Genomic DNA, 144,179 nt, shown 5'->3' with positions numbered 1-144,179 from the left:
GTCGCTAAATCTGAAACAGTTACCCTAAGGTAGCTACACCCAGCTGCTTCTCTTGTGTATAAAGTAAAGGAGGAAAATGACTTCTCTTCAACCCTACCTGATGCACATTTTCTTGTTACACACTTTCACAGTGAAAGTGCCTTGTGTTTCCAAATTGTGCGATACTTAAGGTTTCAAGGTAATGTTTATTAAAACACCGACGGCTTAGGTCGTGAGCTACCTCCCTTCAACCTTCTTGTTGGATTTACACATGAGCTGAAATGGATTGCTGTGGTATCATGAGTCTAAGGAAAGACTCTTGCTCCCCCTCCCGAAGTATTTTTTAGATGAACTTAAGAAAGGAAATAGAATTGTCAAAATCTGACTAGTTAATGCATAGACATGGGGTAGGCTTTGCTTCTCTGCCCTGCCTTCCATTTTACTGCAGAATTCCAGGAGCCATTTCCTTTTCCAGACTGTTCCATCCAGATTTGCTTGAAAGCAAACTCCCTGCTTTAAGGAGGGCGGAATGTCCTCTCCTGTCAGGGACATCGCTGCAGTCTTCAGCTTCCGCACCATCGCCTGACTGTTCTGACTTTATTAACCTTTACTAACTGATGGCTGTCCCCAGGCCTCTATTTGAGGTGCCTCTGAATGAGGCATATTTTGTGTTTCTCTAATTACAGAACTATCTCGACAATGACAGTCACTGTCTATAATTACTCACCCTGGTTTCCTCTGAATCTGGGGGAAAAAATTGTCAAGGCTGACAGGCTACTCTAACATTTCAAAAATAGTTATTTCCCTTGGTGCAAAATTGTCTCCTATCTTGCCTCCCTCATTCTGCCTGCTTGGTGGTCCCCATATCCTCCTTCATTCCAGAGGGGCTTGATTCAAGAGGCTACCCTGTTTCTCCCCTCTGTGGCCACTACCCTGTAGCCCCCAGAATACTGAATGGAACACGTGCATTTGAGGGCCTCATGCACCTCTCTGCAGCTAGCCGATAACTCACTGCTTTTTCCAGTGAGAAAAACTGGCAGTGAAAGGAGCATAATGAAAATTTACTAAGACATCAGTCTCCCAGACAAAGAATTTCAAATCTGCTAGTCTTGTTAGTGTTCCTGGGAAAAACAATGAACTGACTAATGGATTATTTTGGAGCATACTAAAGAGAAAAATAGACATAAATCTGTAGGGGTAATGAGACTTATCTCTGTGGATTTTTTTTTATTAATGGGAGAAATATGCTTTTTCTATATAGAATGAAATCTTCAGGCAAGACACAATTACTTAAGAAAAGTCACTGAGGTCAATGTATTATCACTTGGCTAACAACTCTAATTTATACATGTGCTCCAGCACAGGAGAGAATGGAAATGTGTCGCTTCTGGCACTAGAAATATTTGTAATGACACAAAGCAAATTTAATCATCTGACTTTCTTGCACTTATTATTTTTTTTCTTTCCATACTTCTTCCTTTAAGCCTCTACTTCTTGGGGTGGCAGGGGGGTGGGGGAAGAGAGTGTATTATGATAGCAGACCATACCATGGGAGTCTGCACTGAGAAAATGTGATGGATGCATTGGTGGGTGTTAGTTCTCTATAAGGCTAATTAGAAAGAGTGATAGCAAATCTTTATTACTCATTATTAGCATTCACATGACATCATTTATTTCAGGCTAGTCAACAAAAATAGTGCGAATCCTGAGTCTGCCATCATCACTCTGTCAACTGCTGGAAATTTGATCAGACTATGGATGTCAGAAGAATGACAGAGCACTGAGGATTAGGATAGAAAATACCTTAGCGATGATGTAACTTACCCACGTTGGTCATGCATCAGAATCATATGAGGTCATTTTACAATGACGAACACTGCCTTAGCCACACTCCCGTAGATTTTGATTCAGAAAACCTAAACCTGGCATGGAGATCCGACATCTGCATTTTCTAAAGCTCCACGGGGAGCTCTGATGACCAGTAAGGATGGTGAGAGACCATCTGAACCCACTTCTCTTTTCTCAGCGGAAGAGAAAACTGAGACCTGTATAGCTTTTGATCCTCTCCAAGAGTCCTATATCCAGGGTGCGACACTATTCAGCCTAAATCCAGCTTTCCCCACTCTTTGTCCCCTGTTCTTGCACATTAGCTGCGATTCTTCTGGTTGCAAAAGGCAAAACTCCCAATTTCTTTTTTCTTTTTCTTTTTAAAGATTTTTTTTTAAAGATTTTATTTATTTATTTGACAGACAGAGATCACAAGTAGGTAGAGAGGCAGGCAGAGAAAGAGGAGGAAACAGGCTCCCTGCCAAGCAGAGAGACCGACGTGGGGCTTGATCCGAGAACCCTGGCATCATGACCTGAGCTGAAGGCAGAGGCTTTAACCCACTGAGCCACCCAGGCACCCCTTTTTAAAGATTTTTAATTTACTTATTTGAGAGAGAGCAGAGCATGCAACAACACAAGTCGGGGAGGCAGAGAAAGAGGCAGAAGTAGACTCCCCACTGCTCAGGGAGCCTGATGCGGGGCTCGGTCCCAGGACCCTGGGATCATGACCTGAGCTGAAGGCAGATGCTTAACTGACTGAGCCACCCAGGTGCCCCCAAAACTCCAGTTTAAACCAAGGAAGTATACTGGCTCCTGTAATGGGAAAGGCCAGGAGTAACGATGGGAACATGGGCACTGTCTGTCTCTCTCCAAGTCTCTCCAGTATGTTCACAGGTAGCCATAAAAATCAGTCTACCAATCTGGCAACTCCAATGGAAAGAAAGAGTTCAATGTGATAGCTCTAGGGTGAAAAAAATCTCAAGGAGCACTCTGACTGGACTGCTTTATGGCACTTCTTTCTTCCTCAGCCAGTCATGGTGACAAGGGGGTGGAGTTCTTCAGTGACAAAGCTGAATGGATGGGGAAAAATTTGACCAGGAATGGGAGCTGGGAATGGGAGCCAGGAATGGAAGAGGTTCCATTGCCAGAAATATAGCTGGAGTTGTTAGACAAACAAAAACAACAAAAGCCTAGCTCATCTAACCTGCTTTGCATTTTTTAACCATGACCTACAGGGATGAAAAAGAAACGAAACTAAGATTCCTAACCTTTGTGAAACACAAATTTTATAAAACAATACTCATTTGCCATGTACCCCAGTATTTTTCATTCTATCACATTCTACTTCATTAAACACACACATACACACACAGCCCAAGCCCTAGTCTTGACTCACCAGAGTGTTTTCATGACCACAACTGATCATGAAAACGAGTTTGATTGATGTTCAACACATATTCAATGAGCAATCAATAGTGTCCAGTAATATTGATAGGTATTATGCAGAATTTAAAAGATTTTATCAGGCAGTCTCCAGTCTCTGAATGTGTAAATAATCAAAGAGAGGCTGGTTAAGAGTGTGATATAGAGGAAGGAGGCAAATTTGAGAGAAAAATAATACAGCATCTCTCAGGTAGGGGGCTGAGCAAACGGGGGTACCCTGAACCTAGCCAGAGATGAGGCTGGATGAGAGCCAGGCAAGCAAGCAATATGGATGGCGTTCCAAAGCCAGGACGTAAAACACAAACCAAGAGTGAACAGAAGGTAATCTCAGGAGGTAGCTCCCCAAAAGTGAGAAAATAGAAGCTGAGCGTAAAGACAGTTATCAAGAATGTTGGAGGTAATGTCCGATGAGAAGCAGCAGCTAGCTCCTGAAAGTAGGTCAGTGGCCCTTCCTACAGCCTGTGCCAGTGGACCCTGGTGACAGAAGAGAGGTAGAAGACCACCCTGCCCCTAGAGAATGGGACCCTTGCTTCAGTCATACCTGACCTGTTGAGGAAATCAGGTATGTTACACCCCATCCTCAACCTCTACGCAAGAATGTGTGTTACATAGCAACCATTACTCTAGGGTGTCTGGTTAACAAGGATCTCTACAGGAAACATAGATTCCCTAGTCTTAAACTCTGAGGAAAGATTCTAACCCAGTCAAATCCCGTGGTGAGTTTCTGGAAGCTCACAGTGATGGTATTCTATAAGAGGGACGCCTGGGTGGCTCAGTCGGTTAAGCATCTGCCTTTGGCTCAGCTCATGATCCCAGGGTCCTAGGTTCGAGTCCTGGGGTTGAGCCCTGTGTCTGGCTCCTTGCTCGGTGGGGAGCCTGCTTCTCCCTCAGCCTGCTTGTGCTCTCGCTTTCTCTCTCTGACAAATAAATAAAATCTTAAAAAAACAAAACAAAACACAAAATAAGTATGTTTCATGTATGTTGTTGTAAATGACCTTAAATAATCCATGTTTATTTACTTGTCTACACCTCTTTTGTTCATCAAAGCATTTAAACCAGCTTATGCTTATGCTTTCTTACACAAAGTCTTCACATTATGGATGCCTCTTCAAACTGTGAAAATAACCCCCAGATTCTCCTCACACTGTGAAATAGCTGTGAGGTAAGTACTTCTCCTTCTGATTTTCTTGGGCTCTTGTCTGCATTTTTACCTCTTAGACAATGTCCTCTTTGTGTATTAGCTCTCGTCTTCTCATGTGAAGAAACAACCCATTTCCTATGGAAATGCCCGCCACTTCATTTCCTTTACTGCTTTCTTTCGCCCAATCACCTTTTTCATAGAAAGCTGAGATCTAATAAGTTTGCGGTCTCTACCCAGCAAAACCCCTTGGTAAGTTGTAAAACCTGGATTTATGTTCTCTCAAAGATCTCTTTCTGCTAATAAGCTTCATGCTGGCTAACAGTGACTGCCCACCTCTCCTCCCCTCCTACCCTTCACCTCCATCTCAAGGCCATAGAACATAGCCCCACCTTACTCTTCCATTGCTAATATTTGACTAAAGCCCAACCAGCTGGGAGCGAGTTCCTGCTATCCTGCGTGTATTGCTTCTTTGGCCCATAGAGTTACATAAAGAGCCCTGGAGCCCTGGCCACAAGCTCCTTCTCCTCATTCATTATTCTCTGTCTGCCCCCAGGAGAGACTAGACCTTCAGGTTCATCAGTCTTGAGACCGATTACCTGGACATGTGTTCTGATGTTGTATTTCCTCATGGTTGGGAACAAGTGACTTGAGGAGTCTATCCTGGAACAGTTTCGTGCATGAGCCAGTAAATCCCTGTGCACAAATTTCACAATCTTTGGGAATTCAGATTTTTTTTTTCAATTTTCTGGAGAAAATATGGTATGTGGGCCATATATTCCTCAATATCCCCAGCAAATCTGAGACCACACCCTTTCATCAAACACACGAATCTCTCTCCAGCAAAATATATGACTACTAACATGAAACAAGGCAAATAAAGATTATAAACTGTTTCAAGACCTACCAGGCCATATATTACTTCCAAATGATTACCGGGAGGCTTTCATCTTTCAGAACTTTCTAGATCTGGGGCATATATTATAGACAATAGCTAATCATGAATTGGCTGCCCATTGCAGGGCCTGGTTATTTATCCAGAAGTGGCCAATCACCTGCTGGGGTTTTTGCGTGGCTAGCACCGTGAATCAGGGGACTTTGATCAGCCATTGTCCCTCAAAACTGCTCTTTTTTTCCCTTTTTAAAAAATGTTTAGTTTAGTTTAGTTTTTTTTTTTAAGACTTTATTTATTTGACAGAGAGAGACACAGCGAGAGAGGGAACACAAGCAGGGGGAGAGGGAACACAAGCGGGGGGAGTGGGAGAGGGAGAAGCAGGCTTCCCGTCTCATATAATCCCTGGAGTCATTCATGGGGTTGAGTGGGAGCAGAGGTTTCCAACATGACTGAGCTTAAACTTTCAGTCAACCTGGTCATGGAAATGGGGACCAAAGTTATATTAAATCAGTTAAAAAATAACATGAGGTAATGATTTTGCATGCTGAATCTGGATTCATATTTGCCATCACTAATTTTCCATCATCTTTCTCATCTCTTGGCTGATTTTCTTTTAAAGGGTTTTTTTAAAAGTAATCTTTACACTCAAAGTGGGACTCAAACCCACAATTCCAAGTTCAAGAGTCACATGCTCCAACCACTGAGCCAACCAGGCACCCCATTGGCTGCTCTTTTAGATATACTGTCATCTCAGTCCTGATACCTACAGTTTGACTTTTTGTTTTTCTATTTTATGCTTTTTCACATCTTCACATTCTTTCTTAGCTCCCAAAGAATCTCTTCTCAGAAATATTGGGATGACCCAGTAGGGCAAGGATAGAGCTCAGGCATTCAAGAGCCTAAGTGTGGCTTCCCATAACACAAAACAAATAGTTAAATTACATTTGTTTGTACCTGAGGCCCTTAAACCATCAGTGACCTCTCCGAGATAAGGCTCTGGCTTGGGCGAGGATGTGGGAGCAGGCACGAAGTGTGAGAACGGGAAGCCTTTAAGTACTTAGTAGATCTGTGCTCCTTGCTTGCCGCTGGGCTGGTGGAAAATAGCAGTATAAGTACATGCCAAGTGCCCTGAACCAATCTTCCATAAGTGCGACAATACTCCACAGTAGACAGCACTCAGGTAGTGTTATGCCTTTGAAAACAAAAAAATGTGAATGATGAACCTTGGTAATTGTGTATCAGGGGCTAGAAAGGGCTTCCTAGGCACGGGAAGGGGTTTCCCACGATGTTATCGTATGTTCCTTAGGAAGAAGCCACCAGCAGACTCTTGGGAGGTATCGCAAAAGAGGAGCAATTCCTATAGAGAGCTTCCTGATTGGTCAGGCATCCAGCTTCATTTAAGGCCTCCTCAGCATCCTGCCTCCCCCCAGGGTCTTCCTGCAAGTGACCGTGAGGATTTTCCCATGTTGCATCTGTGTGAGCACAGGTGGGACCAAGTAGCTCGAAGTTTTCCTACAGGTATATAGTTTCAGACCGCCAAGCTCATGGTTTCTTAAAAGTCTTTATTTATTTATTTATCTATCTATCTATCTATCTATCTATTTTTTTTAATAGATTCACTGCTAAAAGCTTATTTTATTGCGATTGTTGTTCGGCAAATAATTTCTAAATTACGTTTTTACACTGTTTATTACCGGTGCAAATGTTTTTTACTTTCATCGCTTGTGTTTTCAATGTTGTGAAATATTTCTGAGCGTTCCTTTAAGGTGAAGATATTTGTTGGTGTCACTTCCTTTTCATTCTTTTCACTAAAACTACTATCATTGGGGCGCCTGGATGGCTCAGTGGGTTAAAGCCTCTGCCTTCAGCTCAGGTCATGATCCCAGAGTCCTGGGATCGAGCCCCGCATCGGGCTCTCTGCTCAGGGGGGAGTATGCTTCCCTTCCTCTCTCTCTGCCTGCCTCTCTGCCTACTTGTGATCTCTGTCTGTCAAATAAGTAAATAAAATCTTAAAAAAAAAAAATAAAGCCGCTATCCTTGTTTATGTCAACAAGTTCACCTTCACAAAGTTCCTCTGGCTGTATGTCTTAGAATTTCTTGAATGGAGGCGCTGGCAGTTTACCCATAGTCAGCTCTAACTAATTCCATTCACGCGTGATACAAATTTCTCTTCAACGCTATCACTTTTCATTTCTTTGCTGCACTTTTACCTTTGGTGACCAATTCCCTCCTTTGAGTATTCATTTTGGTAAAATGTCATGGAAGTTTATCACCAGGAGTCAAGGAAGCAGCAAACCGCAGGCTTTGCATTCCGCGTTTGAACTTAGTAACAAAGGCAAGGTGACCAATCAGGGGCAGATTTTGAAAGAAGTGATATGATTGGTCATCGATCCTGACGCTCATCTGTTATTTCTGCTCTGACTTGCAGACTAGGTTCTATATGCAATTACTCCTAGCCAATATACCCTGGTAACTGAGATTTGAATCCTGTTGTTGGGGGACTGGTGTTGTATTAACTAAATCACGGTGACTGAAATTTGTGCATATTGGAATTATGCGAAGTGAGGACTGTATTGAATTGACACAAAATTACATAAACCAATAAGATCCAGAGCAACAATAAGAATATACATTTTAATCTGATTAGAAAACTGGTAAGAGGAATATAAGGACAAATATTATTCATAATAACTAATGCCCAATTGTAGTTCTTGTGAGTGAGGTCAAAAGGAAAGGAGAAGTTTATATTTAAAAGCTATAGGGGCACCTGGCTGGCTGAGTTGGAAGAGCATGAGACTATTGATCTCTACCTTGTGAGTTCCAGCCCCACAATGGGTATGGAGATTAAATAAATAAAACTTAAACAAACAAACAAATAAATAAACCTGTAAAACCGTACTGAAAGACATAAAGGAAGATATGGAGAAATGGAGAAACATATGTTCCTGGATAATAAGAGTCAGTATTTTATTTTAGATTTTGTTTATTTATTTGACACAGAGAGACACAGCCAGAGAAGGAACACAAGCAGGGGGAAGTGGGAGAGGGAGAAGCAGGCTTCCCACTGAGCAGGGAGCCCCATGAAGGGCTGGATCCCAGGACCCTGGGATCATGACCTGAGCTGGAGGCAGACGCTTAGAGGCTGAGCCACCCAGGTGCTCCAAGAGTAAATATTTTAAAGGTATTGATTCTTTCCCAAGCTAATCTATAAATTTAATGTAATTCTAAGAAACAAGCACTAGGAAATTCTTGAGTGTTTTGCAATTGTGGAATGCGGAAGGCCTTTCAATTGTGACTCCAAACATAAAATCAGATTTGAAAGCACAATCAAGTCCACCATAAAATATAGAAATAACTCTAAGAACATCTTTTCATTATATATAACAAAGAACTCATATTTAAAATACAGAAATAGCTCTTTTGAGCACCAATATTAATGAATCTCAAAGTAACAATGCTGAATGAAAAAAAGCCAGACAAAAAAGAGACTACATACTGCATGATCCCACTTACATACAATTCTAGAGATTGCAAACTAACCTATAGTGACAGGAAACAGATCAATGTTTGTCTGGGGCCGGAGGGAGGTGAAAAGACAGAAGGATGGAATTATAATGAGGTGCAAGGGGTGCCTGGGTGGCTCAGTCAGTTGGGTGTCTGCTTTTGGTTCAGGTTGTGATCCTGGGGTCCTGGGATCAAGCCTTGCATCAGGTTCACTACTCCGCAGGGAGCCTTCTTCTCTCTCTCCCTCTGCCTGCAGTTCACCCTGACTGACTCTCTCTCTCTCAAATAGATAAATAAACTCTTTTAAAAAAATAGGAGGAAACTTTTTGGGGTGATGGAAATATTCATTATTTGATTGTGGTGATGGTTTCAAAGTACGTACTATACCAACATTTCTCAAATTGTACATTTAAATCATTTTAAATATGTACAATTTACCATGTATTGATTATATCCTCCCACAAAAACTTAAAAAATCAACTTGAACAAGACTGAAAGCCAATAAAAACAAGTAAAGAAAATGCATAGTGAAATCACAGAAGTAAACAGCCAATAAAATAAGAAGATACCTTTATTAACAATCAAGGCAACACAATTTAAAACACTAAATTTCAAAACTCATTTTTGTGTATCAAAGTGGAAAAATCCAGAAGATTTATAATTCCTGGTGTTGATAAAGGTGCAAGGAAACAGACATTCTCATACATTGTTGAGGTGTGGATTGTAGAGTAATATGACTTTGTCATAATTAAAGTTACATGTAGCCTTTTATCTGTTTCTGGGAATCTACCCTATAGAAATAATCACAAATTGCCAGAGATATGCATAAGAATATCTGTTGTGACACTGAAATAATAGTGGTAACAACAAAATCACCAAGCTACTATAAATCAATGGAATTTTTAAAATTATGGTCCCTTCAGGCAATAAAATATTATGCAGCAATTAAACAGAATGGGGCATATGTGTATGAATGTATGTATGTATGTGAGTATGTGTGTTGAATTGCAAAAATATCTATGCTTATTTCTAAGTGAAAAAGCAAGTTGAAGAGTGATCTTTTTGTTTAAAAAAACTCTGATATTTGTATATTGTGTGCATATACGTAAGTAAATAAAAAATTCCATCTGGGGAGGATAAATGACAGAATTAGGGAGAGATTTCACTTTACACACTTCCAAAGTTTTCAGATATGCAATCTATTTTTCCTTTTTGAAAATAGCCTATTTAAGGCATGATTCATACAATTTATGTAAACAAAACAAAAATATAAATATAAAATATTAAAAATATAAAATATAACATATTTTTGTGTAAACAAAATAATAAAACAAAAAAATAATAAAACAAAAAAAATTTTGTGTAAACAAAAATATATGTCAAAGTCTAAAGATAATATCTTGAAGACCTCTGACAAAGGTCTTTGGAACACTCAGACTCCTATCAACTCCCTGTCACCTTACATGCCATTCTTGCCCCATATTTTAGTTCTATCCTTTTTCAAACTCCTCAAATTAGACATTATTACTATCATCATCATCATTATCATCACTTTTGTTTGCAATGTTTTAGATTCACCTGTGTTTACCGCTCTCTTTTCTTAATGTTCCTTCTTGCATTTTCTGACCTTCCTTTTGATATAATTTTCCTTCTTTTTGAAGTTCATCATTCACATGTAACTTAAGCATAGATCTGTTGGTGAAAACTCTCTATTTACCAAAACAGATTAATTCATTTATTTGGCTCCCAGTTTCGATAGGAGGTTTTCTGGGTGCACAATTTAAGACAGCTATTTTCCCCCAGCTCTTTGTATTTGGTCTTTCTTTCCTGGTCTTTGTTGTTGAGTAGGAATCTACAATCATTCTATTTGTGGCTGCATGTTAAGTATCTGATTTTTCTCTTGTGCTGTCTTTATGATCTTCTGTTTGTTTTCCCTTTTTTTGCAGTGTAGTGAAGAGGATAAAGGTGAATTCTGTAATATCTCACGACATGGTAGGGAATATTTTTTTGGGGGGGGGGACACTCACAAGCCAAAGGCAACAAGCAAGAACCTCGGTATCCTAACTCTTCCTCCATCTCATAGAAATCTATGCTGCTGTGGGCCACACAACAAAGTTGCAGCGAAGAGACACCTGCCTCCTCCCTGCACCCCCCTTTTTTTTCCCCCTGCACCCTTTTTAGTGGGCAAGGAGAGGAATACACTTCTCACTGGGGCAACTGCAGATTCCTTGATTTCTAGGAAATGCTGATTAAGGTGTCAGCTGTTCACAAGGAGCTTTCTGAGAACCTCGCTGCCAGGCACCTTGGAGATCCTGGGGCCAGTAAGACGATACAGCCCCTCTTGTTGGGGGGTTTGAGGGAGCTACCAGCCCAAACTAGTTTTTTGCCCAGGCAACAGAGAGATGGAGTCTTTTTCAAGTAATTCAATTGTTGTACCATAATTCCAGTCCCTAATCTCCAGTCTCCGCACATATCTGACATAGGGAAAGAGAAAGCAATTATTTGCCCCCCTCTCCGCAGCCCTTCAATTTTGTGGTCGGGTGTTTGTAAGTTCTACCAATTAGGGTTGTCATCCTGAGGGGTAAGGTAAGCTTCAGAGTTCTTGTCTTGGGGTGATATGATCTAGGAGAGCTACAATTTGTTATTCTGACTCTAAGGGCGACATCTAGAGGCAGAGAAGAGTAGCTACAGAGCTGTGGGAAGCCATCTGGATCTCCATCATCCTTCCAGCAGTGTGCTGAGGTCCTTTCCCAGGTGACAAGGGCTCCCGCCAGGATAAAGTGGCTGAGCGCCAAGATTGCCCCCTTAACATCTGACCCCCTCCCGCCCATTTTGGACTGCATTTCGGGTAGACTTGACCCTCCATTCTAAAAGCTATCGGCAGGGAGATGTGATGAACTCTCATGGTTTAGCCAAGAAACCAAGCCTTGTAAGTGGGGTTCTCCCTTCTGTGAGCATCAGCAACCCAGGGTTTGAGGTGGCAGGGCGTGGATGACCAAGCTCCACTCTGTTCTCCTCTAGTCCCAACAGACCCAATCAGAGTAGAGATTGTCGGGTTCTGTCCTGGCCAGGTTTGCAGACTGGTATCGGACCTGGATGGATGAGGAGAGGTCTGGTGGGTCACCTTCACATTCAGGGACAGTGAGGCTGTGGGTTTGGAGAGCAAGGACAAAGATCTGGATCTCTAAATGGAATCTGATTTTCCCATCCCCGGGGCCTCCTCTCCTATTATCTATCTCATGGCTTTCTTCCCTCCTCATTGACCTCCCAAGAGGTTTTCTTTCTCCTAAAACTGCCCCAGCTTTTCTCTTTCCCAGGTACGCAGCCCAGTTTTGTGGATCGTTCTATCAGTCCTCTGGCTTCTCTTTCTCTACCCTACAGCTGCAGCTGCCTGCAAAACCCAAAGAATTCGGCCGAGAGCCAGGAGCACATCACTCTACTTGACAATCCAGCTCAACTGAGGGATTTTCCTAATTTGGCTGCTTTCTCCAGATGGTACAGCCTCAGGCTCAGAGAATGTTCCTCTGCTTCTACCCAAAATGTTCAAGAATGGGGATAGCCTGCCTCTTCCTCTTTGGTCAGTCCAGCAATTTATCTTGGAGTAGCAGGTGCTAGGATTGGTGGATCTCAATCTATAGAGACCTGCTAATAGATGTTTTTCTTTAGAAAGCATGTCCATTTCCTCTTGCCAAGAATCAGGTGGCATTCCTGGCTTGTGACAACCCTTCCTCTCTTCTAGTCTCCCTGGTTTAGTGCAGAAGTCCCAGGCTTAGCTAAGTGGAGCAAATTACTAGAAGGCAATTTGGTAAGCATATATAAAAAATCTTCAAAGTCTATAGACATTTTGACCTAATGATTCCAGTTCTAGGGTTTTGACCTAAGGAAATATTTGAACACATGTCCCAGTCTATATACAAAGATATTAACAGAAATTTTTATAAAAGCAAAAATTAGAAATAATTTTGGGGTTCAGTTGATGATTGGTTAGATAAATCCTAATGTACTCATACTATTGAAGTCTATGTAGCAGCTACATTGTAGCTATTTAAAATTATAACGCAGATCTGTAGTTACTGGAATGAAAATATATTTGCAACCTTGTGTAAGGAAAAAGACCATCTACAGAACAGCATTTTTTATATGATCCCAGTATACATTTCATTTGTCCTCTACAGCATTTGACACTGTTGATCATTCCCTTTCTTGAAGCTTTCTTAGTTTGATGATGCCTCTTTCCTCACTCCTGGTTTTCCTGCCCTCTCTCTGGCTGTTTTCTCAATTCTTTTGACACTTCTGAATGTTGATGTTTTTTAGATTTCCATATCCTCCTTCTTTAATCTTCCCATTGTGTTCACTCTCCTTGAGTGACTTCTCTCTCCTCTCTAAGATTTATTTATTTGAGAGAGCTGGCAAGCGCCCACACTTGGTTGGGGGGGGGTAGCAGAGGAAGAGGGAGAGAGAGTCTTAATCAGACTCTGAGCTGAGCACGGAGCCAGAGGCTTGATCTCCTGTCCCTGAGATCTTTACCTTAGCCGAAACCAAGAGTCAGGTGCCTAACTACCTATGCCACCCAGGTGCCCCAAGTGACATACATTTTTACATGAATTTAACAACCATATAAATGTTAGGGAATCTCAAATCTGAGTGTTTAGTTCCAATGGTTTTCTTAAATTCCAGAACCATTCAGCCAGTTGGACATCACTATTTGGTTGTCTTTCAGGATCCTCAGACTTCGTCTGCCCCAAACAGAACTCATCTTCCCTGTCCTCCCCAAACTGCTCTGCCCACTACTCCTCATCTTGGTGATGGCCACCACCTCCATTCAGGATCCTAGCAGCCATTCTTATCTTCTCTCTCTTTTTGACCAAACAAGTCTGTCAATTTTACCATCCGAATAGCTCTCAAACCTGTTTATTTATCTTCATTCCTCTTCCTGCTGTTAGATTATCTAATAGATGGCTTCATTACATGATTAGGACACTGACAGACTATGGGGTCCCAGGAAAACCTCAGCCTCCCACCTTGTGGGGCCAAGACTCTTGGCTATTTGTCATGGAAGAATTCTACACTCATTTGTGAAAAAGATGAACTTGATACGTGGGCACTGGAAGACCATATCTGCTCTGTCCTTTTCTCAAGAAATAATTGATATGTTACACACAAGGAAGACACTAAAACATTAGATGTTCTTCAGAATCTTCTTATCTTGCTTGGTCATGTGAATTTTTACATATTTGCTACTTTGTAATACTTTAATAGACAATAGAAGAAGTCTACCTCTAAACTTTTGTTTTCATGCTCTTTTGCAGATTGAAACTTTGCACTTTCTTCTTATTTACCTGACTAATTTCTACTGATATTTCAGTATTCACATCAGATACCACTTTCTCTAGAAAGACTTCTATGACACACACATTTAATTCTATGCCTCAGTATTAGTCTTTTTGTGTAAATTGCCCCAGCTCCAATTCCTAAAAAGCAACACAACGAAGATCAGATAACAACTACACACATACAGTGGGTTTTGTTATGTGACAAAATATATTTGCAACCTTGTGTAAGGAAAAAGACCATCTACAGAACAGCATTTTTTATATGATCCCAGTATACATTTCATTTGTCCTCTACAGCATTTGACACTGTTGATCATTCCCTTTCTTGAAGCTTTCTTAGTTTGATGATGCCTCTTTCCTCACTCCTGGTTTTCCTGCCCTCTCTCTGGCTGTTTTCTCAATTCTTTTGACACTTCTGAATGTTGATGTTTTTTAGATTTCCATATCCTCCTTCTTTAATCTTCCCATTGTGTTCACTCTCCTTGAGTGACTTCTCTCTCCTCTCTAAGATTTATTTATTTGAGAGAGCTGGCAAGCGCCCACACTTGGTTGGGGGGGGGTAGCAGAGGAAGAGGGAGAGAGAGTCTTAATCAGACTCTGAGCTGAGCACGGAGCCAGAGGCTTGATCTCCTGTCCCTGAGATCTTTACCTTAGCCGAAACCAAGAGTCAGGTGCCTAACTACCTATGCCACCCAGGTGCCCCAAGTGACATACATTTTTACATGAATTTAACAACCATATAAATGTTAGGGAATCTCAAATCTGAGTGTTTAGTTCCAATGGTTTTCTTAAATTCCAGAACCATTCAGCCAGTTGGACATCACTATTTGGTTGTCTTTCAGGATCCTCAGACTTCGTCTGCCCCAAACAGAACTCATCTTCCCTGTCCTCCCCAAACTGCTCTGCCCACTACTCCTCATCTTGGTGATGGCCACCACCTCCATTCAGGATCCTAGCAGCCATTCTTATCTTCTCTCTCTTTTTGACCAAACAAGTCTGTCAATTTTACCATCCGAATAGCTCTCAAACCTGTTTATTTATCTTCATTCCTCTTCCTGCTGTTAGATTATCTAATAGATGGCTTCATTACATGATTAGGACACTGACAGACTATGGGGTCCCAGGAAAACCTCAGCCTCCCACCTTGTGGGGCCAAGACTCTTGGCTATTTGTCATGGAAGAATTCTACACTCATTTGTGAAAAAGATGAACTTGATACGTGGGCACTGGAAGACCATATCTGCTCTGTCCTTTTCTCAAGAAATAATTGATATGTTACACACAAGGAAGACACTAAAACATTAGATGTTCTTCAGAATCTTCTTATCTTGCTTGGTCATGTGAATTTTTACATATTTGCTACTTTGTAATACTTTAATAGACAATAGAAGAAGTCTACCTCTAAACTTTTGTTTTCATGCTCTTTTGCAGATTGAAACTTTGCACTTTCTTCTTATTTACCTGACTAATTTCTACTGATATTTCAGTATTCACATCAGATACCACTTTCTCTAGAAAGACTTCTATGACACACACATTTAATTCTATGCCTCAGTATTAGTCTTTTTGTGTAAATTGCCCCAGCTCCAATTCCTAAAAAGCAACACAACGAAGATCAGATAACAACTACACACATACAGTGGGTTTTGTTATGTGACAAAATATATTTGCAACCTTGTGTAAGGAAAAAGACCATCTACAGAACAGCATTTTTTATATGATCCCAGTATACATTTCATTTGTCCTCTACAGCATTTGACACTGTTGATCATTCCCTTTCTTGAAGCTTTCTTAGTTTGATGATGCCTCTTTCCTCACTCCTGGTTTTCCTGCCCTCTCTCTGGCTGTTTTCTCAATTCTTTTGACACTTCTGAATGTTGATGTTTTTTAGATTTCCATATCCTCCTTCTTTAATCTTCCCATTGTGTTCACTCTCCTTGAGTGACTTCTCTCTCCTCTCTAAGATTTATTTATTTGAGAGAGCTGGCAAGCGCCCACACTTGGTTGGGGGGGGGTAGCAGAGGAAGAGGGAGAGAGAGTCTTAATCAGACTCTGAGCTGAGCACGGAGCCAGAGGCTTGATCTCCTGTCCCTGAGATCTTTACCTTAGCCGAAACCAAGAGTCAGGTGCCTAACTACCTATGCCACCCAGGTGCCCCAAGTGACATACATTTTTACATGAATTTAACAACCATATAAATGTTAGGGAATCTCAAATCTGAGTGTTTAGTTCCAATGGTTTTCTTAAATTCCAGAACCATTCAGCCAGTTGGACATCACTATTTGGTTGTCTTTCAGGATCCTCAGACTTCGTCTGCCCCAAACAGAACTCATCTTCCCTGTCCTCCCCAAACTGCTCTGCCCACTACTCCTCATCTTGGTGATGGCCACCACCTCCATTCAGGATCCTAGCAGCCATTCTTATCTTCTCTCTCTTTTTGACCAAACAAGTCTGTCAATTTTACCATCCGAATAGCTCTCAAACCTGTTTATTTATCTTCATTCCTCTTCCTGCTGTTAGATTATCTAATAGATGGCTTCATTACATGATTAGGACACTGACAGACTATGGGGTCCCAGGAAAACCTCAGCCTCCCACCTTGTGGGGCCAAGACTCTTGGCTATTTGTCATGGAAGAATTCTACACTCATTTGTGAAAAAGATGAACTTGATACGTGGGCACTGGAAGACCATATCTGCTCTGTCCTTTTCTCAAGAAATAATTGATATGTTACACACAAGGAAGACACTAAAACATTAGATGTTCTTCAGAATCTTCTTATCTTGCTTGGTCATGTGAATTTTTACATATTTGCTACTTTGTAATACTTTAATAGACAATAGAAGAAGTCTACCTCTAAACTTTTGTTTTCATGCTCTTTTGCAGATTGAAACTTTGCACTTTCTTCTTATTTACCTGACTAATTTCTACTGATATTTCAGTATTCACATCAGATACCACTTTCTCTAGAAAGACTTCTATGACACACACATTTAATTCTATGCCTCAGTATTAGTCTTTTTGTGTAAATTGCCCCAGCTCCAATTCCTAAAAAGCAACACAACGAAGATCAGATAACAACTACACACATACAGTGGGTTTTGTTATGTGACAAAATATATTTGCAACCTTGTGTAAGGAAAAAGACCATCTACAGAACAGCATTTTTTATATGATCCCAGTATACATTTCATTTGTCCTCTACAGCATTTGACACTGTTGATCATTCCCTTTCTTGAAGCTTTCTTAGTTTGATGATGCCTCTTTCCTCACTCCTGGTTTTCCTGCCCTCTCTCTGGCTGTTTTCTCAATTCTTTTGACACTTCTGAATGTTGATGTTTTTTAGATTTCCATATCCTCCTTCTTTAATCTTCCCATTGTGTTCACTCTCCTTGAGTGACTTCTCTCTCCTCTCTAAGATTTATTTATTTGAGAGAGCTGGCAAGCGCCCACACTTGGTTGGGGGGGGGTAGCAGAGGAAGAGGGAGAGAGAGTCTTAATCAGACTCTGAGCTGAGCACGGAGCCAGAGGCTTGATCTCCTGTCCCTGAGATCTTTACCTTAGCCGAAACCAAGAGTCAGGTGCCTAACTACCTATGCCACCCAGGTGCCCCAAGTGACATACATTTTTACATGAATTTAACAACCATATAAATGTTAGGGAATCTCAAATCTGAGTGTTTAGTTCCAATGGTTTTCTTAAATTCCAGAACCATTCAGCCAGTTGGACATCACTATTTGGTTGTCTTTCAGGATCCTCAGACTTCGTCTGCCCCAAACAGAACTCATCTTCCCTGTCCTCCCCAAACTGCTCTGCCCACTACTCCTCATCTTGGTGATGGCCACCACCTCCATTCAGGATCCTAGCAGCCATTCTTATCTTCTCTCTCTTTTTGACCAAACAAGTCTGTCAATTTTACCATCCGAATAGCTCTCAAACCTGTTTATTTATCTTCATTCCTCTTCCTGCTGTTAGATTATCTAATAGATGGCTTCATTACATGATTAGGACACTGACAGACTATGGGGTCCCAGGAAAACCTCAGCCTCCCACCTTGTGGGGCCAAGACTCTTGGCTATTTGTCATGGAAGAATTCTACACTCATTTGTGAAAAAGATGAACTTGATACGTGGGCACTGGAAGACCATATCTGCTCTGTCCTTTTCTCAAGAAATAATTGATATGTTACACACAAGGAAGACACTAAAACATTAGATGTTCTTCAGAATCTTCTTATCTTGCTTGGTCATGTGAATTTTTACATATTTGCTACTTTGTAATACTTTAATAGACAATAGAAGAAGTCTACCTCTAAACTTTTGTTTTCATGCTCTTTTGCAGATTGAAACTTTGCACTTTCTTCTTATTTACCTGACTAATTTCTACTGATATTTCAGTATTCACATCAGATACCACTTTCTCTAGAAAGACTTCTATGACACACACATTTAATTCTATGCCTCAGTATTAGTCTTTTTGTGTAAATTGCCCCAGCTCCAATTCCTAAAAAGCAACACAACGAAGATCAGATAACAACTACACACATACAGTGGGTTTTGTTATGTGACAGGGAAGCCAGAGTCTTTTATCGTGGCAGTAAACATGTCTGCTTTTGCTCCTGAAGGTGACATTATCTTTACTATACCAGGCTGAAAGTTTGCCTGCCCTTTTTCTCCAGAGAAAGACACTATCTCTATTTTCCTAAGCTGTTTATTACACCAGGTTCTTAGAAGAGACAGTCTTGAGAAAAGAACGTTCAGTGTCTTGCTCACAAGATATGCACAATTATGGGGCGCCTGGGTGGCTCAGTCATTGGGTGTCTGCCTTCGGCTTGGGCTGTGGCCCCAGAGTCCTGGGATCGAGCCCTGCATCGGGGTCCCCCTTTCCCTCTGCCTGCTGCTCCCCCTACTTGTGTTCACACACACACTCTCTCTGTCAAATAAATAGATAAAATCTTACCCCCCCAAAAAAACCAAACAATCCAAAGAACAAAACAAACAAACAAAAGATATGCAGGAATGTGAGTGATCCATGGAGAAATATCTCACAACAGAATATGAAGACAGAGCATTTATGATGAATTTGTTAGGTATTAAGAAAAAAGGGAAGTAAATGTGAGTTCTGCATTTTTGGCCTAGGCAACTAGAGACACGTAGTGCGAATTTACGGAGATGGAATGACTGTGGTAGCAGCAGGGCAAGAATTAGGAGTTTGTTTTTGGTCAGGCTAATTAAATAATTATAATCATACTGATATTTGTTGCATATTTGTCATGTGCTGGGGCCTCTGATAAACACCTCATATACATTTACTGGACACATATTAACTGAGCACCTTATACATGTTAGTCACTATCCCAGGATCTGGAGTTAGAGTATTGAACAAAACCACTAAGATCCCTGCCTCCTAGTATAGTGTTTGCATTCTAGTCAGGCAGCTAAGGAAGTTCGAAGTGAGAATCTTCTCTTCCTGGAGTTAGAGTTGTCGATCTTTTTTTTTTTTTTTTTTTTAAAGATTTTATTTATTTATTTGAGAGAGAGAACATGAAAGGGTAGAAGGTTAGAGGGAGAAGCAGACTCCCCATGAAGCTTGAACCTCAATGCCAGACTCGATTCTGGGACTCCAGGATCATGGCTTGATCATGACATTACCTGACTAATTTCTACTGATATTAGAGTTGTCAGTCTTGTGAAGTAGGATTTTTTCTATTTCCCCTCACTCTATAGATGAGGAGTCAAGGCTTAGAAAATTAATATACCTAAGGTCACCTTTCATAAATGTAGGAGCCGAGTTTCTAACTCATCTGTTTAACACCAGAGCCAATATTTTATTATTTATTTCTTTAAAAGATTTAATACATTCTTATTTAACAGAGAAAGAGAGAGAGTGCATGTGTGGGAGACAGCACAAGGAGTGGGAGCTGCAGCTGGAGAAGCCCAAATGCGGGGCTCAATCCTAAAACCCTGGGATTGTGACTTTAGCACTTAACCTACTGAGCCACCCAGGCGCCCCATTATTTATCTTCTGAATAAGAATGTATTTAATAATATTCACTAAAGTGAATATAAAGTCATTTAAAGAGTGTTAAATTAGCTGTCCCATAAACTGTTCTTAGAAATGCAATATTAAAAGATTAAAAAGAAGTAATGTAAAAATAATGGATCTGGCTATTGCAGTGGAAAAGTTAACTGACTTGCTTTTTCTACTTAATATTGATTTAATCTCATTCTGATATTGGATTTTCTTATATTTTACTACATAAATTACTTTGAATATAGTTTCAAGACGTATTTTTATTACTTTTTCTTTTGTGATATAATTTTAAAAACTATCTCATAGAAATAAATTTGAGTTGACCTGAATTTCAAAATATTTGCCCTGTTCAGTGGAATTTTTAAAAAGACTTCTCATACATATTAGTAGCTTTCAGAGAGTAAGAAGCACTGGAAACTGGGGTCCTATAATGAGAATCCAACACTTAGGAAGAGCTACTTTTGATCACTTATCAAAGAAGAAGTTTTGTCAGCATGGAGTTCCCTCAAAAAGTTGAAAATAGAGCTACCCTATGACCCAGCAATTGCACTACTGGGTATTTACTCTAAAGATACAAATGTAGTGATCCGAAGGGGCACGTGCACCCGAATAGCAGCAATGTCCACAATAGCCAAACTGTGGAAAGAGCCTAGATGTCCATCAACAGATAAATGGATAAAGAAGAAGTGGTGTATATATACACAATGGAATACTATGCAGCCATCAAAAGAAATGAAACCTTGCCATTTGCAATGACAAGGATGGAACTAGAGGGTATTACACTGAGTGAAGTAAGTCAATCAGAAAAAGACAATTATCATATGATTTCCATGATATGAGGAATTTGAGAGGCAACATGAGGGGTTTGGAGGGTAGGGAAGGAAAAAATGAAACAAGATGGGATCGGGAGGGAGACAAACCATAAGGGACTCTTAATCTCACAAAACAAACTGTAGGTTTTGGGGAGTGGGTAGGGAGAGGGTAGTTGGGTTATGGACATTGTGGAGGGTTGAGCTATGGTGAATGTTGTGAAGTGTGTAAGCCTGACGATTCACATACCTGTGCCCCTGTGGCTAATAATACATTATATGTTAATAAAAAATAAAAATAAATAATTTTTTAAAAAGAAGATGTTTTGTGAAAATTATTTCCTGGGGTACATTCAGTGAAATTCTCAAATAATGTGATAGGGACCATAAGAAACATTATATTTGAGGCTAAATGTAACATAAAAAAGAGAGGGGGAAATTGTGAAGAATTATTCAATCACTAATTTATTCATTCTATAAGTATTTTATTTATTGTTTTTTACTGAGAATGGGCATCTGTAGGACATAAGCTTCTAATTATGTCTTCATTGTCTTCCCTACTAGATTGTAAGTTTCACAAGGATGGGGTTCAACGTCTCTCTTGGTCACACTGCATCTCTGGCACTCCACTCAAATGCTAGATAAATGAAGGAAGGAATAAACAAGTGAATCTGAGTATTTTAATCCAACTGTTGCCCCCAAAACCATGAGCACAAATATCTGTAATACAAGGTTGGGAACATCAGGTGCTCTACAAGTGTAAAGTATTTGTCTTATTAGACTTGAGAGATTGGAAATGTTTTGTTGACAAAATTGGGGGAGTTTTGTAGGACTGGAGCTTGGACTTGAAATAGGTATTTAGGTTTGGTTTCCTAGAAAATACAGTTGAAGTCAATGATGTAAATGCTTTCAGATGGAAGTTTCAAACCAAAGGCAGAAAAAGTAAAAAGGGAAATGAGAACGGATGTGAGCTTGCATTTAAAAAAATAACTAGTTGAGTTCCACTATAATCTAGATTGTAAAAATCTGGAAAGAGCTTTACTCCCACTCTAACAAGAAAAACTGGATAAACTAATAATTTTTCTTTAATCCACAGGGGTCAAAGAAGAGCTAAGGTCACAGGGAAACCAAATAGCATGAAATTTAAGGAAAGATGGGCTCCTCCGAGGAGGGATGGATGTAAGCATTGACTCACCTGTAGCAAAATGCAGGGTAGGGGAGAAGGTAGGTGCCATAGAAGCAGGTAAAAATGTTGAGCTAAAATTTTTAATGATTTAGTGAAGGTTAATTATAACTAAGATAAAGCCACAAACCAAAAGAGCTCACACTCACAGGGTCATCTCCATAGACCTCCACTGGATGCTCACAAGAAAGTTCAAGGGCAGTGCAGAAGAAAGCTTCCCTAGGGTACAAAGTAGAGGAGATGAGAAATGAGGATGAGAAATGAGAAATATTGGAAATTGCGAAATGAACAAAACTCCACCCAGACTCTTGTTCTGTATAAAACAAAAGTCTTAAGCCTTCAGAAATAAGGCAACAAACCCTCTTACCTACAGAGTACATGTGAAAACCTAAAAACACAGCTGGGAGAAGGGTAAATGGAAAATACCTTCTGCTCTTAGGAGCAGAGCAGGAAATCCCAAATAAGATCAAAAAACACACTGCAGAGTTTAGCCGCTATGGAGAGAAGGACAGATTTATGGAGAAAAAACCCACTGCTAAGTTCCAGAGCCGGCTGAAGACTGTAGCAGGACAGGACAGCTGAGAATACTTCCTACCCTCTGATCAGACAGGCAAATAGCCAGGCGGGGTGGGGAAAGAGCAGCATTCTGTGTCTCTTGGGAGAGGCTAGAATGTGGAGAGAGACCGCTTCTGGATTGCAAGTCCACAGGAAAGCCAAGAATCGAGGATGGAATAATATTGGAAAAAGCAATCGTTTTATGTATGTCTGGCAAATCAAGGTTGTTAATTATGTTTTTCAAACCTACTGTATCCTTACTGTTTTTGTCTGCTTGATCTAACAGTTGAAGAATAGTTGAAGGAGATGCTGTTGAAATCTTCTGCAATAGGAGTAGATCTGACAAATTTTCCTTGAATTTGCACCATTTTTGGCATTTTAGGTTTTGATAGAATTCTAATAAGGTAGTTTCATAATTTTGGTGTGATAAAAAAAGTTGTACTACTTCAGGGTTTATGTTATGATCCTCACTCTTGAAATCAGTGAGTAGAGAAAAATGTTCTTTTTAACCACTTTAATTTCCCTAATTTACTTCCAAACATGATTACTACAAAGGCGAACCAATAGGAGTACTAATGAGTGAAGTCTCTATATATTTTAATCCAGCAGAAAGATCAGGATGAACTCGAATGGAACAGGTGGTGCATTTGTTTTCTATCGTTGCCTTAACAAATTACCACACACTTAGGGGCTTAAAACAAAACAATTTTGTTTATAGTTCTGGAGGTGAGAAGTCTGAAATGAGTCTCACTGGACTAACAACAAGGCTTCAGTGTGGCTGCGTTCTTTTCTGGAGACTCTTGGGGAGAATCCATTTTCTTCCCCTTTGCAGCTTCTAGAGGCTGTCTGCATTCTTTGGCTTATGTCCCCTTTCCCATTTCCAAGCCAGCAACATCGGTCTAAGTCTTTCTTACACTGCCACCCATCTGGTTCTACTTCTTCTGCTTACCTCTTCCACTAATAATGACTCTTGTAATTAGACTGGGCCCATGTGGATAATACAGTCTAAACGCCTTCTGCCAAAGTTATTACCTTATAACCTTCCTTCCACCTGCAACCTGAATTCCCCTTTGCCATGTAATCTAACATATTCACAGGCCCTGGAATTAGGTTACAGCTATCTTTGGAAGGCCATTATTCTGACTATCACAGGTGGTAAATGGAAGGAGCAGAAAAGGTGGACATAGTGCCTAGATTGAACTAGACAGATGTATAGTAAGTTCAGAGAGGGTACATAAAATATAGCAATCTGCCTAAGTATGACATTGCTTTCAAATCTATTTCATATTATGTTTTCTCCTAATATAAATTCATGCATACAGGTAATTATTATTTAATTAGTATTTACATGTTCTTAAAATATATTTGTTTTGGAAAGAAGTCAATATTTGGTTTATTTTAAAATAATACTCTAAGCAATGTCCTCATCTACCTGGAGGGACTTCCACCAAAGTGTAACATGGTACTGAGGGTATATTACCCAATTTCTTTCTTTTCAGTAATCTGTATAACCAACCTGGGGTTCCAACTCAAGACCCTGAGATCAAAGTTGCATATGTTTCCAACTGAGTCAGCGAGGCACCTCTTTATTACCCAGTTTCTAAAGACCATCTTGGTCCTTCATGTTCAAATTTCCTTAACAGCAAATGGCCAAAGGACCTAATGGTAGCTTCATTTCAGAGTAAAATTGGATTTTATATGCATGTTTATTTTTTCGACAACCACTTATACTTTCTTTTGAGCTCAGTATAGTCTTTAAAGTGACTAAAACTATGATAATCAGACTACTGAGTAAAAATGGAATGCTGTGTTTCAAGGCACAGAAAGCATTTTTGCAACTGAAACTAGGATATTGGGGCCCTTTTTGGTGTTTTACTTTAGCAGGAATTTTTCCTTAATTGTTCATTTCATACAGCAAATGTGGTTAAATATCTACTCTGTAATAGAACTCATGCTAGTCATTTGGAAAAAGTCATTAATTCAATATATATTTTATTTTTTTGAGAGAGTGCATATGAGGGGAGGGGGGTAGGAGCTGAGGGAGAGGTAGAGAATCTGGTTTTGTTTTTCTTAAAGATTTTTATTTATGTATTTGAAAGACAGAGCATGAGCATGGGGAGGGGTAGAGAGGGACAAGCAGACTCCCTGCAGATCACAGAGCCCACTACAGGGCTCTGTCCCAGGACTCTGAAGTCATGACCTGAGCCAAAGTCAGTCGCTTAACTGACTGAGCCACTCAATCGCCTCCAAAGAGTATCTTTTTTTTTTTTTTTTAAATTATTTATTTATTTATTTATGTGACAGAGAGAGAGAGAGAGAGACAGTGAGAGAGGGAACACAAGCAGAGCAAGGGTGGGAGAGGGAGAAGCAGGCCTCTCGCCATGCAGGGAGCCCAAAGTCCGGCTCCACCCAGGGACCGTGGGATCATGACCTGAGCCAAACGCAGTCGCTTAACTACTGGGCCACCCTGGCACCCCTCCAAAGAGAATCTTAAGCAGGCTCCATGCCCAGCGTGGGAGCATTATTTTTCCTTGATGACGATGGCGCTTCAGGATGAAAGCTCCTGGGACTCAGTTTCTGCAGGCAAGAAAATCATAGCTACGGGTTTGGGGGTGATCAGGAACCCGCAGAGTCCCCTTAGCTCCTGCCAGGCGATTGATGGGTCTCGCATCCCCGCGTGGTCTTCCGGCCTTTGGATGGCAAAAAGCGGCAGCCGAGATGTCCAATCACCAACAGCACCGTCAGCCACACCCCTCCTCGAAGGGGAAAAACAGAGCCCGCCTTCTCCGACCTCGGGAGAAGGGGACGGGGCGACGCTCCCGTGCGCGCTGCCGTTACGCCGACGCACGGGTACGCCGGCCCCGCCCACACCCTCGCAAGTCTGGTTTCCGGCGGGAGCGCGGACTCAGTGGGAGAGGGGAGTTTGCGGCTCCGGTTCTGGAGCTGACTGAGGGCTGCGCTGCCCTTTGGTACCCGCCGGAATGCCTCACTTGGAAAACACGGTGCTTTGTCGCGAGTCCCAAGTGACCATCTTGCAGTCCCTGTTTGGAGAGGTATTGTGGTCAAACTACCTTTTCTCTTCCAAATCCTGGAGGCAAACATTTCCGTGGTCTTGTGACGTGTTCTCAATTTTCTGTCTTCGTGTTTGGATTGAGGGGCAGGCAAGCATCCATTTTTTTTTGCATTGAGGAAAGGGTTGTTGTAGGTCTACCCCACTCCTCCACCCGAAGTAACTTATGATTAGTCCCCTTGAAAAGAACGGCCCGGGCAGGACCGACCGGCACCACAGGACGTTGGCCCAGGATGGGTTCTTTTAAAACACGCCACGCTTTTGAGATGGCGTTTCCCTAAAGTAGCGACTGGAAGTTGCTTAGTATCTTACCCAAGCTGAAAAAGATTGTACGTAACAGGTGTGTTGGCAGTGTTATTATTTTTTTTTTTTCTGGTGTAAGTTCGCACGTTTCACTGAGGTGTTCCGTGTAAGTCAAGCGTGGGTGTAGGTGGTGGTTACCGAGCCCAGGGAGGGCCGGGGCAGGCTTCAGGTTTAAAACTTGACCGGCTTTTCCAGAATTGCCGAAGCCTTGAAGAGAGCTTGTCTAGAATTCTTGACGAGCAGTTCAAGTGACGCCTGAGAGAAGAGGTTAAGTAAGTGTCTCTGAATGGACACAGCTAGGGACTCCTTTTCACAGGCAGGAGGTAGCATTCACCAGTTCAAAACTTCCAGCTATTTTTGTTTATGTTCTGGTGGCCTGTGGTGAGCCTTTTGCTTCAGCCTTAGACATGGAGTTCAGTCAGTCAGACTTGGGTCTTCTTTCCTGTGAGGAGAGTAAATGAGACTTTAGGCGCAATACTTGTTATCTTTCCTTCCCACCCATCTTCTGGTTTGTTTCTGGTTTGTTTTCTTAAGTACTTTGAGTACTTGCATCCAACTAAAATTGTTGGATGGCATTCTGAGTCTGAAGTATTAATGGAAAACTCTGTCCTTCCTATAAAGGTGTGTCGTAGTTAGGGAAGTAAGAGGTCAGTGACTGCATCCTCAGTATTCTAGTTATAATGCTTTCAGTGAGAGTTATCCGTATTATCTCTGAAATATTTTCTCGGTTATACTTTTTGCATTCCTTCCTTGGAGATGATCTAAAACCAGATCACTCCCAACTAGAGCCGTCCTCCAGAAAAAAGAATATTGACAAATAGAGATGACTAGTATTGGTTTAGTGTTGATCACAGAAAGGGTTTCGATCTTTACTCTTACTGCACATCACTTTTAACTATATTAATACCACTTTTCTTCAAGGTGTGGTGTGCATGTAGGAGATGCAAAAACTGAAAAAAAACCCTTTTTTTCTAAGCAGATTCATTTATTTCCTCAATAGATATTTACTGAGCACCTTCCTTCTTTGTGTTAGGCACTGTGCCGAATCCTGGCTAATTAGAGTTTATTAAGGAAATTTATGAGGGTGAAAGGTTAAGTAACAGTGCAAGAGTTCAATACAATTCTAGGTAGCAATAGAAAAGATGTCATAGGGTGGAATATTACTAAGCAACAAATAGTGGATGTAGACCAGTGTGGCAGGATTTCAGAAAAGGAGTGTTTTAGTGTAGCTTGGAAATATTTCCTAAAGGATGTCTTGACCTTCTTTTTAAAGATGAACTGTATGGGGCGCCTGGGTGGCTCAGTGGGTTAAAGCCTCGGCCTTTGGCTCAGGTCATGATCCCAGGGTTCTGAGATCGAGCCCCGCATGGAGCCCCGCATGGAGCCCCGCATGGAGCCCCGCATGGAGCCCCGCATCGAGGCTGCTTCCCTTCCTCTCTCTGGCTGGCTCTCTGCCTACCTGTGATCTCTGTCTGTCAAATAAATAAATAAAATCTTAAAAAAAAAATAAAGATGAACTGTAATATTTGGATAGCAGAGATGCTCAGCAAGCATGGGTTAATTCTTGGGATAGCATTTTTGAGCCATTTACAGATAGTCAGGTATAAACATAAAGGATTAATATACAAAAACACCCATCGTAAGTCTCCTTTGGGGCTGCTTTTGCATATGCTATTAGAAAGTTTTCTCCTGTATCAATCTAAGTCCCTGATTTGTCTTGCAAAAGGAAATGTGTAACTTAGTGGCCAGAATGTAATAGATGTTTAATAAATAATAATAATAATAATGCTAATAATTATTTAATTAATTAAAATAAAATATACATATAGTGAAAATATACATATAGTAAATAATAATAAACACATGACTATTATTGTGGTGGTAGATTATGATCATAGAGATTCTGCCTTCTTGTGAAAATTGCATCACCCTATATTCTTGTAATTTTTTTTTTTAAGATTTTATTTATTTATTTGACAGAGATCATAAGTAGGCAGAGAGGCAGGCAGAGAGAGAGGGGAAAGCTGCCTCCCTGCTGAGCAGAGAGCCTGACACGGGGCTCAATCCCAGGACCCTGAGATCATGACCCGAGCCGAAGGCAGAGGCTTTAACCCACTGAGCCACCCAGGTGTCCCATCTTGTAATTATTTTTTAAAACAAGTGCATCCCACTAGACTGTCCCACTTCCACAGCAGATTTGTACTCCTCAGTGCATTATGGTTTTCAGCATTTGATAGGTGTCTAATAAATGAATGAAGCATATTTGTAGTATTAAGGAGTCCAAGAGAGGGGCTATTTGACAATCTTTACTGACAATCTTTTTATTGGACAGCTGACTCTTAACATTTATCCTGAGGTTCTTGGGAATACGTGTGTTGAAATACATGATATATATATTTTATTGTTTTATTTGATGAAATGTGTACATTTAGGCTAGGGTAAATATAGTATGCATAATTTTAAAGTATTCTGTTAAGTTTTCCTAAAAAGAGAGGACTCTTGAAATTTCTTCCAATTCTGTGATTATATATGCTTTGTTTAATATGTGTAGTGAAATTGCAGCATGTGAGATTAGATTCTCCAAAAAATTAAGATAAAAATGGATTATGGTTAAAGTTATCCTTGAAAAATCTTTGCAATCTATGTATTTGAAAATACAAGAGTTCAGACATATAAACCTGCACAATAATACAAAGTATAAATACATACATAATATGTATAGTATATATACTATATATATTGTGTTATATATGTAATATATACTAAGTTTGCCAAGTACAGTTTTTCAGACATTTTAATTTAACAGAGAAAGTGCTTAGAGTTGAATTCAGGTAAGTTCAAAGTGTAATCATGGATCCATTGTGTGGTCGCTATTGAAATAATTTGGATTGAATATTTTATTTTGCCATGTAAAACTTTCTCATGAGTTGATAATTATTTACTGTTTTGTATGTGCTGACTAATATTTGTCTTTTCTCTCTTAAGAGGCATCATTTCAGCTTTCCATCAATTTTTATTTATGGACATACTGCCAGTGGAAAGACCTATGTAACACAGACTTTGTTGAGAACTTTAGAGGTAAGAATAACTGTTAATTGATTTTTTTTTTTTTAAACCTCATAGAGTCCTAGAAATGGGAGGAATCTGGGAGATTTAGTATAGTTTACCTTTCTCTGAAGGGATATTTTCTACTATATGAAATATTTCTGACCAATTTTTGTTTGAGATATTGTAGACTCTAGTTCATCAGGGAAAAGGGGTAAAAAAAGACAGCAAATGTTAGTGAAACTGTGACTAAGAGATATAAGGTAGCCTTAGTTATTATTACTTAGTTATTATTACTTATTATTATTAATCTGAAAGAGAAAGAAAAGCTTCACTCTTGGGTGAGATTTGTGGAATATCACTAAAAATAGTTATAAATATCACTAAAAATAGTTTTAAGTTCCATTATTTGTCCTAGATGCCAAAGTTATCTTCCTCAGAATGAGTAGCACTGCTTTTGTGATTTCATTTTGGGAACAGACTATATTTGTAAGCATGTCTTTTGTTTCCTTGTTATTTCTGGAATTAACCTCCATTTTGATCTCTAAATGAAGAGCTAGCTTAATCCTCATAGGAGGATTACTGTGGTTTCAAACTCTTATAATTCTTTTCAATCTGGGTTTGTTTATCATTAGAATATTATCTTAAAGTTATTAGTATGAAATTCCTACTAAGAATTTTAAAATGTACTTGGGTTTCTTAATAATTCTCTAGAGTAAAGTACACATTAGCTGTGAATCTCTGTAGGAAACAAATGGCAAACTCAAATAATTGAAGTGAGTTTAATGAAGGTACTATTGTACAAAGGTTGAAAAAATGTTAAGAGAACCAACAAAAGACGATAAAGCACTGAGAGCTTTTACTCCCCCTACACCTGAATGGACTGAGGGAAGTAGCTGATACCAAATCACTGTAAGAGCTATAGTATTAGATGGGGAGGGCTGCCCAGCTGGAGCTGTGGCCTTTGGTAGAAGAATGTAGCTGTGGTGGAACTATAGGCCACTGAGGGATAAGGGATAAGTTAAGAGAATATTCATTTTGTTTCTTCTTATTACTCTCTTTCAAGCTCCTGGTTCTTCTTGTTGACTGAATCCAACCAGAGCCAGAATATAAGAGAGTCTAGGTGATGCAGTCTGTAGTGGTCAGCTTCCTGGGGTACAGAGCAGGTTGGGGGATAGAGGGATGTAGAGTAGTAGAAGGACACCTGGGGAATATCCAACAGAGTCGTCACCATATATGAGGGGTTTCTTTCCTATTTACGTGTTTTTTACATTTTTGTTTTCAGCTCCCACATGTCTTCGTGAATTGTGTTGAATGCTTTTCCTTGAGGCTGCTTTTGGAACAAATTTTAAACAAATTGAATCATCTCAGTTCTTCAGAGGGTGGCTGTTCTACTCAAATAACCTGTGAAACATTTAATGATTTTGTTCGTTTGTTTAAACAAGTAACCAAAGCTGAAAGTCTCAAGGATCAGACTGTATATATTGTGAGTAACTTAATTTCATTTTACCATCTATTTGGAAACTGCTTATTAGGTCAATTTCTGTATATTTATTTCAAGTCTCCTTATGTGTATTGCATTGTACAAAGGTGCTTTTGGGATACAAAATATGTTTTAGATGTATTTCTTATCCAAAGGGAACTTTGGTTTAATGGAAGAGTTTCGACATGTACTACATGTGACTGTGTGCGGCGTGTGATAAGTGATAACCATGAAATGCAAAACACAAACTTAGGCATGTGTGGTACAGCTTCATGAGGTGATAACATTTGAGGTAGACTTAAAAGGATGATTAAAGGATTATAGGAGGAAACTGAAGAAGGGGATTTCAGATGGTAGGAATTATGTAAGGAAGTCATGCAGATGCACTGGAGGCCAGAGAATGCAAATAGTCCAGTTTTAATGGGTAACAGTGGATGAGGTGAGAAAAAATCTAGGAAAGTAGGTGAGGCAAATCATGGAGTATCTTGAAAGCTCTACTAATGTGAAACTCTACTAACGTCATTTTCTAGGCAGTGAGGAGGTAGGGAAGATTTTAGAACAACAAATCTGTTTTAGGAAGATTATTCTGTAACTCATGTTAAATAGATGGATTGGGGGCTGGTGGTGACAGACCGAAGTCTTAAAGTTGGCTTTCGGGGTCTTATTGCTGTTTAAATTAGAGGAAATTTGGGCCTGGACTAGACTTGGAGCGGGAGATGCAGAGAGGAATGGAAAAGACCATGAAGGTCAAATTTTTCAATTGTGTATGGAGTAGAGGTTTGTGGGGAAAGATGAATCATTTGATTTTGGGGTGGCTAAGTCTGAATTGTAGTTGTTACATCAATGTGAAAATGATTAGCAGACAACTGAAAATGTGTAATGTGGGGTTTTTTTAGTGGATTTGTTTATAATACTTTAGCCATTTTTTTAAAAAAATATCATCTCTGGAATTGGAATTAAATTTTAATAGAATGCTGTATTAGAACAGCTAAGTTGTAAACTTACTGAAGGGATGAGATCTTATGCATTCTTGCATCTCTTGATATGTGTAAAACAGTTCCTTCCACATTTTAGTTTCATTCATTTATTTATTCAGCAAATAACTCTTGGGCACTTCCTAAATGCCAGACACTATTTTAGATACTGGAGATAGAACATGGAACAATATAGAGTCTCTGCCCTCCTGTAGTTTATAGTGTAGTTGAGGAAGATCGATAAAAACAAGTTAGTATGTAGGATGTCAGTTATGTTAATAGAGTAAGGGAGAATCACTTATGTGGGGGAGAGTAGTTACTTTTCTAAAATAGAGGAGAGAGAATATCTCCCTGAGATAATGATGATTGAGCTGAGATCTGAGGAGCAAGGAAGGAGTTGAGCAAGCTACGAAGATAGGTGAAAAAAGAGTATTCCAGGTAATGAGATTTACATAAGACTACATACACTGGAACATACTTTGTGTATTCAAAGAATACCAAGGAGGCCGTTGTGGCTGGAATAGTTCAAGTACAGGGGAGAGTAGTATTGTTGAGAATCAAATGAAGAGTGCAAGGATAGAAGCATGCAGACTAATGTTATGGGTGAATTGTTTTGTCCAAGAATTCATATGTTCAAGTTCTAACCCCTTGTACCTCAGAATGACCCTATTTGGAAATTGGGTCATTGCAGTTGTAATTAATTAAGTTGAAGTTGTACTAGAGTAGTTTGGACCCCTAACAATATGACTGGTGTCCTTATAAAAAGAGGAAATTTGGGTATAGGTATGCACAAAGGGAAGATACCACATAAAAATTGGAGTTATGCTGCCACAAGCACCTTTGGAGGAAGCATGGCCCTGCCAATACCTTGATCTTGGACTTCTAGTTTCTGGGACTATGAGATAATTCATTTCTGTAGTTTAAGTCACCCTACTTGTGGTACTTTTTTATGGCAGCTGTAGGAAACTAATAAAACTAGTTATGAGGCATTTATTATAATTTAGGCAAAACATCATGTTGGTTAGGCCAGGGTGGTAGCAGTAGATGTGGTAAGAAGTCATCTCAGTGTATTTTGACAGAATTTCTGATAGATTGACTATAGAGGAGGAGAGAAAGAGCAAAGTTAAGGGCTACTCAGAAGTTTTTTGTGCTCTTGAAAGGATGGAGTTGTCAATATCTTAGTGGAGAAAACTATAGTGGGAGGTCTTCTTGGGTAGGGAAGGAGTGATCAGGAGTTTGGTTCGGGGCACGTTAAACCCAAGTACGGAAGTTCAGTTGGCACTTGGAGACTACAGTCTTAGGTCAAGAGGGGCCCATTGTGGAGATAGGATTTCAGAGTATAGAGGTAGTAGTTCTTAAAGTTATGAGACCATTACATCACCAGGAGAGCGAGTGAGTTAGAAGAGAGGTGAGTCCAAGCGCCTAAGCCTTGTGGCAGTTTCTTGGTTATGTGATGAGGAGTTGAGGAAGAATGAATGAGGACAGAGAAGAAATTGATGATGTATAAAGAAAATTTGCAAAAGTGCAGTGTCTTGGAAATCTTGCTACCCTGCCCCTTTCTTGGTTTTTGACTAGGGGGAGCAGGATTTTGTTGGGGCTTTTTTGATTTATGCTCATTAGCCTTTATATGTTGCTGATTTCTTCAGCCCCACATGTGTGCTGTGTGAGGCAAAAAGACAGCTGAGGCAATACGCCCTCTGAAGTGTCATTCCTCTCCTCTTAAGGTCCCTAGCTGGTCTGTCTTCTGTCTACCTTTCAGAGCCCTGTTTGTTTTATATATAATATTCAAGGTTCTTAGTTTTACTTAGCAGAAGGAAGAGGAAAAAATACGTCTACTCCCATCTTCGGAGGTAGAAGTCTAATTTCTTTTAAAACACAAGTGCAGGGGCGCCTGGGTGGCTCAGTGGGTTAAAGCCTCTGCCCTCAGCTCAGGTCATGATCCCAGGATCCTGGGATTGAGCCCCACATCAGGCTCTGCTCGCTGGGGAGCCTGCTTCCTCCTTTCTCTCTGCCTACTTGTGATCTCTGTCTGTTAAATAAATAAATAAAATCTAAAAAAAACAACAACAACAACAACACAAGTGCGTAAGTGTATTCTTATACAGCTACTATTTTTTTTTAAAGATTTAATTAATTAATCTATTTATTTATTTGAGAGAGAGCATGAGAGGGGAGAAGGTCAGGAGGAGAAGCAGACTCCCCATGGAGCTGGGAGCCTGATGCAGGACTCGATCCCAGGACTTCTGGATCACGACTTGAGGCAAAGGCAGTTGCTTAACCAACTGAGCCACCCTGGTGCTCCTATAGCTACTCTTAGTACAGTTCCGCACCATTACCTTGATTTATGCCAAGGCAACTCTAACCCACTATTACCTGCACCATCAGTGCAAATATCAACATGGTGAAAAGGGCAAAAAATGTTATGAAAATAGTTTTGACTTTGCCAACCTTTTGAAAGGATATCAGGGACACCCTTCCCCCGGGGGGCCACAGACCATACCTCAAAAACCAGTGTTCTAAGTAATAAATGTATACTTTCAGTGAGATAAGGTAGGAAACAAGATCACTGGTAGAGAGGAATCTAAGGAATTAAGAGTTCATATCAGAAGGGGGACATTAACGTGGGTTTTGAAATATCCAAAAATGTTGGACTTATAATAGGGAAGTGTTAGTAAGAAATTGTAATTTTTTTTTTTTTTAAAGATTTTATTTATTTATTTGACAGAGAGAAATCACAAGTAGGCAGAGAGGCAGGCAGAGAGAGAGGAAGGGAAGCAGGCCCCCTGCTGAGCAGAGAGCCCGATGTGGGACTCGATCCCAGGACCCTGGAATCATGACCTGAGCCGAAGGCAGCGGCTTAACCCACTGAGCCACCCAGGCGTCCCAGAAATTGTAATATTTAAAGAATGAGGAGGAATGACCTCAGTATAGGTGGGTGACAACAGGGAGAGTTTCAAAGCTGAATGTCTAGGTAGGAGGAAAAATCAATATTCTATAAATAGCCTTGATGAGTAAATAGGGCCCTACTCATTTTTCAGATCTGTTGGATAGAAGTTAGGTATTCAGTAAGTACTTGTTAGTTGGCTAAACATTAAACATTAAGTGTGAGAAAGTTTGCAGGTGTTTAGTGTGGAACGTTTTTTAGAGTACATCTAAAGGTAGTTCAGCTACGTAATATATATGAATTGATAAGCTTCAGTACTTACTTACAGAAAGGTAGCTGAGAATGTTGTCTAGTCAGTAAACCAGCTTGCAAATTAAGTCTGTTAGAATGCCTTTGTGTAAATTATTAAGATAAATGTTTGAATCTGAATTAAAATTTTTGCTTCTCTGAGTGTTATCTGATAATTGCTTTTGAAGAAGGATCATTTATTAGAATATCATAAAATCATTAATTATATTGGGTTAACTAAATTAAATTAGAAGAATAACTATTAATTTATTGCTTCAGCTTTGTTTTTTGCATTAAAATGGGCATAAAAATGGGCCAATTATTTTAATTAATCTGTGTCCTGGATTAAAGAGTTACTTAAATGGAGATTGATGGGGAAATTGCATAATTGCATAGTGGAGAAAGTAATTTATATCTTTTTAGCAGTAAATAATTTTAGCTTTATTTTGTCTAATTAGGAATGAAATATCTTAAGCTGATTACTCATAGATTGTTTCAGTCTGTCTATTAATCAATAAAACATAAAACAATTTGGACTAGGGAAACAATATCATATTCTTTGCATTTTAATTTTATTCCTAATTTAAATAATTATAGTTTCCAATAAGATTTATTAATAAAGTGTGAATGTTAAAAAAAAAAAAAACCAGCTTTTTAAATTTCAGTTCTGAGAAGAAAATATACAAGATGAACCTAGAACATTTTGCCATTATAGAAAGCTAGGTAACTATCAACTACAACTTGGGTCATTTCAAAAACATACAGAAGCCCATGTTTTGAAATAATTAATATTGTTAAAATGTCCATAGTACCCAACGCCATCTTTATCCCTATCAAAATTCCAATGAAATTTTTCACAGAAATAGAGAAAACAATCCTAAAATTTGTATGGAATCACAAAAGACGGAACAGCCGAAGCAATGTTGAGAAAGAAGAAAAACAGCTTGAGGCATTATACTTCCTGATTTCAAACTATAGTGCAAAGCTATAGTAAAACAGTATGGTACTGGTATAAAAGTGGATGCATAAAACATCCAATTTTGGAACAAAATTGAGAGCACAGAAATAAATCTTTCCGTATATGTATGGGTTATCTAATATTTGGTAAGGAAACCAAGAATGTTCAGTGGGGAAAGGATAGTGTCTTCAAATAAATGGTGATGGGAAAACTGGATAGCCATATTGTACGCGACTCATAAAAGTTAACTTGAAATGGATTAAAGAATTAAATAAAACCGTAAAAACTCCTAGAAGAAAACATAGGGAAAATGTTATTTGACATTGGTCTTGGCAACAGGTTTTTATTATTTATTTATTTATCTATTTTAAAGATTTGAGAGAGTGTGTGTGCACGCATGGAGGGGGAGGGGGCAGAGAAAGAGAATCTCAAGGACACTCCCAACTTGCATGGAGCCCAGTGTGGGGCTGGATCTCTTGACCCTAAGATCATGACCTGAGTCTAAATCAAGAGTCAGATGCTTAACTGCCTGAGACACCCAGGCGCCCCAGCAACGGTTTTTTAAATATGACACCAGAAAGCACAACAGCAAAAGCAGAAATTAAAATAAGTGGGACTACATTGAACTAAAAACTTCTGCACAGCAAAAGAAACAATCACCCAAATGAAAAGACAGTCTACACAATGGAAGAAGATAGTTGTAGTCATCTACTGAACAAGGGGCTAATATCCAAAATATATAAAGAACTCATGCAACTCAGTAGCAAAAAAAAAAAAAAATCTGATTAGAAAATGGTCAGAGGACCTGAATAGATATTTCTCCAAAGAAGACATGCAAATGGCCACGTACATGAACAGGTGCTCAACATCACTAATCATCAAGATAATGCTAACCAAAACCATGAGATACACCTCACACCTGTTAGAATGACTATTATCCAAAAGATAAGTATTGCCAAGGATATGGAGAAAAGGGAACCCTTGTGCATAGAGGTATAACCACTATGAGAAAAACAGTGTGGAGGTTCCTTAAAACATTAAAAATAGAAATATGATGTGATTCAGCAATCTCACTTTTGGATACATAAAAAAGGAGATGAAATTAGGATGTCAGAGAGCTATCTGCGCTACCATATTCATTGCAGTTTTATTTGCAATAGTTAAGACTGTGTGTGTGTGTGTGTGTGTGTATACACACATTGGAAGGTTATTCAGCCATGAGAGGGAAATCCTGCCATTTGTGACAACATGGATGGACCTTGAGGGCATTATGCTAAGTGAAAGAAATCAGGCAGAGACACTTAATCATATGTGGAATATAAAAAGCCAAACTTAAAGAAACAAAGGAAAATGGTTGATTACTGGAGGCTGTGGGATAAGGAAGTGGAGAGATGTTGGTCAAAGAGTACAAGCTATTCTAATTATAAGATGAACAAGTTTTAGGGAATCTGTTGTACAACATAGTGATTATAGTAATGCTATACTGTGTTATATATACTTGAATGTTGCTAAGAGAGTAGAATAGATCTTAAATGTTCTTACCACAAAAAAGAAGTGATAATTATGTGAGGTGCTGGAGGTGTTAGCCAAAGCTATCATGGAAATCATTTTACAGTATATAAGTGTTATCAAATCAACAGTTATGTGCCTTATACTTATGCAGTGTTATAAGTTAGTTATATCTCAAAGCTGGGGGCGGGGGTGGTATAAAAAGGACCCAGCAACTAGTCTGAAGGGGCTTCCACTGGCCAAACATGGTATAGTTTGGTTATAAAAAAAAAAAAACAAAAAACAATTCAGTAGATAGAGGTACATTACATGTGTTAAAACCCATGAATTTAAAATGATACTAAACAAGTATATAAAAAACACAAAACCTCAGTTTATTGGTTACCATGGGAGTTTCATTTACTAGGGCACAGCAGTAGGCTGAGTAATGGCCCCTGAGGATATTAGGTCCGAGTTCCTGGAACCTGTAAATGAACCTTCATTTGGAAAGAGGGCCTTTGCAAATGTGATTAAGGGTCTAGAGAAGGGCAGATTACCAGGTTTATCTGGGTGATCCCAAAACACAACCACAAATGTTTGTGTAGGAGAGAAGCAAAGAGAGGATTTGACTAAACCACACACACAGGAGGAGTCTAGGTGATGGAAGCAGAGGCAAGCAGAAAACAGAAACTTAAAATTTTGATACTTGCCTTGAATTATCTAATGGTGCAGCCACAAGCCAAAGAGTACTGGCAGCCACCAGCAGCTAAAAGAGGCAGAAAGGGGTGCCTGGGTGGCTCAGTTGGTTAAGAGACTGCCTTTGGTTTAGATTATGATCCTTGAGTGCCAGCATTGAGGCCTGTATTGGGCTCCCTGCTCGGCAGGGAGTCTGCTGCTTCTTCTGACCACCCCCCCACTGTGTTCTTTCATTCTCTCTCAAATAAATAAGTTAATTAAAATTAAAAAAAATTAAAAAGCAGAGAATGGATCCTACCTTAGAGCTGCTGGAGGGAGTGTGGCCATGCGGAATGCCTTGATTTTGGCTCCATGAAACTAATTTCAGACTTAGGACATCCAGAACTGTGATGAGACACAGTCTCTTCTAAGCTACCAAGTTTGTGTGGTAATGTTTTATAGCAACCATGGAAAACGAAAAGAGGCACAAACTTACCCTGAAAATTAGTAGATAAAAGGAAAGAATCAAGCATTTATCCCTTCTGTCCTGTGTGAACTTTATTTCTGAGTAACTAAGTTACTTTCTGAGTAACAGCATTCTTTCTAGAAAAATGTCTTCCAACAAATGCAGAAGGGATCATAGAAAATTAAGTTTTGCAATACCTGAGGAAGTTCTGGATGTAGGCAATGATCATCAATTGATGCAGAAATTATTTGGTGAAAGGCTGCTGGGGAGCTTTTTGGTGGATGGATCAGTCTGACAATACCTGAACCTATCAGTCAGTCTTAACATCACAGAGAGATAGTCAGGTGTTGTGTTCCTGCTGATGTGATTCAATAAGAAATGCAGAGCACAATTTGTGAAAGTATTCTTGACCAAAACTTGAACCTGAATCTGATCAAACCTCTAATTTATTGACTATTTTATAGGAAATATACTGGATATAAGAACATGTTAAATGGTACTAAAGAGGTACAATCAGCCAGTTCCGGATTTGGGAAATTCTGTGCAATGGATGACTTGTTTTCAACAAATATATATCTAAAAAGGAAGGGACAGGGGAAATACTGTAATTTAAAATTGACTAGATGATAGACCAAATACAATAAGATTCAACATATGAACCTTTTTGGACCCTGAATCAAATAAATGAACTCTTAAGGAGACATTTTGGGACAAGTGGGGAAATTTGAATTTGGTGTAATAACCATGTAATAATGACGTTAAGAAATATTGTTAAATTTTTTAGGCATGATAATGTGATTATTATTATTATTTTTAAATGGGTCTTCATCTCTTAGAGCTGCATACTGACATATTTACAGATGGAGTGGTATGTTCGGGATTTGCTTTAATATAATCCAGTGAGATAGTGGAGGGGAAAAGTGGAGGAGTTTAGAAGAAACAAGTTTGACCATATGTTAATGTTTGTTGGGGTTGGATGAAATATATGTGTGGGAGTTACTGATCTCCCTGTTTTTCTGTATATTTTAAAATTTCCATAACAAAAAGTAAAAATAAGGGTTAGGTTATGAAGACCTTGATTTTATTGTTATGGACTAATGGATGACCTCTTGAAGTCCCCCCTTTTTTTAACTTTTTTTTTTTTTTAATCAAGACTTCAAACACAGAAAGAGAATAATGTACTCCAATGAACTTATCACCCTGCTTCAGTTATTCTTAACATGGTCAAACTTGTGTCATCTTTACCTTGTACACTGTTCCCTGCATCATATTATCCTAATAACATACATACATTCTCTCTATATATCTATATACCTCATATATATGTTACCCATGAATATATATTCTATTTCTGTAGAGATATATAGTATATATACTGTATATCTGTGAAAGAGAATTATCTTTTAAAATAACGTATAGAGAATATCTTTTAAAATAACATAATACCAGTGGTTTTATAAGTGTACAAAAATTTAACTTTTCTTTCATCAAATGATATAAAAAATGCATCCAATTATTTTTCTCATATACCTAGTAAGATATCTTTAGAGCATTGATAGAATACCTAGAAAAGAAACCTTTTTAATGTACTTGTGATTTTCTATTTAGAAATTTAGGATAAAATAACATTGTAAGTAATTTTTTTTTAATTTTTAATTTTTTTTAAAGATTTTATTTATTTATTTGACTGATGGATATCACAAGTAGGCAGAGAAGCAGGCAGAGAGAGAGGAGGAAGCAGGCTTCCTGCTGAGCAGAGAGTCTGATGTGGGGCTTGATTCCAGGACCCTGGGATCATGACCTGAGCCAAAGGCAGAGGCTTTAACTTACTGGACCACCCAGGCGCCCGAGTAATTTACTAATTTGACCTGTTTAAAATGTCTTCTACAAAATAAATACCAGTTAAAAATTAATTCACAGGTTACAAGTTTTCATTTTAACATGGAAAATGCAAGCCTTGAATTGTGCATTATATAATGTTAACATTTTGTAGAAAGCTTTGTAAATTGATTTTGACACTTTTTTTTTTTAAGGTTCTAGATAAAGCAGAATATCTAAGAGATATGGAAGCAAATCTTTTGCCTGGGTTTCTTAGATTACAAGAACTGGTAAGTTATGTATGAGAATCTTTTCACCCTATAAGATTGTCTTTGTTAAATTTTATTTGTTAAATTTTATCATTTTGTCAATCAGACAGGAGAGAAATGAATCTTAACATAATTTTAATTTGTATTTCTCTATTATGAATATTGTTGAGCTTTTTTTCCAGAGTAAAAGCAGTTTGTGACTTGGTAACATTTATTCTTTATTTTAGCTTTTTATTTCTAATTGTGAAGTGAGTAATCCTGCTTTCTTTTAAAGGTTTTAGGTGTTTGCTGGAGTAAATGGTGGGGGCCTAAACTTCAGACTTCCTGAAGAATTTTTAAATTTTCTTTTCAGTAATCTAGAAAAAGAATGGTATGTCCATTCTGGGTCTCTGGAGTTCTACCTCATGGTCAGTCAAGTGTCAAAACTGGCTTTGTATTTCAATTTATAATTGTGTTGGCAATGAATAGTATTAATACTACTCTAATTGCCATGGACTAATGAGAAAAGAGTAGGGATGAATTTAATAAGCATATGTGTCAGGTCAAAGCCAAGTAATAGTAATATGGCAAATCAGGGTTTTGCAGAAGTTTGAATAAAGATAACTGGAGAGAGAATTCATTGTTCACCAATACCAGTTGGTATAGGAATGCTAAAATCAAAAGAATTGTGGCTATTTCCTATTTGTACCGTAATCACAAGTGAGCAAATATTTAGTTTGATCAAAACAGTATTGTTAATCATATTTAGTTACTGTTAATTTAAATTTTATAGTTTTGTACTTAACTTACAGGCTTACTTTTGTTTTTGTTTTATAATCCTATAAGTACTCTGAGCATAATTTATACCTACCTAGTTTTATGTCTGTGTTAAGTATTAAGTAATATTATAAAGAAAATTAATATTTGGAGAGACAGTGCTTACAGCATTTCCACCTTTGAAAAATTTAACATTTACTGAACATACTATTGAAATTTGAGAAACTTTTAGAAGTACAGAGAGGCTTTCCAAGTGCTGTTGAAATCATTGTGTGCCTAAGGTCAATTCCTAAAATTCACTTTTAGTAATAGTATTGGGCAGGGGTGAGCTGTGAGAGTACAGGAGGGAAGACAGCTCTAGCTCTTGGTAGCCATCTTGGAAATTTCCTCACATAGTCTAGTCTTTGCTACTCTTGGCATTTAACCACTGAGGCTGGGAACCCATCTTCTTTAAGTAGATGCCTCCTTCTTCATTTCTTTCTTCATTTTCTCTCTCTCTTTTTTAGATTTATTCATTTTAGAGAGAGAGAGCATGCACTGCACGTGTGCGTGCTCATGAGTGGCGGGGAGGGGCAAAAGGAGAGAATCTTGAAGCAGACTCCCTGCTGAACATGGAGCTGGGTGCTGGGCTCTGTCTCAGGACTCCTGAGATCTTGACCTGAGCCAGAACCAAGAGTCAGATGCTTAACGGACTAAGCCACCCAGACATCCCTCTTGTTTTGCGTTCTTGTGTTGCATTTGTGGGTTTTTTTGGGCATACTTTCATCCACATACCTTCATATCCATTGCTCTAGGATTCCCTGTCTGATGTCAGAGTGCATTCTTGCTGTCCTCTTGCTCTTCCACTATAGCTTACCTCACTTTTTCCCCCTCATGCCTAGTGATGGTGATCATGCATCCCTTCATAGTAGTTAGGCTTTTCACTTTGTTTTTTTAGTTGTAATTATGGAAACTGAAGAAAATGAAAAGATTCATAGTAATCTCAACTCTACCAGAAAAGAGAATTGTTTTGATTTTAAATTGCTTGATTTTTAAAAATATATTTCATTTAGGAGAAATCTAATAAAGGCATTTCATGGGGGTTTTTTTTGTTTGTTTTGTTTTGTTTTAAGATTTTGCTTATTTGAGGGACGCCTAGTGGCTCAGTCATTAAGTGTCAGCCTTTGGCTGGGGTCATGATCCCAGGGTCTTGGGATTGAACCCTCATCGGGCTCCCTACTCAGCAGAACCCTGCTTCGCCCTTTCCCACTCCCCTTACTTGTGTTCCCTCTCTCGCCGTGTCTCTCTTTATGTCAAATAAATTTAAAAAAAAAAAAAAGATTTAGTTATTTGAAGGAGAGAGAGTGCATGCTCCTATGTGCATGAGTTAGGGGAGGGATAGAGAGACAGAGAGAAGCAGACTCTCCCCTGAGTGGGGAGCCCAACACAGTACGGGGCTCAGGGCTTGATCCTAGGACCTGAGATTATGACCCGAGCTGAAGTCAGATGCTTAACTGGTTGAGCCACCCAGGCACCCCAGCATTTCATGTTTTTTATAGTAAATATTTATTTGATTAAAATGTATTAAATATTTATTTGATTAAAATGTATTAAATATTTATTTGATTAAAATGTTTATTTGATATACGTATCATTGTATATTGAAGGTGAGATCAGATAAGAACATTATCAACTTAAAATTCTTTCAGATAAATATCTTCTCTTTTTTTACACCTATTTTTGAAGTTTTATGAAATGCTTATAAATGATCAATGTTGTATGATCGAGATTTTATTTTTTTTAAATTAATTTTTTAAAAAATTTTTATTTATTTATTTGACACAGAGAGAGATCACAAGTAGGCAGAGAGAGAGAGAGGAGGAAGCAGGCTCCCCACTGAGCAGAGAGCCCGATGCGGGACTCGATCCCAGGACCCTGAGATCATGACCTGAGCCGAAGGCAGAGGCTCAACCCACTGAGCCACCCAGGCGCCCCTAAATTAATTTTTTTAATTAACATATAATGTATTATTTGCTTCAGGGGTACAGGTCTGTGAATCATCAGTCTTACACAGCTCACAGCACTGATCATAGCACGTACCTTACCCAGTGTCCATAACTCAGTCACCCTGTCCCTTCCCCTCACTCCCCAGCAACCTTCAGTTTGTTTCTTGAGTTTGAGAGTCTCTTATAGTTTGTCTCCGTCCTGATCCCATCTTGTTTCATTTTTCTCTCCCTATCTCCATGACCCCCTGCCTGCCTCTCAAATTCCTCATATCAGACAGATCGTATGGTAATTGTCTTTCTCTGATTGACTTATTTCCCTTAGCATAATACCCTCTAGTTCCATCCACATCGTTGCAAATGGCAAGATTTCTTTTTTGATGACTGCATAGTATTTAATTTTATACACACACACTCACACACACACACATCCCTCTTCTTTATCTCTTCATCTGTTGATGGACATCTAGGCTCTTTCCATAGTTTGGCTATTGTGGACATTGTTACTATAAACACTGGGGTACACGCGCCCCTTCAGATCACTACATTTGTGTCTTTAGGGTAAATACCTAGTAGTGTGATTGCTGGATCGTAAGGTAGCTCTATTTTCAACTTTTTGAGGAACCTCCATGCTGTTTTTCAGAGTGGCTGCCCGAGCTTAGGTTCCCTCCAGAGTGTAGGAGGGTTCCCTTGTCTCTGCATCCTCACCAACATCTGTTTTTTCCTGACTGGCTAATTTTAGCCATTCAGACTGGTGTAAGGTGGTATCTCACTGTGATCTGGATTTGTATTTTCCTAATGCTGAGTGATGTTGAGCACTTTTTCATGTATCTGTTGGCCTTTTAGATATCTTCTTTGCAGAACTGTCTGTTCATGTCTTCTGCCCATTTCTTGATTGGATTATTTGTTCTTTGGTTGTTGAGTTTGATAACTTCAAGATTATATTTAGAACATACTTTTTTAATCCCTATAGAAATAAATTCAAGGAGACAAAAAGCATTTGAAAGTAAAAATCTCTTCCTCTTTTTCATAAAGAAGCTAGATTTTTGTGGAATTATTATTATATTGAACTCATCTGTCTTTGTTACCCAAAGAATTTTTTTTAAGTAATGCAAATTGAAACATAAGATTACATATAAGTTAGGAATTAATAAATAGTAAATCAACATCAAAGTGTAGTGTAATTTACATGTTTGGATCCTAAGAATAGCTACGAACAAAACAGCTGTCATGTCTGTTCTGCCAACTTGGGAGATGTCAAAAAAAATGTGGGTATGTGTTGTGGTGAGTGCTGTGTATTGTGTAAGACTGATGAATCACAGATCTGTACCCCTAAAGCAAATAATACATTATATGTTAATAATAAAAAATGGGAAAAAATTAAAATCTGTGTTGAAAATGCAGAGGTTTGTCTACAGACAAATTTGAATTGGCATCATAAGGTATTTGCGGCCACTCTGTAGGACAGTATACTTGTTGAGCTTGTTTTCTGAAGTGTTCATTTTGGTATACTGTTAATACTTTCCAAATATACCTCAGAAGATGACTGTTAACACTATAGTGATGTTTTGTGTGTGTATTTAACATTTCTAATATATACTCAACATGTTGAATAGTTGGTGTGAAAATAGCCTTTAAAAAAGTTTCCTAATATTATATGGTTATAAGTACAGCATATCTATTTTTCTTATTTCCTCTCTGGGTTCCTGTAGCTATTTTAGTGATGAGAGATGTACATTTTTTTGTTTATTGATTGAAAGCTAATAATTTCTTTGAAAAGTCCCATAAAAGGATCTTGTCTTAATTATTTAGCAAATGTGTTTCTTAATTTCTGTAAAATAAACTGTCTGACTGTCCTAGCATTCATGGATAACCGAAATGTTGGTGAACCTGAAAGTTTTATGGAAATTCTAAGTAATTATGTATGAAAATTTGCAAGTGGATGAGCTCCTTGATTAGGTTTTATAAATAAGGCTTATTAATATGCAAATAACTTGTTATATGTTTGTAACTTTGCTGGGTTTATTTGAAAGAAAAATTCAAATGAAATTGTTGCTCTGATTAAGATTTTTAAATGCAGAGTTACTTTTATTTCTCTTTCTTTTACAGACTGACAGAAATGTGACTGTTCTGTTTCTCAGTGAAATTGTTTGGGAAAAGTTTCGTCCAAATACTGGGTGCTTTGAGCCATTTGTCTTGTATTTCCCTGATTATAGCATAGGTAAATTTTAAAACTTCATTTTGACAAATGATATTCACTAAAATAATTTTTGTTGTTTGAAAGATTAAGCTAGTATATTCAAATAAAATACTTTGATGTCTTAATTTCTTCAGATTTGCTGCCAATCTTAAAATGTTATGTATCTGCAGTTATAGAGGTTTTATTTTGGAACTGTGAGGGGTTATTCCGATGTAGCTACTAAAATTTTTTGAAAGAATATTCTTCACATATTTGTGCTAATGGTGTATTTTCATATTTTTTAGTGAATATAGTAAGATATATATATTGTGATGTTGACAAAGCACATTTAAATTGTATGGAAATTTTAATTTACCATTTATTTGTGTTATGTATCTTTTAACTTTGTAAATCTCATTTATTTATTTTTTTTTTAAGATTTTTTTATTTAGTTGACAGAGATCACAAGTAGGCAGAGAGGCAGGCAGAGAGAGAGAAAGGGAAGCAGGCTCCCTGCTGAGCAGAGAGCCAGATGTGGGGCTCCATTCCAGGACCCTGGGATCATGACCTGAGTCAAAGGCAGAGGCTTTAACCCACTGAGCCACCCAGGTGCCCCTCATTTTATTTTTCATTAGTGTTCATCTGATAGTACCAATTATTAGGCCTTGTGTTTCTTATTTCTTTTTGGTTTGATTTTAAATTGATTGATTGATTTTACAGTGGTGTTTTGTGTGTGTATTTAACATTTATATTTAACATTTTAATGTTAAATGTATTTAACATTTTAATGTTAAATGTATTTAACATTTTAATGTTAAATGTATTTAACATTTTAATGTTAAATGTATTTAACATTTAAATTTCATAGATCTTGATTATTTTTGTCTTTGGAAGAACACTGGAGCCTTTTGTGTTGCTGAATATTGTGTTGTCACTATACAAATATGAGGTTTCTGGTTCAGAGTATATACGTGTGAAGCCTAAAGTGGTTAGCTATGAAAAAATGCATTCCTTGACCTTGGCCTCATTAACACTAGCCCTCTGAACTAATCAGCTGTAAACATTCATTGTTAAGATAAACACATTTTTGCCTATTTACACAGGAAGAGCAATCAAATGACACCTTGCCTTAGCTAATTAACTGAAATAGAAGAAAGGTACCCAAAATAGATGAAGGGAGTTCTTATTTTCAATAGCTTCTCTTCCATGAAAATTACAAAATAGGAAGAAGAGAAAAGGGTAGGAAGAAAAGGAATAAATCAAAGGATCTCATTAAAAAAATTCCTTTGTATCTTTGCCATCATTGTTTAGAGTTAACTTTTTTCATGACCCATTTAGGGTTTAAGTACTGAAAAACTATTTAGAATTTAAGGAATTTTTTTTTTTTTAAAGCTGATTTTCTATATCTTAGTGGCATTACAATATGATGTAATTGTAGAATTTGATTTAAAATTTTAAAAAGTAAAGATACAAAGCATCATAGATGGAGAAAATTTGGGGACATATTTAAATAATAAAAGTGATCTTGCCAGTTTCAGAGAGTATAGACTACTAGGTTTTTGTTTTTGTTTTTTTTTTTAAGATTTTATTTATTTATTTGACAGACAGAGATCACATATAGGCAGAGAGGCAGGCAGAGAGAGAGAGAGGAGGAAGCAGGCTCCCTGACAAGCAGAGAGCCCGATGCTGGGCTCGATCCCAGGACCCTGAGATCATGACCTGAGCTGAAGGCAGAGGCTTTAACCCACTGAGCCATCCAGGGGCCCCTAGACTACTAGGTTGTTGAAAAGTATATAATAATGGAGCCACGTTTAATCTGATGATTTAATTCAGGGCCTTCTACATACCAAGATTTTTTAAAAAAACAAAACACCATAATTCCATAGAAAGGCTTTCAAAAAGGAAACATTAATTGATAAACCAAATTGTAGTTATGTAAGCATGGAACCAGAGTAAAGGATAATCTTAGTGGCTAATGTCATCCAATCGTAAGTTGATACACTTACCATCTGTAAAATATGGTATTTCATGTTCAGGATGCCCTCTCTCAGCAGTGACCACTGGGGGCCCAGTTTGGAATTCTTGTTTCTGATCTCTACCACATGCAGACTACTCCTCTTTTGGTAAAGCATTTTTTTCTTTAACCCTGGTGGATTTACAATGTACTTTATCAGCTTTTTGGTTTGGTTTAGTTACTGTACCATTCAGGAAAAATTCTGCTTCAATAAATAATCTAAATACCTCAGTGACTTAGAGTTTCCCGTTTCACAACCTTTGTGCTGTATTTGTCCCGTGTTTTATTTTTACATTTATTATAAACCACATATTTTTTAAAAAGATTTTATTTAAGAGAGAAAATGGGTGGCAAAAGGAGAGGGAGGGAGAGAATCTCAAGCAGATTATGTGCCGAGCACAGAGCCCAATTTAGGGCTTGAACTCATGACCCTGAGATCATGACCTTAGCTGAAATGAAGAGTTGGACACTTACCTGACTGAGCCACCCAGGTGCCCCTGTTATAAACCCATATTAAATTATTTGGACTTTTTTATTTTTTAATAAAATCTTTTATTGTTTATCTGGCTTGAGCTTCTTGGATGTATGGATTGTATAGTTTTAGCAACTTTGGAAAATTTTCAGCCCATATTTCTTCAAATATTTTATCTTTTTTTCCTGTGTCCCTTTTCCTTGCCTTTTCTTGGGACTTCATTACATGTTATGTTAGACCATATGATATTGTCTCATTGAATCTGTTTACTTATTTAAATTTTATATCTTTCTTCTCTGTGTGTTATCAGGGATAGTTCTTTCTCTCTGTCTTTAAGTTCACTGACTTTTTTTTTTTCTGTGTCTAACCTGCCATTAATCCCATCCAGTGGAATTTATCATTACAGAACCTACTATACTTTTGCTTTCCCTAGTAGTTTTGACCTTATGAGTATGTTTATAATAGTTGTTTTAATGTCCTTGTCTATTGATTTCCATGACCTCTTTCATTTTGGATTTGTTTCTATTGACTAATTTTATCATTATGGTATTCATTATGCTAAATTATGTATTTAGTAATTTTTGATTAAATAATAGATTCTCTGTTTTTTGTTGTATGTTGGACATTTTTCTAGGAAGCACTTAAATTTCTTGAAGATTTATCTGACTCTTTCAGGGCTATTTACATGAACTCCAAAGCTAAGTTGGACTTTGTGTTTTTTATGTAGTGGTTGTGATATAAAAGATGCAGATCTAGTAACAGCCTCCCATACAGAATCTGTTCAGGATAATATTCCAGGCATGTGCCTGGGCTTTGAAATGCGCTAGGTTTTGTTTTTTTCAGTCATCAGCCCTCTCAAAAAGAGGCCTTGATATATAACTATATATAAGTTTCTCTTAGTATATGTCCAGTGATAGGCCATATGTATTGTTCAGTCTTGGTAGATCTGTATCTAACTATGAGGAATGAGAGAGTGGTAGAGTCAGGAGCCGATGGTAAATGGCATAGTATCCATGATGAAAATAACTCACCTCTTAAAGGGAATCTTAGACAAAAGGAAATTGACTTGATCAGAACATCGTCTAAGAGTTTTCACTTGAAAGTATTGCAGAAATCCTGAACCTGTGAAACTGGTCAAAGAACTCCTAATGGAGGAGTCTAAAGAGACCATTGCACCAGGGAGCCAGAGGGAATTGCGTGCAGAAAGGAATGAATGACTTACTGATTTCGTGTCATTGATTTTTGAATACTGGGTGATTGTTTCTCTTTTAATTTTAACTGTGCTTCTACAGTATGATATTTCCAGCAGGATAAAGTAAAGTTTAGGATTCTAAACCTGTGATGTTGTATGAAGAGTTTAAGGTAGAAGAGAAATACAGTAAAGATAACCAAAGCTTTAGGAAGAAAACATGATTTATAAAAGGGGAAATGATGAAGTAAAGATGACGATTTTCGTAAAAACTTAGGAATTCTTTTTATTTTTCAGAAAATGAAGAGCATTTTCCAGTTTGGTGGTCATTTATGTAGTACCCCTGCTTGCTTTTTCTAGTTACTTTACTTATTAGGCAGAAAAATTAATAGGATATATATGCTTTTTTCATCCTTGATACTGATTTTGCCTGTAGAGGTTCTTGAGTCTTTATTTAGATGTCATTGTTTAATATTTGTCTTAAGCAATTTTTAGTAATGTTTTTAGAACATTAGATTTATAATTTTTTTACTTCAGATTTAAAAGTTGTGTTACTTTTCTAATCTTGTAACAGGTTTCTTATTCCTTAATAATTGCCGAGCCTGTATATTTATTGTTTTATACCCTTGTTATAAAATCTTAGAAGATATAACTTCTGGGGTGTTGGGTTAATCCTTAAGTTCATGTGTGTCCTTTGAACAGGGAACCTTCAAAAGATCCTGTCACATGATCATCCTCCAGAGTATTCAGCTGATTTCTATGCAGCTTACATTAATATTCTTCTTGGAGTTTTCTACACTGTCTGCCGAGATTTGAAAGAGCTCAGACATCTGGTGAGTGAGATTTTTACTTAAAAAAAAAAAAGAAAAGAAAAGAAAAAGGGGCTCCTGGGTGGCTCAGTGGGTTAAGCCTCTGCCTTCGGCTCAGGTCATAATCTCAGGGTCCTGGGATCAAGCCCCCACATTAGGCAGTCTGCTCAGCAGGGAGCCTGCTTCTCCTTCTCTCTCTGCCTGCTGCTCTGCCTACTTATGATCTCTCTCTCTGTGTCAAACAAATAAATAAAATCTTTAAAAAAAAATTAAAAAAAGAAAAGGTACATCTTTTAATATTTTTCCATATAGAAATGGTGTGAGGTAGGCTAGCAGCTGAAAATTTATTCTAGAAATTTGGATATGGCCTTTTGAGGCTAACATAGTATGTGGTAGTTTCTTCCTTAGTACAAACTTCAGTCTGACCAGAAAACCTTCATTCATTTTTAGTTATGTCTTCTCACTCTTCCTTAGGAGTGTTTTTGTTTCCTTCTTTCTCTTTTTCTAATTGCAGAAAATGTAAAACTTCATTAAAATCAAAGTGAAGAGAAATAGAAGGTATAAAAGCTTAATAAGTAATTTATGTTTTTTAATTTTTTTATAACATTTCTCTCAGGTTTTGTGTATGTAGCAATAGGAGTCTGGCATCCATATGAACTTAAGAATAATCAGGATAGTCAGAAGCCTTAACTACAGGTCTTTCATGAACCACTCACCTTTAGTTATCTTTATATAAAGGATTACTTTTAATATTTATGTAAATGATTACTAAAACATTATTTAAAAGAGTAGTAAAGCTATTTATATTTCACTAAAGAAATCATATTTACTTTAATTTTTCTTTGATCTATTTTTTAATGAATGTGAAGGTTAGGAGGCAAGAGTGTCTGGTTTCCCTTTTAGAAACCTTCCATTTATACTAAGATTTTGTCTACATGTAAGAAAGTGATAATATATCTAAGCCTGGGAAGCATCTACCTTTTTTTTTTTTTTTTTTTTTAAGATTTTATTCAATTACTTGAGAGAGAACATGAGCAGGGGAAGGGGCAAGCAGGCTACCCAGGACCCCGGGTTCATGACCTGAGCTGAAGGCAGATGATTAACCGACTGAGCCATCCAGGTACCCCTGGAAAATAGTTTGTTTAAAAGGAAGAGATTCTATAGATTTTAGCACATTTTCTTTGTTTTACTCTTTTCTTTGAGGGATTCAGTATGTGTTTGAATGTGTGTTTGAGACAGAATGTAGAAGAAGGTGACCATTTAAAATTGTTTTAACATTTAGTATGTTTTTCTAAGTTTTAGATTTTAGGCTTCTTCTGATTTAGATGTAGATAGCAAATATCTTCTGAGTAGGGAAAAAACAAGAGACAAGCTGTTTTAGTTCAGGCTTGTTACTGACATTTCTCCAGCAATTGAATGTCTTGAATCCCTGGTGTCCAAAGGAAATGACAACAGAGGGGCTTACAGAGAAGAGAGGGGTCAGTACACGGTCCCTGCATGAGGTAAAGTCAGGGAACACATCTCGCCTAGTAAGTAACCTGCAGTTGCCACAACTTATCACTGATGTCCTTGAATCCTGTGGGAATCTGTGTCTGCAGCCATTTCAAAGTAGATGATAAAGTGTAAGAATAAAGAAGTGTTTGGGAAACTATTTCTAAAGAAAGTGTAGAAGAAAATATATATTTAAATATGGTATTTTTTTATAGTCCTCTATTTTATATAGTCCTTTTTTAGTCCTTTAGGTTTTACTGAGAAAATATTTAGGGATGAGATTATAGTTTTGTTATTGTTGTTACTACATCATGTTTATAAGTTTGAAGCTTAAAGTGTGGTTTAAGCTTTTAGTACTAGTAATGCTAATATATCTAAGAAATTATCTGTAAGCACAGGAAGAAAAATAACAGTATTCTTGTTTTCCTCCATATGTGGAACATAGGGTAACAAAGATGCTTTCTTTCAAGTGGATGCTGTTATTTATTTCAAAGTTTGTAAGTAGCATAGTTATTGAAAGTTTAATAAATTACTTGGAAAGGATTCTTTTTAGGCATCTTTTCTACGTACACACTTTTAAGTTTGCTTTACAACTTATTTCTTTAAGTACTATTTTTTGGAGGCTAGATCTGTAGATAGCCCAAGATAGGAGAAAGTAAAGTACTACCTAGAATATTCATTTATATTTGTCTTCTCTGACTATCTTTATGATATTCTTAAAAATAGTAATTATAATTTTTAAAAGGGTCAATTGAAGAAGTTATTTTTATATTCATTTATGAGTGCCAAAGACAGAATGATTTATTTTCTAAAAATTTTTGCATGGTCCTTTTAAAACAAATCTGTTACACATTAAGTTTATTGTATTTTAAACTTTTTTCTTCTTAAATATCATAGTTTTCTTAGAAATTACTCAGAAAAATTAACTGCTTAGGCAGTGCTTAGTAATCTTTTAGAGTGCAATTCCAAATTTCTGGTGCCAGGTTTTGTTGTTGTTTGGCCATGTGCCTGTGGTGAACTGTGACATAGTGACTAAGAAGTGGATGCCAGATAATTGAATATTTGTATATTCAATATACATGGTATATATGATGTATATATACCATGTACCATATGTATATATGGTAGAATATATACATATACACACCCCATATATGTATATACATATATACACACACACACATATATGTATATATATGCCACTTAGCTCTGCCACTTACAAGCTATATATGTAGTTTTATGTACTTCAATTTCCTTATTTCTAAACTCTTGGGGCAGCCAAGAGTACTTACCTCAGATGATATTTATGAGGATAAAATGAAATACTCTCTATTAAAGTACTTATATAAAAATATGTTAGGTGATATTAGTGATAACAGTAAGTTATTTGAATAAATAATCTTTTAAAGTACAAATAATTTCTGGGGGGATCATTTACTTTTTGTGAATTATTCGAATGAACTAATACAGTTGGTCTTTATGTAGCCAGGACCTAGCACTGCCTAGGAAATAGCAGCTTATCTTTGAGCAGGGGACTAGATAAATCATCCAATGGATGTTTAGAGCATGGGAAGAGGTAGGTTCTGGGTCACAAGATGGCGAAGGGAGCTGGTACAGAGAAGTTGCTCAGAGTACAGTCTTCTGCCTTGCCCGTAACTTACCTGTCTCACATGCAGCTGACCAACCTGATGTAATTTCTGCTTCAGTCATGAAACTCCCAAATCTCAAATTCTTTCATGTATTTTTCAAATGATTTTTTTTTTTTTTTTTTTTTGATGAGGAAGAGATTGTCACAATTCTGAAAATGGTTACAGATCTGTCCACTAGCTCTCAGTTGACTCAAAAGACAGTACTCACCAATGTGTTTCTATATATACTGGTTATTTTTTCTTTATTTTTACAGTATGATTGTATGCTAGGGAAAAATGGTCCCTGAGAACTAAAATGAGTGAGATCATAAAACTTTGCAAATAAAGAATCATGAGGTCTGGCTCCAGAGCATATGTTCTATAAGCATTATGTTACAACTACCTCTTAAATAATAGCCAGTTTTATTGAGTACTTTCTGTGTACTGGCCACTGTTCTAAGCCTTTTACCAATATTGACTCAATTCTTACAAAAACCCTGTGAATGAAGGCATTATCATGAATTTTCATTTTATAGATGAAGAAACACAAGATGTGTCATTTACCAGCTTTGTTCTTGGCAAGTTACTTAACCTGTTTGAACTTCAGTTTTCTCTTCTGTTAAGCAGGTATATTATCTGCCCCAGAGGAATTTTGTGAGTTAAAAAAAGGGGAGTGGGGAGCACATGTAAAATGCCTGATAGCTGAAAGGGATCAGTTAATTTTAGTTCTCTTCTTCCCGCTGCTGAGCAAATGTTCATGGACTTAAAAATATATTGTAATCTTACTAATTCCAAGATCATAAACTAGACTTGGGTATGGAGACTGCTAACCAAAACTGCTTTAGGTTTGCATCATATGTTAAAGTCATATATTAAAGAATATGAAGTTTGAAGGTTCATCTGGCAGAACAGCTATCATTCTGTTGATGGCCAGGTTTGGTTTGACAGATGGCTGGGTGAGTGGGTGTCCTTCCCCATTGTTTTATGTCTTTATACTGATTGATTTATCAACAAGGATGTCTTTTCCACATAGAAGAGAGCTATTTTTTGGTGAAACATTCTTAAGGGGGAGGCAGAGTCTTTAATTAGGAGAAATAACCTAGTTAGGTTATTTCTTGATTTTTTTTTTTTTTTTATTAAAGTGTAGCATACATATAGAAAAACACAAGAGGTACCTGGATCGCACTCAGTTGGTTAAGCATTGGACTCTTGATTTCAGCTTAGGTCTAGATCTCAGAGTCACGAGTTCAAGCTCCACATTGGGCTCCACACTGGGTGTGGAGCCTACTTAAAAAAAAAGAGAAAAGCACGTAAACCATACATATGAACCACAGTGAATTATCACAAAATGAAAACAGCTGTGTACATGTAATCCAAGTCAAAAAAATAGAAAATTATTAACATCCAAGGAGCCCACTTCATGCTTCCTCCCAATTTCTACCTCTTCTTCCCTCCTCAGAGATAATCACTTTACCTTTGCTTAGTTTTGCCTGTTTTTGAACTTTTATCTAAAGGGAAACATATAGTATGCATTCTTTTTTATCTGTCTACTTTTGCTCAATATTTTGAGATATTCATCCATGTTAAATGAAGCTGTGGCATATCTTGAGTGGTCCCATGGTCATCTTTAGACAAAAGGGTAAGCAAGAAACAGTATTTAGCTATCTTTCCCAGTTGGGCCTTCATAGGGTACCTTTATTTTTGGCCTTGAATAATTAAGAATTCTTTTTGTATCACAACCATATTTGTTGGTACTGACATGCTAATAGTTTGCTCTTATTTTACTAGATATAGTATTTACAAGATAAAGTATTGGATAGTTTTAAAATTTATTTAAAAATTTTTGGAAGCAATTATGGGGCACCTGAATAGCTTAGTCAAAGTGTCTGCCTTTGACTCAGGTTATGATCTCAGGGTTCTGGGATTGAGCCCCATATCCAGCTCCCTGCTCAGCGGGGAGCCTGCTTCTTCCTCTTCTTCTGCCTTTCCCTCTGCTGTGCTCTCTCTCTCTCTGCCAAATAAATAAATAAAATCTTTTTAAAAATTTTTGGAAGCAATTTCTAATTTACAAAAAGTTGCAGGTACATTAAAAAGAACTTTTCCTCTCTTTTCCCTACTCATCTGAGATTATTTGTGACCTGATGCCCCGTGACCCTAAATACTTTAGCGCATGTATCTTAGAATGGCATTCTCCCACATAACTACAGTACAGCCATCAAAATGAGAAAATGGACTCATTGCTCCAATCTGATCCTCAGACCCTATTCAGGATTTGCCGGTTGTTACAATAATGTAGTTGAGAGCAAAAGAATCCAATTGAGAACAACATACTGCATTTAAGTTGCTCTGTTTCTTGAACTTTCATTTGGAGTAGTTGTTCAGTCTTCAACTTTCATGATCTTGAGACCTTTGAAGATTACAGGCCAGTTGTTTTGTGGAACTACCTTTCATTTGTTTGCTTATGGTCAGATTCAGGTTGTGCATCTGACAGAAATATCACAGAAATGATGCTTTCTTCTCATTGCGTCTTGTCAGGTGTTACAGGATTTCATTTTATTTTATAACTGGTCATGTTCACTTTGATCACTTGATTAAGATGGCATTTCTTTTCTCCTTGTTGTGGGGAAGTATCTCAAAACCTTGTAAATACCTTGCTCCTCATCAGAATTTCAACTTAATCATTTTTCATATCTGCCTGGCTTTAGGATATCCTGTTTTATTTGTGTGGTTTTTTTAAAAATTTTTATTTATTTGAGAGAGAGATTACAAGTAGGCAGAGAGGCAGGCGGGGTGTGGGAGGAAGTAGGCTCCCACTGAGCAGAGAGCCTGATTCGGAGCTCTATCCCAGAATCATGACCTGAGCGAAAGGCAGAGGCTTAACCCACTGAGTCACCCAGGACACCACAGGATATCCTGTTTTAAGATAGGACAATTACCAAGATGGGTATCACATAATTACATGAGCACTTTAAAAGGAAAGTTTTCTGTGGCTGCTGAAAGAAGGGGAAGTCAGAGATTGGGAGCGTACTTTAACTTCTGGGTAAGATGGGGATGATAATAATAATGTCTACCCCATAGGCTCATTTCGAGGATTAAATGAGTTAATGCCTGTAATAAGGGCTCCATTGATTTAATCAATGTTAACATTGATTAAATCAGTGTTAATACAGATGTTCTCAGTTCTGATTTTTATTTCTCTAATATTTCAGAGATGAAATTTAGGCATTCTTAAAAAGGCAAAAGAGTTCAGAAATTATTTATGTGTGGCCTTGGAATATTGAAATATGTTTTTATATTTGTACTTGAACATGTGTATTAGCTTTCCATTGCTGTGTAACAAATTACCACAAATTTAGTGGCTTAAAACAATACACATTTATTAGCTCACAGTTCTACAGGTCAGAAATCCAGGTACTGTTGCTGGCTTCTGCTCAGGGTATCAGATAAAATTAAAATTTTGGCTAAACTCTATTCTCATCTTGAGTTCTAGGGAAAATAGCTTCCGAGCTCGTTCATACTCGACAGAATGCAGGTTTTCTTGGCTGTAAGAATGAGATCTGAAGCTGCCTTGCCAGCTGTCAGCCAAGTCCCAGGCCTCCTGGAGAGCACCTGTGTTCTTTGCCACATACTTATCCATCCACCAGCCAGCAAGGGATTGTTCAGTCCTTATACTCCTAATCTCTGACTTCTGTGACTAGCCAGAGAACACTTTGTTTTTGAAGGGCTTGTGTGATTAGGTCAGACTCATCTGATTATCTCTATTTTGGGGACTATCTTTGGGATTTTAATTACATCTACAAAATTCGTTTATAGCAGTACCTAAATTAGTGTTTGATTGAATAATGAGAGAAGGTATGCATATATATCAGGGGCTGGCAGTCTTGGGGATCTGTCTTAGAGTTTTGCTTACTATAGTATACATGTATCATTTTTTTTTTAAAGTTTTGTTTTTAGTAATCTCTACACCCAACATGGGGCTCAAACTCTTTTCTCTTGAGATTGTGAGTCACACTCTTCTGACTGAGCCAGCCAGGTGCCTCTTTTAGATGGTTTTCTAACAAATAATTTCAAGTACAATAATGAATTTTTTTGAAAAATCTCCCTGAGAGAGAGTTGAAAGTTTCGTAAATTGCCTATCTAAATGGATTGTTTGGCCTCTTAAAGCAAGTTTTTCTTTGCAGTGTAAGGGAAATAGTCTCTCTGTTTCACCTGGATCAGGCTTTGATAACTTAGTGCCCTTATTGGTTTAGAAATAAATTCCCAGGACATCTCACAGATCATGATCATGAATTCAGGCACTGGAATCTCTGTGCCTATAGGCAAATTATATTTTGCTTTCTTGGCCAACAAATGGGCATAATAAAAGTGCAGTTGTCAGGAATAAGTGAGGTAACAGGTGGCCATAACTAACTCTTGATAATTAAGCTTCACCTGTTGAGAGCATGAATATTTAGTGAGCACATGGTCATTTCTTAATAAAGTTATGCTGCTGTCTTGCCCCCATCCCCCTTTTCAGGTAAGAGTGAAATATATACTTACAAGTTAAGGAATAATGGGGAGATAAATGGGGGAAATGTTCAGTGGGAATAGAAATTTATTATATCAAAAAATTTTCTAAAAATTATTTCTGCTTGGGCTTTGGAATTATTTTTGTGATTTTATTAGCAGGCTTTTTATTTCCAGTCTCTGGGCAATTTGGAGGACAGTTTAAAATATCAATGGGCCTAAAGTTAGATTTTGGTGTAAATGATCCTATATATAGGGAAGTAAGATTTGCTTGTATTTGAGGATTAATATAGGAGAAATGGGTAATATTAGAGAGCACATTTGAATGTTAATAGCCAAAGCTGTGAAAAGTATTTTGTATTTGGACAGATTATTTTGTCAAATTTCCCTTGTTTGTTAGGGCTAGGATTTATGACTTACTTAAATACCAAGATAGTATTTGGACAGTTATGGGTACTCATAATGTTATAGTTTTATATACTCAATAAGTTCTTGTGGAATGACATGGGGAAGATAAGAATTTACTGAATTAAAATGAGAAAATAGTCTTCTGTAGTTATCTGCATTACTTTTTACTGCTATTTGTAAATGATTAAACATGTATTTTAATGGTTTGGCCAAGAAAAAAAAAAGCAGTTTGCCAAGTTGTTTACCAGTTACTTCCGATATCGTGACGTTACTGTTATTAAGCAGTTTTAGATCTTGAAAACCTGAAACTAAGTTCAGAAAGTTGGCCTCTCTACACTTAATATTAACAGAGTTTGGAAGATTTTTTTCTGCCCCAAACTGTTGCTTTTTATGGAGTAAAATAGGAAAAACTGTTTCAAGAATTAGTTCTCAGCTCTCTCTTAACCTTCTCGATTTGAGGTTGGATAGTTAATATGTTAATATTTACCTCTGTCTATCCCCAGGCTTCATTATGGAATCATTTCAGTATGAAATACTTGTGATCAAGTTCATATTAATAAATGGCAGCAGCTTGTTTTTATAAGTTTGCTTGAACTACTTGGTAGAATTCCTGTTGATTCATGGAAAACTAATAACTAATTTTGATTAGTTAGTGCTTCTCAGACGTTGGAATACATAGAATTCTTGGAGAGATTGTTAAAATGGATTTCTGGATCTCATTCTTAGAGGTTCTTATCGTGTGTGCGTGGTATGGTGCCAAGAACTTGCATTTATAGTAGTCTCAGGTGGTGGTGTCAATCTCATAATTTTGAATTTTACTGAATGAGATAATGTTTGATTTGTGAAAATGTTCAGCCCTTGGAAAGTAACAGGTTAAATTTAGTGGTATTGTGTGTTTTATGGTCCTTTATGACAGAATTATAAACTAAAATTACAAATTATGCTTTGCTCTACTACTTTATATCTAGAGGCTAATAAATTAGGTAGGATTTAGCCAATTCAGGAGTATTTTGTATGTTGTTTTACTATGATTTTTTGTATTTGTTGTTTTATTTTTATAATAAGCTATAATAATATTTTACCTGAGTAATTATATTGAAGGAAAATTACTTACATTCTAATTAACATTGTACTTGGAAAAATTCCTATTTGTGGTGAATAAGTGCTTTCTCTCTCTTTTTTTTCCCTTTATTTACAGGCAGTACTTAATTTTCCTAAATATTGTGAACCTGTGGTTAAAGGAGAAGGTAATTGTGTAATTTTACTTATTAATACTTGTTTTGAAACAATTTCTGTAAGACCTGAATTTTTGAAATTTTCTCCCTTTTGGGGTAGCAAATGAACGTGATACTCGCAAACTCTGGAGAAATATTGAGCCTCATTTGAAGAGAGCCATGCAGACTGTTTATCTCAGGGAAATATCAAGGTAATTTTCTGTTAGTGTGTATAATATTTCTATCTTTAATGTAGATATTTTGTCTACTAAAGTTTACATGTTTTCCTTTACCTTCTTCAGACTAGGAAAAAACTCATGAGTTTTTAATCATTTCTTCTTATTTTGGGAAGGACAGACAGTTTTTAACCAGTATGTTACACAGTTTGAAGCAAGGCATTTATTTCACAATTGCTAACTTTTTTAGGTCTGGAAAGCTACAGGAAAATCAGCTTTAGCTTTGTTTTTTATATTTGGTTTGGGTATTTGAATAGGTTTAATGAAAACTTGATTATTAAAGCAATGTGTAAATTAAATCCTAAGTCTGCACTTGTCTGCTTTTAGAATTTCATAGTAGTGAAACTGCTCAGGAGTGTGGTGGCATTTAGTGAGAAGAACAGGGTTTGATTTCCATATCAGCCATTTTCTACCTCTAGGCCTCAACTCCCTCCTCTCATAGTCTTTGCAAGTCTTTCATAATCTTTCATAGTCTTTCCAAGTGTGTGAGAACAATTTATGAATAATACAGTGCCTTACAGGTGGTAGATTAAGCCTCAGTTACAAACATCAGCAACACGATCTGCTTTTCTCACTTTCTGGTTCGTTGTATTATCATTTTTCTCTCATAAATACCTTAATCTGTAACTACTGTTTTTTTTTTTTATTAACATATAATGTATCATTTGCCGCAGGGGTACAGGTCTGCAAATCATCAGGCTTACACTTTTCACAGCACTCACCATAGCACATATCCTCCCCAATATCCATATGTAACTACTATTCTTTACTAACTTTGCTTTTCATTTAATTAACTGATTAGATTATAATTCAGGGAGCAAGTCAATAGTTTTAAAATAAATAGAAACATTACAAAGATACTGTTATTCCGCTTTTCAATAATAAAAGTAATTTGATGCGGATTTTTGGAAGTCACAGAATAGAAAAGCTTGTGATCTGCTCTTTTAAAGATAGAAAAATTTGGGTGCTTGTTAAAATGATTTTTACATAATAAAGTACTTAGAGTTTCTCATAGGATAGTCATGACCATGCATGTAAATCCAGTTTTCTCCACAAGATCAATAAGGAGATGAGATAAAATCACTCATAACTCCTGTCTGCTGTATAACTGGGATGCTATGGAGTTGACTACAAACTTCAGTTTATGTGTAATTAGTGAAACAACCTAAGCCAGTGGAGCCAGCTCCTGAGCTCATGTTGAAGTAAAATGTTAAGCAGTGACTGCAAGAAGAGGATGGGCTCACTAGTTGTGAAGAAAGACAGATGAAATCACCTCTGGATGAGAGTCTGGCCCTGAGAGGGAAAACATTGAGAACAAGTGGGACCCAGAGGGTTAGAGCACTGGCTACTAAAGAATCAAAAGGAAGTGTTTTAAGAGTATGTATGGCAAGAATTATCATGGTAGTCTTGGAAAAGGATTGTTGTTGTTGTTGCTTTTTTAAAGGATTGTTTTTGAGGGAAGACAGAAAGATGATTGGAAGCTGGGGTATCCCCTGAAGAGTAGGTGGGTAGTCAATAAAAAAGCAAGGGGTAGAAATTAAGATAGCCATGGCACCACCCCCCATCAAACAAAAAAAAAAAGAATGATGAAATCGGAAGATAAGCCAATCCCTCCCCCTCAAAAAGGCACTATGTTTTAAAGAAAATGTGCTTCATTCTTACAGAAGAAGGCGTTTTAGAACCAAGAACTCTACTAAGCCATCCCAAACCTCTCACCCCCGCATTCATAGTATCACCTGTTTGCTGATCCAAGCAAACGTTGGGCATTTCAAAATGAAGAGAATATAAATAGAAAATCCACAAAAAGGTATTATAAGAAGAAATAGAAAATGTGAATAAAAAAATTTTCGCTGATAAGAATTTTTCCCTTCCCACCAAGATAAAGCACAGGAAGATATAACACAGTACAACATCCTCACTTAAATTTTAAACAAGCATCTTCTAATATGAAAAAGTACTTTAAATCAGAAACTCAGAATAGAAAAATAGGAGGATGTGAAACAAAATTGACCAAACTCAGGAATGGAATTCAAGCAAAAGTAATTTCCTCAGATGAACATGAAATTTTAAGATATCCAAAGGAGAGTAGATTCAATTGAGAATATAATAAAGAATATTGAAGAGAAGAATGAAAACAACCAAGAAGACAAAACTAAATAAAGAGGTAAAAATAATAAAGTAGAATGTAATAAATGTGATAGGCAAAGAAGATTCAGTGTATGTGTAATTGGAGTTCCTAAAGAATAAAAACAATGGATTTGAATAAAGATCTAAAACTGTTATCCAAGATTTTCTAGAAGTGAAAAAAAGACCTGGTTCCACATTTTTAAAAGAAGATTTTATTTATTTGAGATACAGGAGGAGAGAGGGAGAGAGAGAGAGAGAGAGAGAGAGCCCAAGCAGGGGAATGGGCAGAGGGAAAGGTAGAAGCCAACTCCCCACTGAGCAGGGAACCTGATGTGCTGCTCAGTCCCAGGACCATGACCTGAGCTGAAGGAAGATGCTCAACCAGGACTGAGCCACCCAGGTGCCAGTGGATAGACTTTTTAGTTAGATCTCAGTTGAAACTAGTTCTACCACATAGAAGCTTTGTGTTGGTTAACTTCTCTTTCAGTTTTGCCATTTGTAAAAAAGGAAAAAAAAAAAGATATGTTTCTGTCTTATAAGTTCATGAATATTAAATGGAATATCTTAAGAACTGGGTTCATAAGAGACATAAATGTTAGTCTCGTCTCTTCTCATTAAAGATGTCATTTTATCCTTTTGTTTTGCAAGTGTAAATAATGTTAAATGGGTAATTGTTACATAAGAAACTCTTACCAATTTGAACTGCCTCAAAGTCTGGGTTATAACAATGTAAATGAAAAATTTATTTTTATTTGCATTTATAAGAAGTAATGAATGTGAAAATGCCTTATAATCTGTGAAGCAATATTGAATTATAAGGTGGAAGAAGTGATCTGTTTTGAAAGTCAGCTTGTTGTGCTAGCTCTGCTCTCCACATAGGTTACTAGTAGTATGTCATAATTTCCCGTATTGCTGTACAGGCATACCTTGGAGATATTGCAGATTCTGTTCCAGACTACTGCAATTAAAAAAAATAATAATACAATAAAGTGAGTCAAATGAGTTTTTTGGTTTCCCAGTGCATATATGTTAGTTTACACTGTACTCTTATCTGTTAAGAGTACAGTAGTTTATCTTAAAAAACCACACAGTGTACATATACCTTAATTAAAAATATGTTACTGCTAAAAAATACTAACCATCATCTGAGCTTTCAGTGAGTTGCAGTGTTGTTGCAACTAGTGTTAGGTCCATTATCAAAGGAATGCTAGTGTTGGGTCCATTATCAAAGGAATACTAGTGTTGGGTCCATTATCAAAGGAATGAGACTGAGACAAAGTGAAAGTTATGCAAAGCCTTATACTATGCCAAGCATTAGAAGTTAGACTGACCAGCCAGGGGAATGAGACTGAGACAAAGTGAAAATTATGTAAAGCTTTATTCTATGCTAAGCATTAGAAGTCAGACTGACTGGCCAGGGCTGCCTCCGAAGAGAGCGATGACCCCTCAGTCTTACAGGCTAGTTTTATAGGGCACAAGCACAGACCTCTACATATGTGGCTTTGGCTGATTGGATGTCTTACCTGTCTGGCCTTATTTTAGGTGTGTGTTTTAGCAACGGTTACCTGGAACCGATATCACTAACTGCTCAGGCGTTTATTAAACAACAAAATGGCTACCTCGGCAACAAAATGGCTATCTAGGCAACATGGAGTCACTCTGGCTAAGCAGGCCCAGGCAGGCCCTAGGGGTTTAACAGGTTTTAACATGAAATTGGCCCCAGCACTAGCAGAGGTCTTGCCTTATGTCGATGCCTGTTCACTGCTCAGGGTGGTGGTTGCTGAGCATTGGGGTGGCTGTGCCAGTTTCTTAAGGCAACAGTGAAATTTACTGCATCTGTAGACTCTTCTTTCATGAACTATTTCTCTGTAGCCTGTAATGCTGTTTGATAGCGTTTTACCCACAGTAGAACTTACAAAATTGGAGTCAGTACTTTTAAATCCTCTTGTCACCTTAACAACTAATTTTTTTTTTTAAGATTTTATTTATTTGACAGACAGAGATCACAAGTAGGCAGAGAGGCAGACAGAGAGAGGAGGAAGCAGGTTCCCTGCTGAGTAGAGAGCCCGATGTGGGGCTCAATCCCAGGACCCTGAGATCATGACCTGAGCCGAAGGCAGAGGCTTTAGCTCACTGAGCCACCCAGGTGCCCCTTAACAACTAAATTTATATAGTATTCTGAATCCTTTGTTGTCATTACAAATATCTTCATTAGCATCTTAACCAAATTCCCTTTCAGGAAACCCCTTCCATTGTTCATCTGAAGCAGTTCCTCATCTATTAAAAAGTTCTGTCATGAGATTGCGGCAGTTCAGTTATATCTTCAGGCTCCGCTTCTAATTCTAGTTCTCTTGCTCTTCCACCCCTTCTGCAGTTATTTCTTCCACTGAAGTCTCGAATCCCTCAAAGTCATTCTTGAGAGTTGGAATCATCTTCTTTTAAACTCCTATTAGTGTTGATATTTTGACTTCTTCCCGTGAATCATGAATGTTCTTAATGGCATCTGGACTGGTGAATCCTTCCCAGAGGTTTTCAATTGACTTTGCCCAGATCCATCAGAGGAATTACCATCTCTGGCAGCTCTAGCTTTGAGAAATGTATTTCTTCAATAATAAGACTATAAAGTTGAAGTGACTCCTTGATCAAGAGGCTGCAGAATTGATATTGTGTTAGCAGGCCTGAGAACAACATGAATCTCTTTGTCCATCTCCCTCAGAGGTCTTGGTGACCAGGTCCATTGTCAGTGAGCAGTCATATGTTGAATCTTTTCTGAGCAGTAGGTCTCAACAGTAGGCTTAAAATACTCCGTACACCATGTTGTACACATATGCTGTCAGCAGGCTTTGTTGCTCCATGGATAGAACACAGGCAAAGTAGATTTAGCATTATTCTTAAGGGCCTTGAGATTTTTGGAATGGTCAGTGAGCATTAGCTTCAACTGAAAATCACCAGCTACATTAGCCCTTTACAAGAGAGTCGGCTCCATAGCTATGAAAGTCCCAGATGGCATCTTCTTCCAGTAGGAGGCTGTTCCACCTACACTGAAAACCTCTTGTTCAGTGCAGCCGCCTTCATTCATGATCTTAGCTAGATCTTCTGGAAGAACTTGCTGTAGCTTCTACATCAGCACCTTCTGCTTCACCTTGTACTTTTATGTTATAGAGATGGCTTCTTTCTTTAAACCTCATCAACCAACCTCTGCTAGCTTCAAACCTTTTTTCTACAGCTTCCTCACCTCTCTCAGCCTTCATAGAATTGAAGAATTAGGGCCTTGCTCTGGATTAGGCTTTGGCTTGAGGGAGCGTTTTGGCTGTTTTGATCTTCTGTCCATATCACTGGCCATATCCCATATCCAACACCCCTAAAATATTCTCCAGATCAGCCACAAGGCTGTTTTGCTTTCTTACTGTTTTGTGTGTATGCTGGAGTAGCACTTTCAGTTTCCTTGAAGAACTTTTTCTTTTCTTTTGCAACTTGGCTAACTGGTGCAGGAGGCCTAGCTTTTGGTCTATTTCAGCTTTTGACGGGACTTCCTCACGAGCTTTAACCTTCTCCAGCTGGTGATTTAAAGTGAGAGACCTGCAACTCTTCCTTTCACTTGAATACTCAGAGGCAGTTGTAGGGTTACTGATTGGCCCAGTTTCGATATAATTGTGTCTCAGAATAGGAAGGCCCAAGGAGAGGAAGAGATGGAGGAATGGCCAGTCAGTGGAGCAGATAAGTTTGCTGTCCTCTGTGGGTGCAGTTCATGACCCCCAAAACAATTAGAATAGTAATATCAAAGGTCACTTGGTCACAGATCACCATAAGAAATAATAAAAATGAAAAAATTTGAAATAGTATGAGAATTACCCAGATGTGACAAAGAGACATGAAGTGAGCAGTTGCTGTGAGAAAAATGGCACTGATAGATTGTACTTGATGCAGGGTTGCCACAGACCTTCAGTTTGTTTAAAAAAAAAAAAAAGTACTATCTGCAAAGCACAGTGAAGTAAGAATGATAAAATGAGGTATGCCTTTATTTCCATAATTTTTAGCACTCCTTGCAGTTTTGATAAAAATACATACAGTTTGATTTGGGATATTTAATTCTGGTCTGGCATTTATTTTTAAATTGGTATTTTAAGAGCTGAGTTAAAGAGTTGGAGAGGGTTCTTACAGATCTTTGCATCTAACTGCCTTATTTTTTGGTGAGAAGGTTATTGATTTATTCAAGGTCATACAGCTAAAACGTCTCTCGGGGCAGTCTTTTTCCTTACACTATAGTGTGTTTCCTAATGAATTTTGTCATATCATGGCTTCATATTCTTAATAATATTTGAGGGTGTTTAGTAGTTTTAATTGCAGGTAAGATCAGAGAGGGGCAGTGGAAATGAAATGGCATTCTGTAAGGATTCAGGTCTTAGCTCTGGCCTGTTGTCCTTGGGCAGCTTAACCTGTGGGCCTCAATTTTCTGATGTAATGGTACTTATTTTAAGAGATTGTTATGTAGGGTCACCTGGGTGGCTCAGTTGGTTAAGCATTAGCCTTCGGCTCAGGTCATGATCCCAGGGTGCTGGGATTGAGCCCCACGCTGGGTTCCCTGCTCAGTGGGGAGCTCGCCTCTCCTTCCTTTGATCTTCTCCTCCCTTTGAGCTCTCTCTCTCTCAGATAGATAAAATCTTTTTTTTTTTTTTTAAAAGAGTGATTGTTATGGAGTTAGAAATAGTGTATAACAATTGCATTTAATATGCTAACTGGAGCATTGGGAGTTTTAACTGAAGGATAGGTGATGTTATTTATTGGTACTTTTTGATAAACTTTAAAATAATGATCAGGAAAAGAGATTAAAAATTAACATCTGGATATTGATATGTAAGTTTGTGTTGTTTTAATATTCCCTCAATGATTTCGTTAAGGCACAGCATGTACATTGCATGTCTGTGTTGTCCTATTTATAAGGAAATTGATTATTTTCTTAAGCCAAAAATTACTTTTTCTAGGACTCTTTTAAGTACAGTGTACTGATTTCATATATTTTCAAACCATTATTGCTCTTCTATTTTCTTTCAGTTCACAGTGGGAAAAGTTACAGAAAGATGACATAGATCCAGCACAACTTAAAGGTATCAGAGGAAGTATTGAGACAGTTACCAGAGACATTTCTTTAATTGATTACTAATAAGCAAGATACTGAAATTAATACTAAAGATAGCATCAGTCAGTAAACGGTGTTATGGAAAAGAATTTAGAAATTGTGATGATATTTTAATTAATGATTTTCTCTTAAGTGAAACTCCCAATTTATGAGAGGAAATAATTCTCTAATACCAGTTTTCTATTTTCTAAATGTTGAATTATGTCATGTAAAAATCAAGCAGTTTAATTTCTTTAAATGCTTTTGTTCAGTTCTGGGCCACAATTTTCTCTCAGTATATATGTATTTCTTGAGTTTTATGTTAATCCAGTTTGGGGGATGCATTTTTGTTGGTTATGTTTTAAAAGCTTTGTGCTTTTGTTTTATTTAAAGAAACTATTATTTTGGATTTATCCCAGTAGAACAACTTGACTTAAAAAAAAATTGAGCAAGTGTCTTAAATATTCTTACTGGAAGAAGTAGATCACTGGCTAGTGGTTGGAGAAAATGGTATAAAATTAAGTGGTGTTGCAATTCTCTTTTGTCTATTTTGGTTTCTAAATGCCCTAGGGGCTGTACAAGTGATTTTCAGTTGTGTGTTCCAGTGGAAAAAAATAGATGCTAGCCTTAGAAAATCTGCAATAACTGGTCTTCACTATTCCCTAACTGTATGACGTTGAGTCTAATTCAGTGTCCTGATCTAAAATAAAAAGAATGTCTAACTTTAAGTTATGGCAAGGATTTGAAGATGCCTCAGTAATAAGGTGGCACCTAGCACATTGTCTATGCTAGATACTCAGTAAATATCAGATTCCTTGCTTTCCTGTAAAAATCAATGGTATTTGACCAGCTCCTTTGTTTTATTTATCCATTCATTTAGTTATTTCCATAGGGATAAAAAAACAAAACCCAGATGTGTTTGCATCAGCAAATATTATAGCTTGGTAAGAAATATATATACAACTCACTGTTAATACAAGGTATAAAGTTACATGGGTCATAAGTGAAATTCACAAGGTAGGGATAGATTTTTTTTATTTTGCTATGACAGGAGAGCAGCAGGAAGTTTAATGGAAAGTATGGCTTCGAAGGACAGGATGGGTAGGATTTAGACCTCAGAATAGGAGGAGCTAAGCAAAAATAATAGAGTGAGCAAGCATATGATTAATAGTAATGTTCACCACCACTGCCCATTATAATGGCGCTTTAAACTCAGGGAGTAGGTCATTTTTACCAGAGGACACCATTAAAAGATCAGTGAGAAAAGGTAAGAGATACTTAAAATCTTAGTGGTAGCCTACCAAATGCCTTCATGAAAGATCTTTGTTATGTAGGTCTCTCGGCATATACTCACGTGGAGCTTCCCTATTACTCTAAGTTTATTCTAATTGCTGCATACCTCGCTTCATACAATCCAGCAAGAACTGATAAGAGGTTCTTCCTTAAGGTAATAATTGTTTCTTTTTACTTTGCTTTTGAAGATTCCAGGGATGTTTTGAAATTTCTCAACACCCGTAAGTTCTCAGGGATAGAGATTAGAATAAGAGATTGCTAAATATATATTTAGGACTTACTTTTCAAAGACTTTAAATTAGGGTCACAACCTGAAAGTATGTTGCTTCACAGAAGAGTTCAGGTATACTTTAGGTAATAGTTCTAGATTTAAAAAATATATAAATAAGGTTTTGTGTAAAGTATGAGAGATGGGAATAATTTTAAGGGTGGTAATTCCTTTATTGTTCTAAAGCTCCTTTAGTAGTGCCATACACTCCATACAGCATTATGGAACATTCAGAAGACTCATCTGTGTGTACATTAGTTGGAGAAATCCCATTTTGGAATTGTTTTCTTTTTGGGAAAAAAAATGCAATTTGATTCATTATTAAATATCTTTCTAATAAATTTTTATTTGTTGTTTTGCCTATCTCTCCCAGTAGTCTTCGTTTCATGAAGTCAAGGACCACATCTATTTTTTTCTCCACTATTAAATCCCAAATGCTTAACCAGATGTTCTTAAGTGTTTCTTAGGTGAATTGACAGCCTGCCTTAAGGATGAATAAAAACCCATTTATCTGTGAAAGTTTTGTTTTTGTAGAAACAAATATGCTGTAATAAGTTAGTAAGTTAATAAGTTAATATTAAAATAATAAGTTAATCTCTTAGGAAGTATCACTATTTTAGTTTAACACCTTTTTCTTTAAATACAGAAGTAATCTTGTATATGATTGAAATCTAAGTCAAAGCAGCCTAAAATATGTTGCTATTTTAGGTGGTAGTAAATAAAATAAGAAAACCTAACATATGTAAATTAGTATTATATATGCCAGGTTTTAAATTATGTTTTCTGTTTTTGTGGAGTATTACCTTTTTTTTCTCCATCCTAACAATTATTTTCCTTAATTGCAGCATCATGGGAAAATCAAGAAAACCAACTTTCTAAAGAAACACGAAAAGGTATTAACCTTCTACTTTCTCTTGGGAAAAACTCATGAATTCAGGTCACTGTGGAAAGTGGATAAATGCATGCTTTTATTAGTCATTTGGATATAAGAATTGATAAGGTACCGTTATAATGTTGTATTTTGTTACGTTGAACGTGGTGATGAAGACACATTCGGGTGAGCTGGTTTTGGAGATAAAAGTGAGTTGACAAGTTCTTTCAGTGAATTCATAAATGAAAAAGATTACCCTGGAATTTTTAACTAAACACAGCTGGTTTTCCTGTTTCCTCCTTTGAAACCCTCACAAAAATGACTCTGAAGAAATGATAAAGGTGAACATATGGGGACTAAGTGGACAAGAGACCCACACGACTTGGAACTGCATTGTAGGTAGATGCACAGATGACTGAAAAGGCGAGAGGGCAGACACCCAAGCCCCAAGCAAGCATGTTTGACCTGAGGAATATGGAATAGCTTAGAAATCAGAGGCCCTGAGCACATTTGAAGGTGGGGTGTAGGGCCACGTTGAAACTAGCGGAAGGTGTGTGTGGACTGCTCAGATACTTGTTCTGCTCTGTATATCAAAACCACCTCTGCCTCTCTTGGGAAAAGGTGGAGAAATTCTATCTGTAAACTTTATGCCATAGAAGCTGTGAGTCTTGTTTCTCAGTTCCATTCTATTTTTTTTTTTTTTTTAAAGATTTTATTTATTTATTTGACAGACAGAGATCACAAGTAGGCAGAGAGGCAGGCAGAGAGAGAGGAGGAAGCAGGCTCCCTGCTGAGCAGAGAGCCCGATGTGGGGCTTGATCCCAGGACCCTGGGACCATGACCTGAGCCGAAGGCAGAGGCTTTAACCCACTGAGCCACCCAGGTGCCCCTTCAGTTCCATTCTTAAAAGCAGTTTTTTTCAGTATGCCTTTCTAAAATGGTAGTGTTTTCTCATGACTTTGAAGACATTGTTTTGCTGTCTCTGGCTTTATTGTTGCCACTAAAAAATTTGCTGTTAGTCTGTTATTCCTTTGTTGATACCTGTGTTTTTCTCTACAAGTTGTTACAAGTTCTTGTTTTTCTCTTACAAGTTCTCCTCTTGTTTTCCTTTAGTGTTTTTACTGTTTCACTGTGGTGGATCTGGGATTGAATTTTCTAATTGGGGTTCGTTTTGTTTCCCGAATTTGAATAACGATGCCTTTTTTCAGTTCTGATGAATTAACTTTTCAAATATTAGCTTCTCCCTCATTCTCTCTAACAATGTCTTCCTGAGATGCTGATTAGATATAAGTCAGATCTTCCCACTCTGTCCTCATCTCTTAAGTCTTTTTCATTCTTTATTACCTTTGGGCTCTGTATGCTGAATTCTGGGTGATCTCTTCACTTCTATGTTCTGACTTTCTCTCCAGCTTTGTTTCTTTTGTTTAAATCACCTTTATAATTCCAGTAATGTCATTTGTAATTTTTAGATGTTTCATCTGATCACTTTTATATTTTTCCTAGTCCCATTTTTCTTTAACATAGAAATATTTTATATTCTGATATTAGAAGTCCTTGTCAATCTACGAAATCTCCATTTTCTGTTTTTACTCACTCATGTATGTAATGCCTTGCTCCTGAACATTTTATTACTTTTAATTGTTGACTGAACTTCATCTTGGAATTTTTGAGGCCTGAAGTGTGTTCCTTTAGAATAGTTTTATGTTTACTTATGTGCAGGCACTTAAGAATGCCAGTAACCTGTGATAATTTGAAATTCAGATCTTAGCCTTGGGGGTTTTCAGATCACAGAGGTACTGTGAATTCTGCCCCCATATCAACATTAAGCCACAGTTTCTAGTTGAAATTCTCAGGGAAGACTTTGTCCTCCCTTCACACAGAGTTAGAGTTTGGCAGGGAAATTTTCTTACCAGATCCATTTGCTTGGAATGGAAAATTTTTTCTGGTATTGCCTCTTCATTGAGACATCTCTGATTAGGCTTTCCACCATAGGCAGACAGTTGATTTTGTACCTTCTTTCTTATGTGTGTAGTTGGTTTGGGTAATAAAGGATTGTTAGGAGGGAATGCTTACAGCTGGGGTGGTCAGGAAAGGATCTGTGGTAGGCTTGCATGTGAATGGCACTCAAAAATTGTGGGGACTGGGGCACCTGGTGGCTCAGTTGGTTAAGCATCTGTCTTTGGTTCAGGTCATGATCTCAGGGTCCTAGAATCAAGCCCGTGTTGGGCTCCCTGGGGAGTCTGCTTCTCCCTCTCTCTCTCTCCCCCCCTACTTTTGTTCTCGCTTGCTCTCTCTGTTCTCTCTCTCAAATAAATAAATCTAAAAAATAATAATAATAATAATTAAAGAATGGTGGGAACTGATGGGGTCTGTGATCAAAGGAGCAAGACTGATACAAAGTGAAGGTCAAGCAAAGCTTTATTTCGCACCAGCATCAAGAATCAAACTGACCCGTTGGGGCCGTCTCTTACAGAGAGAGTGACCACCCTCAGCTTCACAGACTGGCTTTTATAGATCAAAGGCCATGTGATTGAGCCTGGCCAATGAGATCATCTCCACCTGGCCTGACCCGTCCTTGTATTTGGGCTCCGTTATTAGGGACTGGTCGACCATATTTTACTGGTTTCCCGGACTTGCTTCTAAGTAAGTTCTTCCGGGGGTGGGGGGGCGGGGCAGGGCCAGTTTAAATTTTACTGCACAAACAACAAAATGGCTGTTCAACCAAGATGGAGTCACTCTGGCTAAGTAGGCCCTTACAGGAACTGGATGTGCAAAGATGGGAGAGGGAGTATTCCACTTGAGGTAATAATTAGGGCCAAGAGCAGAGGTGAGAAACTATCGGGCATATAAAAGAAATAGCAAAATGTAATTGGCTGAAGTGTGAAGTGAGTTTCAGAGAAGAGTCATGTGAGGCTAGATTATAGAAGAATTTTGTTACTCACCAGTTCCTTAAGGGAAGGAAGCCCATCTGTTCACATCTGTGTCTCAGCACTTGGTGGTATTTGCGGGTGTTTACAAGTGAATAGGTAAGAATAAAGAAAATTGAAGAATTGAAGGCTAAGAATTTTAGGCCTGTTCTTTAGACAGAGAAAACCATTTAAGGATTTTGAGGGTGAGGCATGAGGGCTTTATGAGGGTCACTGAGGACTGTGACATCCTGGCAATTGAGACCACCCCTATGGAACGAGTGGAGTTGCACTTGTTTGTCCTTCCCTGAGAAGGGCAGTCTTCACAGAGGGAACCATATGAGCAAAGACCTCATGCTAGAGAATGTCTAGTTGTAAAGGAAGTGTAGTTCTTCCGATGAGATTCTTACTGATTTGACCTTCATAGTAAGTAGCCTCTTTTGTCTTTGGTTCATGTCCTTTTAAAAATCTGAGCTTGGGGTGCCTGGGTGGCTCAGTGGGTTAGGCCGCTGCCTTCGGCTCGGGTCATGATCTCAGGGTCCTGGGATCGAGTCCCGCATCGGGCTCTCTGCTCAGCAGGGAGCCTCTTTCCTCCTCTCTCTCTCTCGGCCTGCCTCTCTGCCTACTTGTGATCTCTCTCTGTCAAATAAATAAATAAAATCTTTAAAAAAAAAAAAAATAAAAATCTGAGCTTAACTGAAAGCTCCCTGTGTATACCTACTAGTTTATATTTTTGTTCCCTCTCTTCCTTGAAATCTTGATTGAATGTTTATCTTATGCCAGGCACTCTGCTGGACGCTATAGATAGCGCGGAGAACAGAATAGCCCTTGTCTCTGCCTTCATGAAGCTTTCAATCTAATCAAGACAATACACATTAAAAAGCAGACCATATGAATAATTACTGTAACAGTTGTTTTGAAAATACTGTATATCTTCGATTGTGTAATTCTTTTTCTCTATCCTTAGCTGACACTGATTTTTTCAAGATATTACTTTTTAATTCAACTAATGCCTGTGTGTGAAACCAGATTATTTACCCATCAGTTTATGTAGAAAAGCAACAGTTTTCCCCCTCTCCTTGCCCATAGTCTTATTCCCCTCTTCTCTGAGTTGTTTCTAGTTTTAGTTTTTTCTAGTATAAATATTCATAACTCTTAAGTTTCTCTCTCTGTTTTTCTTGGTGTAACTTGACACCAAATTTGATGCCATTTCACTCCTCAAAAATTTGATTTGATTTCCTTTTTTTGATCTATTTTTATAGGCCTTCATTCTCTTAATGAGCTCTATAATGAATTTAGTAGGCATTTCTCAGACTTTGCCTTCCCTTCTAGGAGGGAAGCCAGTTTGCGTGTGTAGCACAAAACCAGTTCAGTGAGGAAGGTAAATATCATATGCCTCACGTGCCACTAGGACACTTGAATTTTAAATTGGATGTGTGTTTTCTAACTAGAAAATGTAAAAAGTGAAAATCTTTCCATTCCAAGCAAATGGATTTGGTAAGGAAATTTCCCTGCCAGACTCTGACTCTGTGTGAAACGAGGACAAAAGTCTTCCCTGAGAATTTCAACTAGAAACTAGGTTTTAACAGTGATGTGGGGACAGAATTCGCAGTACTTCTATGGTAGAGGGAGAGGGAGACAGACAGTCTCAAGCAGACTCTGTGCTGAGCATGGAGCCCAACATGGGACTGGATCTCATGACTCTGAGATCGTGACCTGAGCTGAAACCAAGAGTCAGATGCTCGACCAACTGTGCCATGCAGGCGCCTGGATGTTAACCACAGTTCTTAAACTCATTCAACAGACAAATGATTAGTAACAAATGATTAGTATCTAGAATTATTTTTTAATATAAACCCTTAAGAAAAAGGCAAAAATCCAATCGATAAGTGGGTAAATGATATAAAAAGGATAGCTGATCATGGCGAGTATACCTGAAACTGACAGTCAAGTTAATTACTCTGTAGGTGTTTTATTGTGATTGATTTTTTGGGTAACATCTGCCTTTTTCAGTTGCCTAACAGACCTGACATGATTATCAGCTTCATTCACCAATGAGAGAAATTAATCTCTATTTTTATTTATTTAAATTTTTTTTCTTTTTTTTTTTTTTTTAAGAAATGAAACTTAAAACAACAGCCATTATTTCATGTTCTTGGATTGGCAAAACTAAAAAAAAAAAAACCCTGATGATTTTATTGGTAATAATGTAGAAGAATAAGAGCCTGCATATTCTGTTTGTTGGCCATAATAAAGTTAATATGGGAGTGTACTTTGTATTGGTCACGATAGGCTGAGCTGTGCTGTAGCAAAAACCACAAACCCTCAGTGGATTAACATAACAAAGATTTATATGTTGTTCATGACACAATGGCCTATGGGCTGGGTGGCCCTCTTTTGTAGTGATGCCAAGTAAAACATGGTGATTTCTACAGTGGCTACCAAAGGGTAAGAAGATTAAAGGATTAAAAGAAGATTAAAGGTCTGAGAGGCCAGGCTTGGAAATAGGTGATATCACATTCACCCCCAGTCATCTAATGGGAAGGAGATACTGAGAAATAAGTTTTCTCTGTGCCCCAGATGGAACTGTTGATGATCACACAGCATTGTCTCTGCCCTCTGCTTTCTGCTTTAGTTTCTCAGTCCCACTTAGAGAAACTCACACATGTGCACAAGGGGAAATGTGGTCCATCACCGGATGGTCCATCACAGGATTACTTGTGATGAATTACAGTGATGAATTTTTAGATGTAGACAGTGATTTGTCTTAAAATGGAATTCTGTAGGGTTGCTTCAGAACAGAACTCAGAAGTGCATGTATCAATATGGATAAACCTCAAAAACATATTGAAGCGGGGCGCCTGGGTGGCTCAGTGGGTTAAGCCGCTGCCTTCGGCTCAGGTCATGATTTCAGGGTCCTGGGATCGAGTCCCGCATCGGGCTCTCTGCTCAGCAGGGAGCCTGCTTCCTTCTCTCTCTCTCTGCCTGCCTCTCAGTGTACTTGTAATTTCTCTCTGTCAAATAAATAAATAAAATCTTTAAAAAAAAAAAAAAAAAAAAAAAAACATATTGAAGGAAAAAAAGCAACTAGTGGTATGTCCAAAATAATATCATTTATATGAGGTTAGATCTTGCAGATAGTGCAGTGTATTGTTTATGAATGCATCTGTAGTAGCTGTATAAAAATTGTCACAAAAGTGGCAAGAACACCAAATTCTGGATAGTGGTTCCTTTTAGGGAGAAAGTGGGATGTAAGAGGAATGTAAAGGACCTTTGGTTTATCTTTAATGTGATCCAATGTTTTTTCTTTGCACATATCCCATATTGTTAGCGGTTGATAAAATTGGGTCCTGGGTACATTATTATTTATTATATCAGCCCCTGTACTTTTCTAAATGATTGAAGTATTTAATGAGAAAGGATAAAAAGTTTAAGACCTGGAGAATGATTTCTAAACTATTTTTTAGATATAAATAGCTGAGGTAAACACACACTTCATTTTGTAATTCTGTGTAGGTGTTTTTCTTTACAGTCATTCTTTGAAGAAATAGTTTTTCTCATGCATGTAAATGCAGATTTCCATTTATTTACCATTGTGCTAATATAGAGTACTTATATTCTTAACAGTGCTACTAAAACTGTCTTGGAGTGGACCTTGAGCACTTCAGTTTTCTGGTGACAAGACATTGTACCGTATGGCTTTGTACACAAATATGCACATTTTATAATCTTTCAGTTTTTAAATTTTACATTATTATAGGGTGACAGCTTATTCACAAGTTATCAAATCTTTTATTGGTTTTCCAAGCTAGTATTTACTATAGCTGATCTTTTTAGAACTATTAATATTGAACAAATGTATTTTCCTGGTGATGGCACAAAAAGGAGTGAATAGTGAAAAGTAAGGATTAAGTTCTAGTCAAGGAATTAGGACCCAGACCTGGTTTTGGTTATGGACTATTTTGACAGATGACCTAGCTTAACTCACTTACCATCTGGTTATAACAACAGAATATGTATGATGTTCAGGACTAGGGATGGACAACTTGTGAGTTGTTTATTCAATACCTGTTTATACTAAGAAAATTTGAAGAAAATGTTGACTGATAAGCCATTATATCAGCTAAGGTTTTAGCATTGAGACTCAAAGTTAGAATTGTTAGGCTCTTTGGGGTATATTGTAAGTATATTGTTACTGGGAATTTGTGGTACAGAAAGTGAGTTTGCTATAAGAAGAAAATCCATGTTCTTTTGTTACAGACAAGCAATCATCTTCTCGGACCAAAACCATTTCCACTAGACAGATTATTAGCAATATTATATAGTATCGTGGACAGTAGAGTTGCTCCAACAGCAAACATCTTTTCCCAGGTAAGCTTAATAATAGTTTTTTTTTTTTTCCTGTCCTCTATGTCTTTATGAAATTCTTCAGGTAATATAGTTGGTATAGTTCCAGGCATTTAGATTTTTAGTTAGCGTATGTTACTGTTTTAACTAAGTCATGAACAGTATGTTCTTGGTAAGTACTTGAAAATTCCAAATACAGAATCTTTGAGGGTATCCCTGAATTTGCTTCTATTTACAGGTATAACTTGATGACAAAACCAACTTGATGTTTCCATATGTTTTCTTTTTTCAGTAAAAGAATTTTTAAATTAAATGATTATAATTATCTTGCTGACTTAAATAAGTGGCTTCATGATGAAATTGATGAATTATTATGTAGAATTATAATCTAATGAACACAAAATTTTAAAAAAGTATTTGTAAGAAAGTAATCTATAATATCTTTATTCCTCATGTATCTGTCAACAGTATGATTTTTTAAAAAAATTTTTCCAGAATGATTAAGTTCTCAAAATTTTCACTAGATGGCAGCAGTAGCATAAAAATACGAAATATAATCGCTTCTCAGCCTTTTGACTAAGATCAAGTGAAAAACATGAAAAAAAATATTTTTACAATAAAGTCATTAAGCTTTTTTTTAGTTGACTTTCTAAGAAAAATCTGTTTATTAAAAATATAGTCACAATAGATTTCTTAAATGGTCCAGAAAAACGGTTCCTAGCATATGGTATGAATGGCTAGAAGATAAAACAATTGATGTGACTAGTATTACTAAAAAGCACTTCGGACTTTGCAATGAGCATTTTGTTCTCTGTATATGTTTTTAGGCTGAGAAATACATAAATAATAACATTTATGTTTAAATTCCCTGCAAATAAATTTAGTCCCTGAATGAATGTTTGACTTGTAATCTAATGTATGCTGGTAACTTTTTTCTGAGATTTTATATTTGAGAGAGATAGAGAACATGAGTAAGGGAGCAGGGTGGTCAGAGAGAGGGTGCTTAGCAGGAGGCCCTACCTAGGCTCTATCCAGGACCCTGGGATCATGACCTGAGCTGAAGGCAGATGCTTAAGCCACCCAGGCATCCCCTGAAATTAATTTTTAATCAGACTTTACATTTGTTAATAGCTTTCTACATACAGTAGATGACTTTTTGTTTTGTTTTTGCTGTTGCAATAACTATGAAACAGCAGGTATTATTATCTTTATTAAAAGGTATTGAGCTTTAGGGAGGTTAAATGGTATTCCCAGAATGACACAACGAGTAAATCATTGACAACCAAAGCCTAGAGAGGTGAGGTACACGGTTAAGGAAGGCCTTTATATCACATGTGATTATACTTCTCAAGTGCCCCCAAATTACCTTTGTGTAAAGGAGAGAGAGGGAATGATAATAAATGTTTTCTTTTTTCCTTTTGGAAAGCTTGTAATTTGTCCTGGGGGAATAAAACATGTACATAAGAATAATGGTATAAGGGTGTATGGATGCTGGATAGTGTGGTTGAGAATTTTAGAGCAGAGAGAGCACTTCTGGATTGGGCAGGGTGAGAGAAAGCTTCACAGAAAAGGTGAAATATGGAGCTGGTCTGTGGAGAAGGAGTAGGAGTCATTTCTTTAAGTATTTCTGGTTTATGTAAGTGATAGGTGTTTGTTGTACAAAAAAATGAGAAATTGGATAAATAAAAAGGAAAAGAAATAGATAAAGCTGACATCTTACTTCCAGTGGGTAGAGTTAGAAATTTAAGAAGGGGAAATGATAGGAGTAAAGGGATGGGAGTGGGGAAAAAACAAGACACATCTGTGAACTGTCGCCCCGATTTTGTTGAAGAGTGGATGGGGTTGTATCGTTGTGATGACGGCCGTCACTGTCGCTGTGGTCCAGGACGGGTAGTACTGCCATCGCCACACATAACACCTTGCTCTCGATGCCTTCCATGTCGGACCTTATGTTGCGAGAGTGTTTTGCATCTTAGGAAGTTTGCCATGTACTTGGTTAGTCTTGGAGAGGGAACTGAAGCTCAGTGTCTCAAAGATCTGCCTGAGGCCACACTGCAGATCACTGGCAGCATCCAGACTTGGATGCAGATGTTCCCAGCAGCAGGTCTAGTTTATAGGGATAGACAGTCAAAACCAGCAAGAGGTTGCTGATTTGGGAATTTACTAGCTACTCTGAGGCTTTGATTAGAGAAGAACAGTATCACCAGTCTTTATACTTTCAACAGTGTCCGTAATGTAATTAAGATACAGCTTGGCCTAAATGTATCTTTATTTTTAAAATGAAGTTAAACTCTCTTCAACCTTAACAACCTAAATGAAGTTTTTGTTCTTTATTTCTTCTCAGTAGCTATAATCAAAATGATAATTTTATATATTTAAAATACGGCTTTAAATGAATTTGTGTTCCTTTGATGACAAATCATTTAGGACTTGATCTCAGTGATTCCCATTTCAGATACAGAGGGATAGATGCAACTAACCCTATGAAGTTGACCTCTACTTTTGCTTGGTCAATAAAGTATCCAAGAAAATTAAGTAGCATGTATACTGTGTTTAAGAACAAAATGTGGCAGAAACCACATTCAGAAAAAGGGTTATTTCTTCCACAGGTTTACTTTTGTCCATTCCCATTGATTCCCAGTGACCTTTTCTATTTTTTTTTCTTAAAGATTTTATTTATTTAACTGACAGAAAGATCACAAGTAGGCAGAGAGGCAGGTAGAGAGCCCAATGTGAATCTCAATCCCAGGACCCTGAGATCATGACCTGAGCTGAAGGCAGAGGCTTAACCCACTGAGCCACCCAGGATCCCTGACTTTTTCTATTTTTATTGTTTCATTCAGCCATCAGACTTTACTCTTTCCCATAGGAATGATAATTTCCTTGAGTTCACTTAATTTTTTAAGTCAGAGGAGGATGCCCACATTTGTGTTGGCCTTGCTTTTTTGATATGAACACTAGATGGCGATATTGATGCATTCTAGCTTTAAGATGAACTAAGGAAACCAACCGCTTTACATCTTCAATAGTGTGTCGTGTTTAGAGAAAGCTGTTTGTTAAATGAACACATTGGTCTATTTGGACAAAAATACAATTGCCTGAAGATGTTTAATGATATATACATGTATGTATGCATACATGTGTACACGTTCATGAAAAGGTAAATAAGATTGGAAAATAATTGTATTGCATGAGTATTTTCTACCTGGAAGTAAAATGTTTTCTGTTGCCTGTTGTGTGTCTTTAATGAGAAGATAATGTGTTATTTTTCTTATCATTTATTCCATATGCAACTGTTTTAAGGGTTTGTTTCATAATAATATGCTGTTCTTTTAGTTTGACTTACCAGTTATATAATTAATTATTTTTTAAGGTTGTGTTTTTTTTTAATTTATTTATTTGACAGACAGAAATCACAAGTAGGCAGGGAGGCAGGCTCCCCGCTGAGCAGAGAGCCCGATGCGGGGCTCGATCCCAGGACCCTGAGATCATGACCTGAGCCGAAGGCAGAGGCCTTAACCCACTGAGCCACCCAGGCACCCCAATTATTTTTTATATATAACAAATTGATCAGATGTGGTAGATATGTTCACAGTTTACTTGAAGTGGAATTTTATTTCCACTGCATTTTATTCAAATCCATTTAAATCTATTCTGTAAAAAAATTACAAAAATAGTAGCTTAAGGAATCTTTGAAGTTAAAATTCCAAGTGAGAATAATAATCAAATTCATAATAGTATTAGTAACAGTATTGTATTATAGCTGGTATTCTTGTGAATTTATTCTTTATTAAATTTTAGATATGGGGTACCTGGGTGGCTCAGTGGGTTAAAGCCTCTGCCTTCGGCTCAGGTCATGATCCCAGGGTCTTGGGATTGAGCCCCACATTGGGCTTTCTGGTCAGTGAGGAGCCTGCTTCCTCCTCTCTCTCTCTGTCTGCCTCTCTGCCTACTTGTCATCTCTTTCTGTCAAATAAATAAATAAAACTTGAAAAAAAATTTTAGATACAATTCTATTCATTAATTTTTTTAGTCTCTTAAATAGGTAAAAGAATGTTAGCACATTTAACTTTTTATTAGATTAATGCTCAGATTGAAATACGGTTTTTAAATTTTTCTGAGACTTTTAAGATAAGTCTAGCCTTATCCAATTTAATGTCATCGTGTTGTCAAGATCATGGATTATTTTAACAATTGTCACTCAAATAAAACAAATGTAGCTCTTATATATGTGTATGAACTTTGTGAATGGCAAAGCATTAATTCTGGTGTTTTCATTCTTTTTTTCCTATCAGCATGGCTAGAATGGGTAAACTCTACCATTTACATGCAGGAAGTAATAAAGTTTAGAGGTATTACTTTCAAATTTTAATTTGATCAGATATGTTATTGAAGACCATTTATCATCTTTAAAAGAAATACTGCTGAGGGGCACCTGGGTGGCTCATTGGGTTAAAGCCTCTGCATTCGGTTTGGGTCGTGAGCCTGGGGGTCCTGGGATTGAGCCCCGCATCCGGCTCTCTGCTTGGCGGGGAGCCTGCTTCCTCTCACCCCCATCTCTCTGCTTGCTTCTCTACCTACTTGTGGTGTCTGTCTGTCAAATAAATAAATAAAATCTTAAAAAAAAAAAAAAGAAATACTGCTGAATTGTCTTTTTTTTTTTTCCCAGAAGTATATTAAAACCAGGTTATGCTTTTTTATTTTCTTTTTTTTCCTTGAAGAAAAATGATAATTTGTTTGGAAATTTTTTCATGATCTATTTCATCCTTTTGATATTTCTGTATCTTCTCTTACTCATCCTTGTTGACTTCCTCCATAGTCTTCTATTTAGGTGAACATAGTAGGAACAGTTCTTTAAGATTGTAATCATGTATATTACTTATTTTAAAATATTAGGCCATAGTGTCTTCTTTTTTCTTAGAGAATAAACTTGCTGAAGAATTTATTTCTAAAATTACTGATAGAGGTTTCTTTTTTTTTTTTTTTAATATTTGATATATTTATTTGAGAGAGAGACCGTGAGAGAGGGAACACAAGCAGGGGGAGTGGGAGAGGGAGAAGCAGGGTTTCCGTTGAGCAGGGAACCCTACGTGGGGCTCGATTACCTGAGCTGAGGGCAGCCGCTGAACAGCTGAGCCACCCAGATGTCCGGATAGTGGTTTCTAAAGTGACTTTTAAAGGGAAAATTACTTTAAAAATTTAAGGAGATTTAAATACACATATATTACATATTAATATTGATCCTATTTGATCAGTTAGCATTTTGAAGAATTATTTTTGAAGTTCACTGTAATTGTACACTTCAGAAGTTTGAAAATAGTGTATTGTATCTGGTATTATAAGAATGCACTTTAAGAAGTAGCTGAAAAATAAGAAAAATAGTTTAAAAAATAGTTCTATGTACCATATAGACAAGTTGAATTTTTTCAGTAATATCTCATTTCCGAATGGCTTTTTATTTAGGTGTGTATAATTTAATATGGAAAAATGAGAGTGTTTTTGTAAATTTTCATTTTTAAGAGTAAAATTTTTTTGAGCAAAGTATAATGTACAGATTACAGTAAAGTATTATCTGTACATTATCCATATCCATTTCTACTTTCTCTGCTTGTGAACTCACATCATGATACATACACATAATGGAATATATTTGAACTGTATTTGTTACATCAGTTTAATTTTTGGTCATGAATCAACTTGATCTTTCCCCATAAAAGTTATATTAATTGTAGTAGCATTTAGATAACCTTAAGCTTTCTGCTCATTTAGTTGTTGGTTTTATAAGCTATATAGGATATACTTAAACTAATAATTGTGATATTTTCCAAATCATCATCAGTTAGAATGCAGAATTATAATTTAGTTATTTCATCTGTGAGAGGCTTTTTTTTTTTTTTAAGATTTTATTTATTTATTTGACAGACAGAGATCACAAGTAGGCAGAGAGGCAGGCAGAGAGAGAGGAAGGGAAGCAGGCTCCCTGCCGAGCAGAGAGCCAGATGCGGGGCTCGATCCCAGGACCCTGGGATCATGACCTGAGCCAAAGGCAGAGGCTTTAACCCACTAAGCCACCCAGGCGCCCCCATCTGTGAGAGCTTTTTTTTTTTTTTTTTTTAATTGAATTGATTTATTTATTTTCAGAAAAATAATATTCATTATTTTTTCACCACACCCAGTGCTCCATGCAATCCATGCCCTCTGTAATACCCACCACCTGGTACCCCAACCCCCGCCCCCCGCCGCCACTTCAAACCCCTCAGATTGTTTTTCAGAGTCCATAGTCTCTCATGATTCACCTCCCCTTCCAATTTACCCCAACTCCCTTCTCCTCTCTAACACCCCTTGTCCTCCATGATATTCGTTCTGCTCCACAAATAAGTGAAACCATATGATAATTGACTCTCTCTGCTTGACTTATTTCACTCAGCATAATGTGAGAGCTTTTTGAAGTAGATGCTTTGTCTCTAAGCTGGAAGGTGTTTTTGCTACACTTGTTAGGGCTGCTAACCTTTTATCCAACCAAAAACAGATTTTTGACATTTTTCTTCTAATATAGGTAGCTGTTCACTAAATTTATATAATTTTCTCATCTTTTTACAGTATAGAAGGGATTTTGTTAATATTATTTAACTTGAAACATTTAAAAAGAAAAAATTTAATATAATCTACTTTAATTCCTACTTCAAATTCAGGGTTAGTATTTATCTTCTTTCCCAGGTTGGAATTAATTTTTTTTTCTTTGCTTAAGATTTCATTTAACAGATTCTTATTGAGGCCTGCTATGTTGCAGGCACTGTATTAGATAAAGAGTATGAATGTGAAGAGGGTGCTGCTCCTCCGCTCAGGACTTCCGAGTCAGTCTGTGGCTTCCACTGCCCTTCTTTTGGCCTTGGTGCAACTGCCAGCTTCTAGCTTGTACTAAGGTTAATGGCCTATGTGTGTATTTAGTGAGAGGACAGACATGCTGAATGAGGGAATTGATACTTAAATACTTAAAGGGAAAATTAATATTAAAATATCTAAGGTGAATAGATAAAAATAGAATTTTTCACTTCAGTAGTCCCTGTTCTTTGATAATACAGGTATTTGAATGTCTTCTTCCAAGTAAAATGAACAAACCTGTTTGTTGAATCTTTCCTTCTGACATTCCTTGAACTTAGTGTTTATGGAGCATGATTGTTTAATACCTGTGTCCTAAGTTTTGCTAATACCCACTTAGATTTAGTTATAACTAAATTAGATTCTCTTAGTTCAGTCTGTTGGTATCAAACAATCTCAATTAAGCCTTGAAACTTATCAAGTTATGGACAAATAATCGGTGTATTATATTTGGCTAAACTAAGTAGGTCTTAAAAAAAGTTACATGGGTGTATTTCAAATACTTTATGATTAAAAGTTGCCCTAGGGCTCCTGGGTGGCTCAGTTGTTAAGCGTCTATCTTTGGCTCAGATTAGGCGCAGGTCCTGGGATCAAGCCCCTGTATCTGGTTCTCTGCTCAGTGGGAAGTCTCCTTCTCCCTCTGTTTCTGCCTGCTGTTCCCCCTGCTTGTGCTCTCTCTTTCTCTGTCAAATAAATAAATAAAATTTTTTTTAAAGTAAAAAAAAAAAAAAAAGTTACCCTATTGTGTCACTCTTTTACATAGAGTATTTCAATCTACTTTAGTAAATTTTTAACCAAAGCTACTTTAACCAAATAAGCTGATTTTATAGACTTTACTTAAAAACCTGTTTACCTTAAAAATTTAGTTTATTGCATAATATTATAGTGGTTTGATTTAGGTTTTTACAGAAAAAGTAATAACAGTTGTCAAATGCTAGTCACATAACATCAGAAATCATAGTTGATGAAATATTATCCCATGCATGTACTGATTAGGTGAGAATTTGAATCTTGTAAACATAAAGGATAACTTCCTAAAATCTAGCTATAATATATTCATATGAAGTGACTTGAAGTATGGTAATTTTCTTTATATTAAGGTTGGCAAACAGCAGTTTTCCTGAAAACAAATTCCCTGCATACTAGAGTATTAGAAAATGTGAAAAGCTATTCTTTTGTGATTTCTTTATGCTTCATTTGGCTTGTGCCAGCATTCCAATATTCTCTGTATTATCCAACTTAAATACTTGATGCTATTAAGGTAAATTATATAAATAACAGAAGATATCTTGAATACTAACATTTTCTAATAACCTTACTATTTTTAACCACAACTGAGGCTGTGGGCCATTTCATTGCAAACATGGTAAAGGAGGCTTACTTAATGCCTACTTCACTGATGAATAGGTCGGCAGGGGTGTTGTTTGACAGAGGCAGACCCTTCCCTAGCAGTGAAGGGCCTGACTGCCATGGTGCTCAGTCTCCACTGGTGCAGTAAATTAGATTCTCAAATCCACTCCTACCCCTGATGTGGGTGTATTACTGTTCTGCCATCAGACACTCTGTAGTTTGTGCCTATTCCCAGAGATGAAAAAAAAAAAAAAACCTATTTGGGGATATTTCATATTTGAAAAGAGTAAAGTTACTTTAGTGGTAAGGAATCTAGTATTAGTTATTACCAACGATGAAAAAAAGGCATAGTATATTTTACTCTGTTGACAGGGGTAAAGGTTGAATTTCTTGTCATCACTGGTAAAAGAACAGGGGTTACCCCTACTCAGCTCTTCCCTCGTCTTCCCTAAATCTGGTATGAAATTTCATCAGTGTAGCCACTTTGCCTTTCTGGATGTATTAGCTTAGGATAGGCGTTTTTACTGAAATCTAGAAAAATGGAACCATTGCTTCAGGGTGACATATAAAATACTGCCTAAGGGATAAAAAAATATTGCATAAATTATGCTTTCAACTTCTGAGTAAAATAATACATTGGTACCTTATTTTTGTAGGCAATATTTCATAGCCACCTTTCTCAGACCTTAGTAGTGCTTCTAATAAATATTCCAAATATATACCCTTTGTTCACATTTTTGGGGGAAATGTATTCAACACCAATACATTTTTTTGACTTGGCAGATTTTTCTTTTTTTTGCTGAAAGCACTAAATATATCGGGGTGTGTGCTTGCATGAGTGTATTTAAGAAAACCTTTACTATTTTTATAATTTTTAAAAAAGATTTTATTTGTTTGACAGAGATCACAAGTAGGCAGAGAGGCAAGCAGAGAGAGAAGGGGAAGCAGGCTCCCCGCTGAGCAAAGAGCCTGATGTGGGGCTCGATCCCGGGACCCTGAGATCATGACCTGAGCTGAAAGCAGAGGCTTAACCCACTGAGCCACCCGCGTGCCCCAAAAACCTGTACTACTAATATAGTGGCTATATATGCAAATGCATACCTTAGTTAGAGCTGTATGATTAGATCATTTTCATGAGGAAAGGAGTTTTAATAAGAATAGTTTAGGAGATAAATGAGCTGGAAAAATTTACGTTAAGGAAATGTGTGCTATACTTTAAAATACTTTTATAAAAAATGGTTAGAAGAAATGTTGATGCTTAAGGGGATTTCCAATGAGAAATTGTCTTGATTTCTTGTCAGCTTGCAATTAATTGGAGTCCTTTGGAAGACATTGGTCTCACCTGCCCATACAAAGACAAATTTCTTTTCTCATAGTGAAAAATTGGGGTTCTCAGTGCCAAGTCATCTGTAGCATCTAATTGCTCCCTCACCTTGGATACATTAAATGTGATAGAGTTGAATTCTTAGAATCAAAAATAATCATGCCTTTTTAGAAATCAGAAAGGGAAATAAGTGTACACACAACTGTCTTATCTCGTCCCTTGGCTTCAGATGCTATGTGCCTGCTGATGGTTTTTTTTTTAAAGATTTTATTTATTTATTTGACAGACAGAGATCACAAGCAGGCAGAGAGAGAGAAGGGGAAGCAGGCTCCCCACTGAGCAGGGATCCCGAAGTGGGGCTCGATCCCAGGACCCTGGGATCATGACCTGAGCCGAAGGCAGAGGCTTTAACCCACTGAGCCACCCAGGCGCCCCTGATATCTTTTTAATCCTGTATTTCTAGCCATTATCCTCTCTAGTTCTGGACCGAAATTGAAAACTGAACAATCATACCTGAACGTGCCACATCCATCCTACACTGATCTATCCAAACCAAAAATTAGTCCCTAAACCTTTTTACTGTTTTTCAGCCTTACCTGGATTTCAGAACTAATCATCTATTTATTCATCCTTTAACAAAGCACATGCTTTGTGGCATGCATGATATTAGGTGCTGGAAAAACAGAAATAATATAGGTTTTTTTTAGTTCAATGGAGAAATCAACTCTGAACACTTTTGTTTCACTGTAGTCGGTCACCAAGTCCAGTCTGTTTTTCCTCCTAAGTACAAATGTCTCTTGGACTTATTCCTTTCTTCCCACCCACCCTGCATCACCTTAAATACGTAGCTTCATTATTTCTTAGACGAATGCACCAGCATTATGACTGGTATCCCTGTCACTGTGTACTTCTGAATTTATCTTCCAGTCGTCAGTATAAATCTTAAAAAATAAATTTGATCTTGTTTTTCTGCCTTCACTTTTTAAAATGAGCTGTATTATCTGTAATACCAATTCTCCATTCCATAGCATTACATTTTCCTGTAACGTTCTTCTGCCACTTTCTTTATTCACCCTCTGTACCACTTACAATCAACTGTCTGGTCTCTGAAAACCTACCAGTTTTTCTTTTGTATTGTTATATGTACTATCTCCCTACCACTGTTGAGCTCTCTTTTATGCTTCATGCTCTACACCCCCAAATGCCATTTTTCAATGACTACACATTTTGCCTTCCTACCTGTGACTCATTCTCTTCTCTATAATCAGATAGTTGAGTCTGTACATATCACTAGCATCCATCCCTCTCATATTGTGTCATGACCATTTTATTATGTGTTTGTCTTCTCTGACACGTTGAATTCCTTGACGCCACAAAGACCCTTGTCTTTTCATTTTTGTGTCTCTCACACAGCGCCTTCAACATGAGATTCACTCATTGAATGAATGGTTTCCCATTCTCCTCAGCTTGCAGTTATGGTCTTCTAGATATGAATGATTTGCAGTCATTTGTGTGCTAAGTTCCAGAGAGGAAATCAAAAGAGGCGCTCTCTTTAGTTCTCTATTGTAAAAACATATATGCCAGTTTTTGTTTATCTGTCTATAAGTGAAGACTAATAGTCTACTCCCCACTTTTTTTTGGAAATAATTCCAAAGGTGAATTCCCAGAGGTGATGATTTTAAGTTGAGCGTCTTTGACAGCATTTGCCTATCCCTTCTATTGCCACACTCATCAGTTCTACTTTGTGTGTGTGTAACTGTCAGTTGAACTCTCTTGGTGTCCGCCACGTGTTCATGAACGATCACGTCATCTGAAATCAAATCAAATGTGGTGCTTGTTGGGTTGTATGAACCTCATGCATTAACATATCATGTGTTAAGTTCTTTTATTTAAATAATTTAATAGGTTTCAGGTTGTAAATCTCCTCCAGGACAAACAGGACAGGGTATTTCACAAATCAATTGACATAGATACCAACCTATGAAAGTATAAAAATAATGAGCATGTTAAAAATTAATTACAGTTGTAAATTGATTTCCTTTTGTTGGCAGAAAGAACATAGTTTATTAGCCCAGGAGCAGGTTCACACTGTTTTAACATCAAGCACTTCCAGCTGAAGCTTGTTAGTGACTGCCTCTCAGATTAAGAAAAAAAATCCTCACTGTGGTACATGAACTCCTCTTGTTAAGACATAAATAATCAGCTCATCCCCTACATAGATGAGAACAAAGAACGTAATAGTACACAGAGCAAAGATTAACTAAGTAAATACTGCACAAGCCCATTTAACATGTAAATTAGAAAATACCCAAGTATGAGTAAGTTTTCACTTGTAATTTTTCTTTGTGAATGCCTCCCTCATGACCAAGAAGCTAGTCAGAGGGAAAAAATAGATACTTTGGCATGTGACTTTAGGCAGATTGATTATTTTAAGATAAAGTAAAATAAAATTATTTAATTATGGTCAATATTGCTGGCAGTACATGAAAGCTAGGGAAATACTGGTTCTTTGAAAGCAGAATGCTTCAGATTTTTAGGCGTTTTATTTTTAAACCAAGGACTAAAAACCAGAAATCTTATTTTGAGGAAAAACATCAATGGCAGCATATGACTCAAGCTTAACACTAATATTAAATGGTTCCCATAACTCTTTTCCCCATTTCTCAACCTTTGTCCGTATCTTCGGCTAGATCCTGACTTCTTCTAGTACAGCTTTTTTTTTTTTTTTTTTTTTAAACTTGATTCTGTATTTCCTGGCACCAAATCTAAATCCTGACTTGGAAAAAGAAAATCCACTCCCTGGGCTACTTTCATATTCATTTGAATTTGAGCTTGACACAACAGACAAGAAAAGCAGCTGTGGAAGATGGTTAAAATCTGAAAATTACTGACAAAAGAATATTCCTTAATAGGTAACAGAAACCAAAGAGGGGGGTGATAATTTCCCTATGAAAATTTAAACTAACTTAAATAATGAAAATGACACCTCTTGAGAATGATGTCAGTGCTTCAGGAAAGATGTTTTCATTGCTTTTGCCTTTAAAAATTTTAATGTTTAACCTAACTTAATGTTTTCAACTGTAAATGGTCTTAAATCCACAAATGTCTGAGAAATTTTGTTTTGTAATACCATTTTTAGTGTTACGTAATTTTAGATTTTAAGAAATCATGCTTTTCCCCACCTTAAATTGTCTTTTACAAATCTAACCTTGAAAACTAATTTTGGGGCACCTGGATGGCTCAGTGGGTTAAAGCCTCTGCCTTCGGCTCCGGTCGTGATTTCCAGGGTCCTGCAACGGGCTACTCTACTCAGGGGAGAGCCTGCCTCCCCCCCTCTCTCTGCCTGCCTCTCTGCCTACTCTCTGTCTGTCAAATAAATAAATAAAATCTTTAAAAAGAAAACAGTAATTTTATGTCTAATATGCAATCTGATTTATGAAAAGTTAACATTTCATTAGATTAGTAAATTCCACTTTAATATTTCACTTTGGTGACATCACACCCCTCACATCTGATAATTTTGTTGACAGGGTTGTTGATTATTCTTAATGCTATTACCTGTATCCTGGGTCAGGACATTTGGCTGTGTGGAGATATTTTATCCTTTTTGTTACAGTTTCATTAAGGTCTTTGTTTTGTCTGTAGTGTCTCTGCTGCTGGGTTTCTAACCTCCAGCACACTCACAGAACCCCCTTTCAGTGTGTAATGCTTCCAGAGTTGTCATTTTACTCCTTCTACAAAGCTTTCCCTAGTCTGTCCCAACAAAGTTATCACTTCCTGTATTCTGCAGCTCCCTTTTGGGGTAGTGTAAGGAATATCAGCTTTGGATTTAGATGGTATTCAGATTCAGTGCTGCTCTTACAACTGTTAACTCAGTGACCTTAGACATTTACTAACCTCTTTGAAGGTGTTGCTTCATCTGGAAAAAGAGGTTTATGTATAGTACCTAATTCATGGTGGGGTTCTTGTGAGGACTGAAGAAATTAAAATGCCTATCACAGTGTCTATAAGTTAGAGGTCTAGATCTGTCAATGTCTGTATCTGATTTGTAGCTTGGACTCAAGAATAAGTTCCAGTCCCCATATCACTGTTACCCGTGATCTCTAATATTAACCAGTCCTATAACTCTCCCCACCCCACCTCCCCCACCTCTGCTAGATCCTGAAGGAGGGAAGGAATGCCAGCTTACATATATAGCATTCTCAGGAATTTTGAGGAACACTGGAAGACAAGATAAAAACACTGACTGGGGTCTTCAGTACAGTAGTTAATAGCTTTGGCAGACCACCTTCTAATATTCATCAGTAGTCAAAGGGAGGCATTATTATTGGCTAAGCACTTTTAATATTCTAAGCACTTTTAAACATTCTAAGATTAAGTGCTTAATTTAAAATTATTACAACTCGGAAATTTTTTTGGTAAACCTCTAACATGGTCTGCACATTGTATGTATTCTTTTTCACGGGGACTTTTGGATTAAATAATTTTGCAGCATCTGCTGAAGTGCCTCAACATATTTGTTTGGGGTGAATGACCAGGGACTGATAATGCCATTCATCCTTTTATGATGTCTGTTTTCTCATCCGTAAAACGAGGCATTGATCTCCAAGGTTTTCAGTCCTGCTGGACTAGCTCAGAATTTTATCTTGTAGTCATTTTTGTATTGAAGCATTTGGTTTTTATAGCCCGCACACAAACAGAAAACTTTCACAGTTTTAAGAAATAGAAATAAAAAGTAAATTTTGGGAAAATGTGGAACACTCAGGCTGGGATTTACATAATAATAGTTTTGCTATAATCATATGTTCTAGAGGAAATAAGTTGTACAAGTCACAGATTTGTAACAACTTTGTGAGACCGTTATGGGCTCAGAGCATGAAACCAGCAGCTACAAATCCTTTGCTGCTGAGCCACAAGTCATAACTAACCATCTGGCTTTCAGTAAGAAAAATCTGTAATCTGTATGCTTTTTAAAATCTATATAGCCTCACCACAGTAACACATCAATATTGAAATAATTAACATTTCTGATTTGTCTATTTTAAGCAATATTTTTTCGAGTAATTTCTTAAATCCCTATAAATATGAGTCAAAAAGTGTTTATAATTTCTACAAGTAGGTATTTGTAACTTCATAGATACTTAAACGTTTTGAGAGAGTATTTATTCTGGCAGTTTGTAAGGTCTTTCTCAAAACCCTCTGTATTTTGTGTATTTTATCAATGTATGTATGTATATACATTTTTATTGGGGTATAATTGACATACAACATTGGGGTATAATTGACATACAACATTATTCCTTGTGTATAACACAAGGAATCAAGATTTGCATATACTATGAAATGATCACCATAGTAAGTCTAGATAACATTTTTCACCATATGTCATTAAAATTTTTTGTGTGTATTTATTTTATTGGATCTTGTGTGTCTATTTTTTAAATAAACATTTTTGTGGGAGGTAATTATAGATTCATGTTCATTTTTAAGAAATAATATGGGCTCTTCCTATATGCTCTTTATTCCGTTTCCCCCAAAGGTTACATCTTATAAAATTGTAGTGTCAAAAACAGGAGTTTGACATTCATTCAATCCACTGCTCTTACTCAGATTTCCCACTTTTACATATATTTATTTATATGTATGTCTGTGCCTAATTGGTTAGTGAAATTTTATCCCATGTGTAGGTTTGTACAGTCAAGATACAGACCAGTGACATCACTACGATTTTTTTTATAACCATACCTACCTCCTTTCTACTCCTTCTGTCAATCCTTGGCAACGACCAATCTCCATCTCTAGAGTTTTGTCAGTTCAAGAATTTTTATAGGGCCACCGGGTGGCTCAGTCAGTTAAGCATCTACCTTCGGCTCAGGTCATGATTCCAGGGTCCCGGGTCAAGCCCTGCATTAGGCTCCCAGCTCAGTGGGGAGTCTGCCTCTCCCTCTCCCTCTATTGCTCTCCCTGCTTGTACTCTCTCTGCCAAATAAAAATATAAAATCTTTTAAAAAAAAAGAATTTTTATAACAGAATTATTTAGTATGTAATATTTTGAGATTGGCTTTTTCCACTCAGCATAATTAACTCCTTTGAGATTCATCCAAATTGTTACATATGTTATAGTTCATTCTTTTTCTTATTGCTGGGTTATATTCTGTGATATGGATATACCACAGTTTGTTTAAACATTTACTCCTTGAAGGACATCTAGGCTCCCCATTCTTTGTTTTGTTTTATATAGTTTTGTTTTTGACTGTTAGAAATAAAGCTATGTGAGCATTCATGTATAGGTTTTTGTGTGAACATGCAGTTTGCTGGGATAAATGCCTGATGGTGTAATTGCTAGGTGGTAATTGTATATTTGTTTTATAAGTGATGTCAGTGTTCCTTTGCTTTCCAACTTTCTTTTCTTTGTTTTTTAGATTCATCCATTTATTTGGCTTTTTTTTTTAATCCACTTTTTTCTTCTCTCTCTCTCTTTTTTTTTTTTTTAGTTTTAGAAGTAGAATTTAGTGATTCATCAGTTGCATATAATGTCCAGTGCTCGTTACATCAAATGTCCTCCTTAATGCCTATCACCCAGTTATCCCATACCCCTTCTTCCTCCCCTCCAGCAACCCTCAGTTTGTTTCCTGGTATTCTGATTTTTTATGGTTTGCCTCCCTCTCAATTTTCTTTTCTTTTCTTTCTTTCTTTTTTTTTTTTTTTTTTTTTAAGATTTTATTTATTTATTTGTCAGAGAGAGAGAGACAGCACAAGCAGGCAGAGTGGCAGGCAGAGGCAGAGGGAGAAGCAGGCTCCTCGCCAAGCAAAGATCCGAGATGAGACTCGATCCCAGGACCCTGGAATCCTGACCTGAGCTGAAGGCAGATGCTTACCCAACTGAGCCACCCACATATCCCTCAATTTTCATCTTATTCTTTCTTCCATTTCCCTTTGTTCATCTGTTTTGTTTCTTAAATTCCACATATGAGTGAAATGATGTGGTATTTGTCTTCTCTGACTGACTTATTTCACTTGGTGTAATACCTTCTGGTTCCATCCATATTGTTGCTAATGGTAAGATCTCATTCTTTTTGGTGGCTGAATAATATTCCATGACATATATGTATATATGTATTACATACACACACACAAACACACACATATACTTACATCCCCCACATCTTCTTTACCAATTCATCTGTCATTGGATATCTGGGCTCTTTCCATAGTTGGGCTATTGTGGACATTGCTGCTATAAACATTGGGGTACATGTGCCCCTTCAGATTACTATGTAAGTATCCTTTGGATAAATACCTAGTAGTGCAATTGCTGGGTCATAGGGTGGCTCTATTTTTTAACTTTCTAAGGAACCTCCATAATATTTTCCAGAGTGGCTGCACCAGTTTGCATTCCCACCAACAGTGTAAGAGGGTTCCCCTTTCTCTGTATCCTTGCCAACATCTGTTGTATACTGAGCTGTTAATTTTAGCCATTCTGACCGGTATGAGCTGGTATCTTGTGTTTTTGATACTTTTTTGAGTATCTGGTGGTGGTCTAGTTTTTAATCAGAGGTGATTTAGAAAATTCATGGGGGAGATAGTCTATTTGATTTATCCGTATTTCTGCTCTTTCCACTCTTCTGTCTTATTTCCTGTCATTCAGGGTTCCTTCTAACATTTTCCTTTTTGTTCGAAGAAAAATTCCTTTGATTGTACTTTGAGGGTAGGTCTGCTAAGTACAGATTCTTTAGTTTTCCTTTGAGAATGTCTTTATTTCCACTTTATTCAGGAAGGACAGTGTTTTGAAATATTGAACTCACAATTGCCAGTTTTGTGGGGGGCAGGATTTGTGTTCAGTCCAGGGAGGAATAAGCCTACATGGGTAGCTTTCTGCTCTCTATTGGGAATTAGGGAATGCTCAGCTTGGATCACTTTGTGCTGCTGGATGGAGAATCACAGGACCCCCTGCTTTTTATATTGTTCCTCTAGTCCTTGGTCCCTAAGTAGTCTGCCTTCCTGAGTCCTCCTTTGGTTGCTTCTTAGGTTATTTCCCGGGTATGTAGTTGTCTAAGGAAGAACAGTAAATATGAATCTGTGACATCTTATCTGGACCAGAAGTTCTCCTATTTTTTATATTTTCTTTCTAACGTTACTTTCTATGCTCTTTGTTAGTATTTGTTTATACAGTATATTCAAGGGTAATTCAAAGTTCAGTTGCATGAGAAACCTTCTGTAAATTAATGCTAACATTCTTTTCAGAATATTCAAAGACATTTTACCATTATTATTTAGGGAGTTTACTCCCAATCAAGATTAAATCCCTTCAAGACATTAATTTTAGGGCGCCTGGGTGGCTCAGTGGGTTAAAGCCTCTGCCTCGGCTCAGGTCATGATCTCAGGGTCGTGGGATCGAGCCCCGCATTGGACTCTCTGCTCAGCAGGGAGCCTGGTTCCCTTCCTCTCTCTCTGCCTGCCTCTCTGCCTGCTTGTGATCTCTGTCTGTCAAATAAATAAACAAAATCTTTTTAAAAAGACATTAATTTTATTGACTGCAGTATATTCCAGTTTATTCTTCTTTGCTAGAAACATTTTGCATTTGGGGCCTTACCAATGGGAATGACTCTAACAACAGTATTGGTTGCTGTGGCAAATGGGAAAGACTGTCATCCACCTCTACCTTATGCATGCACATGGACACACACACAACTGGGACACCATATATAATGAATCTGGTCCCAAGTACCTTCACCATCTAGAGACTTCTGCCATATTCCCACTGATCATATCAAACTATTCCCACTGATCATATTTAGGTATTAATGCTAGCCTGGAGATACAATTTCATTATGTTATCATGAACATTTTAAGTTGGGCAAAGAAGTAAATTAGATCCACAGTACTTAGAGCAACTCACGAGGTGCTGTAAAAAGTTTCATGAATATGCAATTAGAAATAAAAATCAAATGATTTTTATGAATTGGCTAATGGAGAGGAATGTAGATACTCTTTTTTAGGTTTTAAAAATTTTATTTTTTAAAAGCTAACATGAAGGGTGCCTGGGTGGCTCAGTGTGTTAAGCCTCTATTTTCGGCTTGGGTCATGATCTTGGGGTCCTGGGATCGAGCCCTGCATTGGGCTCTCTGCTCAGCGGGGAGCCTGCTTCCTCCTCTCTCTCTCTCTGCCTGCCTCTCTGCCTACTTGTCATCTCTGTCTGTCAAATAAATAAATAAAATATTTTTTAAAAAAATTTAAAAAATGAGAGTTAACATGTAAAAGGAAACTGAAAAACACAAGAAACGAAGAACAAAGTTACCCATAATCACAAACAGTTTATAGTTTGACTTCTAGGTCCGATGTGTGTGTCTACAAGTAAGCATTTTAATGTAGTTAAGATAATGCTTTTTTACACACCATGAATATTTACCATTTCAGCGTCCTCAAACTATGAGTATTTTGATAACCAAGAATACATTACACCATTTCCATCTGAAAGAAAAAAAAAATGTAATCCTGCTTTTCCTGGCAACAAAAATTTCCTAAAAGACAAAATGGCAACCCTCTAGATAAAGATACTGGCAGAGGTACAATTAAAATACTGTATTCCCTTAATGTTCAATTGAAACTGAGACATAAAGTAACAAGAGTACACAATGTACGATGCTTCTAAATTCATTATCCAATCTGTACTCTTCAGATGATTAGCAAGGAGCTATGTTTGCGTTGACTCACTTAATGTATTCCTACAGTCCAGAAAGACACACACATTAACAGTTATCATTACAATGTAAATATGAACACATCCACACACATCTCTCCTTCTACGCTTCCTTCTGCCTCTCTGCTGCCATCTTAATAAGTCCTGACATTTCTCAGAGACAGCTTAACAATTCCATGCCCTGGATGCTTCTTTTCTATCAGTAACAAAAAGAAACTTATAAATTGATTAATTCACTAGCTGTACATTTTATCATACATTGTCACCTCAGGACATCCAAAAAGCTTAGATGTTGCAAAAAAATGAACCTTGTGCACAACAAACAGAGGTACTTCATAAGAACGCATACACAGACCTATGGTTATAACCCAAAATCATCTTCTTGATGTGGAGATGCTAACAAAAAGCCCTTCCCTTCACCCCTCTTCTGCCCCCTCTGCCATTTTAATGACTAAGTATAGAACTACATCTAGCTCTAAGAGGGCAGTCCTCTGAGATAGATAGATATTCATGAACTTATACATGTATAGAAATAATTTTCCAAAAGTTTCATGTATTTTCTTCTTAAGTTAATATGTTTGAGATTCAAAGTGTTCATGCCATAAGTTAATCTTTGTACATGATTCTTTTTTCAGTTTTATTCTAGCAATATTTTAATAAACTGGCAGAGTACTTTTAAATTGGTACATTTGTACATTGCTTTGTGTAGTATTCTCTTAAACTCTGTGTATTTTTGTTCATATGGTAAAGTCAAGGAATAAAAAAGTCTCTGAAATTAGTCACTTTTAATTTGAAATATCACATCCTAATTTAATTGCTTCATTTGATTTTAGATTTTTGTGTGTGTGTGTATTAGCTCTTTGTAAATCATACTCTCCCCCCTCATTGAACAGTCGTCTTAATGTTTAATAATTTATAATTAAAAATAATTAATAATTTTTGACTGCTGTATCTTAAAGTGATACTCTATCCTTCACACAGTTTACACGATTATCCATGGAATTCTTCTAGTGACTTTCAGGGATTATTTAGTTCAACTTACTGCCTTTGGAATTTTGTTGCAACTAATGTGATAAAGTAGTAAAAGTAAGCTATCCAAAAATATTCTTTAAACTCTAACTTAACTAAAGACAGATTTTTGTGTTTCTTTATGAAAAAATATATAAGAATAATTTAGCATGCAATTCAAGTTAAAGGATTAAATATATGAGAATATTGGAATTGCAGGAAAGTAGAAGTTATAAGAAATATTACAAGGAAGTGCCACTGGCAAAGTAAAAAGGTAATTAATGTTTTCTTCTATTGTAAAAGGAAACTGCTAAAGAAACCTGCATTTAATAGTAAGGAAGATTACTGTGTGAGTTTCAAATGACTATTACTAACCTACTTTAGCAAATGAATACCTTACAGAAAAATAGAGAAGATTGAAGTTAATGTATGCATTTTGCTGTAGGAAACTGTGTTAATTCTTTTCTATATAACCTTCTTAAAATTTCAGGCCTACTTTCTGTCATGATTCCTACCTGCTTCCAAAATAGGAAGGATAACGAGTTTGTCTTGATGTTCAGTGATGTGTACTCTTCCTCAAAGACCCGTGTTATTCCTTGGCTGCCAGTCTTGCTCTTTGTCTCGTTCCTTCATAGTAAAGATCTCAAGCAACTCATCTTGTAAGAGAGATGAGCACTGGGCATGCATGTTGTCATTATTAAATGAACCTTTCTTTCAGTCTCTTTTAAAATTGTTTTATCTGTGTTGATATACCTTCATTTTTCCTTTTAGTTAGTATTTGATGTATCTCGTTCTGTCCTTTGACTTTTAACTTTCCCATATTCTTCTGCTTTAGAGGTATCTCTTCTGAACAGTATAAAGTTGGATTTATTTTTTTCAGGCAATCTTTGTTTTTAATTTTCAGCAATTAGTTTACTTTTAATATAATTACTAATATAATTTTGTTTTTGTCTGTTATTTTATACTTTCTATTTTTGTTTCTTTCTTTTGGGTTGATTATTTTTATAATTCAGTTTTTCCTCTTTACTAATTTAGAAGTACATACTCTTGTTTTTCTCCTCTTAGTTGTTACTTTAAAAATTATAACAGTCGTGCTTATCAAAGTCAAAATTTAGTAAGTGCTATTATTTTCTCAGATACCATAGAACTTTAGAACATTTTAACTTGATATTCTGTACTCCCAATCTATATATTACTGGTATTGTACACTTTAATTTTATTTTTAAACCCATAATACATTATTGTTATCATTTCTGCAGTCACATTCGTTTCGATTACCATTGTTTTTTCCACCCTCTTCATTCTTCATTCCTTCTTGCATTTCGCCTTTTAATGGGATGACTCCCCTTCACCTAGAGGTGCATTTTAGGAATTTCCTTGAGTAGGTATCTCTTGGTAGCAAACCTTTGATTGGTCTTAGTTTGGACATGCATTTAATCATCCTCAGTGTTAAAATATTGGTTTTTTCTGGGTATACAGTTCTGAGTTAACAGTGACTTTTTTTTTTTTTTTCCAGTAAACTGAAGCAATCTTTTCATGATTTTATGGCTTTCATTGTTCTTCAGGTATCTATAGGTCCAGCTGCCACTTGTTGGAAAGTAATGTGTTTTCTTCTCTAGCTACTTTTAAGAACTCCTCTTACCTTGTAGGCTGCACTTTTTCACTATGATGTGTTTAGGTGTGGATTTCTTTTGATTCCTCTTTCTCTGGATTTATTTAGCTCTTTAATTCTGTGCTTTGGTGTTTTTCATCTCCTCAAATGAATTTCCCGTCTGTTATCTCTTCAGATATTGCTTTTGCTCCCTTTTGTCTATCTGTTTTCCTTCTATATCTTTGATTAGAAATATGTTCAATTATCTCTTTTATATTTTCCCTCTTTGTATCTGTGTACTCTGCATTTTGGTTAATTTCTTCAGAACTGTTCTCATGTTCCTTAATTTTCTCTACAGCTGGGCCCAAACTGCCATATAATTCTTAATTTGTTATATTTTTAATACAGATATTTTTAACCTGCAGATAGTTTTAGGTTTTACTTTGTTTCTAAATAAGTCAAGTATGGTATCTTAGAAAGCTATATGAAATTCAGTGTTTTCAAATAAAATAATATAGTTTTAAATAAATTAATGAACTATTAGAAAAACTCATTAAATTTGAAATTGAGGGGTGCCTGGGTGGCTCAGTCATTAAGCCTCTTCCTTCAGCTCTGGTTATGCTCTCAGGGTCCTGGGATCGTTCCCCCGCATCAGGCTCTCTGCTTGGCCGGAAACCTGCTTCTTCCTCTCCACTGTCCCTGCTTGTGTTCCATCTCTTGCTGTGTCTCTCTCTGTCAAATAAATAAAATCTTTTTTAAAAAATGAAAAATAAAAATAAAATTTGAAATTGAAAAATAATGCTAATAGGTAGTAATAATATAAATAATACCTCAAATTACTAAATACTGTGTTCTAGGCACTGTGCTGAGTGCTTTATAGAGGACATGATTTGATGGGCATATCACTATTTCACACGTTTTTAACAATCAGTTTGATTTTAACCATTTTTGTTTCATTGAACGTTAACTCCTACACTAGATAAATGGAAGCTCTTATTTTTTATAAAAATGTAGAGTAACTTGAAAATTTTCTTTTACCATCCGTTAACTTCATTTATATATACATATAAAATGTTACTAAGGAAAGCATTTACTAGCTTATGAAATCATTTTTGCCTTGAGCCATTTTTACTTTCCTTATATCTTCATAGGATGAGGTAAGAGTACTAACTGTAGAAATAACGTCACTTAGGAAATAGCAATAATGTGTGCCAGCTGTAGGCTACTTTGGATTCTCTTTGATTTTGTATCACCTGAATTCTCATTTCTATCATTTCATTTTCCTCTTTGAGTTTCTAATGAAAATGGGAAGGAATTTATGGGATTAAAATGATTTAATTACCTCTTTGACTCTTCATTTTACTGCCTATCCTATTCAAAATCAATCAAGAAAAGGTCTTTCACTTTTCGCCTATTAATACCTGTTCTTGAACTTCAAAAATTAAAGTTAAAGGTAATGATTAAAAAATATTCTTTTTACATCCCTGTTGTAATACCTATCGATTTTGATATTTGTGAACACCATTTTATTATTTGGGGGCAAACCCTAGGAAAGAACGGGTATACTGTTTGTAATTTTATGGACTGGAAGATATTTAGCATATATGCCAAAATGGTTGATCCATACTAAGAGTCCAATAAATATTTGTCTAGTGAATTTTAAAATGTTATATATAGTAGGTCATTATAAAACAGATACTACTCATTTTTAGCTTAATTTCAGAAAAGATCTGTGATTAGTTTCTAGTAAAAGTCTAGATGTTATTTTCTTAATGTGAATAATAGCACAGGCCCTGTGATGCGTGAGGCAAATCTCTTCTTCTTTTTTTTTTTTAATTTATTTTTTATTTTCAGCATAACAGTATTCGTTATTTTTTCATCACACCCAGTGCACCATGCATTCCGTGCCCTCTGTAATACCCACCAGCTGGTACCCCAACCTCCCACCTCCCCGCCACTTCAAACCCCTCAGATTGTTTTTCAGAGTCCATAGTCTCTCATGATTCACCTCCCCTTCCAATTTCCCCCAACTCCCTCTCTTCTCTATCTCCCCATGTCCTCCATGCTATTTGTTATGCTCCACAAATAAGTGAAACCATATGATGATTGACTCTTTCTGCTTGACTTATTTCACTCAGCATAATCTCTTCGAGTCCCGCCCATGTTGCTACAAAAGTTGGGTATTCATCCTTTCTGATGGCGGCATAATACTCCATAGTGTATATGGACCGCATTTCCTTATCCATTCGTCTGTTGAAGGGCATCTTGGTTTTTTCCATAGTTTGGCGACCATGGCCATTGCTGCTATAAACATTGGGGTACAGATAGCCCTTCTTTTCACGACATTTGTATCTTTGGGGTAAATAACCAGGAGTGCAATTGCAGGGTCATAGAGGCAAATCTCTTCTGAAAGTGTGGCCTAAGAAGCCAGGCAGATACTAAACAGACGTGTTTCTAGGGGTGAGGTCAGTGAGTCCAGTTAAAGTTTAAAAATGATGGTGGTATAAAGAAGCACTTAATTCTGCCCTGCATATTGAGAGGAGTTTCAGTTATTCATTTCACTTCATTATCTGATGCTCCATTCTTGTAGTGGATATGATATTCCATCATAGAAGATGGAATAAAGTTTGAGTCTTTTCTTATGACCACCCTTTAACAAAGACTCTCTAAGATGTAAATAGAAATTTGTTGAGAAACAATAAAATCGCCTTCTAACGATTTTTATCCCCATAGAAAATCTATGATGACTAAGTTTCTAGATAGGTAGCAGTGTTACTAGTTCGTTAATTTTGGTCATTTTTTAAACTTTTCCTATCACTTAAAATAATTTATATAATTATTTGAATAAAGGAGTTGATTTCCCTGATACAGTTTATGTTTATGGACTTTAGTCAAACACACTAATATCACATCTAGAACTTAATGTTATCTCCAAGTCCTAAAAACAAGTTTAAAATTTTCATGTTACACTTTGGAAGATTAAAAGTGAGAGACAGCTCAGTGAGCCTAGGGGGCAGCAGTGGTAAGGTGTGGTGGTGTAGCCTGCAGAGTCAGGACTCTCTAGAGCTGTTGTTTAGGAACTGGCCATTAGCTTTTAGCTTTTAGGTTTTTCGTAGGTTTTGGTTTTGTAGATTTTCCTAGAGGTGGTCAGTATCTCAGGAATATGATGGGAATTAATTATACAGTTCAAACTTCAGGAGACAAATGTGTAAGCCAGAATGCCAGTTCTTTGATAAATATTGTTAAGGAAACTAGATATTGAAAAAATTATTGAACAGATAGGATATTTAAATTTACTGATCAGCTCAATAAACTCAGAATTAAAGTACTGATTTTTTTTTATTTTAAAATTTTTTATTTTTTATAAACATATATTTTTATCCCCAGGGGTACAGTTCCGTGAATCACCAGGTCCACACACCCCACAAAGTACTGATTTCTTAATAGGTATGATTTAATGAGCAATTCCTCTGTGCCAGGCATTGCAATAGTACCTTGACTTTCTGCTCATTTTTGGTTATCTCATAAGTACTTAGAACATACTGCATGGTTGGATTTTTATTATTCTTCTGATTTTTAGTTTTGAAAATTGAGGCTCAGTTTGTTGAAGTGATTAATCAGAACTGTAGTAAGGAAGAAGATAGGTCTTCCTAACTTTGAATGTTCCTTATTTCCTCTCTGAAATGAGAAGATTAAGCATGGAATCAGAGTGGGTTCAGTAGTGGGAGTGGGAAGGAGATTATTGGATGATCTTAATACTTTGAATGACAGATAAACAACTCCACCTCCACAGTGAGCACCTACACAGATTTCTGAGCTAATGCGCAAGGAGCCCTTCAGTCCTGTTGCTGGAGGCACACCACCCAAGTCTGGCTCTTGAACGTTACCTTTTTTACAGATCATCCCCATTCAACACATACTGTTTTTCAGGCAAGTGTCTAATATGCCTCTTTAGATGTTAGCTCTCTTAGCTGTGATCACAGTTTCGTTAGGATTTTCAGAAGTTTTGAGTTGTAGTTAGGAAAGTTAAATCCTAGCCAATTGAGTTTCTGGCACTGTCCCATCATTATCACTTCAGGCAAGTCAGTGAGCATCTTGATTACCACATTGGTTAAATTAATTATCTGTATCTAGCAATTTTCTAATAGAGGGGCTGGCAGACTTTTTCAGTAAAGAGCCCATTGTAATATTTTAGGTTTTACAGGCAAAGAGGCAAAATCGAAGGTGTATTATATAGGTACTTACGTAAGTAAGAGAAAAGACTCTTATCTCCAACCTTTTTGCCTGGTGTGAGGTCATCACATTCTGTGGGCATGTTTTGTGCTCTGTTGCCATCAGCTGGAGACATTTTGGGGACAAAGAAGGAAGGGGCCTGGCAGGGTGACTACCGTGGTCAGCTTTATTCTTTGTCACAGTGACATTCAGGTTTCTCTGCATTCTTCTTTCCTCCCGGACAACTCAGCTATCCCAACAAATTTCAAAGGATTTCCAGTGTACAGACCACACCCTATGACTTCTAGCACTCCCTTCCACTGCCCCTCCCGAAATCTCCAAATTTAAATCTCCAAATTTAAAAATTCCATGAGTTGGAAATTAAAGAATTCTAAAATAGCTTAGGGGCCAAAGAAGAAATCAAAACAGAAATTAGAATTGGACTAAGTTAACTACTTCCGAGATAGAAGAGCAAATGATAGAATGGAAAGGTACTATAATTCAGTTCAGTAAAAGGCAAAAAAGAAGGGCGCCTGGGTAGCTCAGTTGGTTGAGCATCTGGCTTTGGATTGTAGCTCAGGTGATGATCTTGGGGGTCCTGGGATCGAGCCCAGCTTCAGGCTCCGAGCTTAGCACAAAGTCCACTTGGAGATTCTCTCTCTCTGCCCCTCCCTCCGTTCATGTGCATACGCATGCACTGTCTCTCTTTCTCTTTCTGTCTCAAATAAATCTTTTTCAAAGGTAAGAAAGACACATAAAGAAAAACAGAGAGGTTGACATAATGGTAGAAATAAAATTTTAGAATATCATTGTAATAAAAGCAAGTAGAGCATATAGTCTAACTTAAAAGGTAAAGATTGTCAGACTTGCATGTATACATGTTTACATGAGAACTGTCTAAAGCTAAGAAAATATAAATTTGAAAATAAGATGTTGAAAAAGGAAAAAGATTATCACTTGAGAGATTGTTGATACGGGTATATTAATATTAGAAAAAATACACTGTAAGGCAAAGGCGTTACTGAAGAAAGCAATCATTAGATAGTAATGACAAGGTTTAATTTATCAGCAAAACACAGTGGTTTTTAAGTGCATGCGCTTAATAACAGGTTCAAAAATATAAAGCAAAACCTAACAACTACAAAAAGAAAAGGACAGACTCCTCATAATGGGAGGATTTTAATGCCTTTTGTCAGTTTTGATAGATGAAAGATAAAAACCTGCAAATAAGCTTGTTCTAATAGACCTGTAAAACAGTGTATAACAGCTACAGAATGCATAACTCTTTTCAACACACACATCTATAAAAAAATGTTTCAAGGCATAACGTAATTTGTGATATTGATTTAGAAATTGAAGTCTTAGCTTTTTGAATGCAGAGCTTCATATTTTGATGTATTAACACAAAATGTTTTTCTAATTAGCAAAAATGCTTCATATTTGCTAAATATAGAATTTTCTGTATATAAAATACTGTGAAATCTACCATCTGTTCATTTTTTAATTTGTTAATAAAGTAATGACAGCTGACTGAACACTGCATAACACTTTTAATGGGAGACAGAATGGAGTCTGTGCAGTGTATTAGGATGAGCAGGGATTGTAGGTTTGAAGTCTTGCTAAGCCACCTACCAGCTCTAGTATCTGGAGAAAGTTATTTAACACCTTTAAGGGTCATCTATAGAGTGAATGTAATAGTGTAAGGGTCATCTATAAAGTGAGTGTAATAATGTCTACCTCCTAATGTTTTGAGGAATAAATGAGATACTCTATCAAGTACTTGATACCAAGCAAATCATTACTGCTATTATTGTTTTTAATCACTTACCTAATGTTTATTGAGCATCTGCGAAGTATTTGCCTCAAATTAAGTGAGTATTTTTAATTCTTAAGACTTGTGATTAGGTATTACAGATTTAAAAACTCTTATCACAAATACTGCCACAAAGCAATTTTCCTTATCTTTTCTTGTTGCCATTGCTGACCTCTTCTCCTGTTATCTAGCAGATGAGACTAAGAAATTGGGGTGGGGGGTGAGGGATGGGGCAAGATATTGGGAAAAGAGAATGGGCTGCTCAAAGAATTCCAGGTCTTGAATCAAATTTCTTTCTTGGATATTAGCGTACGTAATATTTTTGTTGGGCTTATGAATGTGAAGTTATCTTGTATTTTGATTTGACCTGTTAAAATACGCTTTTAGTTTTGCCAGTATTAATCCTTTTGGTGTTTTCCTGACTACCCAATTGGTGATCAAGACTAAGCCCAGATCTGAAAGGTGTATTTATCTCTTATCTAACCAGTTACCCAACTCTGAAAAGGGCCCACATCCACCTTTTAACTGCTCAATTCTCAAAGAGAGTATAGATTTGATATTCTGAGGTGTCAAGATAGAGACTCCATAAAATTCTGAGCACAGAAGGAATGTGCTTTATTTGTAGTTTTTAAAAATTAGCAATTGTGTGAGTCATTAATGAAGCAGCAAAGCTGTCTCTAGTGGAATCCTTAAAGACTGATTGTTAGGTTAACCAGAACTCTAAGCATATGTACAGATTTATGTTTGCCAATTTCAAAGTTATATTCTTTGCAATTATTCTTGTGAATTCAGTTATGTATCTCTATCAAAGGAACTACATATAAAAATGTTTTAGAAATGAGGGTATCATGTAATCTCATCAAAATAGCTCATAAAAATGTTTTCTTATTGTTAGATTACCTCTCTAGTGACCCTTCAGCTATTAACCCTGGTTGGCCATGACGATCAGCTTGATGGACCAAAGTACAAATGCACAGTATCTCTAGATTTCATCAGAGCCATTGCTAGGTAAGCAGAGAATAATCATTAATGTAAAATGTCTTGAATTATGTAAATGATATACTAAATATAAAAATTAATGTTCTTCCTAATGTAGCATCATTAGTCAGTTAAGCAAGAGAAGATCATTTAAATGCCAAGAATGAATAAGTTTCACTGTAGTATGAACCCTCTCATCAATTTACAACTGACATAAAATTGGGAGAAGTAGCTAATATGTTAGATGGCAAAAATGAAGGTTCTGAAAGACCTTAAAAGACTGGGATAATGGTCCCATAGAAGCAAGGTAGGATTTAATGGACAGTTGACTACAAAAAACTCAAATGCCCTAAAACAAGGTGGGAGAGACCTGGCTTAAGTCCTAAGATTTTAATGCTCCTGGTGTCTCATTCAGGGGATATAATAGGTCTGCGCTGTGTTCCCACAGGCAGAACAAATCTGGTGTGCTGGTCTGTGCTTGGCATTTTAAAAGGGGCATTGACAGATGGGCACATGCCAAGAAGGGGCAAGAAGAGAATGGTAGAGTGAAGAATCATGTCACCTCCCTCACTGAGGGACAGGGTATGAGAGTTAAGTTCTAGGGAGGATACAGTAACCATCTCCAGTATTTCAGGGGCTTTCATGTACAAAGCGGATGAGTTTATTTCTGAGTAATTCTAGAACATTAGAAGTTCTAGGGAAAAGATTATGTCTGTCAAAATGAGAGCTGTCTAAAATATAATGAGTTTCCTCACAGAGAGGTCTACTTACTGTTATGAAAAATGTTCCAGCCATTTATATGAATAAATGACCTCATCTCATGGTTGCAGCTGGATAGCAGTCTGTTAGACCATGTAGTAGAAGAGGCAATGTGCGTGTAGAATGGTGAGTGGAACAAGACAGTCTGTAAGACAGTGCTTTCCCAACCCTTTTAAATAATGAAGACTCAATTTTAATATTCTTCAAATTAATATTGAAGATATTTACATGCATTTCAAAATTATAACTTCAAAAAATTTTAAAATTATAACTTCAAAAAATGAGGTTGATAGCTTCCTAACGTTCTAAAGTCCACAGGTTGGTGTCCTCTGCCCTCATGTCTCCTTTGCAGAGGAAAAAGCTCTGTGATACTATAATGGAGGTATTTGAGATATTTTGATGCCATGTAGACTCTAAAACTTGAAATGAGGGTTTTAAAATGTTGTCGTGTTGTCGTGGCAAAACAGGGCAAACTTTTACCCAGAAGAAGTTGAACAGAAACTTGGGGTGTATTCAGTGTGACCGTAAGGCAGTACCTTTCTTTTTCTAAACCATGATTTTAAAAACTCTGTATGCACCTGTCAAAGACATAACTTTTGAATGAAGCGTATTTATTTCAGGGATTTTGTCTGAATGTTGGGTTGTGCCCCAACATAAACGTGTTCAGGACAGGGGCTTATGAATGCCCAGTATGATGAATATACAGGGAACCAAACAGGAACTTGATTCATAGCATCAGTGATACTAAACACACCCAGAGAAGTGTGCTTCCATTTACCACCTAAGAAGGGAGCAGGACTTACAGACCTGGGATTCTGTCATAGAACCTGGGATCTCTGTAACTTGCTTTGTTACTTTATTCTCTCTTCCTTGCCTTCCTTGGGCAGTGTCCAAAGAATAACCACCTCCCTCCTCCCACATCTTCCCTCTTCCACTTCCTCATCCCCATGATATTTTGTGTTTTTTTTTCTGCTCATAAAACCTTCCGTTCTTTCTTTCTGTCCCTCCCGTATCCTGCTTCTAATAGTCTTCCTTGTTGCCTTAATGAAAACCTGATTCTTATGTGGGGATATTCCTTCCCCTGGAGTTACCTCTAATGGTAGCTACTTATTTTCTCATACACCAAGCTCTCATGGTTGGGTGCTCCTTAAGTGCCACCCTTCTTTCTTGTCGCCACTTCCAGATTGCCCGTGCCCCCAAGTTATTGTGAAATGTGGACTTCTTTGGGCCTTGTGCAGTCTGGCTCTGTTTCTATATTTTCTTTATACTTGTTTATCTTTTACCAGCCTCCCACCCATCCCACCTCATGTATTGAAGAATAGAGCACATGCTTCACAGCGTTCTTTTTAACCTAGATTCTTGACTCTTTTCCAGTTTACTCTGTTCAGCATTCACCTGTTTTACAGAACGAAATTGTAACCATCAGTTGAGAACTCCTGCAGTTACCTACATTGGTGTTCATCTTCTCTCTTTCCTTTTTCAGTAGGTGGGCAGTCTCTCTTCCACCTGTGATCTGAATTTTATCTCCTCTGTCTTCCCCAGAAGCTTTTTGAAATGTTCTCAGGCTGTTTGTCTTCTCAGTGGCATCTAACACTGATGATCACTCTCCTTAAAACGCTTTTCTTAAAGCCCATGATTCCAGTCTTCTGATTTTCCCCTTTATTCCTTAGCTATTTTTTCTAAGGTTCTTTGGCCAGTTTTTCCTTTCCACCCGACCTTTAAATGTAGCTGGTCCTTGACCTGGCTCTTTTCTCTGTTCCTATTGTACTTCTCCCCTAGGCAGTTTTAGCTAGACCCATGACTTAAACAACCATCTCCATATTAATAACTCCTCAGTTTTTAAAGGCCAGACCTTTAATTCTAATGTTCTTGACCTTTATTAGATGTTTTTCAGCTAAATCAATACATTTCCAAAACCGAACTCTGGAATTCTAACCTTGACTTCTGCCTGCCAACAAAAAAAGAATGATTCAGCTTTCCTCTCGTGTTGCCTATTTCAGTGGTTAACACTGCAGTCTGCCACATCGTACAGGCCTCAGACCTGGGAGTCATTCTTCACATTTCTCTCTCCCATACTTGCAGTGTCCAAGCATTAGTCCTGTTGACTACAAAGTCCCTCCTGTAGACCTCAAATTCATTCACTTTTTACTCTTACTTTGTACTGTTACCTCTGTAGACCAGGCCACCACCATCTCTTCTCTAGTAGCCTCCTGACCTATCTTCTGTCCGCTCTTACCCTTTATAACTTGTCCACACTACAGCCAGAATGAAATTATACAAATTTAATGGCACCCTCCTACTTAAAAGTCTGCAGTATATCTTTCTGAGTTAGTGTTTCTGTTTTTTGGGGTACATACAGAATAGTGGAATTACTGGATCATACGGTATTCCTATTTTTAATTTTTTGAGGCACCTCTATACTGTTTTCCACAGGGGCTGTACCAACTTATATTCCTACCAGCAGTACACAACGGTTTTCTTTTCTCCCCATCCTCACCAACACCTGTTATTTCTTGTATTTTTGATATTAGCCATTCTGACTGGTATGAGGAGATAATCTCATTGTGGTTTTGATGTGCATTTCTCTGATGATTCAGTGATGATGACTGAGCATCTTTTTTTTTGCAGAAGTGTCTCTTCATGTCCTCTGGTAATTTTTAAATTTCTTTTAATCCTCTTTTTTAATTGGTTTAGATTTTTTTTGTGTGTGTAATGTTGAGTGGTGTAGGTTCTTTATATATTTGGATATTAACTCCTTATGAAAAAAAGCCCCCACTAAACACCTCTGTGTTTATTGCAGCATTATTTTCAATAGCCAAGATATGGAAGGAACCCACATGTCTTTTGGTAGATGAATGGATAAAGATGTGGTACATATATGCATTGGACTATTACTCAGTCATATAAAAGGGATGAGATCTTGCTATTTGCAACATGGTGGGAGGATCTAGAAGATACCATGCTAAGGGAAGTAAGTCAGGCTGAGAAATCCTCTATGATTTCACTTATATGTAGAATCTAAAAAACAAACTCTTTAAATGCAGACAACAAATTCGTGGTTGCCAGGGGAGAAATAGGTGGGGAGATAGGTGAAATAGATGAAGGGGATTAAAAGGTACAAACTTCCAGTTACAAAATAAATAATTCATGGAGATAAAAAATACAGAATAAGAAATGTAGTCAATAAGATTGGGGTAATGTTGTTTGGTGACAGATGGTGACTATACATATTGTGTGAGCCCAGACTAATATATAGAATTGTGGAATCAATATGTTGATGTTTTGCTCCTGAAAATAATATAACATTATACGTCCATTATACGTCCCCCCCCCAAAAAAAAAGTCTTCAGTAATTTCCTATGACTCTTGGGATTAAAAAAAAACAAAAATCTTTAATGTAGCTTACAAGGCCCCAGTGATCTGGCCCCTGCAATATCATTATGTTGCCCAGCCACATCTGGTACACACACTGCTTCCCTAGGTATTTGCATTTTAACTTGCTGGCTGTTTTTATTTCTTCATATTCACCATTCTGCTTCCCAGCTTTGCAAATGCAGCACTTTCCATCACCTCCTCTCTTTTATCTAGCTAACCACCACATAACCTATACATTTCAATTTAAATGAAAAGAAGCATTCCTAAACACACCATGACCACCATCATCCCTCCCCACTCTAATCACAGTATACAGGTATACAAGTATACAGGTCTCATTGTTTTCCTCTGATACTTATCATAGTTTTAATTATTTACTTAATAATTAGAGTTCATCTTTCTGCAGCGTTTAAGTCTGTGAAGCTCAAAACAGAGACTGTATTTGTGCCAGTTACTGCCTTAACTAAACTTAAACAATGCTTTAAACCTGCTGAATATATAAATAGTTCATGTTTTCCTATAGTGATTAGCAGTAAAACTTCAGATGACTGGGAACCATTCATTGTGAGCTTGTCTTTTGGGGCAGCAACAAGAAGGGAGCTAAGGAGACAGAGTTTCATTCCAAATAAAGGTGTGGTGGAAATAAGAGATTGCAAGGATACTTAGCAAAGAAGAGGTAGGTATGTCTAGTTTCAGACTCCTGTGGTAGAGAATGAATGATTAGATCAGAGGACACAGCCTAAGTGTCCAAAACAAGGGAATGGATCAATAATTTATTGTAAATTCTAATTAAAAAAAACACTACACAGTTATTAAAAAATCATACTTTGGAAGGATAAAAACAAAAATACTGGTGATACAGGCTTAAGTGGGTTAAGCAGTTATATATGGAGTTACATACACAAGAAAAGTAGGAAAACCTAAGGGATGGGAGTGATGGTCAAAACTGGCAAACTGATGCCAAGAAATCAGAGTCCATATGATTTAATGATGAAACAGTCATTTGTAGGGGGCACCTGGGTGGCTCAGTCAGTTAAGCATCTGCCTTCGGCTCAGGTCATGATCTCAGGATTCTGGGATCAAGCCCAACATCGGGCTTTCTGCTCATCAGGGAGCCTGCTTCCTCCTCTCTCTCTCTCTCTGCCTGCCTCTCTGCCTACTTGTGATCTCTGTCAAATAAATAAATAAAATCTTAAAACAAAAAAACAATCATTTGTAACTTTATCAGGAATACTTACAGGAATATAGTGGTTTAGAAGTCAGATTATAGCATATTTAAATAGTATTTATAAGAAAATTGATGCAGCAGATAGAATGTTTCTAATTCATTTGTTCACTTAATATTTGTTGTGTTGCCCATTATGATCACTGTGCTAGGCTTTGGGAATATAGCAACAAGTAAAACAGATTTATATCTTATCCTCATGAGCCCGTATTCTAGGATTCTTTTTGCTGTGAAAAGGAAGAGAGGATTGTTACCTACTAAAGCGGTCGTGGAGCTATGGGAGGGTTATTATTATTTAAAAATTTGAACATATTTAAATGCTGATGGGAAAAGGGTGATAGAGGAGAATTAATGATACAGAGGACAGAGAGATTAAAGTCTGAAATGGTATATCAACATGGGATTTTAGAAACGTGAGTTGAAAGAAATAGCCCCAGATGAAAGAGGGGGCTCTTTTTGCATTATAACATGAGGAAAAAGTGGATTCAGATGGAGCTGAGTTTGGAAGTTTGGTGGCAATAAGTCAAGGAAATTCTGATGTCTTCTACTTTGCCTCTAAATGGCAAGACAAAGGGGCACCTGGGTGGCTCAGTCAGCTAAGCATTTGCCTTCGGCTCAGGTCATGATCCCCAGGTTCTGAGCTTAAGCCCCACATTAGGGTTCTTGTTTGGTGGGAAGCCTGCTTCTCTCTTTCCTTCTGCCTGCCACTCCCCCTTCTTGTGATCTCTCTCTTTCTGTGTCAAATAAATAAATAACATATTTTTAAAAAATAAACAGGGAGACAAAACTGAGAATAAGGACAGAAGCAATAGCAGTTAGAGAGGAATATGGGTATTTGAAATAACTGCTGTGGGGAATAGAAGAAGGTGCCATGAGGAGAAGGAACTTGCTGGGAGTACTGAGGGCCCATTTAAAATTCCTGACCTTGAATTTACAGTGACACCAATCTGTGGAACTTAAGATCTTCTATAATAGCATTCCATGTGCTAAGTACTGGGATAGCAAAGGGATATTGTTGAAATCACTTAGGACTGAGGTTTTACCAGGTAAATTTGGTGGATGCTAGCAAGTGAGTGCTTGAAGTGATGGACCATGGAGTCTAAGTTAGGAAGGGAAGGAAGAAAATAAAGCCAGCAGAGGGCCAGTAGTTCAGTGCCTAGCACATAATACTCAGTAAGTATTTGTAGGTCACAAGTAAGTGAGGGAGCTTGTGAACTGGTTTTGTCAAGGTGTTCCAGGTAGCTTAGAGAAAGAGCTTGGGGATCAGAGGATAGCATGCCTGAATTTATGTTATTAGAGGTAGATTATTTCTGAGTATGATCATGAGATAAAGAAGGCATTGGAGTTAAGAAAGACGCATATGCAATGAGGTCACTATTGCAGAGCTTAGGATGGAGAGGAAGACCAAACTGGGTTGTGGCATGAGTCAGTGACTAAGACATAGTGGCAGGGGGACACAAGGTGGTGAGTGGAATGAACCAAGTGTCAGAGGAGCAGAGCTTTTTGTACCAGGACACCAACCCTACCCAAAGGACTGCCTGGAATTTAATCATTAGGAAGAGCTGGAGAGGAGACAAGGTCCTTCAGGGGTAGCCAGTAAGCCCAGAAGAGAAAAAAAACATTCATGGAAGAGGTAAAGGACGTAGAGAAATTTACTGACCAAGGAACAGGGGAAAGGTTTGGACAGAGAAGCAGTGGGAGGCTTTAAAAGAAGCACAAAATATGGAGGTAGAATATGGAAGAAGAAAAATGATGAGAAACTTATTAAATAATTGTCCTTGGGTTGTTGTTAATGTGAATGATAGTTTAAAGTTTCTTTCTTACACAGTCATTGCCAACATAAGAAGATTGCTTCAAGTTGTCTGGTTGCAAGTTGTCAGTGGAACCAAACTAAAAAATAACTCAAACTGCCCACAAAAGTAAAAGGAAATAAAGTAGTATCCTGTGAGAAAAGAAGTATTTCAGTGTAGTGAAAGAATTGATCAAGTGTAATCAAAGGATAAAAGCAAAATTAAATCTTAAATCTTTAGGCATTTCATTTAACTAACTTGTATTTAAAGTATTCTGAATTCTGATTTAAGAATTAATTACTCCTAGGCAAATTGTCACTGATATTATTTGTGTTTATCCTATTTTTTCTATATGCTTAGTTTAGAAAATGATTCATTTTAGTTCTAAGAATCTCCTATATTATATAAAACTATCCAAAACCTTAACATCATATTTATATAAATTTAATATGCATCTGAAGCCATGAAAAGCCAGAGGAAAGTACTTATGAAGCACATAATTCTCTTTGTAGAAATTTAAAGTGTTGTTTACAGTAAATTGTCTATCTCTGCGTCCTATAAAGCACAAAGTTATCTTTGGAATGTGTGACATAATTTTTGATGTTTTCCTTGTGGTTATTCTTTCAGATTCTTCCTTGTTTTAGAATAATATATGTGGGGACCAGTTGGCAAGTCACCTGTTTACATTGGGGGATGGAGGGATGATAAAGACATTCATACATCTTGGGCAGTAAATGTTTCTTAAAAGAATGATCTTATATATCCAATTCCTGAATAATTGACTGTCTTGAAAAAAATCCAAAAATCTTAATGGTATCATTTAGTTTGCTTGAGTACTTTCTAGTGGCAAAGCAGAGAAAGGGAACATAGTGAAACTTTTATAGATTCTTTAAGTGTCTAATAAAAGACACTTAAAGAGCATAGTGTTTTTCCATCGGTCCATTTGTTCTACCAAAGAAAACTTTATCGCAGAAACTACTAAAGTTACCCAACTAGACTGAGTAGAATAGAGGAGCCCCACCACTAACAAATCACAGTATTTCATTTGTTCATGTTTTCTTCTGGTCCTAGTTCGTGATACCAACGCTTTTCTCTGCTGTCGCTACTGAGTTGTAATTCTTTTTTTTTTTTTTTTTAAGATTTTATTTATTTATTTGACAGAAATCACAAGTAGATGGAGAGGCAGGCAGAGAGAGAGAGGGAAGCAGGCTCCCTGCTGAGCAGAGAGCCCGATGCGGGACTCGATCCCAGGACCCTGAGATCATGACCTGAGCCGAAGGCAGTGGCTTAACCCACTGAGCCACCCAGGCGCCCCCTGAGTTGTAATTCTGTTCTTTTCCCTCCTTAGTATTGTAGGTGTGTCGTTGTATTGGTCATTTTGTATGACTGTCTCCCATTCTATCAAATAATAGCTTCTAATCTTGTAGTTTTGGAATGTAAATGTTTTCATCTTAGCTGCTTCTAAATTTTTTTCCCCACACAATGTCAAAAAAACCCCAAAGCCCAAAACAATAAAATTTAACATGAAGTCCACATTATCTTGTTACTTTAGGTTTATAACCTTAAGACCCAGAGTTATGGTGGGTATATATCCCTGGAGAAACACACACATTCCCCTTCCCTCTCTGCCTGTGGTTAGAAACAGCTTCTTACATCCATTTCCTTCTAAGATCCTCTAAAAAAAGATCTTTTGGACCATTATGATTTATGTTTTTTGGTAATTTTGTCCAACTGGAAGTTTGTACTTCTTATGATTTTATTTAAAAAAAATGCCTTGTGGTGCCAGTATTTTGGGGAGGTCCTAGGATTGAACGAAAGCAGAACATTAAAATAGATGATGAGGTAATAACCACATATTTTATGTCTTTATGCTTGAGAATTTTCTTTTATTTTAATACTTGTTTTCAGTTATTCTATTACTCTTAATGACAACAAGATTGTCTCGGAAGTGTTTTATACCACTTGGAAAGGTTTATTATTCTTCAGAGGCAGTAAGGTATGAAACAATAAGGTATTCTTTGGTCCTACATTAGGCACCACAATAGCCGGAGCATCTCACTGGAGCTATTTTTAAATGTGTTTTCATTAGCAGTATCCATAGTTCCCTATTCCACATTTTAAACAATATTTGATATGTCAGTCATTTGCTTAGAAACTTTTTTAGAACGTGTATTACAAAATGATAGACAAAAACATTAATTGATGATGGTTTAATAAATAAGAGTGTGCAATTAGTGAATCTTTAAAAGACTGTTCTCCCATGGATGATTATTGTTGCAGAATTGAATACTTTAAGGCTTTAATTTTATACTTATCGCTAGATCATTATAACTAATTATTTTGACCATTTATTCAAATAATAAACCTCCAAGTCTGAATATTTATAGTGAAGAATGAGTTTGGAGAAAGAAGAATAATTATATGTCTCTGTCTCTCTGCTATTTTATTCTGCCTGCCATCAGAGTACAAAAATATACATCCACATCGTCTGTTTGTTGTATCGTATTCTTGGATCATACAGATTTAGTTACAATACACATACAGGTCACCCAGTGTTAGAAGACTGAAAAGAATGAAAGCTACGAACAAGGATGGATGAGCTATGCATTATGTAATGATAAAACAGGTGTTTGGGAAGATAAACAGTGTTCAGAAGCAGAGAAGATTTAAATACTTCTGCATCTCTAATTACTTTACTCTGGTTATTAGACAAAAAAACAAATAGCTTTCAAATGAAATCTAAACTTTCTGTAGTATAATTAAAATACAGAATGTTGAATAGTTCTAACTTTGTTTCCTTTTTTTCAGAAAGGCAAACTTTATGCATGGGAGAAAAAAAGGAAACTTTTTAAAGAAACTTTGTTCCAAGTGACATTTTATAAAATTAATTCCATTCCTATTATGGTGCTTTTGATAGCACTATAGAATTGGTTAGCATTGGTTGTAAATTATTTTGCATGTGCTTCCCAGAACCACACATACAAAGCTGAGCAGTCTAGGGGGTGAGGATGCTAACATATTATCTATTTTTGTTTATAGGACGGTGAACTTTGACATAATAAAATACTTGTATGATTTCTTGTGAAAACAAGCTTCAAAGCCATATGGACACTGTGACAATGACTAAGCCAAGCTGTGTTCATCCAACTACTTAGCTGGCCAGGGAGAGGAGTTCTTTGGCTCTATTGGATTTGTCCAGACAGGTGCTGGCCCAGCATGGAATCTGATGAAAATACTCTGATTGGTCTGGGTGGATGTGAGCAGAAGACTATTTACCAGGGACCCTGGAGTATTTGGAAGCAACGTGTTAATTATAAACAGCAGGGTTTGAGCACAATCTGTTCTACTCTTAATGATGTTATCTTAACACTGAAATTGCCTGAAACCCATTTACTTAGGACTACATTTTGCTCTGTGAACTATCCCCTGCGCTTTGAACGTGCCAGCAGCCCTTGTATATAAGCCCAGTCTTTTCACTTCCTCTCCACAGGAGCCTCTGCAGTTGCTTGCCAAAGCAGATTTTCCTAAGGCCACCGTTTTAAAAGATCATAGTTGCAAAATATAATAAATAGAAGTTGATTTTTTTTAAAAAATCCAAGCTTGTGTATGCTTATTCCTCACCCTGATTTTCTCACAACCACAAGGTAGTTTGATCAGATATAGGCCAGCTTTCCATCTCTAAGCCTGCTTCATATCTGTGGTATGCTCGTGTGCGATTTTTCTGGTCACTCTTGCAATTAACCACCCAGTCTAGCTTTTTAATCTGCCTGATAGTTTTCTTTTCCTTTTTTAATCATTGGCCTTTAAGAGTTCCACAATAAAATGTTTTCCTGTTATATCGGTTATGAACCTTGGGTCTGGTTTTCTTTTCATATTTTTGAAGAAGAGTTCCATTAACAGTTGAATACTAAAAATTGTTCTCAGCAGATTTAAAGTGCTTAATTACAGAGCCTAGTTTACATGTCAGGGGCATTTTATTCTTTCATTCCTTTTTTGAAAAAAAATTCTCCCAACATACACTGCCAGGTAGGAAGCCTTTTCGTGTAGTTATTGTCTGCCACATTCTGGATCAAGGAAGACAAGCAGTTGTGAGCTTGCATTTGTTTAGAGGTAATGAGTCGGGGAGCAGGAATGGACTTCCTGTTTGCCTCCCAAAGGATGGCATCCGCCCTCACCCTACAACTCTTGCCCCACAGAAGGCGGTGAAATTTTGTGTTCCAGAAGATGTTTGGAGAAACCAGAACCAGGGGAAAGCCATGTGTGTTGTGATTTCAGGCTTAGGTTTCCTGCCTGTAAAAATCCAGGTGTCCTTAAAGTGGAAAGCAGTGTGGGTAGCAGATTCAATGAGGAGCAATGCCACTTGGGGGAGTTTTCAGCCTCTCATAGTTGGCTATGAAGTGGCAGGTCTGCTGTGCAGCCTTCTTGGATAGGCTGGAACCAATCTGCATTTTGAGGGAAGAACTCTGGAATGTCAGAAGGAGAAGAGATCGCCAAATGGGGCACAGGAGTGAAGGACGGAAAGGAGACAAAGTACAGTGTACTTGTAATGGAAGTAATTCTCCATGCCTGCTGACCACCTGTCCCCTGCCCAGGACCTTGCCTGTCCTGTCCTGCCACACCAGGTGCCACCAGGCCCATGTGTGGCTTCCCTACAGGAGACCTTGTAACCAGATTTTCCCTGCTCCTTACTGGACCATAAGAACTTCTCTGTTTGTAATTCCCTTTCTAATGGCTTGCTAAATGACTCACTAACTAATTTGATTAATTTATTTAAATGAAGGCTAACAGAGCTTAATATGGGTATTAGCATTTTAACAAGGGTCATCTGCAAATGAATTCTGTAATGGGAAGAAAGGAATCTCCAATTACAAGAAGGAATCTAATGGTGAGAATTACGGCTGGCTGATGGGCCAGCTATTTCCATTAAGAGAGGCGATGCCTTGGGAATGGAAATTGGTGTAGCCACTATGGAAAGCCGTATGGAGTTTCCTCAAAAAATTAAAAATAGAGCCACCATATGATCCAGCAATTCTACTTCTGGCAATTTATCTGAAGAAAGTGAAAAACTAATTTGAAAAGGTAGATGTACCAGTGTGTTCACTGCATTATTTCCAGTAGCCAGGATATGGAAGCAACCCAAGTGTCCATCGATGGATGAACGGATAAAGATGTGGTACCTATATGTAGTGGAGTACTATTTAGTCATAAAAAAGGATGAAATCTTGCTATTTGCAGCTGTGTGTACAGGCCTTGAGGATGTTACATGAAGTGAAATTAGAGCAAGACAAATACTTTGATTTCAGTTATATGTGAAATAGAAATGACAAAAATGAAACCAAACTCCTAGATACAGAGAGCATCCTGATGGCTGCCACCAGGGAAGGTTATTCAGTGTGGTGGGTAGGGGGTAAAATGGGTAAAGAAAGTCAAGAGGTACAAACTTCCAGTTATAAAACAAATAAGTCATGGAAGTAATATTATGCAGCATGGTAACCACAGTCAATAATACTGTGTTGCATATTGAAAAGTTTCTATAAGAGACTGATCTTTAAAGTTCTCATCATAGGAAAAGAATGTAACTTTTTTCAACCCTAATTGTAAATATAGTTTATAAATATATGGTTTATAAACATCTTAAGGGTACCTGGGTGGCTTAGGTCATGATTTTAGCTCACGTCATGATCTCAGGGTCCTGGGATTTAGCCTTTCCTTGGCCTTCCCACTCAGTGGGGAGTCTGCTTGAAATTCTTTTCCTCCCCCTCTGCCACTCTTCCATCCTTCCCCCAGCTCGTGTGTTTGTTCTCTCTCACTCTCTCTCTCTCTCTCCCCAAATACATAAAATCTTTAAACATCTTAATTTCTAACACCAGACATGATAAAAATATATGAAATATGTTGAAATTAATCAGGAAATCTTTTTTTTTTGTTATGCAATTAACGTTCTGGTGCATCATTTGTAAAAAGAGAGGAGGCACTCAAATTATGCTCCCCAAGTATTCTACCTAGATCTAAAAAATGATTTAGGTGGTAGAAGAAGAAGGATTGCATGCTGTGGGGTTTTAGATTTTTTCATATATGGTTGACCATTTGAAAAATATTTTCTTTCAATTACTGTGACTTAGGTGTATACCTAGTTAGGTGGAGATCATATGCCCTCTTGTCTCTTACTTTCAAGTTAGTTTTAATTCTGCAGTCAGTCTTCATTGCTGAAGCAATTACTTTTCATTAATTCTGGAAGGGATTCTGATCCAACAAGCCTATGCTCATTAAGCCCTGAAGTCAGAAAGGGGTCAGGGTTCTAGCTAAGAGTTAGGAGTTGGGGCTCTGGAGTCAGACTATCTTGGATCAAATATCAACTATATGTCTACAAGCTGTGTGACCTTAGGCAAGTTGAATCTGTCTGTGCATCTCTTTTCAAACCTGTACAGTGGAGAGTAGAACTTACCTCCTGGAGTAGTTTAGAAGATTAAGTAAGTTGATATATGGGAAGCAGTATAATTCTCAGCCAGGGGGCAGTTTTTCCCACCAGGTGATATTTAGCAATTTCTGGATACATTTTGGTCCCAGCTATGGGATGTGTGGAGGGATGGGGTACTGCTAAACACCTTATGTGCCTGCCCCACAACAGAATTATCTTGTTCAAAATGTCAGTAGTGCTGAGGCTGAGAAACCTGATCCAAGGTTCTCAGGTTCTTACCTGGCATAGTAAGTGCTCAGTAAATGTTGGCTGTTACGAACATGAAATATTTGTGGCCTAGAAAGCAGGTAAGTGAGGGAATGTAGAAACGTTCCAACTAGAAAGGAAAGAGGTACTCTTACCCAACCACACCTAAGGAAGGTATCTCTTGTTTCAGATTTTGGAATTATGCAAATGGACACAGGACCTTGGATTTTTATTTTGAAATTGAAGGATTATCTACTGGGTTCTTTTTCATGCACGGCTTTCAGTATTTGTTTTTCAAGATTTTGTCCAATAGTGAAAAGCATGTGCTGAGAGTGACCAAATCAGAGAAAGGTGGGATGGTAGAGCAATGGGTGGTTTACCTCCAACGGATTTAGTTAACCCACGACTGTTTAATGTAATTAAGGTGTCTGGAGCATGGAAAATGGGCGTCAGAAGCAGCCTCTTTAGTCCCTTCAAGGTGTGCACCGCTGCTCATACTATGCAGAGAAAAGTAATGCACCAAGTCCAGGGATAGTGCATCCCTTGTCACACAAAGTCCTAAGTCTCTAAATAGTATCTGGAAGGCAGCAGCTGCCCCTGTGTGTGCAATTAGGGCTATAATAGTGTCCTCTAGTGCTACCTCAAGACTCACACTATTTGTGTGTCATAATTGTTTGCATTTTATGCCTTTAGCCATGAGCAAAGACTTGGAAGTAATTAGACCAGAGGTTGATATTATTCAGCTTCATCCCCTACATTTTGAAAGCTTCATCTGCTACAAAGTGGGACTGTCTATCATATGTAAATAGTTTAGATAATTTTGCATGTAATTTCAGTCTGCTGACACATTTTGCTTTCAAAAATGCTTAGTAGAGCTCAAAAAAATTCTTTCCTATCAAGATACCAACATTTCACTCAAATTTGCTATTAAGTGCCCTGAATACACAGTTAGTGTTCATTTTCCAGCAGTGGCACATTCATGAAGCACAGTATGAGAAGGAGAAATTTGGTAGAGCAGAGAAAATTATAATCAATTCATTCATTTAACTGCATGTTGATGCACAGTAATGATGGGAATTTTAGAAGGCATTCAACTGTTTGAGTAAATAGTGGTAGCTTTGGCATGAGGAAAGTCTGGATTTTAGAGATCTTTAGTGAAGATCTGCTGGGGTTTTGGATGAACCACAAACCTTTTCATTGGTCTTTGAAGGAGTTGAGAGTCTGATTTAATGGCATTTTCCATACAAATATTGAATATTCATCCAAAAAAATACTAAGTACTAGCTCTGTGTCCGGCTTTGTGTTGGTGGGGAAGGAGAGACAGCAGTGGTCACAGGAGTCAATATCTGTCCTGGACAACCAGTGCTCTGAGCATCGGTAGAGTTATTCCATGAGACAGGAAATCTTGGCGGAAGGACTAGATCTGTGGGATGAGGAGGATAATGAGTTCAATTTGAACATGTTGCCATTGAGATGCTTAATCAGGTGGAAGTGTAAAGTAGGTAGTTCCATCTACGTTTGAGATCTGAGTTACAGTCAAGTATAAATGTAAAGGTCATCAAAATAGAGGGGGCTTTTTAGTGAGTTAGAGGTCTTAGTTCTTAAAGTCTTGTCCTTGACATGGTGAGGAAGAAACCATTTGGAAGTGAGTTGAAGAAAATAAATAGAAAGTGCCTATAGCTATTGCCGTTCAGCCCACCACAGAACTGCAGGTTAAATTTATTTTTTTCAAGTAACAATACTTCACTGTTCATATACACCCCATTCTCTCCAGTATGTGAAGTGGCAGCGAAAGAGACATGCGCTAAGTCCCATTTAGTATCTGGTCCCAAAATGAAAAATCAGACCCACTTAGAGTCTGTCTTCTGTGGAGAACTTAGTTCCAAACATTTCATCACTTTGGGCTGACTCTCACAATAAGAGAGGTGTTGCTGTGGCTCAGGTGTGCCCTGGAATTTCTGAGACCGAAGTTTTCGCCATCCTTCATGGGACTCATCCAGCTAGAAATGAAGAAAGCCTCAGAGGAACTGAGATGTACCAACCCCATACACACCCAGGAGGAAGGAAGCTGAAATAGAAACCTCTGCTACTACATCAGTCTTTTTTTAATCGAACAACGTTGACTAACTGAAGACTTGTCATCGAGTGGGTGGAAAGACGTGAGAAAGAGCCACGTGTCTTGGATAAAACAGGCAGCTGCTATGAATGCCTTTGAGTGTAAAAATATTAAGCTGAAGTGACCTACAGAGAAAGGAATTAAGTAGATCTAAGAAACTACATTTTTTAATTGTGATATTATAACTAAAAGTTATATGGGAGAAATGAAACGTGTGCCAGTAAAAAAGAAAGTGTCTTAGACTACAAGAATAGGAAGGCCATGAGAGAAACCTCCAGCTGAGGTAGGAATGAAACTTTGGAACTGTTGAACGGAAGAGGATACTGTCCACAGCTCCCTGCAGCATGGGCTGGTTGCCTGAATTTCATTTATGATCTAGGTTAGACCGGAAAGAAATTAAGAAGGAGAGAATGTGAAAAGACCTCCACCCTCAAAGAGAAAAAGCTTTCAAACGTGTCTTTCATAATGCTGCTATATAGAGAGAATCTGTCTCTATTATAAAAGGAACACAAGTTTACTGCAAAAATTGGAGGCAGTCATGAAGAAGTAAAAATCAGCAGTTAGCAACATTCAGAGATTATCTCTGTAAGTCACCGTTGCGTATATTTACTTATGGTTGCTATATTCTCGTAATTTAAAGAAAACCCATAATCGTGTCTTTTATACTGGGAAAGAAAGGACAGGTCACGAGGAGACTAGTGGTGCTCACGGAGACCTGTAAAGTATGCTCAGTGGGACTTGAGATCAGAGCATCACCAAAACTGTTTAGAGTGACAACAGGTTTTTGTTTTTGTTTTTTTTTAAGATTTTATTTATTTATTTGTCAGAGAGAAAGAGAGAGAGAGAGTGAGCACAGGCAGACAGTGGCAGAGGGAGAAGCAGGCTCCCTGCTGAGCAAGGACTCTGATATGGGACTCGATCCCAGGACACTGGGATCATGACCTGAGCCGAAGGCAGCCGCTTAAGCAACTGAGCCACCCAGGCGTCCCAAGAGTGACAACAGTTTTTCAAAAAACAATTTATAGGGGCACCTGGGTGGCTCAGGAGGTTAAAGCCTCTGCCTTCAGCTCGGGTCATGATCTCAGGGTCCTGGGATCGAGCCCCGCATCGGGCTCTCTGCTCAGCCAGGAGCCTGCTCCCCCCTCCCCCTCTGCCTGCCTCTCTGACTCCTTGTGATCTCTCTCTCTCTCTGTCAAATAAATACATAAATCTTAAAAAAAATAATTTATATACAAGTAGTTGAAGTGTGAAACCACATCAATATCATGAAAAGTTAGTATCTCAAAAGATACAGCATCAAAAACCAATTCTCAAACATGTATGACCAATATGTCTCTTTTAACAGAATCGCTTCTTTAAAAATGCTTATCCTGTTACTAAAAGGGGAAAGAGAACAAAAGAAACACTAGAGTGGAGGAAGAGAGAGAAGAGAACTTGAAGGATGGAAGGAAGAGGGCAGTGAAGCAGACGCTCACTTGTACAAACGTGAACCACAAGAGACACGAAATGGGACGTTCCTGCTAATCTACCGCCGGAAAACAAACCACTCCAAACTTCACAGCCTCAAAATGACAATCATTCCTTTTCCTGCAGTTTGGGCAGGGCACGGCTCCTGGAGCAGTTTGAGAGGAGTCGAGGCGGCACGGAGGCGGGCTCCTGTTGTCTGGAGACAGACGCTGGCTGACAGCTCTCATCCCTCTGTATGTTTTCTCATTTCCTAGCGTCGTCACTTTGGCCGCCTTGTGATCAAGGCGTGCTTATATTTAAAGGGAAGGGAATTCGCCCCACCTCTCCTAATAGGAAGGGTAGCAAAGAATTTGCCAACATGCTTTAAATCACTACACAAAACATAACAGACTGAAAATAACATTATGGAACGCAGATGGAGTATACTTTATGTCCTCTCAAAATCTGAATCTATGCGGGAGGGACTGCTGGTTGCCCTCCCACTCCTGCCAGGTGTCTCCCCTGCCTTCCACAGCACGGGAGCCCTGGCTGCAAAGAGGCCAGTGTAGTTGGGGCACAGGGAGCAAAGGCACCTATGGTGGGAGGTGGGAGCAGAGTGGTAATGACCTCGTCCCGTGTGGCCTGGCAGGGCACTGAAGGACCCGGTTATTGTTCTGTCTGAGATGGGAGAGCCTTGAGCAGGGAGTCACATGATCTGGCTTAGGTTTCTGAAAAGGATCACTGAATGCTACACTGTTAATAGGCCATAGAAGCAGGATAGCAGGCTATTGAAATAATCCAAGTGAGAGATAATCATGGCTCAGGTAAGAGTGTTAACAGCAGAGGTGGTGAGAAGTTGTCAGATGCAGGATAGAATAGGAAAGAAATATATGCAAGACTTGCTAAGTAATTGGAGATCAGTTGTGAAAGAGTCAAGGATGACTCCAGGGTTTTTGACACGAATGTGTGGAAGTTTGGAGGGGAGAAAAGATGAGGGTTTCAAGTGTGGATGTGACCAGTTGGAAATTTCTATTAGGAATCTAAGAGGAGATGTCATGGAGGCAGTTAGGTAGATATGTCTGGAGTTCAGGATAAAAACCCAGGCTGGAAATGTGAACATGGGGGTTGTCAGTGTCCAAGTGAAAGCACATAGGGGAAATGTGTATATAAAGGAAATATGGTCACCTCTTCTGGGTTAGAAAATTTCTGGTTCACTGGATGAGGTAACCCCGACTTCTTGGCGGAGTTGCTGCTAAACTGAAAGGAACCTTTGGTCAGCCTTCCCTGTGTCTTCCTGTAGGATGCATGATACAGTTACAGCTTCCTTTGTTTAAATACTGAAATTTCACATGCTAACTTTTAACCTAAAATTTCAAATGGTCATTGCAATATTAATAAGAAAATGACAGGAAAGTCACAAGTGGGTCGTAGGTTTAAGTATAACAACATATACCGTGCCCAGCCTGGACAAAATGGCCTCTAAATAATGAGTTCATAGATTAAATATGCTAATTAAATCTCAAATGCCCATTGTTTTAAAGTTGTTCCTATTACTACACATTTACTTTCTCTCCATATCAGAAATAAGATCATATGAAGAATTTCTGCATTATATCTAAAGTTCCTTGTAAATGGATCTAAGTATGGAATATTTGGTTATTAGTACCTATTTTTTTTTCCTGGAAATATCCATCCATCTTTTGTTATATATATATTTTTTTATTCTAATCATGATAAATCCACCACTGACTCCCACTTGAAAGGGGACATGCTTGGAGTTGTGGCTCAAGATGTTGGGTTGGTTTACGGTGCCTGGGTGGCTCAGTTAAGTGTCTGCATTTGGCTCAGGTCATGATCCCAGGGTCCTGGCACTGAGCCCCGCATCAAGCTCCTTGCTCAGCAGGGAGCCTGCTTCTCCCTCTCCCTCTGTAGCTTCCCCCTGCTTATGCTCTCTCATGCTCTCTCTGTTTCTCTCTCTCAAATAAATAAATCTTAAAAAAAAAAAAAAAAAAAAAAAAGATGCTGGGTTGGTTTATCTTGGTTTTCCCTAATTGCAATTGTGACCAGTGGTGCTCATTAGCAAGACAGTTATAGGAGGCAGTTTACCCATCCATGAAACATGATGCTAGGGTCAGGCTCATATAATATTTGAAATTATAAATATGGTTCCATCATCTCACACAATAATTCAGAGCCACCTACCTGAGTAAGGAAGATGAAGATGAAAGTACCGGGGTTATTAGACATATACTGACCTTTGAGACAGAGATTGATTTTTCTTTTCCTCTTTTGCTTTTCACTGTTAAAACCGTGTGATTATAAGAATATCAACTGGACATTTGTATGGCCGGACCTGTAATAGACAATTCACAATCATCATCTCTAATGCTGATATGGTTTGGATGAAAAAGATGAATTCACTGAGGAGCTGACCCTAGAATGCCTCTTGGAGAAGAAAATACATTTTGAGCAGCTAGGAGCCCAGTACAGGAAAGAAGCAGCAGAAAGAGCAGAGGATGACACTCTGGGAAGAAGTTCATGGAAAGAAGTAAGGCAACAGAAACATGGCTAAACCCTTTTGCATTTAAAAAAAAATACATATTTTTGCTGTCAAGGATCAGGGCAAGATGATACACAAAAGGAGTCTTTAAGCTGGGCCACTGTACAGGTGATACAGCCAAAGAGAAATTTTAAGTTATTGCTTTACAATTCAAGCTGTGACCATTTTGTGCAACCCTTAAACTTCTGTAACAGTCTGTTGCATGCAACAGCCATGTTTTGGAGATCATCAAAAAGAAGCTGTTTCCTACTAATGGGTTGACACTAGAGTAAACTTCTTTTAAAGGACACCAGGTGGAAATCACAAAGATAGCTGACATTAAAAATTGGTTAGAGGGACACCTGGGTGGCTCAGTGGGTTAAATCCTCTGCCTTCGGCTTGGGTCATGATGCTAGGGTCCTGGGATCGAGCCCTGCATCGGGCTCTCTGCTCATCAGGGAACCTGCTTCCCTCTCTCTCTCTCTGCCTGCCTCTCTGCCTACTTGTGTTCTCTGTCTGCCAAATAAATAAATAAAATCTTTTTAAAAAATTGTTTAGAAGTGGCCATGAGAATTTAAGTTTCAAACCTCTTTCCTCCATTCAAGGAATTCAGACACATCTTGGGTGTGACAATCCCAAGCCAAAAGCATCACATGCTTATTTCCTCACCCTATCTATCTGTTTCTCTGTTTATTTTTTTAAAGATTTTATTTATTTGAAAGAGAGAGCAAGCATGAGGAGGGAGGAGGGGCAGAGGGAGAGGGAGAAGACTCCCTGCTGAGCAGGGAGCCCAATGCAGGGCTCAGTCCCGGGACCCTGACTGAGATCATGACCTGAGCCAAAGGCAGAAGCTTAACTGATTGAGTCACCCAGGCACCCCAGTGTTTATATTTTGAAATTCACTTAGCTTTTGAGCCCTCACTTCTGTGACAGTAGAGACTAACTAGCCAATTCAAGATTAACTCAGCCTCTTCCAGTTTAAACTCAGCTCCTTGGATTGTTTTCCACTCCCTCCATTGATATTCATTAGGCCCATGCATAATCTTACTCTCTGCTATTCCTGAACATGATTCAGCGTATCCTCTACCTGTGGATGCAGAAGATCCTCAGTCTGTGCCCACTCTCCTATGTCCCTCTACCTGCCTTTTCCATTGACTGTTTTAGTCTTCTGAGTCTGACTGGAACCTTCCATGTTGCTACTTCTCACTCCTCATGAAGTGGGCTACCACTCAAACTGTCCACTGGGAGGATTTCAGCTCGCTAGCGGCTTTCACTCCCACTGAGTAGAGCTCTAGTGCAACCACAGTTTTTAACTTGGCACCCACATACAGAGTTTACCCATCCATGAAACAAAACCGGTCTTGTGCTTTCTTCACAAGTTTATCATGGGGGAAACCACCCATGAAGCTATAGGTGTGAGCTGAGGGAGAGGCATTGGTGCCATAGTGGACCCGGGCCACTTGTTCCTGCAGCTTTCCTATGTTCTCTGGACCTGTTTGAGATTGACCACCATTTTATCACTTCCATCGTAAAATGCATAGCTGCATGTGAATTGGTGGGTCTGAGAGTACAGTTCATCGGACACCTGATATCCCATGGTGAGCTCCTCTCCTTCTACCAAGGCACTAGATCATCCCAAGAGTTGTTGGCTTGAGCCCTGAAAGGGACTTAGCTATTGGAGCTTGCCAGAGGCTCCATACAACATCCGCACCGATCTCTATTATGGGATGCTGGGTTGTATGGCCCAGGAGACAGGGTTGCTTCTACTGAAGTCTAGATCCTCTATAATTCTCTTTCTTGCTCTGCTCCCCATTCAAAAATAGTAGCCCTTCCTGCCACTGGTAAATGGGTAGAAATGGTCTACGTTGCCCCCAGAACCTGAAGAAGCATTGCATTGTATTTCTTTGGTAGCAACAGAAGATACAAGTATGATAGCTTTAAATTTACTCTTTTTTTTTTTTTTTTTTTTGAGAGGGAGAATTGGGGAGGAAGGGCAGAGGAAGAGGGAGAGAGAGAATCTTAAGCAGATTCCACACCCAGCACAGAGCCTGACATGGGGCTCGATCTCACGACTGTGAAATTATGACCTGAGCTGAGATCAAGAGTCAGATGCTTAACCAACTGAGCCATTTACTTTGGCTTCCATTTACTTTGGAAGGGATGTCACACGGTATCCCAGAACACCATCAGTTCCCTGAAACTTCACTGATGTGGAAGACTTCTGAATCATCTTGAGGATCTCCCATCCAGCACATGAAGGACTTGTGTTGTCATACCAAGGCATCCAGCTTCCTTGCAAGTTCTTGCTGGGTTGGCCCAATTAATACCATATTACCCAATACAATAAACCAATATTATGTTCTATGTGATATCCAGATGCTTCAGGGCCCATTGGCTATGTTGCAAGAGCAGGAGAATTAGCACAATTCTGGAGTAAGATCATGAATGTTTATAGTTGTCCCTCATAGGTGAATGATAAATGCATGTGATACTTCTTCCTGATAGGTATTGAAAAACATCTGTGTGGGGGCGCCTGGGTGGCTCAGTGGGTTAAAGCCTCTGCCTTCGGCTCAGGTCATGATCCCAGGGTCCTGCTCAGCAGGGAGCCTGCTTCTCCCTCTCTCTCTGCCTGCTTCTCTGCCTACTTGTGATCTCTGTCTGTCAAATTAATAAATAAAATCTTAAAAAAAAAATCTGTGTGCTAGACGAAAAACTGTATATAGGGACTTTAAGCTTCTGTTTAGAAAATGAGAGCATTTTCTGTAGAAAATGAGAGCATTCCTAACCTTATATCACGAAAAGTCTGCAAAATCATGACTTCTCATGAGCCCGTCAAATAAGGAGGTACAGAGCCACCAACTAGCTTAAAATCTAAAGAAAGAGAGGTGACTTGAAATCAAAGAAAAATGGAACCTGAATCTGAGTGTCATATAAGCTGGTAAGATTCTGGGCCAGATGCTGAGTGTCATATAAGCTGGTAAGAAGAATTCAGCTAAAATTTTTAACAAATTACTAAAGACAGTGTGGGCTGAGTATAGAATTCCTGGGAGTTGCAGACACAAGGAGAATTTGCATACATTCACAAGCTCTTGGCCAAGTGTTCACAGAATTGGTGGACGAGAGACTGAAGAAATCCTTCTTCATAGCACCAACCTGGGGCAGGGAGTAGCAGCTGCTGTGGAAAGGCATGAAGCCTCCCTCATATATTGCTTTCCTATAACTCCATGAAAAAAAAGACATAAACCACTGGCCACTGGTGGAAAGGCAGCAAGCCCAATAATCTTTAAGGGCACACTGCAGCTAGGGGAAAGAAACAGAAAAAAAATCTCTCAATCAGATTAGCAAAATTGATAAGCCTGTAGTCAAGCTAACCAAGAAAGAGAGAGAAGACACAGATTACTGTAAGAAAAGGCATAACCACTGATCCCACAGCCTTTAAAAGGATAAAGGAGAATATTATAAACAATTCTTTGCTCACAAATTTGATTATTTAAATGAAAAGGGCCAGTTCCTTATAAAACATAGACTATCAATACAAGAAGTAGATAACCTGAATAGCCATATCCTTCACTAGTAATTCTAATGATTATTTAAGGAGAAATAATAGTCTAGTCTGTACAAACTCAGAAAATAGAAGACATGATAATACTTTCCAACTCATTTTAGAAGGTCAGCATAACTCTGATATAAAACCAAAAACATAACAAGAAATTTGCAGACCACTATCCCTTGTAAGAGAGACAAAAAATTCTTAGCAAAATATTAATGAGTCAAACCAGTAAATATATAAAAATGACTATACATCATGATGAAGTGGAGTTTTCTGAGAAACATAAGACTAACTTAACACTCAAAATCGGTCAATATAATTCATCATGTCAATAGATTAAAGAAAAGCACATGATTATTTTAATAGTTGCAGAAAATCATTTGACAAAATCCAGCATCCATTGATGACTTAAAAAAACAACTCCATGTGAGTGAGAAATTAAAGAGAAGTTTTTCTACTTGATAAAGGGCACTTGTGAAAAACCTATAGCTAACATCATACTTAATGTTGAAAGATCTAATGTTTTCCTCCTAACGCTACAAATAAGGCAAAGATGTCTACCTTCACCCCTCCTATAATACCCTCATCATTCCTATTAAATATAATGTTAATAAACAAATTAAATATACTGGGGATTCCAGCCCACGTAATAACAGAGGAAAAGGAAATAAAAATCATGCAGATTGAAAAAGAAGAAATTAAGTTGTCAGTATTTGCAGAGACCTTTTATGTAGGAAATCCCAAAGCATCTACAAAAAATCTTTGAGGACTCGTAACTGAATTTAGCAGTCAAAAATTCAGTATAACTTTGACTCCCTAAAAACTTAATTACTAAATAACCTACTGTTGACTAGAGGACTTAACAATAACATAAACAGTTGAGTAACACATAATTTGTATGTCATATATATTATGTGCTATAATCTTTTTTTTTCAATTCATCCTTTTTCTTAAAATTTAATTTAATTTTTTTTCAGTGTTCCAAAATTCATTGTTTATGCACCACACCCAGTGCCCCATGCAATACATGCCCTCCATAATACCCACCACCAGGCTCACCCAACCCCCTGCACACTCCCCACCGCCAAAACCCTTAGTTTGTTCCTCAGAGTCTATCATCTCTCATGGCTTGTCTCCTCCTCCAATAAATAAGCTAGGCAAAAAGAAAATGTTATTAAGAAAAATCATAAGGAAGAGAAGATAGATTTACAGAACTATGTTATGTTTATTGAAAAAAATCCACATATAAGTGGACCCATGGAGTTCAAACTTGTGCTATTCAAGGGTCAACTGTATACTGTGTTCATAAATGGAAAGACTCAATATTGTTAAGATGTCAGTCCTCCCCAAATTTATATATAAATTCAATGCAATAACATTCAAAATCCCAGTGAAATTTTTTTGTTGTAAAAATTGACAAAGCTGATTATAAAATTTATATGGAAATGCAAAGAAAATAGAATACTCAAATTTTTAAAAAGGAGAAAAAATTGGAGAATTTACATGAATAGATTTCAAGTATTTATACTTAGGTCAATGAAACATAATAGAGACTCCAGAAATATACATTGTATATATTATAAATTATAAATAGATTAGAGATAGATGATAGATATCAATTGATGTTTGACAGAGGTGCCAAGATAATTCAGTGGAGAAAGGATAGTCTTTTCTATTAATGATGCTGGAACAATTGGACATCCATACAGACACAAAAAGAACCTTGATACACAGCTTGAATCATGTATAAAAATTAATTCAAAATGTATTGTAAATCTAAACTTAAAGCCTAAACTATAAGACTCTCAAAGGAAACAAGAAGATCTTTGTGATCTTGGGTTAGGTCAAGGTTTATTAGGATGCAAAAATCACAGAACACATAAGGGAAAAATGATGTCATTCTTCATCAAAAGTAAAACTTTTCTTCAAAAGACACTGTTGAGACACTGTTGACAAAATGAAAAGACAAGCAACAGATTGGGAGATCGTATTGGCAAAACACACAAGGTTGGTATCCAGAATATATAAAGAACTCATGCAACTTAATAAAATAAACAATCCATTAAAAATTTGAGAAAAGATTTCAACAGACACCTTTATCAAAAAATACATAAAGTGGGTAGGAGACACATGAAAGATACTCAACATCATTAATCAGGAGAAATATGCATATTAAAACACTACATTCAAATTAGATTATCAAGAGATAGCAAACAAACAGACAACAACAAAACAAAAATAACAAGTGCCAGCAAGGGTTCAGAGCGACCAGAAAAAACTCTCTTATGTTGTTGATGTTGGTGGGAATGCCAAATGGTAGCTGCTTAGGAAAACTCTGCTTGTTTCGTAAAAACTTAAACACACACTTACCACACAATCTAGCAATCCTCCCAAGATTTTGTTTAAGAGAGATGAAAACCTTTTTCCAACAAAAACAAAATAAACACAACTATATTTGAATGTTTCTAGTGGTTTTATTCATAATAGCAAAACAAAGAAAAAGCAGAAATCAAGAGGGGAAAAGAAAACACTAGGTTTATGTTCCCCATTTAAAGGAATTCTGCTACATTTTCAACAACCCTGCAAGGGAGATACTCTTCTTTCTTCTAATCAATAAAGAAACCAAAGCTTTGGAGGGCTTAATAGTTATTTCCTCTAAAAAGGAGATTAAGAGGTATAAACCTCAGTTATGAAATAATTAAGTCATGGAGACGAAAAGTGAGCAGAGGAGGACTATAGTCCGTCGTGGTGTAATAACGCGGTATGGTGACAAGATGGTGACTAAGTCTACCATGGTGAGCACTGAGTAATGTACAGAATTGTTGAATCCGTATGTTGCACATCTGAAACTAGTATAGAATTGTATTTTAATCATACTTCAATTAAAAATATGGTGGGGACAAACCTGCAACAGGGACACCCCCACACCTCTCAAAAAGAAGAAAAAGCTATTCCAAGGCATAGCTAATAAGATACAGAGCCAGGTTTCAAACCCAAGCCATTCTGTACACCATTAGAGTCTGGCTATAGTTTTGATGAGGCTGGGTTGATTGATATAATTTCAATACCACGTGCTCTAGAAACTGTGTATGTCCCGGGTTGAGTCTTTGAGATAAGCCTTGGAACTCTAGTTCATGGGAATGTCAACACCACAGATGTCAATTTCAGGGTCTCTTAGTTCACCTTTGCCAAATACGAGTCAGCATATCTGCATGAAGTTGTATTCTAGGGGGCCTCAACGTGTTCGTGTTCCTCATTTGAAGGCTTACCCCTGAGTAGCTCAGAGAGGGTGTACAGACAGGAAGTTCCTGTGTGGGGAAGATGTGTCTTGTCTCCCTCCTTGCTCTTGGGTCATGGTGAGGGGCTACCACCGGAGCTGGTGCCTCTGCCCCCCCGCCCCAGTCAATCTCAGCTGGGTTTCAGTCTTCTTGTAAATCAGGAGCAGCCAGTGGGGTTCAGTTGTCAAGGGAATCTGACTGTTTTAAAGGCTGGTGGGGAGAGGAAAAAAATGCACCGCGTGTAACACGTTACTTTAAAAATCTACGACTTGTGACACTGAGTCAATGTGACGGACTTATTAAGAACACAGCAAGGGTTGAAAAATTATGTCCTGAACATCCCGGCCTTGTATCTGTAAATTCACAAACTTACTGAACGAGAAAAATCATTGCAGGTCTATTTCAAAATAAAGTCATCTGGGAAAAAAGCCTTTCCCAAACTGGTTTTTATAAACGAATACATCTCAAAGTGTATGGATTAAAATATTAAACCCATAAAAGGACAATTCAGTAGTAGCGCCCTCAAGAATAAGGAGTGTTCAGTGGAGGCTGGGGCTTAGGTCAGGACTCGTGTGGGAACTAGGTCTGTACATGGGCTCTTTCGGATGAATGGAAGATTCATAGCATTTGATAATTATTCTGGCTGCAAATTAGTGTCAGGAGCAGTGAAATTAAACTATCAGTGGACAAGAGAGGAGATTAGGTAAGGTGGAAAATAACTGATGTAGACAAATGACAGCCAACATGAGCATTTTTTAAAAATATTTTATCCATGTATTTGTCAAAGAGACAAGCAGGGGGAACAGCCGAGGGAGAAGCAGGCTTCCCACTGAGCAGGGAACCCAAAGCGGGGCTTGATCCCAGGTCCCTGGGATCATGACCTGAGCCAAAAGCAGACTCTTAACAATTGAGTCACCCAGGCGCGCAATATGAGTATTAAAAAAAAACAAAGGTGGGTGCCCCCATCACAGAGGGATCCCAGGGTCCTGGGATCGAGCCCCACATCAGGCTCCCTGCTCGCCGAGCCTGCTTCTCCCTCTCCCTCTGCCTGCTGCTCCCCCTGCTGTGCTCTCTCTCTCTTTCTGTCAGACAAGTAAATAAAATATTAAAAAACAAAAAACAAAAAACAAAAAAGGAATGATCGTGAAAATAAGGCAAAGAAGGGATAACTACAAAAGAAAAAAGCTGGTCATTAGGCATCAGTGTTTATAGTCTCTAGCCATTCTCTCCAACATGGCAACGACTAGTCACCTGTGCCTATTTAAATTTGAATCGATTAAAATTAAATAAAATGACAAATTTATCTCCTCAGCCGCACTAGTTACATTTCAGTGGCTGCATTCCTGGACAGAGCCAATCTGGAAATTTTCATCACTATAGAAAGTTCTGTGGACAACATTGGGCTATAGTCATGCTCCAAACCCCCAACGCCTTCTCAGAAAACCCAGAGTCCCTGTCGTGGCCGATCCCCGAGGTCTCCCCGGCAAGGGTACTTCCACCAGGCGGCTTCTGGGAAGGACGTGGAGGTGCTGCTGGCATTTAGTGCGTGGGAACAAGGAATGGCAGATGTGTTGCCGTGCTCAGAATACTTTCACACAACCCCATTTGTCCTGTTTGCAGCAAGACTTTTGAAAGTCCTGAAATCTATTAATTATGACCTAAGTTTGGATCCTAACTCTATTTCATATGTAAATACAAACTGATTTTTACTGCGTGCCTCACTATCCAAGTACACAAAAAGCTAGTCTTCAAAATCGAGTCACTGTTTCAGAAAATCTCTATCCTGACAGCAACACTGTGCTACTGAGTTGCCAGCATACTGGTCTCGGTTCACTGTCAGATTCACAGTGATTTTACGTGTAGGTTCAAGGGTCTTACTAACTCATAATTTCTAGTACTGCTGGGAATTACTTATTATTTTTTTAAAAGATTTTATTTATTTATTTGACAGAGAGAGATCACAAGTAAGCGGAGAGGCAGGTAGAGAGAGAGGAAGGGAAACAGGCTCTCCGCTGAGCAGAGAGCCCGATGCGGGACCCAATCCCAGGACCCTGAGACCACGGCCCGAGCTGAAGGCAGCGGCCCAACCCACTGAGCCACCCAGGTGCCCCAGGAATTACTTATTTTATGGAGGGTTTTCTACTTCTTCCTGGAGGTAGGCTATTGTGTTAATTTTTTTTAAAGATTTTATTTATTTATTTGACAGACAGAGATCACAAATAGGCAGAGAGGCAGGCAGAGAGAGAGGAGGAAGCAGGCTCCCCGCCGAGCAGAAAGCCTGATGCAGGGCTCTATCCCAGGACCCTGGGATCATGATCTGAGCTGAAGGCAGAGGCTTTAACCCACTGAGCCACTCAGGCGCCCCATTGTGTTAATTTTTTTTAAACTTATGAGTAAAGGTTGTATTATCTATGAATTTCATGACAAGAGAGTGAAAGATCCCATTTCTGGGCTCTCTACTCTGTTCCATTGGTCTGTGTCTGGTTTGTGCCAGTACCATGACATACATAGCAGCAATGTCCACAATAGCCAAACTGTGGAAAGAGCCGAGATGCCCTTCAGCAGACGAATGAACAAAGAAGATGGGGGCCATATATACAATGGAATATTATGCAGCCATCATAAAGGATAAATACCCAATATCCAATGAATATCGCATCAACATGGATGGGACTGGAAGAGATCACGCTGAGTGAAATAGCATGAAAAGCAGAGAAAGTAAATTATCATATGGTTTCACTTACTTGTGGAGCTTAAGGAATAACATGGAGGACATTAGGAGAAGGAAAGGAAAGGTGTTTGGGGAAGTTGGAGGGGGATATGAAGGATGAGAGACTATTGACTCGGAGAAACAAACTGAGGGTTTTAGAGGGAAGGGGGCTAGGAGAATGGGTGAGCCTGGTGTTGGGTATTACAGAGGACACTGATTGCCTGGAGCACTGGATGTTATATGCAAACAATGAATCATGGAACACTACATCAAAAATTAATGATGTTGTATGGTGACTAACATAACTTAATTTTAAAAATAATAATAACTAAAAAAGAGTGAAAGTGTCATTTGAAAACATTTGCTATGTAAAAGGGGCTTTGGTTTGATAGAAGGGAGATGCATCAGGGATGGGCCCTCTGCTAATTCACTCACCTCCACCCACTTTGCACCTGTCCCGTCTGCTCCCACCGCACCGGCTTCAGGCTCTGTGTCCAGCCTAGCAAACAGGGTCCTGCTTCAGGTCTTGGCCCCCTCTCTTCACCTGGCCTGGACCCCTCTTTCCATGGGTCACCCTTCACTTAGGGGTCAGTTCACATGTCCCCATCACCATCTCTGACGTTCGTGTCTGCAGTGGCACACTACGTCGTCCCACCGGCCTGCCCTGTGCTCTGCTGACCCTATATGGCAGTAGGACTGTCTCCTTTGTAGGTAAGCCCGACACCATGTTGCAGCTCAGAAAATCATCCCAGAAGGACAGTCCTCAAAGAACTCAGGGCACCGAGCACTCACCTTAGCTTGGATAGGTCCAAGGTTTCTTTCTTCAAAGTTGGGCAACCATTTTCTAGAAATTTGAAATGCATAAAACATCATGACTTCAGCCGTCATTCGCTTGCTCCTTTGGTAGACCAAACAACCCAATTTTCCAAATTGCTTGCTTTTCTTGGGATTTATCTCCTGCGATGCTGCAAAGGGAGCTTCGGGTTTTTGCTCTGTTGGGACCCCAAGGAGCAGCCTGACAGTTTCCTTACTGCTTATAACCTGCAGTTCCCTCCAGAGGCCTCTGCTCCTCTGCGGGCTATGCCTACTGGTTGTCACAGCATTAATTAAACCGCAAGAATAAAGGCATTGCGTGTCATTTTCGATATTGGATGCCTTCATGTTATAGACAGATCTCCATGGAGAAATCCCGTACATAAAGTGAAAACAAATGCCTGGTAACTTCACAAAAGCTCAATTGGGGTATTGTTAAGAGGAGAAATCGCAGCCCACTGAACATGAACTCTGCAGCATAGGTCGTATTTGATAAATGTCCAGAGAAATATGCGTGGACCGCCTTCTTTCATTTCTAAATTGCGTTTCCACTTCCTCCCCCCAAAACATATATGGCAGTTTAAAAATGGTCACACCATTTTGTGGATACGAGACTTCAGATTCCTGTATCCAAGCGATAGACTAGTAACTACTGTGAAATCAGAGAAATACATTGTCTACTATTTCCATACTTACGGATAAAACGTTAGATGTATTTCGGATGCTTTCAGATATACAGACAAGCTGTATCGGGCATGCTGCATTTTAAGAAATACGGTTTTTAGTATCAGCGAGCATAATGTAATATAAAATAAAGTACAAAAACAGGGCCTTGCTGTTCCCTGGCGGAAGAATAAAAGATTTTGGAAAGATAAGGCTTTGTCCCACATTCCGAAGGTCAACTCACTGGGCTTCTGTCCAACTGGAATTGGCACGGGCTCCTCAGAAGCCCTCTGGAAGCTTTCCCCAGAAGGAAATTGTGGACAGGGTTAGCAAAACACATAGGCCACCCCTCGTTAAGCTGAGGGCACGGGACATGCTGAGAGAGTGGGCAGGAGAGTGGTGGACCCTGACTAGACTAGTGCTCCTCAAAGCCTGTTTCTCCAGCTGTCGTCCTGTGACCACCAGGACCTAACTGTAGGAATGAAGTGTTCAGAACTTTCACAGCAGCTGCACAAACTCCCTGTATTTCAATTGGGCCCAATAATAATATATTTTATTTTTTAAAAGATTTTATTTATTTATTTGACAGAGAGAGACACAGTAAGAGGGAACACAAGCAGGGGGAGTGGGAGAGGGAGAAGCAGACTCCCCGCTGAGCAGGGAGCCCGATGCCGGGCTCGATCCCAGGACCCTGGGATCATGACTAAGCTGAAGGCAGAAGCTCAACGACTGAGCCACCCAGGCGCCCCTTTTTATTATTAACTTAACTATTATTCTTACGCATCTATATTTAAATTTTATTTTTCTAGTAATTAATTTTTATTGTAATGTTTAAAGGTCTTGGTCCACTGCAGGTTGTAATTAAAAATCCTTCACTGCAGGGGCACCTTAGTGGCGCAGTTGGTTAAGCATCTGACTCTTGGTTTCAGCTCAGGCTGTGATCTCAGAACCATGGGTCTGTGCTCAGCGGGGAGTCTGCTTGACATTCTCTCTCTCTCTCCTTCTGCCCCTCCTGCTCACGCTCTCTCTCTCTAAAATAAATAGATAAATCTTAAAAAAAAAAAAACTTTCACTGCAGATGATTTTGGAAGCACTGGTCAAAATTAGATGGAATATAAATAAATCCATTGCCAAAGAGTGTGCTCTTAGCGGAACTGAATTGAGAGCACAGAAGTACAGGTTGTCCTCAGGCTGGGTATTAAAGGCATCCTGGAGAGTTTGGGGTATCAGGTGGGAGGTCAGATTATTTCTAAGGTATCTGCCTACCTTGGTTATGTGATTAATTCATTCTTTTAACAAATACCTATTATTAAATGTTCCAGATGCTCAGAATACACTAGTGAATAAAATAGCAAAAAATGGAGTGGACAATAAACACAAGGAGTGAGTAAAGAACACAAACCTAGAGCCGCAAATCAGTGATAGAAAAGGCACAACTTAGGTGTACCAGAGTGCCCGGGGACGGGGGTGAGGGGAGGGCCGTGTGTGTGTGTGTGTGTGTGTGTGTGTGTGTGTGTGTGTGATAAGGATAATTTAAAATACTGTGATAAGGGTAAGCCTCAGTGTGAAGTGACATTTGAATAGAAATTTGATTATCGTGAGGTGTCAGTCATGTGCCTTTAGGGTGAAGAAGGGTCCAGGCTGAGGGCTGAGCTAATGCAGAGAGCTGGGCTAGGGGAGCTGAGGGAATAGGTCAGGGAGAAGCAAGGAGTCTTGTGTGGTTGAGCAGAGTGGTCCAGGGGCAGGGATTGATGGCAGATAGGGAGTGGGGAGCCAGACCTCTTAGGGCCACTATAAGGACTTTGGTTTTTATTCTGAAAATGGCGTGGCACACTTTCAGGGATCACTCGGGCTGTCATATGTAGAAGAGAGTAGGATGGCAGACCGGTTCGGAGGCTATTCCAGGTGAGAGAGGATGGCGGCTTGGTAGCGGGAGAGGTGAGGAGAAGTGCATCGATGGTAGTTCTATTTTTATGGTACAGCTAGTGGGATTTCCTGACCTGTGAGGATGGGCTGTGTAAGAAAAAAAGAGACATCACTTGTTTGGGTCTCAAGTCTTTCTTTTTTTCTTCCATTATGACTTCCGAGCCATATTAGTTAAGTTATCATTTCTGATTTTTAGTGGAAGTCTCAGCTTGAAGAAGCAAAAGGAGATTCTTTTTTAAGAGCACCCCACTGTCATGCAGGGTCTGGATCCTGGTGATGGCTCAGTGAGCCCAGCAGATCACACACACACTGTAGAGGTGTGGGTTCTTTGGCCTTCCAAAAGATCCATTCCTCACACATGCAATCAGGGAGAAATTTAAACTTCAACTGGACCTGAAATCGGTCCCCTTTAGAAACCCTTTATCATAGGGCCCTGACATCAGTAAGCTTTTGCATTTAGCGCCAGAGCCTCCTGTGGTTTTAAAAAAAAAATCTCAGACAATGAGAAAAGTACAGTGTCTTCAATAAATGGTGCTGGGACAACTGGACAGCCACATGCAAAAGAATGAAACTGGGCCACTATCTTACACCAGGGGTGTAACTCAAATTGGATTAAGTCTTGAATATAAACCTGAAACCATAAAAATCCTAGAAGAAAACATAGGTGGCAATCTCCCTGACATTGGTCTTGGTGATGATTTTTTGGATTTGACACCAAAGGCAAAAATAAACAACTGAGACTACATAAACCTAAAAAGCTTCTGCACAGCGAAGGAAACAGTCAACAAGACGAGACAGCAACCTACTGAGGGAAAATACATTCAAGTTATATATCTGCTAAGGGATTAATATTCAAAATATATGGAGAAACCTATACAACTCAATAGCAAAAAACCCAACAGTCTAATTAAAATAGGAAAGGACCTGAATAGATGTTTTTCCAAAGAAGACATTCAGATGGCCAACAGGTACATGAAAAGATGCTCAATATCACCCATTATCAGGGAAATGCAAATTAAAACCACAGTGAGATATCACCTCACACCTATTAGAATGACTGTTGTCAAAAAGACAAGAGAGAAAATGTTGGTGAAGATACGGAGAAAGGAGAACCCTTATGTACTATTGGTGGGAATGTAAATTGGTGCAGCCATTATGAAAAACAGTATGTATAAAAAATAAAGCTACCATATGATCCAGCAATTCCACTTCTGGGTATTTATCTGAAAAAAATGAAAACACGAACTCAAAAAAGATATATTCACCGCAATGTTCATTGCAGCTCTATTTACAATAGCCAAGCTATGTAAACAACCTAAGTGTCGTTTAGCAGAGGAATGGATAAAGAAAATGTGATATCACACACACACACACACACACACACAAAATGGAGTGTTATTTGGCTATGAAAAAAATGAGATCTTGTTATTTCCAACAACATGAATGGACCTTGAGGATGTTATGCTAAGTGAAATAAGTCAGAGAAAGACAGACACCATATGATCTCACTTATATGTGGAATCTAAAAAAAGAAATCTCATAGATACAGAGAACAGGATGGCAGTATGTATAGCATGGCAACTATAGTTAATAATACTGTATTGCATAAAGTTGGGTAACTATGCATGTTGACTGATGTTAACTAGACTTACTGTGGTGATCGTTCCGCCACATTTACAAATATCAAGTCATTATGTTGTACGCCTGGGACTAATATAATGTAAGTCAATTATATATCACTTTGAAAAAACAAAAAGAGATGTAACAAATTAAAAACAGAATCCCATCCAGAAGAGATGAAGACACACCTCACCAGAGGAGTCATGCCAGACGCTACACCAAGCCCTTCCCCCACATGATCTCTCTGACTCCAGCCTAAGAAGCCTGCATTACCATCCCAAGTGACAGACCAGTGAACAGACTTGGGTTTAAGCAACTTGCCTGTCGTCACCCAGCTAGCTGATGCAGCCAGGATTTCAACTCAGATGGTTTCATCCAAAGCCCTTTGATGTTCACCATCTCACTCCTCTGCCTCTTAACATAACCTAACACTTGCCAAGTGGCAGTCACATTCTGTCCTCTGGAACACCAACATCCCCCTGTGGAAAATCCCATGTAAGAGGGACCAGGACTATCTCTTCCAATTTCTATAGTTTACCAACCCTGGGCATTCATCTTGTCTGGATTGAACTTCAGCCAGTTCATTCTCAGCCAAGTCTCCAATTTAAGCAGCCAGTGGGTAAAATACAAAAACCACCCTGTTGGAATCAGATGAAAAAGAAACACAGGCTGGGAATTGTTGGCATAATGGTGAAGCAGGAGGTCCAGGTCCCTTGCTGGTGTTTTAAATGGTCTCCTATAGACACTGGACAGGGCGCATCCCTCTGGCCAGAGACACAAGAGTGGCATCCCCTCAGTGGACGAGCAATCATCACAAACCACCTTGTGGGTTTCCAGAGAGAAGGATGTATTTGCTGGAGCCAAAATAAGACAAAGAGCTCTCTCCGCTCCACCTCAACACCCGAAATTGAATAGCGCTTGGCAGGGGTACTAGGAGCAGCACAATAACTATGAAATCAGCCAGACTCAATTCGATTGACCACAGGACTTGAGCGGGAAACTGTAAAGAATGGATTGAAATGGTTCTGCTCATCCCTTGTGTTTATCCTGTGCTCCCGTCTGTCCTCTTTATCTATCCTTTCCACCTGCTCAGCCCTCAGCCACCAGGAGAGCTACAAGCCCGTGAACCCTAAGGAGCCCACCCAGGAAGGTGTGTGGACAGAACATGCGGACAGAGAGCACGGAGGCTTCAGTCCTTTGTCTCCTTTTTCCCTGGAAGCAGCCGGGGTCAGTCAGGAGGGCAGGATCCAGAACACATGTTGGGGGAGAACCCACAGATCCCGATGGGGGGAGACCAAGGTAGAGGGGGTAGTTTAGAGAAAGGGAAAGTAGAGGAGGAAGGTGGTGGAAAAACTAGAAGGAAGACGAGGATGGAATGAGCTGAAAGGGAAGGGAAGCCCCTCCAGCATTTGTCCAAACAACACCGTTATGCTTCCTACTCTTTCTTTAAGACCTTAGAGAATTTTATAAGACATAAGAAGACAGGTGTCTGGGGAGTCTTTTTAACCCCCCAGCTGAACCCCGGTGGGACTGAACCCTGTTTACTTGAAGACGTACTGCCTTCCTTCACAAAACTGCTAACAGGTACCTGCCACCATCAGTGTGCAGGTGTGTGTTAATCCCTCCTTCCCCTAATGAACTGAAAGACCGTCAAGGGCAGGGCTTGTCTCTAATACGTCTCTATAGTCCCTGCCTTAATAGGATTCCTGCCTCATGGCAAGTACTTAATAAATAAAAAATGAAAAACCCAAGTCCAATAAAAGCCAAATCACTGGGCAGACACAGAAGAATATGTCCTGTGTTATTTTATGTATAAAACGTTCCGGGGGCTCCTGCGTGCCGCAGTTGGTTGAGTGCCTGACTCTTGGCTCAGGTGATCTCAGAAGCCCCCAGCCTGCGGCTCTGCATGCTCAATGGGGAGTCTACTGGAGTTTCTGTCTCCTCCCTCTGCCCCTACCCAACCCCCTCAAATAAATAAATAAATCTAAAAAAAAAAAAAAAAAAGAAAGAAAGAAAGGAAGGAAGGAAGGAAGGAAGGAAGGAAGGAAGAAAAGAAAGTTCCAAAACAGGGAAAACTAATCTGAGGAGCAGGATATCAAATGGGACATGGTGTGAGGGGCCTCTGAAGAATGGTGACGGTCTATGGCCTGATCTGGGTGGTACTTGTTTTGTGTTTCCTTTGTGAAAATGACTGAGCTGTCTGCTGGTGATTTGCACGCTTTTCCATATATCTGTTCTACATGCTTTGCTAAAAAAGTTTACTGAAAGAAAAAAACGAAAATCAAATAATTAGCTGTTCCAGAGAGACCCAACGAAAAGCAATTGATGTGGATGAGAGACTCAAATTATACAATGAGCTGCCTCTCCTTTCTTTTGCTGAGTGTGAATTAAAATAGCTTGCAAATTATATGACAAGCTTCCCCAGCACTTCCCAAACATAATTACTCAGTAGCCTATCTTATTGCACTGCTGATCAATCATTGATCCTTTACAGGTCAACAAAAAGAAATGCATCCATATGTACATGCAGATTACAATCTAATTAAGGACCTCTCTAGTGCCATGTTTTATATTATTGATTCTCAAAATGTTGTTCCATGGAAGGTGAACAAAAAGACTTCTTGCATCAGTAAGCTTTCAGGATGTCAGACACTGAAAAGTGAATTGTGCCTCTGATTAATTGATTTTAATAACAATAATTTTATTTATATAGAGACCTTGCCAAGGTATTCAGGGAGCTGTAAAGCAACCCATAATCCATGATTAAAGCATTATACAGGCAATATATAACAGGCCTCCCTCCGAAAGTAAAACAAAGGGAATAGATGGATGGGACTGAGATATGAAGTTGCAGGAGAGGGAACAGGCTGTAGATTCAGTGTGGAAGGGGTGATAAATGCTTCATTAGGGAAGGAGGGGAGTTTCCTGGGTTTGGCGCAGGAGTGTAATTTAACAGGGTTGGATTGAAACAGTGGCCTGTGGGGAGTCAGTTCTCGCCCTGTGGAGATGTGTGCACTTCCTTCTCCCTGAGCCTGGGGGAGGGGATGCAGATAATACTCACATCTTTCCTGGCAACCACATCTGACCTATGAGTGGGATTTTTCATAAGGATCCAAATAGCAGAAGTTAGGGAAACGTACGTCCATTTATTCCTCACTTCTTGACATTGGCAAAAGATCTAGGTAATTTTGTTCTTATCAGAAAGTCCTAAACTAAGTCCTGGTAAATATAAACATATGAGAAAGTCACTGTGAAGGTGGCCAAGTGTCGAAGTTCTGAGAGAGTATCAGAAGGAGCTTGAGAATTGGGAATGATTATTGGGACTTCCTGTCTCTACAGCCTCTTCCCCATCCCTACGCACACTCCTTTCCCTGCCTGGGGTGCCCCCTTCCCTGCCCGCAGCCCACGGGTGCCAGCTGCCCCCGCTAACCCCACCACCTGACCTCTGCCAACATCACTGTGGCTCCTCGGTTGGTCAGGCATTTTAGTTTCTGGCTTTCTTTTACTGTGACTTGTAACCATGTAGGGACATTTAAAAAGTTGTGGAAAGCAGAGAAAGATGTAAAGAAATAGAAAAAAATGATCCCTAGTCCAAGCAATCAAAGGCTGATTTTTGAGATTTTCTGAAATATTGTATTCAAGAGTGTGTGTATGTGAGACATATGAGAAAATGTCTCCATGGATATGTAAATTGTTGTCAGCGGTTATTTCTAGGTGGTGGAATGATCATTGATTTTTTACTTTGATCTCTGTACTTTCATATAACATGAGGAAAAATCACATGTGATTATCTTTTAATTAAAATCAGGGAAAAAATAATAAAGTAAAACATGGAAGCCAGTTATTTCTCTCTTGAGGTTTGTCACCTGATATGAAATGGTATGTAGTCCATCTTTTTTAGATGTAATGATGTAATCAAATATGACTTCCAGAAAGATGACATGGCAGGTGCTGAAACAACCTTTTTTTTTTTTTTAAGATTTTATTTATTTATCTGACAGAGAGCGAGCGAGCAAGCCAGTGAGAGATAGAGAGCAAGCACAAGCAGGGGGAATGGCAGGCAGGGGAGAAGCAGGCTCCCCGCTGAGCAGGGAGCCTGATGTGGGGCTCCATCCCAGGATCCCAGGATCTTGACCTGAGCTGATGGCAGATGCTTAACCAACAGAGCCCCCCAGGCGCCCCCAAATCAACCTTTTTGATGAAAAAGCTGAGAGTCTAGTTGTTCTAGGGTACAAATCTACTTTGTATTTAGTTTGGCCATGTGAGTAATGAGAAAAAAAGAAGTCATTGTAGGAAAGGGAAAAGTAATTAGCAAAAACCCCCGAGTGATGAGCTGGAAGATTAGCAGGGACATAGCCTCACTAGCCAGGTGATATGTGCAGTTAAACAGAAAGACAGATGACCAAAAGGAATTTTCCTCCAGCCAGAACCTGGGCAGGGAATTCCCTGGGGCTCAATTAATTTCCCCTAATCCCTGGGCAAATAAAATAAAACCCTTATCCTATGCTGGGAAGATACAGTGACTAATATGTACCCAATAGACGATGATGTTGTCTGTAATGAAATTTAAAATTAAAAAAAAATTTTAAATCCGTCTTTTGTTTTGCACTATTCTTAT

General features: G+C 38.0%; 1 protein-coding gene across 12 annotated transcripts; it reads left to right on the top strand.

Annotated features, from left to right (window-relative positions):
- The first annotated feature begins 25,548 nt into the window (after positions 1 to 25,548).
- Positions 25,549 to 125,057, top strand: ORC5 (origin recognition complex subunit 5). 12 transcript variants are annotated; one of them, XM_032304652.1, is made up of 14 exons: positions 25,549 to 25,752; positions 29,058 to 29,150; positions 30,403 to 30,603; positions 40,367 to 40,441; positions 45,268 to 45,379; positions 49,715 to 49,845; positions 59,053 to 59,101; positions 59,190 to 59,280; positions 66,484 to 66,536; positions 67,882 to 67,994; positions 68,954 to 69,001; positions 73,218 to 73,266; positions 76,146 to 76,256; positions 115,276 to 115,359. In XM_032304652.1, the coding sequence occupies exons 1-13, from the start codon at positions 25,681 to 25,683 to the stop codon at positions 76,208 to 76,210; spliced, it is 1,152 nt and encodes a 383-aa protein (XP_032160543.1). In that variant the 5' UTR covers positions 25,549 to 25,680; the 3' UTR covers positions 76,211 to 76,256; positions 115,276 to 115,359. The 12 variants fall into 12 exon arrangements, with proteins under 12 accessions (XP_032160543.1, XP_032160542.1, XP_032160538.1 ...); XM_032304651.1 differs by lacking the exon at positions 115,276 to 115,359 and adding an exon at positions 105,005 to 105,107; XM_032304647.1 differs by lacking the exons at positions 73,218 to 73,266; positions 115,276 to 115,359 and adding exons at positions 101,472 to 101,531; positions 105,005 to 105,090.
- Positions 125,058 to 144,179: the final 19,122 nt, after the last annotated feature.

The sequence above is a fragment of the Mustela erminea genome, chromosome 11 (assembly GCF_009829155.1).
Source record: "Mustela erminea isolate mMusErm1 chromosome 11, mMusErm1.Pri, whole genome shotgun sequence".
NCBI classification, from domain to species: domain Eukaryota; kingdom Metazoa; phylum Chordata; class Mammalia; order Carnivora; family Mustelidae; genus Mustela; species Mustela erminea.
Note: the sequence above shows the minus strand (reverse complement) of the source record. Positions and strands in the feature narration are given on the sequence as shown.

Coding starts and splice junctions, on each gene's coding strand:
- ORC5 (XM_032304644.1), top strand. CDS start 25,681: ATGCCTCACTTGGAAAACACGGTGCTTTGTCGCGAGTCCCAAGTGACC. Junction 59,281..66,483: donor TATCTCAGGGAAATATCAAG/GTAATTTTCTGT, acceptor ATTTTCTTTCAG/TTCACAGTGGGAAAAGTTAC. Junction 105,118..124,785: donor TTCATCAGAGCCATTGCTAG/GTAAGCAGAGAA, acceptor TGTGATTATAAG/AATATCAACTGGACATTTGT.